Source organism: Mesoplodon mirus (genome assembly GCF_964341445.2).
Source record: "Mesoplodon mirus genome assembly, chromosome: 2".
NCBI classification, from domain to species: Eukaryota; Metazoa; Chordata; class Mammalia; order Artiodactyla; family Ziphiidae; genus Mesoplodon; species Mesoplodon mirus.
Genome location: NC_138977.1, coordinates 67,134,483 through 67,278,661, shown reverse-complemented (window position 1 = coordinate 67,278,661; position 144,179 = coordinate 67,134,483). Strand labels below are relative to the sequence as shown.

At 46.2% G+C, this 144,179-nt stretch overlaps 1 protein-coding gene across 1 annotated transcript; it reads right to left on the bottom strand.

The window, feature by feature from the left end:
- Positions 1-55,237: 55,237 nt before the first annotated feature.
- On the bottom strand, positions 55,238-134,198 carry SH2D4B (SH2 domain containing 4B). Its single transcript, XM_082611213.1, has 9 exons — positions 133,974-134,198; positions 112,159-112,318; positions 110,928-111,075; positions 97,122-97,269; positions 83,362-83,578; positions 79,198-79,322; positions 61,388-61,608; positions 57,255-57,780; positions 55,238-56,452 (listed from the first exon to the last, which is right to left on the bottom strand). The coding sequence occupies exons 1-8, from the start codon at positions 134,155-134,157 to the stop codon at positions 57,688-57,690; spliced, it is 1,296 nt and encodes a 431-aa protein (XP_082467339.1). The 5' UTR covers positions 134,158-134,198; the 3' UTR covers positions 55,238-56,452; positions 57,255-57,687.
- Between the last annotated feature and the right edge of the window lie 9,981 nt (positions 134,199-144,179).

Genomic DNA, 144,179 nt, shown 5'->3' with positions numbered 1-144,179 from the left:
CTGTTAGTTATCTACTTAATCTCCAGCCTGCTTTGGAACAAAGACTGCCCAGCCCTGATTGTGGTGATGTCCTTAATGTCACCTACACTTCTCCACGTGCTTGAGCCCCTCAACACCAGGTACTACCTACCTATGGTCTCACGTCTTTTCTTTCCAGTATCAAAGCAAAACCCTTCCCTATCCTTTGTCAGTCTAGCTCCCACCACACTAAGCAGAAACCTGTTTTTCCTTTACCCAGTGAGTTTTCACTGTGAGAAAGCATCATCTTTGATGAAAGAAAGACACATGCAATCAACCGTGGCTGCTCTGGTCTTGGGGGCTGGTTAGTTTCCCTCGCAGGACCTCAGTTTTCCCCAAATGAAAAATAAAGGGCACATCCTACTTGTTCTCTGGTAGGTGAGGTCCTTCCCGAGGAGAATTCTGTGCCTCGAGGTACAGAAGGGGGCAATTTTAGGAGGAAGGTGCTTTCATGTCAGCCCTCTGAAAAGTGTGTTCCACTTGGCTTCAACCCAGCTGGTCTTTTCTGGTTATTAGGGGCTACGGCAAAACCATGTTAGCTTCCCCATTCTCTCCCTAAAGGCACCGGGCATATCAACAAACACAGGGACAGGGGTTCCACTGAGAGAAGATAAGTATTGGAATGTGCATTTGTTCTACATACAGGAATTTAAAAGCCGTAACGGGCATGCTTCTAAGTAAAAGCAATAACTATGCAACCTCGAAATATTGGGGCCTGAACTTTCTGCTTCCCCTCCCTTGACCCTGGCTCAGACTCCACCCAGCACAGGCACAGTATGAACTGCAGCTGCTCATCCCAGTGTGCTCAGCCAATGCATTCAGTGTCTGCTGGAAGAGCTCTGAGTACTCAGGAATGCAATTCCTCATTGCCTGGGGTGGAAAGCCCAAGGACCAAGGTCGCAGTGAGCTAGTGGCTGGGCTAATTCTCCAGCCAAGAACAGCTGGCTCTTTGGCCTCCTCCCCCTTCCACAGTGCATATGACTCACCTGACTCATGGCTCTCCTTAATTCCTCAGCAGGAACTTCTCAATCGATTTAACTTCATTTTAATCAGGTCAAATAAAAACGTTTTTAATTAATTGCCTTGAATTTTATGCCTCACACCCAGCTGCTTTGTGCAGTCTGGCAGGTCCCATCTGTCTGTGTTTCAGCAGGCTGCTTCTGCATTCATGCTCCTTTCCCATCCTTTTGTTGAGCAACCCTTGGGCACTCACATTATTCTGGGTGCCGAGGAGACAAGACACATAAGGAACTACAGTCCAGAAGGGGAGGCAACACATCAAGAAAGAACTCAGATTATATCCACAGGATGTGAAAAAACAGGAGGGAGTGATGACCACACTTCAGGGAATCAAGAAAGTCTTCACAGAGTAGATAGCTTTGTGCCTTAAGAAATATATTGTCCAAATGGGGGAGTGATTATTTTGTAAAAGGCAAAGAACAACAGAAACCTTCCTAATGGTAACCAAAGGAATGAAGGAATAAATAAAATGCTATTCCTGTGTAATGAACAAAAAACTTGGACTTGACAGACTTCCCCTTGGGGTCTGCAAATCCCCTCTATCAAGACTGAATAAACTGTGTTCATATGTTAGTGCTAATTCCCCAAATCTGGCCGGCACCAAGTTAAGACAGTCTCCAGGGAAGGGAGTTTTGAAGGAGGTGTGAGTGACAAACCCCACTTCACCTTTAAGGCACTTTGTGGCAAGGAACTTTGGCAGAGTGACCAAGAGTCAGCGGGGAGGAGGAGGGATGAGAAAGGTGTCTAGATGAGTTGATTTCTGCTCAGGCACCCCGAGGTGGTAAGGGTGGAATGAAAGCAGCCCAGGAGTCTTCCTGTGGAAGCCATTTCCTGAGTGTCTTCAACCAGCTAGCTTAGCAGCCCGGAGCTCAGCATTTAGCCCAGCTCGTCAAATGATCTAACCTCCGCTACCTTCTAGATCAAGACAGTGACACTCCTCTGGTATCTGCCTTTTCCTGAAGGCTGCAGAGAACCTCAAACTGAACTAGATGAGGAGGAGAGGAGGGGAAGGGGAAAAGACAGAGGGAGAAAAGGAAAAGTGTCATCCCTATTGGTTTCCATTGTAAAAATTTGCAACCAATTTAATGGCTTAAAACAATACAAATCTGTTACCTCACAGTTTCTGTAGGTCAGACATCTAGCACAGTGTGCCTGAGTAATCTTCTCAGTGTCTCATAAAACCAAAGTCAAGGTGTCATCAGCCAGGCTGGGCTCATATCAGGAGGGTCAGTGGGAGAACCCACTTCCAGGCTCGTTCAGGTTATTGGCAGTTCCTGATGGTTGTATGACTGAGGTCCCCAGTTCTTTGACATGAGAAGCCAACAGGGTGTGTTGAGCGCTTCTTGTGCTTTCAATCTCTGACTTCCTCCTCTTCCTCTGCTTTTAGGGGTTCATGTAACTACATTGAGTCCACCCAGATGATCCAAGATAATTCTCCTATCTTAAAGTCGCTGATTAGTAGCCTTAATTTCCTTCTGCAAAGTCCTTTTTTCCCTGTAAGATAACATATATGTAGGTATGATATCTCATCACATTTGCAGTCCCAGGAAGTAGATAATAGAATCTTCTTGGGAGTCTTAAGTTTACCTAATAATACCATCTTTCTCCACTTGAGTGTTCATTACCATGCTATCTAACCTTTTTTTTTTTTAAATCTGTGCCAAGAAACTTTGCTCTAAGACATTGTCTTGACCTTTAAGGAATATCCACCTTAGTTGGGGAATTTAAAACAAGACACAACAAATAATCACAGCAACCATCACAGCCTGCTTATCTATGGCACCTAATAGTTCACACCTATCTACCCGTATTCCCTAAATACCATGTGTCATTCCACCTTCTTGCCTTCTTTGTTCATTTGTACTTTTCCATAACCCTCAAAAAGCCAGGCTTCATGATTTTGTCCAGATATCTCCTCCATAAAGGCCTCACTAAGGTCCTCCCAGGTCTGACCTATTGAAATGAATGTGCCCCTCTTACAGGATGACTGGCACTGTACTTTCGAGTGTCAGCACTTGTCATACTCACCCTGAGCTCTAGCATGTTGCTGAAGTTCCTGTCTCCTCCACAGTCAATGCACAGGAAGCCCTCATGGCTTACACCCACTCCCTAAACTTGGCAATGAGTTATGCTAATGAAGCTGGTACTGGATGGAGGAGATGAGTTATCTGTAGGTCACTATTGAATGTCTGAATCCTCTCAAGTCAAATAGGCTATTCAATTCTGATCAAGACTTGCCTCAATATGATAGTCAAGACCTTTATCAATAGTATTAATATAGCTGGGGGGAAAATGCATTGTGCAGAAGCAGGATCTGCATGATCCTTGGAAAAGAAAGTGCAAAAACCGAAAGTCAGAGAAGTGTCCAGGGACCCCTAAGCTGGGATGGATCGCCAGTGTTTTTCCACCTTGGATAAAACGTCCCTCAAGGATCCTTATGCCCCTTCCCTGAGCCCGGGGCTCAAATTCTCTGACAACTAATTCAGCTTCCGAATGCTTTGTTGAGGGAAAAGTAAATATGCCATCGTAAATAAATATATCAATAGTCTAAGCTGCGCATCAGTCTCCTGTCAGCTTTGTTTGCTTGAATAAATCCTTGAGAACTTAGAAAAATGCCAGCTGCCCTAAAAAAAGTCAAATGTGAAGGACTTCACACCAAAGAACTGCATTGATAAGGGGTCCTGTTGGGCGGCTGATCTACCTGCCTACTTGTCGTCAGTGGGTTTTCCAAAACTGTGACTTGCACATTTCCCCATCACCAAGAGCCTGCTGGGGAAGAGCCCTGCAGCTGGGGGTTTGGGATATGAAAGATCACCCCAAACATCTCTGCCTTCCCTTTAAGGAGGTGGAACTTGTGTCCCTCTCCCTTGAATCTGACCTGGGACTGGGACTGCTTTGACCACTGGAATGTGGAAGAAGCAACATCCTGAGACTGGCAAACTCCAGGCACTGAGGACACCTGAACACTTCCAACTCCACCTCTTGGAGATCCAGGCTGACCTTGTAAAATGTCCAGGGTACGGAGAGGCCATGTGGAGAAGACCCAGAGGACAGGTTACCACATGGAAATAGAAGCCACGTGGAGTAGCACCGAGGGTCCAGCCCCATCTGACAGCAAGTACATGAGAAATCCCAAAGAGACAGTAGGGGAACCAGCCAGCTGAGCCTCAGTCAACCCATGGAATTGTGAGATATCATTAAGTAATTGGTGTTTAAGCCACTAAGTTTGGGGATGGCTTTTTAGGCAAAAATAGGTCATCAAAACACCATCTAAGCCAGTTCTTCAATCTTCCTTTCAAATGAGCCTAATAACTATTCACTAGATTGAGTGAGTCCAAAGCTTTACTCTGTAGATCTCACTGAATTCTCTCCTTCTGTTTGAGACCTATTTAACGGTAAGAAACTGAGAATCAAATTAGTTAAGCAACTTGCCCAACATTGCATAGTTAGAAGGAAATTGAACCAGATGCAACTCAAATGCTGACTGCTATGCTGTTTCCCGTTCAACAGCCCAGTGCAGGCCTGACATTCCTCTCCTGCCGCACTGTCTGGTCTTCATGTACTCTCAGCAGTGGGCTCTGGCTCTGAAAGATTTCTCAGAACACACACCAAAAAAGCTGTCATAAATGCAGGGACAGCCGCTCCTGATCTGTAGTCCCCATAGCTTCTAAAACAGCACTGAGCACACAGTGTGAACCCAATAAATGCCTGCTGTTTAAAACACAGATCCATTGATTACAATAAAAATAGAGCAGATTGAAAATTTTCAGAAATGTGCCCTACCCTAAGGCTTGTTTCTTGTGGGGTTTATTCTGGTCACTCTTCCTGCAGAGGCTTGTTGTAGGGAGAACTGTTTCCATGCATTTCCTAGATTAATGTAATTAAGTCTCTGATGGATGAAGTGAGTTGTTGCAAAAAATTTATTCAGCTTCCAGAATTTTCTAGAAGAGGAAACCTCAGCTCACAGGTCCACCTTTCCCACACCAGCTTTGCCCTGAAGCGCATAGCCTGAGACTGGGGTTGCATAGCCTTAGCTAATTAATTAAATTGACAAAGTCAGTTCTTTTTTCTTAATCATTGCTGTGATGATGTCAGTTACCAAAGCCTGCAAATCCTTTTTCCAACTTGACAGGGTAAGAAAAAGAATAGTGCAGCCAATTCATATGGAAGTGCTTCTGTGACATATGTCCCCAAGTAGGACAGGAGACGAAAGTTCCAATTCCTTCTGACATGAACTTCATTTAGGGTCTGGAGTAAATCAAGACTGAAGTGCACATATTTATTAACCACTTGCTGTGGGTGAAGCACTCAGCTTGCTAAGTGCTAGAAGAAATGATAATAATTTAAAAAATCTAACGTATACATTATGTTTATCAGCTTAGAAAACATTTTCTCATATCAGCTCATTCAATCCCCATAATGTTCTTGAAAAGCAGATAAACTGATCACTGTTTTGCAGAAAACTGAGGTCATAAGAGGCTGTGTGATAAGTCCATGGTTACTCACCTAGTACCCAGCGGGGCCAAGACTTTAAGAGGATATGGTGATTCTACATTTATTACCCTTTCCAGGATGTGATGAACTGGCAAGTGAACAATGTATAACAGCATCAATATATGCAGATGATAAAGGAAGGAAAAGATTGTGTGGTCTGATCATGGGGTCTGGTTAGGCTTCTGGGATTCGGACCGGGTTTAGAAGACTAGCCTGCCCACTGAGTGTGTCTGAGAGCCGTGGGCTGAGGGGCTGAGCAGCAGGGCTCCTCATGGACACTGAGACCTTCCTTCCATCTGAAGAGCAGGTGGAAAGTCCTTGAGGCTTCACATCCCCTGGACACTGCATCCTACAGATGAACCAGGAGATGCTGTGATTATGCCCTTCCCACAGAGGAAGACCTGAGGCAGCAGGTCATCCAGAGCTGCACAGGTGGAGCCACCTGAGGCCCCTCCAGAATTCTGCCTCCCAAGCCATACTGCTACTTGCTGCATTTTCTTTCAGAAGCCCCAGGGCCTTAGTGATGCAGCCATGTTAAATACATATTCTCCTTGTCCCTATGGAAGACTCTCCCAGGACACACTGCCTCTTTTACACCCAGCCAACATGTCTAATGGGAGGGGTAATGACTGTAGAAGGGGTAAGGACTTAAAGTCAAATCCTGTGTGGCCATTTGATAACATAGCCATAAATTCTTTGACACTCATTCCATGGAGAGTGGGGTCTATGTAATATGGGACTGAGTTGTGACTGCTTCAACCAGTAGAGAGGAGGTGATGCTAGGTGACTTGTTAGGTCAGAAGAAACCTTGCAGCTCCTGCTTTGGTCCTTAGGAATGCTTGGTCTCCAATAGTCCCTCTTGGGACACTTCCTCCAGAAACCAAAGACATGTTGGGATAAGCCCAAGCTACATGCGGAGGCCACGTGTACGTGCTCTAGGCAATAGTTCCAGCGAAACGAGCCTTCCAGATATGCCCCCAACCCAGAAGCACCTACAGTCACTGGAGTCTTTGGTGAAGTAGAGACAAGCCATCCCCCTGTCCTGTCCAAAGTCCTGACCCACAGACTCTGTGAGCAGAATGAATGGAGGTCATTTTACATCACTAGAAGATGATTTGGGGATGGTTTGTTACACAGCAAAAGAAAAACTGATGTCTCACCACTAGGTACTGATTGTGTGACTTTGGGAAAAATAGTTATCCTTTTTAAAGACCCCTCTCTGGATAATATTGATTTTTAAAATAAAATTCTTCCTCACGTGATTTTGTCAGGAGTAAATGAGACAGAGAGTGTGGATCACTCGGCACAGTGCACATGACGGGGCCCAATCTTATGCATGTGAGCTTCCATGTGAGGTGAAAAAGAGGCTTCAGTTTGTCCTGGCAAGTGCACTGCATCTTTCCTCTCTTCAGACATCCTCCCTCACATCCTCCCAGGGCTCACACTACACAGGTTAGACCTTGCAAGCCCACTTCCTCTCAGCCTCACTGCAGCTGATTGCCAGGTGGGATGAATGGACCCAGGGCAGAATGGAGGTTTTTCATGTGTGACACCCTCCTTCTCTATGGAGAGTCTGATCTTGACAACTGTGGGGAGAGGGCTCCTTTGCTGCAGCCCACCTAGCTCCCACAGCGACTCAGTGCAGGGTGGATGCCCACATTCATTATAATGACCAAGTAGGGGGGGCTTTGGTGCCTCTTCAGCCAACACTTCTCTCCACGTTGAATCCTGCATGAGTCTCATGATCAAAGTTCCAATATGTCAGGCATATATGCACACAGAGGGTCACAGAACTAAGAAATAATTGTATGGGTCTCTTCCCTCCTGAGGACCAGCATGAGGAAAGTCCTTTCAAGACGAGAGGAGTTTCCAAGCATCCTAGGAGGTGATATTTAACTTTCGGCCACCACAGGTTTGAGCCTATGAGAAAAGAGGGGAAGGGGAGCCCTGCTCCTTGTGTGACCAGGTGGAACACTGCCACGCACGCTCCGAGAGAACACAGCTCACAATTCTTGAATGCAGTGCTGAGGCATCCCACGTGCAAGTCTCTTACTCTTAGAAAAAAAAAATTAAACTTTTCTAAATCAGACTGATAACTAAATCAGAGAAACTTTTTCTCCAAGACCCCCCCCCCCAAAAAAAAAGCCAGAAACTGCAAGTAAGAAGGGCCTGAGTCTGCATCTCCATGGTGGCCAGCTCAAAGCTGGGCTCCTCCAGTGACACTGTCTTCTGCTGTAGGATCAGGGTTGGAAGGCAGGGGGTTCCTTCCAAGAGACTGCTGCTCCTCCTGGAATTATGAAGGGCTAAGACTATCAGGAAGAGGTCCAGTTGTTCCTGTAGATCCAGTTACAGCAGGTTTATTACCAGAGTCAGCTTCAATTTAACAAACATTTATTAAGCAATTACTATATGTTAGGCACTGCTCTGGAAGCTGGAAACAACTGAGTGGAACAAGAGCCGACTCTCAGAGAGCTTACAGTCTAGAATAGGGACAGGCTGGAAGGGGTAAAGAGGAGAGGGTCATTGTAAGTCCTTGGCCTTGGGAGGGGTCCTCAGGAATGACCGGAGTCTTATTCCGCATTTTATTTTATTTTTTTTTTATTTAATACAATTTTTGAAGGTTATGCTCCATTTACAGTTATTACAAAATATTGGCTCTATTCCCCGTGTTGTATAGTATGTCCTTGTAACCTACCTCACACCCAGTAGTTTGTACCTCCCACTGCCCCACCCCTATTTATTCCACATTTTAGATGAAAAGTTTCTTGGCTCTGAGTTTCTGAGTTTCCACAGATCCCAGTGTAGTGACATTCTACTCATTCCTGTAGCCTACCAGTTTCAAAATACCTCGTCTACACTAGTCATTTCTTAGAGCCCTTTTCAGAAATTTTCCACGTGATTAATGTTCCATTTAAAAAGCTCCATTTTGCATAGGCTTGCGGTAGATGCCACAGAGCTGTAGCTGTCAGTGGGTCACACTGTGTGATAAATTAGCCAAAATGGAACTCTCGAAACACTGTCACTTTCCTCCATTGATGCAAGAGCCTCGGAGAGTCCCTGCATCATTGCTGCTCCAGATGATACCCGAGATCAACAACAGGGCTCTGTGTACAGAGAATTCTGATCAGAGACCTACCGCTTGCTACCTCCATGGGTCAGCTATGTTGTTTCAGGATGTGGTGCCTCAGTGTCTCCATCTCTCAAACAAAAACATAAAAATCCCACTCCTTCCATTAAGAAATTCTCCAAAGACAACACCGTATAGCAGGGGTCCCCAACACCTGGGCCAGGCGAGCGAGCAAAGCTTCATCTGCTGCTCCCCATCGCTCCCCATCACTCGCATCACTGCCTGAACCATCCCCAACCTCCCCCCACCCCCCGCCAGTCTGTGGAAAAATTCTCTTCCACGAAACTGGTCCCTGGTGCCCAAAAGGTTGGTGACCACTGCCGTGTAGGGTTCCAAGCACCAGGCAGAAGGTAGGAAAACATAGGGGTTTCCTCCTACCCCTATTCCTACTTGGCAAGATAATTGACCTCTCTGGCACTATTTTCTTCTGTATAAAAGGGAAGGTCTCTTACTATTCTACTCTCTATGAATTTATAGGTATGGAATGTGCACCTATTTTTGAGTTGAGGTCTTGTGTATTTTTTCAAAGTTGTTTTATAGGCATTGTAGTAAGTCCTTCCATTTAACACCTTAAAAAAATTATGTTTGCAAAAAATTCTAACATGTTTATAATTAGATGCACTTGTGAACACAATATGATCACAGCACTGAGACAAGATGATTTCTCCACTATTTCAATAATAGGAAATAATTATTTCCTATAATACTAAAAAGTACAGTTTTATATCTCAAAATGCAAGTGCTTTAATGGACTAAAACAGACTGTTGCCCCTTGGACTCTACCACACATGTTAAATTATTATTATTCTGATTATCACACCATGATTATAATGTATTCCATTTAGCACTGTGGATTGTATTTGCTAAGTAGTTCTAGATCATTTATTACTTATCCACTCAGTGGTTCTTACACAGCACCTGAGCAAAAGTTAAGGACAAAATGTTAGCCTTTAGTCTAAATAGATTTAATTTTCAATATTCAAAGCTGAGTCTTAGTCTGGCTGAACAGAGCTGGCATGGCTTAATTCCTTTTGTCACAGTCCCCCTGGATAATAATTCCTTAATTGCTTCTTAGATGGAAATATTAATCATGGGGCAGCCTTAAGACCAAAATTATGGTGTTTTTTATCCCCAAAGGTTAACAGGGAAAAAAAATTATTCTTCTCTTCCTTTCTTCTCTTTCCTGATACACAGCGTGTGTGACACCAATCAGTTTTCCATTTGAATTCTATTTAAGCAAATGTGTCATCTATCCTCAGAAATTCTGAGTTCCCTGAGCAAGGGAATGGTGTCTGATTTATCTCAGGATTTGCCACAGAATCTACATTCAATAAGTGAAATAGCCTGACTCTGTACAAACACAAGTGATTTAAGTAAATTTGGGAAATTGCCTTAGCAGTTGTGTCACTGCTTCTGTTTGATTGTGTGATAGTTGGTCAGTTTCATGGTTGGTCAGTAGGTTGTTTTGGGGAGAGAGTGGGGCTTAGGAAAGCTAATCACTCAATATAAATAATAATTAAACCTCAACCACGTGGTGGATTCTGTGCTCTGCACTGGCGATGTTTCCTGCACTCCAGGAACTCACAGTGTGTTGAGCAAGATAGACTTATAAAAAGATAGGTTGACAATTAACTTATCTATTAAACTATTAAACAATATATTAGAGGTAGAAATGCTGTGTTTGACCCGCAGATATTGCCCAGAATAGCTCTCTTTGTTTGACAAGTGTGTGAAAAGTGTACATTCGTTGTCCCAGTGTAATAGTGTAAGAAACCCTTTTGTGAGCCTATCCAGCCTGTAGATGCTTAAGATCTCAGGTGTGAGAAGTTTGTTCACAGAGGAGGGAAGCAAATCTACTTGCATAATTGAGGTGAAAGTAAGACGGGTACCACACACAGAGACCTTTCAGGCAGAACTATGTCGCGGTTCTTGGCTAAACATGGAAAGCAGCAGTCTGATCTACTATTGAGTTTAAGTTGGAGAAAGAAGATCTGTGACAGGGTTTTGTACGTTGCAGAGATTTCATTGAAACACAGGAAACACAGTTTTGGAGAAACTGATTTAGAGAACTATCTAAATAAGACAACTAATGTGAATTGCTGGGCAGGGGTAGGTCCTATAACACAAAAGTAAGAGATCAAGGTATGAAAGGAGGCAGCTGAAAAGAAAACAAAAGACAGCCAGGAGAGAGAAAATGTGTGTATGTATGGGGGAGGGAGGGGGGGAGTATGTGTATGTATGTATGTGTTAGAATTTAATATTCAACAAATATAAGAAGGGAAGAACTTGTCAAAAATTTGTGTTGGTTATGAATTTGGGAAAAAAATTAACTTTGAGTTTCTCCTTAAATCATATACTAAATAAACTTCTAAATTAATTACAGAGCTACATATTAAGATATTAAATTTCAATTATAGAAAAATTAGACTATAAAATTGAATATCAAGAATGTAAATTTAGAAGTAATAGAAGAAATCACAAGGAATAGATCATCAGACTTCATTACATACAATTAAAGTTTCTGCATGATAAAAGAACCCAAAATAAAAAGGCAGATGAGAGGGCTTCCCTGGTGGCGCAGTGGTTGAGAGTCCACCTGCTGATGCAGGGGACACGGGTTCGTGCCCCGGTCCAGGAAGATCCCACATGCCACGGAGTGGCTGGGCCCTTGAGCCGTGGCCGCTGATCCTGCGCGTCCGGAGCCTGTGCTCTGCAACGGGAGAGGCCACAACAGTGAGAGGCCCTTGTACCACAAAAAAAAAAAAAAAAAAAAAAAAAAAGGCAGATGAGAAAAGAAATGCTTCTGTAAATATGTTTTTAGAAAAAACAAGAGGTAATGATTTTATTCTGTGAAGAACAAAGGAATATCAATATTTAAAAGGAAAATAATTAAATAGTAGATGAATGTGTAAAATATTCTCAATAAGATAAAAGGTATTTTATCATTATTCCACTGCTCTTTATTTTTATTAAATAGCATTTAACAATGATTACTGCCTGGAATTATGTGAAGTGTTGAACATACATTATTCTGAGCCTTTCTTGTAAAAACTACTTGATAATGGATTTAATTCCCAAGAAATGATCAAAATTAAAAATCAGATATGAAAACTGCAGGGGTGACTATTTAATATATTTGAATATGGAACTAAAACTAAATGGTTATGGAATTTAAAGACCAGAATGCAAATGTTATAAACCTTAACCAAGTAAAAGTAATAACATTACAAACAAAAATTAAGATGTGAAGGAAATGGAGATGGGAAAAAATGAAAAGTGGTAGTTTTTTTTTTTTATCCCCTATAGCAAGGAGTTGGTTAATAATGTGTATGTTTAAAAGACATAATTTTAAAAGCTTAACTCCTACCTGTTAATATTTTATAAGCTGTTTCTTCTTAATTTCAGAAGGATCTTTTGGGAAAGGAACAATGACATGTGATAAAGAAACATTTATCTGAAATTCAGCTCTTCCTTCAGTTCTTTCTTCTGTAATATTGAAGGAAAATTAATTTTAATGTTTTTAATCTAAAGATGGCAGCTTAAGAGGCCTCTGCATTACTCTTAAGAGTTATAGGACAGGCAGACAGGACAGGGTCTTCTCACAGGCAGCAAGCTGTCAGGGCAGTCCTTTCTGAAGAACAGTCTTCAAACAAAGGAATATATGGTATGGGGAAATTTTATGTAAAGCTGGAATTTTAAATTATTGAAGTGGCTAAAATAAACCCAGTAGTTTGAGAATAAAAATAGGAGGTGAAGGAGAGGAATAGGAAAATAAAAGGGAAGGGAAAATTAATATTTCTTTTAAAATACAAAAGGGAGAAAGCAGTAGAGAAACATAAAGGCATATCAGACCTTCCTAATTAAAACAGGGGAATAAGAGAATAAAAATATATTCTATCAAATCAGCAGAAATAAAGACTGGGAAAGAGAGGAAAGAGTAAAAGTAAATAATGGTAAACTTTAAATAAAATGAACAAGGATAAAATCAAGGCTAACACATGTTATCCAGAATTTCCAAATCAATGAACAGACTACTAGACTGTGTTAAAAAGAACACTGTATTCTGCGTTTTTTACAAAAAGGTACATCTAGGGTAGAGTGACAAATGCTGAAAATGAGGGAGACACATAGAATACCAGCAAATGAAAATAAACAAGCAAGCAGACAGAAAAAAAAAAAAAAAGCAATAGCAATAGTCTCAATATCAAGCAAATCTCAATTTAAGGTCAAAAACATTTAACAGGGTAGATGGTGTGATGATAAAAGATATAATGAATGATGGCATTATAATAGTTATATACACTTTATACCAAATAACATAGCAGCCAAATAAAATTTCCTGTAATACAATATAACTCAAGGCAAATACAATTTGAGTTTAAAATATGAATGCACTTTTAAAATTTTATAGATCAAGTTGGCAAAACATAACAAAGAATGAAGATTTGATTAGGGATATCAGCATTTATTGATTACTTGGTTGATTAACTCCATTCTTATAGGCAAGGAACTTTTATAATATAATATTGATTACATCTTTAGCCAAGGAAAAAGCTTTGTCAAATTCAAATATCTACAATCTGCAGTCTGACCATGATTCAATTGTATTAAAAATCAACAATGACCCTTTTCCCCCCTTTTATTGACCCTCCCCTCTTCCCTCTCCCCACTGGTAGCAACTAGTTTGTTCTCTATATCTGTGAGTCTGCTTCTTTTTTGTTTTATTCACGAGTTCGTTGTGTTTTTCAGATTCCACATATAAGTGATATCATACAGTATTTGTCTTTTTCTCTCTGACTTATTTCACTTAGCATGATGCCCTTCAAGTCCATTCATGTTGCTGCAAATAGCAGGACTTTATTCTTTTCTATGGCTGAGAACTATTCCATTGTGTGTGTGTGTGTGTGTGTGTGTGTGTGTCTTTATCCATTCAACTGTTGATGGACACATAGGTTGCTTCCATACCTTGGCAATTGTAAATAATGCTGCTATGAACATTGAGGTGCAGATATCTTTTTGAAATATTGCTTTTGTTTTTTTCAGATATATGCCCAAGAGTGGAATTGCAGGGTCATATGATAGTTCTATTTTTAGTTTTTTGAGAAACCTCCATAATGTTTTCCACAATGGCTGCACCAATTTACATTCCCACCAAAAGTGTATGAGGATTCCCTTTTCTCCACAGCCTCACCAACATTTGTTATTTGTGTTCTTTTTGATGATAGCCATTCTGCTAGGTATAAGGTAATATCTCATTGTGATTTTTGATTTGCATTTCGCTGATGATTAGCAATATTGAGCATCTTTTCATGTTCCTGTTGGGTTATTATGTATTATATGAAATCAGGTGTGTGAAACTTTTGAAAATTGTAACGCACTACAGAATTTAAAGAATCATTCATTCAATAAAAAAAGTCAAAAAAATCACCAATGAAAATATTAAAAAATAGAGTTCTTAAAAATTAAGAAAGTCAGGCTAAATTACAAAGGAAATCCAAATCAAAATTACAAATTATTTTTAAAAGAATGCAAAGAAGAACAGAACTCAATCAAACTGATGTGGGAGATAGTAGTGTTTGATGCTGAGACAGACAGCCTGGAGCTGCATGATTCTGGAAACACTACTTAACCTCTCTGTGCCTCAGGGTTCTCACCACTGCAAAATAGTGATAATAACAGCACTCCCCCAGAGGGGTGTGGTGAAGATTGAATAAGAATGCACATAAAACACCTAGAAGTTGGGCACATAATAAGGGTTCTTGAATGGTTTGTATCTAGTTGTCTTCATTCCTCTCTCTACTTACCTTCTTCCCTCATTCCTCTCCTTCCTCATTTTTTAAATTCTCTAAATATGGTTCTATTACCTTTGTAATAAAAAATACTTTAAAATGTCTACTGGAAATATTTCATGGCAAATGACATTATTAATGAAAGTCAAAGGAAAAAGACTTCAACTGAATAAGAAATATAATCATTCCTTAGGTCAGCATATTCTGATATTCATCCTCCTTTCTGCTGGTGGAGGTGTGTCTGAGTGGGGAGAGGGTACAGCTCAACACAGAACTATTTGATTTTGCCTATTGTAGATAGAAAAAATGACCCAGTTTCTGAGAAGGCTGTCTACTGGGACCTACCATAATTTCTACAAGGAGGGCTACAGTCTCCTTTGTCTCAGGGAGAAATGTAGCAGGATGGAAAACAAAGATGTAAGACTTACAGCCTTTTATTTCCAAAAGTCTAATTTCAAAAGAAGGAAGATAAGATACTGGTGTAGACTTTTCCCCAAACCTCTTATGACCACCCCCAAACAGGAAACAGAGTCTACAGAAGATGAACAGTGAGAGAGAGAGAGAGAGAAAGAGAGGGAGAACATGATCTGTGGGTCCCAAGACAGGAAGCATCCAGGCAGCATGTTCAGCAACAGAAAAGATCCCCCAAAAAATTGTTTTGGGGCACACCAGGGCAGCACCCAAGAGAACCCTATGCCCCAAGGGGCACATAGGTGTAAGGCAGAGTGCAGGATCCAGAGGCCACGCCAAATGGAAAGGTCAGTATCCAGCAGTACCTGACCTCTAAGGACAGGGCATATGAGGATCAGGTGGGCACCCATTACCAGACATTGGTCCTATGGAAGCCCTGGGATTTTGACACTATCTTGAGTGTCAGGAAACTCCAGGCAAGAGTGATATCAAAGTTTCCCAGTTGCCCAGCAGAACAAAGGCTCAAAATAAAGATTAATTTGGAAAATAAAGTATCGCTAATACTTTCTTGCACACCTGAGTTTATAGTGAAACTTATACCTGCCACATTACTCTTCCCTGCCTTCAAGGCAAACCCTTTGCCAAATCGTGGACCCATGTGACATGCTACCTAGTCCTGATGTGAACTCTCCTCTGGGGTCCACAATCAGCACTTCCTCAACAGGGATAATGGCTGGGTGGAAAAGTGGGGCTTTCTCTCTAGCATGTTTTGCAGCCCCTTCTAGGAGACAGACCTTGGAGGTTTATGATCAGTTTTGTTGCTCTGTGCTGTAATGTAAAACCACCTCTGAGATCCTTCCATTTTCCTCCCCTTCCCTTCTCCCACTTTACAGATGAGGAAATTGAGGATGAGCATAGAAATAACACCCCCAGGCCACACAGCTAGATAGAGTGGAGCTGTAGTTGCCCAGTGGGGCTCATGAATGGAGAGTCTTCTCTCTTCCCAGGGCAAGGCAAGATGTTCCTTCTCACATCCCTGGGAACTCAGCCTGCCTCACCCTCCCAGGAGCTGAGGTCACCAGCCCACAACACACCCTGGACTGCTGCATGGAACACTGCCCTGAAGACATGACTCCAGGCCCTTAATATGTTCAGGTTTTACTGCTGGTCCCCTGAGAGTAACCTGTTTGTTGCATTAGGCACAGCTCATGAGATGCAATCACAAAGAACCTTTCTCTCTCTCTCTCTCTCTCTCTCTCTCTCTCTCTCTCTTCTGTAGACTATCATATCCTCTGAGCTGTCCTAGGGCTTGGAATATAGATTGTACTCAATATATTTTCATTGACACTGATTCTATTGATTTGTAATTATTACATTAACATGATAACGCAATAATTAGATTCACAATGGCATCTACAGTTTGTTATACACAGCATTTTGTGTATGTCACCTCTAACACAATGACCTTCTACAGGCATCATCATAGATGCTATACAGATGAGAAAACCAAGACCCAGTGTTGCACAGCAAGCAGGATTTTGAATCCACACTCTGTCTGAAAGCAAATCAAGACCTCACTCTATAAAATGGTGATTGCTTTCCCCTTGCTAAAATCGTCTAATGCCCTTTAAATTTGCTCCATGGGATTAGTTTTCATCTGCCCCTAGGATTAATTTCCAGGACTTCCCTAGTTATTTCTGGTTATTATAAAGTCCTGTAGTCATTTGAAGTCACAAAGCTCAGTCTTGACTGTGAAATTAGAAGGTCTGACTCTGTGTAATAATCAACACTTCAATCTTAATTTGAAAATAAGATTCACCCGCTTCCTCGGCTAGGGTTTCCCACAGTTACAAAGCTTATCTCTTCCTGCTCAACTCTTCTACCACTTGTTACCTGCTGTTTCTTCTAACTTTTTAACATTTTGAATATGGAAACTTCCAAGCTCACACAAATGTCAGAGTAGAATGATCAATCCATTACTCACCTTCAACAATTATCACCTCACCATCCCATGGCCAATCTTGTTGCAACTATAGCCCCACCCCCCATTATCTGGCTGATGTGACAGCCCCACCCCCAGTGTTGGCCAATGGAGAAGCTTAAGGGAGGAGGAAAAGGTCTTACCTGAGTATCAGGTAAGCTCTTTTGTATTCTCTGGGCCTGGCAAGTGTTTGAAGCAGATATTTTCTTTAATGGGGGAGATTTGGTGGGTTCTCTAGAGAGTCCTGTAGGTATCTCTGCCCTGCTGCTCCCTTGATGTGAACAGACACATCTCCGTTTTGGTGAGGGGCTTAACCAGGAATCCAGTGATCCATCTCTAGGGATTTTTTCTGCTGAGGTTCCCCCATCAGCCCTGCAGGCAGCCCTATTACACAGGAATGAAGATGACCCAGACCCTCTCCCTCATCGCAGAGCCTTCATCTGCTCAGTGGAAAACACTCAGGCAGCCCTTGCCCTAATAAATTCCAGAAGCACAGGCAAGTGTCAGCTTGATCACCTCTCCTTCAGCTGGTCCATTCTGCTGCAAGCTTCTCTCCCATCCTTTAGGTTTTTCAGTGGGACTCTTACTAAGGTCACAGAGTAGTTCCATAGAAGTATCTCTTGTTATCCTTCATGTGAAGAATGAATAAATCAGTATTGCTCAGAGTGTGGTCCTGGCAAACTAGATACAGAGTTTGTGCTGGATTGTAAATCAATGCACTGCTTCCTTCATCAAGAAAGTCTTGCTATTTTTTTTTTTTTTTCTTTTTGCGGTATGCGGGCCTCTCACTGTTGTGGCCTCTCCCGTTGCGGAGCACAGGCTCCGGACGCGCAGGCCCAGCGGCCATGGCTCACAGGCCCAGCCGCTCCGCGGCATATGGGATCCTCCCAGACCGGGGCACGAACCCGCATCCCCTGCATCGGCAGGCGGACTCTCAACCACTGCGCCACCAGGGAGGCCCAGTCTTGCTATTTAAAAAGAAATGCCAGCCGAACTAACAATCGGGTATAGCAATGTACTCGATTTACTTCCTGGTTCAAGTTCCTTATGTCATTATAGACTGGGAACAAACAGCTCATGGACTGGCTTGAACAGTTCTTGGCCATTTACTTTGGAATTTATCCACAGTGGAAGCACTGGAATAAAGCATTTGTTATTCCTGCCAAAATCTGTTCCTCAGTCAAAACTGAGGCAGGAAGAATCCTGTTAACAATCCTGAGGTATATAAGAAAAGATCAAGGACTTGGACCTACACAGATAAATTACAAAGATCCAGATTCTAGAAAAATTTCATAGGCATGGTTCCTGGTCTTGAGCTCCTGTCCCTCTGAGGTGGTCACTTGGAAATCCTGTGAAGTCATCTATTTCCAGTTTACAGCTAAAAACAGACCACACAGCCATGTCCCCGGTTCTTGCCTCTTCAGAGCGAGTGGGCCTGATTTCCAGCCTCGAGTGCTGTCTGCAGCCTTTCTCTCCCCTAAGAGGCTACTTTGCTCTTCCAGCACAAAAACAAAATGATTGAGGGGTTCATATATAAAGATTCTGTCTCACACTCTCCTTAAGGAGATCACTCTGAGATGCACATCCTGCACTGATGCTCAGAGTTTCCCAGTAAGGCACAGGCAAACATTCACCACATCCTGAGAGCTCTTCAAAGGGAAGATCCTTCAAGCTGCAACTTCTGGAAGGAAGCTCACCAAGGAGCCTGTGATGCTGACGCAGCTTGGCAACTAGGAAGCTCTGAGAGGAACATCGCGGACAAGATGTTGCCTTTGCTTGCTTGCCCTGTGTCTATTTCATCAACATGAAGGGCATGCTACAGGCAGAGGACCATCAGAAGCCAGACTAGGAGAGGTATGTCCCTCGGGTCATCATAATCTTTCCGAAAGGATTCAAAGTGGACCGTTAGAAACTGCTTACCCAGCTCTTCCTGGACCACCCACTTGGGCTTCCTATAATCCATGATCCAGATCATTCATTGCTGACCAACAATTCCAAAGAGCTTCGGAATTCTGGCTCTCACACCACCACCACCACCACCTTGCTGAGGTGATGAGTCACTCCACAGTGCAGAGACTGACCATGCTCTCCTACCCTCTGCTGAGTCTGGTCTCCCCGTCAATGTGCCTGCCGGGTGCCGGGGGCTCCTGAGTGTCCTATGCAGGTAGGCAGCACAGGATTCAAGCTCTGTGTGCAGAGATGATGAGGCAGACGCCGTGAGTTAGAAAACTCATGATCCAGTGGGAAGACTGGTGAGAAGACAATCACAGGCAAATGTGGTTTCAAGGTTTCATGTCAGAACTTTGACTCTGCAAGAAGGGACAGACCTCAGAAAATAAAACATAAAATGAAACTAGGTGAGTTACCTTGGGAGAACCATTTCTTCTTTCTGAGCTTTCCATTTTCTCACCTTGAAAATTCAAACTCTCATCTTCTTCGGGGTGGGGGGTGGCGGGGTTTGAGGACCGTGAGCTGAGTTGTGAAAACATTTTGTAAAATGCAGAGTATGATAAAATGAAAGGAGTGGGGTGATATTTGAATAAATGATATGCTCATATTCTATCATTCTCATTACATGTTAACGGTTATACTAATTATATAACATTATCCTAACATTATATATTAAATTCATCACAAACCATGTCCAATCTCTCAGTAAATCCTGCCAGTGATGACTTTGAAATATATCCAGAATCCCTCCGTTTCTCTCCACGCCTGCGGGCCATCCCTGGCCTCTCTGGTCCAGGCCTCCAGCCACGGCCTCCCCACTCTTTCCTGTCACTGCCCACCATCAACCTTTTATCAACAGGCAGTTTTTTTAATTGTAGTAAAATAGTAGATGGTTCTTTCTAAATGTAAGTCAACCATGTCACTCTGCTATGGGAACCCCACTGATGCCCCACAAGTCCTAGCAGGGCCCACCGGTCCTGTATCACTGGTCCCTGCCCCAGTGTGACTACATCTCCCACCTCTCTGCCCTCCGTTCCCTCTGCTGCAGCCGTGCTGGCCTCCTTGCTTCACCTCAGACAACAGCACATTCATGACTCAGAATGTTTGAACTCGAAGCTTAAGGGAGGAGGAAAAGGTCTTACCTGAGTATCAGGTAAGCTCTTTTGTATTCTCTGGGCCTGGCAAGTGTTTGAAGCAGATATTTTCTTTAATGGGGGAGATTTGGTGGGTTCTCTAGAGAGTCCTGTAGGTTTCTCTCCCCTCCTGCTCCCTTGATGTGAACAGACACATCTCCGTTTTGGTGAGGGGCTTAACCAGGAATCCAGTGGTCCATCTCTAGGGATTTTTTCTGCTGAGGTTCCCCCATCAGCCCTGCAGGCAGCCCTATTACACAGGAATGAAGATGACCCAGACCCTCTCCCTCATCGCAGAGCCTTCATCTGCTCAGTGGAGAAAAGGGAACCCTCTTGCACTGTTGGTGGGAATGTAAATTGATACAGCCACTATGGAGAACAGTATGGAAGTTCCTTAAAAAACTAAAGCCTGGAATGCTTTCCTCCAGACAGCTAAGAGCTCACACACCTTTACCTCCTTCAGGATTCTTCTCAAACACCAGAGGCATTGCCAAGCCCTGGTGTGAAAAGCGTATTGCTAGCAGCACCCTGCTCCACGTCCTATACCCGTGCCCTCCTTCATTTTTCTCCATTGCGCTTACACCGTCCCACATGTTAGGTATCCGTCCGTTTTCCTAGAGCCTGCCTCCCTAACTAGACTGTCGTCTCCTTGAGGGCGTAGAAGTCTCCTTTGTTCACCAGAAGGCTGAGTGGTCCACAGCAGTTACCTAATACCTGGTTGTGTGAATGAGTGCACGAACAACTGAATGACAAACTGATCAGTCAATCAAGTAGCCCACAATATACTCTCCACACCCCGCAGAGCGTTTAGAACAGTCATAGGGGAAAATGGATACCGTGCACTTTGTAAAGTGAGGCTGATTCAGGTTTTTAAGGCAGGAGCGCTGGAATGACCCAGGGAATCTCAGTACACAGTCTTACAGTGTGTCAGAAATAGCTTCACCCAAACTGGAACCTTTATTCTTCCTTCGCCTAGATGCTTAGACCTTGGCCTTCATTTTTTTTTTTCAAGCATCCTGAATGGACGAGCTCCATGGTCCCTTCTGCTCCCACAAGGACTCCGCAACAGCAGGAATCCAGCTCCCCACCTCTCTGCTCTATTTATACTCCTTGATGCCTCTTTATGAAAGTTAAAGTCCTCAGACGCTGAGAGAGGCACTAATGTGCAGGTATCACTATTGATTCTTCCCCCCGGGAGGGACGAGGCTGCCAAGTTGTATGGCTACAAAGCAGCCGAAATGGCCTGGCAGGGGCACCAGTCCCCTCCACCACCACCGCCCGCCCCCCCCCCCCACGGTTCTTCTCTGATCCTCACCTCCCACCACCAAAACCTACAAGACCCCTGTTTCTCCCTCCTATGCTGTGGACCATCCAGACCCAGAAGCCATCACAGCTGTGGTAACGAGCCCAGCAGTTGGTTTCTGCCATTTTTATGTTTAGGCCCAAAGAGAAAATGAAAGCAAATGAAATTCAGGCCACTGCTGTTGATCTTCAGTCATTTCTGAATATTGCTACAGCAACCAACAGGGGCTTTGCCGCCACTCTTTGCTTCCTCCTCACACCCTCCTCCACCTGACCGTGTGGCCCAGGAGCCAGGCCATCCAGACAGCATCAGCACAGTGGCCTGTCATGAAAAAGCTTCTGTCCAAGGCTTTGGAAGAAACAACCACCCAGGATCCAGGGCCAGGCAATCAGCTCTGTCCATGTGGCCCATCCCCTGACAGGCCAGCCCCACAGCCAGGCTGGATCCTAAGATGACACACAGAGGGAGGCTGAGCAAGGAACCGATTGCTGTTAAACACTGTTGAAAATACAGGGAGAAGGAGAAGAAAGAGACCTGCAACATGTCAAGAAGTTTTACAGCCTGGACTTCCCCTGCTTCCGTCTGAGGAACTGGAAGACTTTTCAGCAGCCCAAGTCGTGCAGTCAGGGAGATTTGATTTTGGTGGCTCTGCCCCCTTCCCCTCCAGGCTTTTCAAGGACCCCGTGTGTCCCACTCCCTGCTCCATCCCACCAGGGACCTGGCTTCCTGCTCAGTCCAGTGCTATCATTTTCTTCTCCTGTGATGCATCCCAGAAGGAATGGAGTTAAAATGCATGTGCTTGAAAAGCTGCTCGACATCACTAATTATTAGAGAAATGCAAATCAAAACTACAATGAGGTATCACCTCACACCAGTTACGATGGGCATCATGAGAAAATCTACAAACAGCAAATGCTGGAGAGGGTGTGGAGAAAAGGGAACCCTCTTGCATTGTTGGTGGAAATGTAAATTGATACAGCCACTATGGAGAACAGTATGGAGATTCCTTAAAAAACTAAAAATAGAACTACCAGCAATCCCACTACTGGGCATATATCCAGAGAAAACCATAATTCAAAAAGACACATGCACCCCAATGTTCATTGCAGCACTGTTTACAATAGCCAGGTCATGGAAACAACCTAAATGCCCATCGACAGACGAATGGATAAAGAAGATGTGGTACATATATACAATGGAATATTACTCAGCCATAAAAAGGAACGAAATTGAGTCATTTGTAGAGATGTGGATGGATCTAGAGACTGTCATACAGAGTGAAGGAAGTCAGAAAGAGAAAAACAAATATCGTATATTAACGCATATATGTGGAACCTAGAAAAATCGTGCAGATGAACCACTTTACAGGGCAGAAGTTGAAACACAGATGTAGAGAACAAACGTATGGACACCAAGGAGGGAAAGTGGCGGAGGGAGGATGGTGGAGGTGGGATGAATTGGGAGATTGGGATTGACATGTATACACTAATATGTATAAAATAGATAACTAATAAGAACCTGCTGTATAAAAAAATAAAAGTTCAGGAGAAAAAATAAAATAAAATAAAATGCGTGTGCTGAGTTACAGGTGACAGACAATAGCATACGGGCCTGGGATGGGGAGGGGGCGCTCAAAACTCAGCTCAGGTCAGCTCTGGGGGCTGCGGGGGGCTGGAACCTCAGCCCCTCACACAGCCTTCAGTCTAATAACAGTTGCAATCATGAGAACAGTGCCCATCCATTCCAGCACACATGGGTACAGTGGGTATTGACTAATACCCACTGCTGTGTGAGCACAAGAGGTTTAAACAGCAAAACCCTCAACTGCTGCTGGAGTGCATGGTGGATGGTGCAAAAAACTTTATGGGAAATGTCTTCCAGGCAATAGGTAGCAAGTTCAGAGCTGTTCTATTTCCACCCAAATCAGAGTAGTCTGTAAAAGCCTTCACACACCAGCAGCACAGGGAGTGGGAGGTGTTTGTAATAGGCAACCACTGTGGCCATTCATTGCTGAGTGTGTTCTGACTGAAGGCTCCTGCAGTGTCCTGATCTCTGCAGCAGAAAATAGCCACAGATGCAGCTGGGCCTGCAGCAATGCAATTCATGAAAATGCACAGCAACCGGGTCCCAGTGGCAGCCTGGTGCTGGCCCACCACCAAGTTCTCTCCACCCCTTTTACTTCTCTCCTCAGATCCCTCTAGTCATGAGATAAATCCTTCTCTCGTGCACGTTTTGTCCAAGATGCTCTCCTTGTCTGCTTCCAATCTCCCCGCCTCTTTGAGGCTTAGACCTTGAGAAATAAAACCTTGAAGACTGCTGGCTATTTCTGCTTTCAGTTCTCCCTCACCCTTGCAGATCAGAGTCCAAGCATCCACTTAGCTGGGAAAAGGAGAAAAAAGAAACTGGGTTACTATACGTTCTGCCACTAATCATTCTCATCATCACTGATCTGATCCCAGTTTCACCAGTTCATACCCCACAGGAGCAGAGAACTGCCACGTTCCTTCCTGAATGCATATGTGTCCTTAAGGCCAGAGACGATGTAGTTTGAGGTGCGATGCAAATTTAACATGTACTTAGTGATAAAAATTAATGCTTATTGAATAGTTCTAAGTACTGTAAGTATGAATAGTTATAACTGTTCCAGATGCATTGCATGCGTTGCTCAGTTCATCCTCATAGCATCTTGTAAGGGAAGCACTATTATTGTTCTTATTTTAGAAAGAAGTCAAGACACAGAGAAGTCAAGTAACTTTCCCAAAGTCACACAGCTTGGAATTGGTGGAATCATAACTCAAATTCAGGCAGGCTGAGAGCAGAGCCTCTAGCTCTTCACCACGAGGTTTTACCACCAGGCCCCATCCTGTCCCACCCTATCTGAGATACACTCCAGATGCCGTGGGACTAAGATAATAATTCAGAGGTTAGGCAGTACCTTCCTTTCCTGCCCTTCCCAGCTGCCTGCCCCTCTGGATCCTCAGTGGACCAATGAGAGTCCGGTGACTGCAGGGATGAAGGAGAGGAAGGCCAGGGCTGGGGCTCAGCTGAGTTACACAGGCACAGACATGGCTGGTTTGTTGAATTTTTATAATACTTCCAAGCTGACAGAAAGTCACTGCCCAGCCCCCTTCCTGAGAACTGCTCCTCTCCCCCCCCCCACTCAGGATCTAGCAATTAAGGGGTAACCCCTGGCCTGGTGTGGGACCTCTAGAAGGCACCCCCTCATCAGGTTGCCGGGGCCCAGAGAGGTTGTTCCAGATTATCCTCTCAGCCCCACCTTGGCCCACCACTCTTCCTGAGTCAGGTGTCAGGGGTGACAAAGGAGACTGAAGCCCTCAGTGGCCTCCTGAGTGCCCAGCTGAGCCTCTTTGCCTGCCCTGGCCATGTGCGGCCTGACTCCTGACCAGCTTCGGTCTCTGGTTCCTGGTTTTTCCCAGCCCAGGCTGGTTGGCCAGGTTCCCAGGGGCATGGCTCCTGCCAGCCCTTCTCTTGAAGCTGAGCTCTATTCCTATTTCTCAGGCATGGATCCAGATGGGTGCCTCAGTCTGCTTCTGGCACCCCAGCTACAAGCTGCAGCTCTCAAACCTTCCCCCCTCCCCCTCCCTCTCCCTCTCCCATCAACTCTTCTGCCCTATGTCTTGGTGGCATGAATAACAGGTCCCTCTTGGGAAGGGGAGTGGGCACCCCTGTGGCCCTCCAGCCACTGGTATGGACTGTCCCACTCCCCACTCCCTGCTAGCAGCTCTTGTTTCACCTGGTTAAATCCAGTTCAGCATTATTGGGAAGCAACTGTGTGTCGGGTGTTAGTGTTACATGACCTAGATGAGAAAATTGTCCTGTGCTCAACTGATGGTAGTAACTGCTTAGCTATAAGAACTGTGCATCCGACACTGTCCCTAAGTGCTTTAAGTTTATTAAACTTAATCCTCACGTTAAACTCATGAGATAAGAACTGTTACTAAAGAGGACTCTGAGGCACAGAGGAGTTAAGAAACTTCCCCAGGTCACACAGAAAGTCATGGAAGTGTCTGGATTTGAATCTAGCATCTGTAGCTGCAATTGCCATGCTGTGGCTGACGTTCAATAGCAAAAAGGGATAAGTACCAGGACAGGAAAGACCTAAGTTCTCCCCAGTCCTTTAGACATATGAATTCAAATCCAAACGGGCATATTTAGGAAAATGCTTAAAATTGATTGGTTTATCCCAAGACTTCTCACATCTCAAGGGTAGCTTCAGAGCAAATGGAATTGGCCAGCTGCTGGATGAGGAGCCCAGGTTTTCAGGGAGAATGTTCCTTTCTTGGTTACTCGGGAGCCTTTCACCCTGTTTCAGAGAGAGCTCCAGGTTGCTGGAGGAAAGCAGAGCATTCTGGTTAGCCCTGGAGCAGCGCCCACTGGCCACCCCTGCCAGCAAACTCAGGGGCCGCACAGAATTTTTCCTTCTCTTCAGCGAGCCCACAGGTAGAGGCCAGATTTTCTAGGTGATCACAAATACCCTCTTTCTCATGCCCCAGGAGAGGGAGCCAGGACAGCATCCTCATGGTGCAGTGGCAGTTCCTGGGGGACCTGCAGTTTGGGAACACCTCCCGCAGACAGAGCCAGCTCTCTTCAGATAACCGGCTAGATGGCGCCACCTGCTGGAGAAATGGAAAGTCTTCTCTCTGGCCACAGCATCAGCGAGCCCTGCTTCCTGTGGCCCCTTGCCCTGGTCCCTGCCTACCTCCTCCACCCCTGACCCTGGCCAGAGAGAAGCCTTCAACAGAAAGCTCGTGCCAGGAACACAGGTGTCCACCTCTGGATCTTCCACTGGATCAATCAGAACACTGTGCATTTCTTTATCTTCCCCGCTTTCTTCTTTCTGTTTCTCAGGGCTCTGACCATCCTCCCAGACCATCCTCACTGTCACTCCGTGGTGAGGGACTCTAACTCCTTAAACTCTTTGAACCTCAGTTTCCTCATTTGTTACGATGCAGGACTGTTGTGAACAAGATAGTGCATCTGTTCCAGGAACTCAGCAAGGTTGGAGGGGGGACTAGTGATTGTCACACATCTGCCTAAATGAAGCCATGTGCTGAACATATGTCATGGCAGGCCGGTGACAAATGGGAAACGTATGTGGGTAGATATTCTCAGGTTCTCAAATATTACTGGATGATACCATTTCCTCTGTAAAATATCTATAGAAGAACAGAGCCCTTTTGAGATAAGGGTTCTGGACTGTTCATTAACTTAACTACCTATGGGCTTGCAGGGTGGAAGTCTCAAATCATAGCCCCAGCAAGATAATAAATTACTAATAACACTGGAACCATAGAGGTTATACCTGGAACACTAAGTTCTACTATTTCACTTAATAAATATTTTTCTTCCTTTGCTAGTTTGCTCCTTGTTCCCTATAAGCTTAGTCTTTTCCATCTGTTAAGGGCTGAACTGTGTCTCCCCCTTCCACCCCCACCAAAAAAATCATATGTTGAAGCCTTAACCCCCACTATCTTAGAATGTGACTGTATTTAGAGATAATTACCTCTGTAAAGGCCCTAAGTTAAAATTAGGGTGGGTCCTAGTTCAATCTGACTGGTGTCCTCATAAGAAGAGAGAATTTGAAAACACAAAAGGAAGCCACAGACTGAAAACAATTTTTCAAAACAAAGAACTTGTATTTAAATTAGTTAAAGAACTCTTACAGCTTAATTTTTTTAAAAAAAGGAAAAAAAACTAATAAAAAATGGACAAAAGTTTGGGACAGACATTTCCCAAAAGAAGATATACAGGTGACCAATAGCACATGAAAAGATGCTCAACATCACTAGTCCCCAGATAAGTGTTACTTAAAACCACAATGTGATACTACTACACATGCACTAGAATGACTGAAGACATCAATAACAAGTGTTGGTGAGGTAGGTGAGGATGTGGGAACTCTCTCCTACATGGCTGGTGGGAATGCAAAATGTTACGGCCATTTTGCAAAACGATACGACAGTATTTTATAATGTTAAAAATTCATTTACCATACTGTCCAGCAATTCTATCCCTAGGTATTCACCTTAGAAAAATAAAAATATATGTCCCCATGAAAACATGTATGTGAATAATTATAGCATTATTCATAAAGGCCCCAAACTGGAAACAACGTAAGTAATATAGACATACCATGGAATACTACAGAGCATTGAAAAGAAACAAAATATTAAGACATGCAACAACATAAATGAAACTCAAAAACATTATGCTAAATAAAAGAAGTCAAGCAGAAAAGACTATGTACTAAATGATTCCATGCATGAAATTCTAGAAGAGGCAACACTATAGTGACAGAAAGCAGATCAATGTCTGCCTGAGGCTGGGGTAGAGGAAGGGGATCAAGAAAAAATGGGCACAAGGAACATTTTTAGGGTAAAGGGACAGGGGTTTTTTTTTTGGATTTTTATTGATTATTATACCTCTTTTATAAGCATCTTTATTACATGTATTTTAAATTGAAATATATTTAATGTATAACCTTGTATAAGTTTAAGGTGCACCACATGTTAATTTGATACATTTATACATTGTGATACGATTGCCACTGTAGTGATAATTAGCACCTCCAACACATTACATAATTATCCTTTCTTTTTATTGGTTGGAATCATTAAATTCTCATCTCTTAGGAAGTTTGATGATTATAATACAATATTGTCTATATTCACTACACTGTGCATTTGATCTCTAGGTCTTATTTACTACTTACTGCAAGTTTGTACCCTTAAACAACCTCTGTCCTAAACACCCGCCCAAAGGCTTTTTAAATTAATATTTTTAATCTTGAGATTTTAAACAAGGGGAAAGTGAATAAAAAATCTATTCCATTATATGTATAACATGCCTCCAAAGGGTACAAAGAAATTAATAAACAGGGGCTACCTATGGGAAGGAGGGCTGGAGGAGACGATATATTTTTATATATACCCTTTAAAAATCTTTCATACTAGAAACTTTTGAATGTATTTCCTAAAGACAAAATAAGCTTAAAAATAAGCTTTAAGCCTACCTTTTTTTATAAAAAAAGGGGGGAGAATATGTAAAATTTAATTGTAACTGGAATCACGGGTGTACAAAGAACGCCACATGGCACCTTGTTCTGATTCCTTAAAATCTACTTATTTAGAACACTTTTAGGATAGAAACATCCTTCAGTATATAGTAGCCTTCAATGTAACATTACTAAGAAAACAGAATCGAGGAGAGCTGAAGCTGAATATTCTATCATGAGCAGGCAGCGTTAGGTACAGGGAGAGCCTGCCTCTCCTCTCTGAGCTCTCAGCACGCTTTTCATACCCTCTTTCACTCAGCTCCAGCCACAGTGGCCTTCTCCCTGTTCCTCAGTCCAGCCTCAGGGCCCTTACTTTGGATGTAAAGGGACTATTGTTAATGTTGATTAGGACAGAAGTAACAGGATTGTGTATACTTAGCAAAATTCATTAAAGTGTATTTTTGAAATGGGTGAATGTTATTATATACAACTATAACTATTTCCATAATAAACAAAGAGGACAAAAAAAGGGAGACACCAGGAGTGCATGCACGGAGAAAAGACAGTGTAAGGACACAGCAAGAAGGCAGCCATCTGCAAGCCAAGGAGAGAGACCTCAGGAGAAATCAAACCTGCTGATACCTTGATTTTGGACTTCTTCACCTCCAGAACTGCGAGACAATAGATTGCTGTTGATTAAGCCACCCAGGCTGTGGTGTTTTGCTATGGCAGCAGACTAAGACACCACCTTAGTACAATAAAGACAGCAGCTGCTCCAGGAGATAGGACTTCCATCCATGTGGAGATCAGCCAGGAGGCAGGACTCGGGCTGGGATGGACTCGCACTTATAGCCAGGCAGGGCCTGAGTACACTCGGCAGCCTGGCAGGACCGGCCCATGGGCCCTGGAGGATGCCTGCCTGGATTTCTGCTTCTCTCTGTCCTTACTAGAGAGTCTCTGATTCCCCCTGGAGAGGAAACGACTCATAAACCACAGTGCCCCACTTTGGGGGTCACAGCAGGGCAGGGTCACCCCTCTGCGGAGCTTTAAAGAGAGGCTGAATTTTATGGCTGTGTGAGATATTTACAACAGAAACATTTGTGTCTCAAACTGCTCTCAGGTTGCTGAACTAAATTTCCTCTAAAGCTGAAAAGTACCCATCCATCTTCTTGATGGTGACTTCCCCAGAGGCAAAGAGAGCAGAGGCTTGGGCAATTGGAATGGGGTTGGGCTGGGAAGGTGATGACAAGTCAAGCCAAGACTGGGGTGGTACTGTGGACATCCCTCTACAGGCAAAGCAACTGTATATTTGATCAGAATATAGTAAAAAAAAAAAAAATGTTAAAAGTTGTCTCTGATTTGTGAATTCATTTGTATGAAAAGTTTTACAAAGATTTATAAAATCAATAACAGTTAATTACACTTTCAGAACTTTTTTTTTTTTTTTTTTTTTTTTGGTGGTACGCGGGCCTCTTGCTGCCGTGGCCTCTCCAGCTGGGGAGCACAGGCTCCGGACGCACAGGCCCAGCGGCCATGGCTCACAGGCCCAGCCGCTCCGCGGCACGTGGGATCCTCCCGGACCGGGGCACGAACCCGTGTCCCCTGCATCGGCAGGCGGACCCCCAACCACTGCGCCACCAGGGAAGCCCCTCAGAGCATTTTATATTGAACATAGTATGTCAAGAAAGCGTACAAAAATCATTTTAAAACTTTTATCAATTAAATCAAGAGTGTCAGGTCTCAGCTTGAGCCTAAGCTGGATCCGGATCTGGTTCAAAAGAAGCTGGTGAACAAGGACTGGGGGCTTCCTGCTCAGCGAAGGGGAAATGGACCAGGACAGGCTTGACCCAGGATCAGAGAGAATGGTCCAGGGATGTGGGAGGAGTGACCACACAGATGTTGCAGAATCTGCCCACAGGCCAGTCCCAGAAACTTGCTGGCTCCTAAAGGGAACAAAAATCAAATCAAAAAGCAGCCTTTCCCTTAAAAATGCTGAAGACCCAGGCGTGGGCAGCACCTGCATGGGTCCCGAGGCAGGTTAGACTCCAAGCATTAATGGATTTGTTTTCTGTGTACCTCCTTCCTTTCCCCCAGTTACCCTGGGGGCACCCCAAGATAAAACAAAGACTCCAAGAGACAGACACTGATCCTGGTAAAAGACAGCAACTCTCCAACGTGTGTTTCCCAAACCAGGAGCTTTGATTTTGCTCCCTGAATTTCATTTAAGACTAAGGCTGGAGAGAAGGAAGGGAGAGGCTGCTGGAGACAAGGACAGAGGAGAAATGTGGGGAGGAAGCAACATGGGAAGGAAAAGAAAGACCAGCAAGCAAAAGCTCCAGGAGCCAACTGAAAGGGCCCCGGCACAAGCTGTCCTCCAAGGCGACTCCCTCACCAGCCTGTCCTTGGACAGCAGCCCTGGACTCCTGTAAACCCCTGTGAACAGGTGCTGTGGGCCTTGGGCAAAGCTGGTGGGGCGTGCGAAGAACAAACCTCAGCATGACCATCATGGAATATTCCTATGGTCCAGGGCAACGGGGGGCACAGTCCTGGTGTGACAATATTGTCTAATGCCTGGTAGCCAAAAGGACAGGGAAGCACCCATCCCATCTTGCCACAAGGTACTGCAGTGCTGGCTGGCGTCATGAGGCCTTCAGAGCCCTACGCGTGGTATCTGGCAGAAGTGGACAGCCCCCAGTGGGAGATGCCGGTTCCTGGTGAGAGCCAGAGGGAGCAGAGAAGCAGAAAGTTCTGGCAGAAGCAGCTGCGCAGCAGAAAATGGCCAGGAACAGAGCCAACCGTTCGGGAACACCCTGGAGCTCCAGGAGCGCCTAGATCGAGGAAGGAGGGCCCAGGCCCTGGGTGAGCAGGTAGGGCAGGTACCTTGGAATCAGATGACTCAGGTTAGTGTAACCCCATTTGTGCTCCCAGCCAGACTAGTGAGGAACTGGGCTGATCCAAGACACGGCTGAAAATGCACCTCCCATCTGGCAAAATCCGTCTGTCAAGTTTATGACATATCTGATGGAGAAAAAATGATGACACGTTCACCACAAATTATGCAAATAGAAAAGTAGCGTACAGTTTTTAATTCCGGGAAAATGAAAAGCTGTACAGGAAGGAGGATGTAATCATAGGACCAACTTGACCTTTAGTGAACAGTATTTTTCATTAAACTGAGAGGACTTGGGTGGTTGAGAAGACTAAAAAGAGGACTGGAGGCAGGAGACAGGACAGCTGACTCTGCATCAATTATCTACATAGATAATTGCCGAACACTGAGAGGTCGAGAAACAGCAATCTCATCTTGTAATTCAGAAAAATAAATACTAGGAAAAATACCTAAAGAATTGAGGCTGGTTGTGTTTAGGGAGGCGCACCGAGTGGAACAGGAGAAGGGGAAACAGGGGCCTGCTGGGTCCTGCCTCCAGGCCTGTGAGTCATCTTGGACCCGTGAACTCTGGGACTCATTTTCCCCATTTGTGTCATGGTGGTGCTGTGTAAGTGATCTCTAGTGGCTGTCCGGCTCTGGGGTGTGGGGTTCAAAGCATATGGCTTTTTTTTTTTTTGCGGTACGCGGGCCTCTCATTGCTGTGGCCTCTCCCGCTGCGGAGCACAGGCTCTGGACGCACAGGCTCCAGATGCGCAGGCTCAGCGGCCACGGCCCATGGGCCCAGCCTCTCTGTGGCACCTGAGATCCTTCCGGACCGGGGCACGAACCCGTGTCCCCCCACCGGCAGGCGGACTCTCAACCACTGCGCCACCAGGGAAGCCCTCAAAAGCATATGGCTTTATGGGGATGGATGCACTGTGGGTACTGGGTGTGAGAATAAGTGCACTTTTCATGATCATAATGACCTGAATGTCACACAGAACTGGACCAGACCAGCCCCAGCATGCATCTCAGAGTGGCGCTCAAACTACAGCAGGCGGCCTCAGCACTTCCTCAGCTCAGCCAAAGGAAACTCTGCCCACCTGCTGCCAGGCTCAGGGCCCGGCCACAAGCAGGCACCTCTGGAATCACTGAACCACATTCTTTATTGCAGATACTGACAATCATCCCAGCAGGACCCATCTCTATCTGTGCAACCTCCTCTCCATACTCCCGGCATCCGCTTTGACCTCCTCCACCCCCTATCCCATATTTCATCCCCACCAACAGACCATATTAGCACCCTATCTGGTGAACAGGACATGCATCTACATGTAGAGGGAACGAATGAGTGAATGAATGAATGAAATCATATACTAACTCCCTGTGCATTGAATGTCTTTCCTATACTCCAGAATTGAAGGAATTACGGCAACGAAGAGATACAAAGCAGATGGAAACTGACACGCACACTCCACTCAGAGAGAAGAGGGAAATGACAGTGAAAAAGACCGGATTCCTTGTATAAGCTTCCTCTAGAGGCAAAACTATTGTGGGAAAATGAGGGAAGCAGTCCCTATAGAAAGTAACTTTCTACAAATCTTCCAGGAAATCTTCCAGGACCTGGTACCCAGCAAAGGTGCATGTGGCCATATGGCCAAATGACCCTTTCTTTTACGCATAAGGCAAGTCAGGATGGAAAGTGCTGGTTATCTTCAAAACTGAAGCTCTGAGGGGAGAAGAGAATTAGCATGTGTTTAGGACCTACTATACGTCACCAATTTTTATGTATTTTCTCATTTAATCCTGACAATGACCTTGTGAAGCAGGAATCATTACCCTGATTTACAAATGAAGAAACTGGACCTCTCAAAGCTAATTTATCTTCCTTTAGTTCACATAGCTAGTGAGTGTCAAAGCTGGGATTCAACCCAAATGCCAGGTCATGACAAAACACACTGTTGTCCCTTATAAGTACCGACTTGGACAGACTTATTCCACGAGATTCTTGACCTGGCTGAGGAGGGGCATGCGGTGTGAGGCCCCAGGAGGGAATGTGTGCGAGGTGCCTTCTCTGTGCCTAGCTGCCACGTGCAGAGACTAAGCCACATTTTCCAGGCTGGGGTGTAGGTGGAAGGTCACAGAAGCTTGTTGGCCAGAGGGGGACCATGTTAAAAGGGGCACAGGAGAGGGGGATTGGTGCAAGTGTATTCCTTTAACAAATGAGACTCAGTCACATTATATTAGCTCTATTCCCTACCAAATGGATCTCTCCGTTTTTTCCGGTTCCATGTATTCTAAATGCATTTAAATGAACTGATTATTTAACAATTTCTATGGGTTTTCTGGTGTTTGTTTTTGAAATTTTTGTTTTTGTTTGACAGTGTTGAATCATCAAAATATTGTAAAGCATTTTTCTGGCTCACTAATTGCCACACTCCTGCCTAATTGCCTGCTGTTTCATTTCTTCTTTGTTAAAATAACACAAAGTTTTCTGTTTTGTTGCTTCCCCAAAACAAACGGTGCTGCTTCACTACCCCTCCATCTGTGCCTTCACCAGGATAACAGCACACACAGCAAATTCTACAGACCATGGGTCCTGGGCAGGGGCTGGGGAGCAGGCACTGGGAAGGATGGGATGGGAAGCACAGTGGCCGGCCTCTTCCCTGCATTCTTGAAGCTCCTTCTCCAGCTGCCCGCCTCACATTATCTAATGGATCTGCTGACATCTTCAGCACCTGTTAGTTGCCTGTACACTCAAGTGCCCTATGCCATGAAGCTGGTGGAAACTAGAAGCCCCTACCTTCAGTTATAGAGACTCCACATGTAGCCCTGTTTATCCATCCAGAAACTACAGCCTTAAACCAACCAGCCTCACCTGTGCCACAGAACTGTGCTCCGTTGACACCTGAAGTATGGGTCCCACGTGATGCTCAGCACATGGACTCTTTGTAGCATCCTATGTTTCTGACCTCTCCCCGAGCCTCCCTTCCCCAGTAGGAATGGGAACTGGGGATATGGATACAGTTTTCTAAGCACACCTCTGCCCTTTCCATAGAACCTTGCCAAAACCAGTTGTTGGTTGGAAGCCAGTATCATGATCCTGGCCTTCTATTATTATGGAAGAGAAAATACTGAGGCCCAATGAGGGAAAGTAGAGTCCAAGGTCACAGTGTGAGTCAATGGCAGAGCTGGGACCAGACCTGGGAGCTGGACTTCAAAACCAGTGCTATGCTAATTCCAGACTTTACTCCTGTGAAAGAAAACTCAACACCCTGATATTCTTCTAAAGACCTGAGGATGCCTGGAAAAGTGGAGAATGTTAGCTGGGAGACCTGGCTTGTCAGCAACATTTGTGCAAAGGGTCAGGGGTTTGGGTTGCCTGGAAGGGTCTATGAGTCAACACTATGATAAACCTGCTATAAAGTAACCAACAAATGTAGAATCAAAGTATTAATACACTATCTAATGCGACATATATATTTATATATATACTATACACACACGCACGCACACACACACACACGTATACATTTAGCTTAACACAATTTTGCTGCCAGAGTAAGGGACGTGATCATGTTTCCTAACCTGACCCCACGTGGAGGGTTGTGTTCACTTTAAGAGGGAAATCGACAAACTGGAGCATTCCCATAGAAAAGCAACCGGGCCTCCGTGGTGGCGCAGTGGTTGGGAGTCCGCCTGCTGATGCAGGGGACACGGGTTCGTGCCCCGGTCCGGGAAGATCCCACATGCCGCGGAGCGTCTGGGCCCGTGAGCCATGGCCACTGAGCCTGCACGTCCGGAGCCTGTGCTCCGCAACGGGAGAGGCCACAACAGTGAGAGACCTGCGTACCGCAAAAAAAAAAAAAAAAGAATGAGGATTCCATCAAGTCAGGCAAAATTAATTAGCTGCAATTTCACTGCTGAGCTGCCAGGTAAATTTCACAGTGTGATCACTCTGAGCTTCTGCATTAACACGACAATAACTTCTTATAAGCATTCAGTATCCCATTTTACTCCATGCATGGGCAAGTCTAAGAATTAGGTACTAGCCCAGTTGCCATGCTTTGTTTGGAGCTGGGGATAATCAAATTTTATAGAATGTTTCTCAAAGAGAAACACAGTAGCTGCTGTCTCTGTTTTTTCTCCTCCCACCTTTAACTGGAAATGATAATGTCTGCCTCATCGGATTGTTGAGATACTTCTAACACAGCACCTGGCACATAATTAGTGCTCAGTATAGCTCTATGTGGCAACAGCCTCATGGCACGCACCCAACTGCAGTGAAGACATCAGAAGAAAAACTTTAGAGGAGTGAGGGATGGTGGTATTTGGGTTACACTTAATGATTCAGAAAGCATGGAAGGAAACAGCTTGGACCCCACATATGAGGAGCAGCAGGGTGAACTGGAGAAAGGACACACGTCCACCCTCTGTGAGCATGGCTCACCAGCATGCACACGTCCCACACCACCTGAGCCTGACTCAGAGATCCCTAGCCACTGGGAATTCTTCTCTGTGTCAAATGAAATCTTCTTCTCAGTAAACACAGGTGGACCCTAGCTCTTCCCTCTGCTGCTACATAGAACAGTTTTACATCTACTTTCAAATGGTGGCCCTGCAAGAAAGCACCTCTTGTCCTCACTAAGGACCCCTCATTCCTTCCTCAGTCCCCAGTGCCCAGACTGAAGCTGTGTTGCCTTGTGCTTAATTGCAAGGGCTCTGAAGTCAGACAGATGTGGAGAGAATCTAGCTTGACCCTGGTCCAGTTATTTTACATTCGTAAGACTTAATGCTTCTTCTGTAAAATGGAGAATTAATAGAGAAGATACCTCATACAGTCTTGTGCATAAGTGAACACCAGTCTTAACTCATATTAAGCACTTACTAAATGTTAGCAATTTTCATAAAATGGAGAATTTAAAGGAGAAGATAGCTCAAAGAGTTTTGTGCACAATGCAAGCATAAGTCTTAATGCATATTAAGCATTCCATTAAATACTAGTAAATTATTCTTCCTTTAAACTTTCTTGCATTTATGATTCTGACACCTTTAACCATTTTAATAGGTAGGTAAGTAAGTAGATAGGTAAGTAGGTAGATAGATAGATGATAGATAGATAGTAGATAGATAGTTAGATAGATAGATAGCTATACCAGAGGCTCTCTGAAAGTGTCTAGTTTTCTCCTACTTCACTGGCTGATAACAATTGGTGTCCTTTGTTAATTCAGGCTCTTTGGATACCTCCAAATGGTGGGTGCCCAGGCTTTGTTCAAGGCCCTCAAATTTCCCATATCTACCCCTGGCTTTTAATAACATCCCTATGCTGAAGACCACCTCCCAACCATTTTAGCTCTAGCTCAGATATTTCTATTGAGCTCCAGATTTGTATATCCAACTGTTTACTTCACATTTCCATTTGGATGTTGTGAAGTAAAGAATTTAACCTTGCGCAAAAAGAGGTCTAGTCTTTGCCCTTTGTTTCTGGGAGGTTCTCTCTAAGCCTTTGAAATATCATACCTGACAGGAGTGTCTTTATTTGCCTGCGAGTCTTGGATCATGCAAATTAGTCTAACAATGTGATTTAGGGTAGGGGATTTGAGTTACATGGTATCAGTGAACCCCAGAGACTGGAAGTTAAGATCAGCCACATGAGCAATCGATCACGCCTACACAACTGATGCCAGTAAAGACTCCAAATACTGAGGCTCAGATGAGCTTCCCTGGTTGGCAAAACTCCATGCATATTGTTACACATTAATACCGGGAGAGTAATGCTCTCCTGACTGCATGAGGAGAGGACAATGAAAGTTCCACATTTGGTATTTCTGGACTCTGCTAGGAGCTTCTTCTCTTGGCTGATTTTAATCTGTATCCTTTCCTTGTAACAAACCATAAATATGAGTATAACAGCTTTCAGTGAATTCTGTGAGTCCGTTTAGTGAATTATCACACAAGGCAGTTTTTAAAGTTGCTGAGCTTGCAACTGGTGTCAGAGTGAAGGTGGTCTTATAGACTGTGCCTCTGACTTCACAGTGGGCAAATTCTTGTGGAAGTCTAAATGGCTTCTCAAACCGAATGTATCCAAAAGGAATCTTGATCTGCCCTTCGAAAAAATAAACGATATTTTTTTTTTTTTCCTTTTTGCGGTATGCGGGCCTCTCACTGCTGTGGCCTCTCCCGCTGCGGAGCACAGGCTCCGGACGCGCAGGCCCAGCGGCCATGGCTCACGGGCCCAGCCGCTCCGCGGCATATGGGATCCCCCCAGACCGGGGCACGAACCCGTATCCCCTGCATCGGCAGGCGGACTCTCAACCACTGCGCCACCAGGGAGGCCCGTAAACGATATTTTTTAAACCTTCAAAACATGGCTCCTAATATCACCCACCTTGCTCATTTCCATCAAACTAGTGGAAGGGAAAAGGACATGGAGCAGGCAAGGGGGATTTTCAGAGGCCAGGACTGGAAGGGGCATCTGTTACCTGCACTCACATTCTGTTGGCTGAAATGTAATCAGACAGTCACACCTAATGTCAAGGGTGGCTAGAAAATATACAACACTTGGGCACCCAGAAGAAGAAAAAAGCTTGGTGAGTAGTTAGCCATCCCTGCCATATGTCACATCAATAGGACTAAAGCTCAATTCCTTGTTTCTGTTCTTCAAACACACTAGGTTGATTCCTGCCTCAGGCTCTCCACTGCTGCTCCCTTTGCCTGGACCTCCACGCCTGGCTCCTTCTTGCCATTCAGACGTCAGCTCAAATGTCACCTTCTCAAAGAGGGCTTTCCTGGTCACCCAATCAAAAGTAGCCTCCACCCACCAGTTACTTTCTGGCATAGCCCCTGTTTCAATTTCGTCATGCACTTATGTCAGCATCTGAATCAGTCTTGTCATTTCTGCATTTGTTTATTATCCGTCTCTACATTAGGAAATCTATGAATGCCTGACCCTGGCAGATGCACACTAATATTTCTGAATGAATGAATGAATGAATGCTTCTGTAGGCATATTCCAATTGACCAAACATCATCTCAACCATGCAACTTCCAGATGAGATCTCCACAGAGCAAAAACACCCATCTTTTCTCTGGTTCTGCTGTTTCTCCTAATAGAAACCAGGCTGTCATGAGCACTATGACTAAAACCCTCCAGCCCTTCTGAGGCAGGTCCTAAAGCTCTGCCCTTCTGACTTGTACTTGTCTACCTGGTATTACGGTCCTAGTGGTGAACTCAGGAGTTATTCCTGTTAAAGCTCATTTTATTTTATCCAAATGATAGTTTGTCTCTAGGAGTCTATTTAATGACCCACTGTATTTGTTCTTTCATCCAAATTGCGTCAATACATGAATGGATGCCCCCCATAGAGAATGGGAAGCAAAACAGTGTTCTTTCAGCTCCGTCTATTAGCCTTGCCCCAAACTTCACATTTCAGATGCTGTCCTTGTTCAACTAACTGCAGAAAAAATGAATAGGTCCTTGAGCCCACCTGTCCTTATTCATTGTGAGTCTCAGGCTCTCCTCAGCTTTGTTCCTCCTGACACTCCCTGGCAAGGCCGGTGTCCTGCCTGGCACTCCTCCTCCCACCTCTTCTGTACACATGTGCCCTGAAGAGCCTCAGGAATTTCTTCAAACCCTTTGGGTGTCAGCCACTGGGCTTTGCATCAGACACGGCAAGATCTTAAGCACGGCTCCTTCACTTACTAGCTGTATGACTCTGGGCCTCTATTTCCTCTTCTCTAAGATGGGGTGATCGTGCTCATTTGCAGGGCTGTTGTGAGGATTAAAGAAAATAAAATGTGTAAAGCACCGAGCCTAGCACAGAGCAGAACTCCGACAGAGAAAGTTCACATCCTCAAAATAAGATGCCCCGGGCTTCCCTGGTGGCACAGTGGTTGAAAGTCCGCCTGCCGATGCAGGGGACAGGGGTTCATGCCCCGGTCTGGGAAGATCCCACATGCCGCAGAGCGGCTGGGCCCATGAGCCATGGCTGCTGAGCCTGCGCATCCGGAGTCTGTGCTCCACAATGGGAGAGGCCACAACAGTGAGAGGCCCGCGTACCACAAAAAATAAAAAAAATAAGATGCCCCTTATGGGTTCACTGGATCCTTTTATGGTCCTAGCATCCAGCACAGCGTGTGTTGAGGAAGGACAGTCGACTGCCCCCTTCCTTAGAGAGGTTCCGCGTTGGGCACACCTCAGCCATCATCTGGTGCACTCGCTACCTCAGACAGGGGCCGAGCACTTACACCCCATCAGGCATGGGCTTACGGTTCATGACAACGTCTAAAAACAGGGTTCAGGAGCCTCAGTCCCCGCCTGGGCAAGGGCCAGGGGTAAGGGCGCAGAACAGACTGCTGACCCAGGCATTCCTACTGAACTCTTCACCCCTCTGTCCTATAGGCCTGACCAAAATCAGGTTCCGAAAGCTTCCATAGAGCAAACAAGAAGCTGCCAGCCACCCAAGGCATGGTCCTACAGACAGGCCCATACCCACCGTCCCTGGCTGGAGGGGGCCTGCCCTGCAGGGACATGAGCTGCTTTCTACTCACTGACTAGAAGAGAGGTGAGAATCCTGCAGGTGTGCGGGCTGGTTAGGCGCAGCTGGGGTGAAACCAGCTCAGGCCAGGAGTTAGCATACAGCCACATCACATCCATGTCCCCCCCCACAGCTCGAGGTGTCTGTGTCCTGGGGGATTCCCTTCTGTACAGGTTGCAGAGAAAAGACCAACACAATAGTGGAAGAAAAGGCAGCTCAAAGGTATTCCCTACAGGAATAAAAGGAGCTGGAAAAGAATGAAACACAGAAATCTTATTCTTTTCACTGTGGCTTTTTTTTTCTTCCCTTATAAATCCTTGTATGGGAAAGATCACTCTTCGAGGTTGATAGCTTTCATCAGAATGTGCTTTCTTAGCAGCCACATAGCACAGGGAGATCAGCTTGCTGCTTTGTGACCACCTAGAGGGGTGGGATAGGGAGGGTGGGAGGGAGACACAAGAGGGAGGAGATATGGGGATATATGTATATGTATAACTGATTCACTGTGTTATACAGCAGAAACTAACACACAACTGTAAAGCAATTATACTCCAATAAAGATGTTAAAAAAAAAATGTGCTTTCTTTCCACTCAGTCGTGGGGTCTGCAAGTCACAAGGTAGAGAGGCTGACAAGGTGGCTACTCTTCTAAAATCTTAAGCTGCAACCATGTGAATAGCTAAAATAAAGCTTTCTGGGGCTCTGAGGTTCTGGCCTTTTTAAAAGTTCAATTTGTAGGTTGCTCTGCTTCCAGATGTCCCTTGCCAATTCTAGCTTGCAAAAAGAACCATAAACCTTGAGTGAGAGGCGGGTATTCCAGAGCCTCTCAGGAGGCAGTGATTCCGGTTCATCCATCCATATACTCATCATGTATCCACCCACCCATCCATCCATCCATCTAGGCGTTCATCTGTTCTTGCAACAGTGATTGGCTGAGTGCCAGCCTCTGGCCTGTAAAGTATCAATATAGCAGGAAACTCACAGCCGTGGTCCCTGGTCCTGTGGAACTGGCATTGAAGGTAGATGGACAAGTAAACCAGCATAGCAGGATGATTTGTTAGAAATACACTACAACCTCGTTTAGAAATAACTGTGTCTTATCCCCCTGAAGAGATAGCCAGGGCTTTCATTCCTGAAGTCTTGGGCTTCCTTTACCTATGGCTTTACCTGTGGTTGGCTATGTACATGAATAAGCTTTTGTTTTAAAAATCCTGGGTGAATGGTCCCTCACTGGCCACTGAGGGCCACCCTGCAGCCACTGTTTGCAGCCTGCACAAGGCTTTTAAAGACACTGGATCTGGGCAGGTGGGAGACCCCAAATAATCCTGTGTTGATATTAACCACTCACCCTCCGCAGGCAGCTGGGTTTGTGCATCTTCTCTATACCCAGTAAAGAGAAATTGGGCTGGCAATACTTCTCAATCTTGGCTGCAAGTCAGAGTCACCTGAAACTTTTAAAAATCACTATGCCCAGATTTTATCCAGATCAATTAAGTCAGAGAATCTGAAGGTGAGAGCCAGGCATCAGTTTTTACCATTCCCCAGAGGCGTCCAATGAGAACAGCTAGTCTTAGGTGAGACGTTTTCTGCTTTGAACGTTGGGGACTGAAAGGAGTCTCGTTTCAGCCCCTCAGGATGGGCTGCAGAAGGGGAGAGTCTGGGTCTCTGTTACTAGTGGGAACCAGATCATCATCACAGGGTCCTTCCCAGGGAAGCAGTGACAGTCGTTAGCAGAAGGAGCAGAGGAAAGCAAACAGGCAGCCGCCGTGGTTCATGGAAGCATCGGCGCGCTTGTCCGAGGAGAACGCAGCAATGGCTGGGTGAGCAGAAGCTCAGAGCTGGAATTTATATTGTTTAGAAAAACTAGGAAATGTGTCACTTTTTGTACCTCAAGTATCACGTTAAGTAAGTGTCACTTTTGTATCTCAAGTATCACGTAATTCCTCCCTTTAGCCCACTCAGTGGTCACACAGGGTAGCAAGTGCTAAGTGCGAGACAGACCCCTGCTTGTGGTGGCAGAGGGTCACCAAGCTGGTTGGTGCTTCTCTCCTTTTACCAGCACCCCTCAGCCACCCACACCTGCCCCACTCGGCTCCCAGCCACGCCTCACTGGGTCATGTCCTCTGGGCACTTTAACTCCAAGGTAGAGGAAAGTGGTAGGTTGGGGACCTTAGGCTCCAGGCAGCCAAGTCCTCCTCAGACTGTTTTCGTCTTTTACCTGTGAATCTCAAGCGTGATGCTCTTCCTTAGGCTCCCATCCTCCTGCCCCCTTGCCTGCTGTTCCCCACCCCCACCCCATGCTCCAGCCTCCTACCCCAAACAAGGAAGGTAAAAACATCCAGCCCCTTTCCCTTGTGCAAAAAGACCTCTCTTCCACCCCTTTGAATTTTTCCTGAAGCATGTGGCTTTAAGAACCTTCCCTTGCATACTGTTGAGATTATTTACTGTATTTCGTAGAAATAAAAAACGGTAAGCTTGTTCTTTCTGTTGGCACAGCCAACAAGGAACAGCTGGCAGCTTTGTAAATGACTCCATTAAATCCCAGCTCTGTAGTGGGGCAAAGATTTCCACAGCCCAGTGCTTCTCAATCTCGGCTGCAACTGGAATCACCTAGATGGATTTTTAAAAATAAGATGCCTGGGGGCTTCCTGGTGACGCAGTGGTTGAGAGTTGGCCTGCCGATGCAGGGGACACGGGTTCGTGCCCCGGTCCGGGAAGATCCCACATGCCACGGAGCGGCTGGGCCCGTGAGCCATGGCCACCGAGCCTGCGCGTCCGGAGCCTATGCTCCTCAACAGGAGAGGCCACAACAGTGAGAGGCCCGTGTACCGCAAAAAATAAAAAAATTAAAAAAAATAAGATGCCTGGGTCCACACCCCATCCCCGCAGATTTTGTTTTAATGAGTCTGCAAGGGATGAGGAGGGCTGTACATGAGGATTGACTTTTCAGCACCCCAGGTGATTCTACAGTGTGCCCCAGGTTGAGAACCCCTGCAGTGGAGCAGACCAATGTCTTGCCTGCCAGGACTCCCGCCTCATCATCCAAGAGAGCATCTCTGAAGTGCTATGATCGGGGATGGGACATGATGAAATAAAGTCACATCCCTCATCCTCCAGGGGGCCTGCAGGTTCCCATCTGGGACTCTCACTGCCTCCAAACTCACCTCCAGTTGGTAAGGCACTAATGGGGGCACCCCATCTCTATGCAAATATACTTTCCAGGATAAAATATCTTTGGCTGGTGTGCTTTTCAGTAGCAAACCTTTTCTGAGCAAGTAGAATAAGATGGGTGCAGCACACATGAGACCCAAGTCTGGCCAACTGGGGAGATAAACAGGTGACCAAAGGTGACCTGTATGCTAATGCCTGTAAATTCAAGGTGTACAGTGGACTTTCAGAGAAGGGATGACAGTGGGTGCTGTGGTGGAGACAGCTTCCGGGAGCAGGCAGGTCAGAGGTAGGGTAGAGTATAGAGAAGGGTAAGGCCAAAAGGAGGGCTTCCTAAGAAGAGGCAACAAAGTAAAACCCGAGGACAAGAAGAGGTATAACAATGGGAGGAGATGATGGGAGAAACTGGGCGGAGAAAAATGGTTCTGTGGTTCATCCCTTCCCACTCACCTATCACCACCCCATGGACTGAGGCCATTGCCATTTCATCTTTGGATTTTTGCACCTACCTCCTCCTTCCCTGTAGATCCCTCACGGTTGGGGGATATGAGTAGTAGGAGAGAACCATTTGCTGAACCATAATCCAAACTATCGCTAGCTCACACCCAACCAGTTAACAAAAATTCCTTAGTATCAACTGATTTCCAGACCACGTTCAAACATCCCTACATGTTTCACAAATGTTCTTTTTATAGGTGATTCGTTCAAATGGAGATCCAGTGTCCACACATTGCATGTGGTTGATATGTCTCTTAAATTTCTTTTCATCCAGAAGTTACTTTCCCACCCCTATTATTTGTTTCATGCCTTTTCTTTTTCAAAGAAGTCAGGTCATTTGTCCTATAGAGTTTCCCTCATTCTGAATTTAGCTCTCTACATCCTCATTTGAGGTTTAATTTAAAAACACAGACAAACAAAAACTTAGGCGGAGAATCACCAGCACAGGCAAGAGGCAGGGAAGCCTACCTAAGAAATACTCTCTAGAAAAAAAAGGAATAACCAAACCATTAGCTTCCATTTAGGTTCATGTCTCAATTTGTGGTTTGAAGTGAGAAGGAAAAGTAGGATTCAGTTATTGAAACCTACTCATAATTCCAGACTTTGGGAAGGTGGTGAGGAAAACAGTGAATGGAAAGAAAGGGCACATCAGATAGGAGGGAAATGGCACTGAGGTTTGAACCAGCTCAGATGAGGTGAAGAAAAATGAACAGCAGTGAAAGAAGTTTTTCTAGTCGCCCCATCGTCCGCGGTCACATTTTGGGGGGCAGATGAGAGCAAAGCCTTGCCCAGCCATAGCCAGTGGCCTGAATCACTCCCACCCCCCGGCAGGTTAAAATCCTTCAACAGCAGGGATGGAATCTCACCCCCAATGGAATCTCAGCCCCAGTTTCCTCCAGAGCTTTGGATAAAGCAGGAGTGTAGGAACGGCTTCCAGGAATACTCTGCACGCTGACTCGTTAGGAAACCTGTCATGAAAGTATAAGACCCCCAGGTCTGTCACCCCAGGAACATGTCCTAGTGCACCTGGCACCAGAAGTAAATGGAGAACGGAGGAGATGCAAGGTTGAAGATGTACTGAGCCAGAAGTCAATCTGTGAAAAAGTCTTCAAGTCATCAAAGGTATACAATTGATGGTGGAGGCCAGAATTCTCATTGACCTTTAGTCAAAATGGAAGCTCTCTCCTCTCAAGAATAGACTCAAGAATACAGTGTATAAAGTTATAAATGCACCATATATTTTCTCTGGGTTGATGGGAATTGGGTGAAATACAGTTTCTTCTGTTTTCCTGTTTGTATAGCACCATCCCATAGCGAGACTGCAGTATGTCTGTGTCTGAAGACATATGGTTTACACATCCCAGATATCAAGAATAAAACATAAATTTTGATCAACTCTGCTAGAGGAAACAAGAGCTTATCTTTTTAATTCTTTGCTTGCAAAATATTATCAAATGACAGTTTTACAGAGGTATGATCAAAGAGTATGAAGCCAAAAAATGTAGGAATTTGAAAGTACTATAGAGATGTGTTAGAGAGTTATTTAGTGAAAATATTATACCGTCTTTCTGAATTTGAGGATGTTTGTGGTATTTGGCAACTTATTCAAATTTGTGTTTTGTTGTGATATCTTTTCATATTTTAAATATTCACTTCTGTACCAGAAAAAAAAATCTTAGGCAGAATAAAAGTGAAAGTTATAAAATAGATGAATTAAGGAGTGATAATTAGCTTTGCACAGTTTGATTTAACAAAATAATTCTTTTAAATAGAGAGTGTTCTCGTGGGGCGTTTTAATTATGACTTAACAGAATGTTGCAGCTTGAATTGACCCGATGCACCTTATTCCTCAGATAGCTGAGGGAACTCAGGCTGAGAAAAGGAATCCAGGCCGAAAATCACACTGGGAGTTCGTGGCAAAGGCAGAATTAGAACCCAGACCCCCACCCCCACCCCCATCCCCTGTCCACATGCTCCTGTGTCCATGCGCAGGTTTACAGGCTGCGGAGAGGTGCGTGGGCTTTTCCAAGGGGTTAGTGCCGTCACTTACCCCGAAACGCACACATTGACAAAAGCTCCCTCCACCTCTGGACCACAGAGCTAGGTCCCCCAGGCTAAGCAAGCGGAGAGTAAGGCTTTTTCACCGTAGTGTGCCTACATTACACCCTCCCTATTGCCATGGTCTGAGCTTCCCACCCGTTTTTCCTGCTGCAGGGGACGCTGCCTAAGCAGATACTGCAGGTGCCCCCTGCTGGCCAAACCGAATATCACAGGCCAGTCCGCCCTCCCTTTTACAGATTCTGGAGCTATCTCCAGCGGTTTAAAACCTGTTCATAGATATGGGGCTGAAGTAGAGCAATTCTCCACAAAGAGGGGAAAGAAGATGCTCCATGAGACTTTGTCCTGTTCATGCTCAGTTGAGACTATGGCAATCAGAACTGCACCCACAAGATCCTGAAAGTATGAAGCCCAGGTAGTGAAGCCCAGAGCAGTGCCTTGAAATTTAATGTGAACAGACATCACCTGGGAATCTTGTTCAAATGCAAATTCTGATTAGCTGGGTCTAGGATGGAGCCTGGGATGCTGCATTACTAACAAGGTCCCAGGTCATGCTGCTGCTCCAAGGACCACACTTTGAGTAGCAAGATTGTAGATGGAAGTGCTTGGACTTTGGAGTCAGACAGAATGGCCTGAACCCCAGGTTTTCCACTTACCAGCTGTATGATCTCAGACAAAGATGGTTAAGTCATCTTGAACCTTGAATTCTATGTAAAATGGGCATGCTCACGCCTACCTCACTGGGTCTTGCGTGGATTATATAAGTACCATATATACCTACCTAGGATGGTATGCAGTATGTCATGGTTGTTCAGTAAGTAGTGTCTGTTACCATAATGTGAGTTTTCTCCCAATAGGTTCACATCCTCAGCAGCTTACTGCTCGTGGATACTGCTAAAAGGCTTTGATTTACGCAAACATGTAAATCATAGCATCTCAAACTTATGGACGTCACAGTTTCATTTATTAGACCCTCACTGCCAAGGTTAGATCTACTTATAATTGTAAACCCTGAGGCTTTTGGTCAGTTAGAGCTGAATCCTTAACAGTCGTCTCAGGCGTCCCTGATGAATGTACATCTCTCACATCCAAACTGGAAAGATACAGAAGAAGTAAGATTGATGCCTCATCACGACACTGGAGGTGAGCCGTATTTCACATGTGCTCTAGGCAGACACTGGTACGTGACCTGCAGATAAAATCTTCAGAGAAGTGCGTAGGAAGAGACTTAGTGCTGTGAGCTGGAGGGTCTTGGTTCACATACTAGCATCCGTGTTCTGTCACTGAGCCACCTCAAAAAACCCTCTAAGTTATATGAGCCTTAGTTTCTTCATCTGTAAAATGAGGTGATGAAAATAATGCATCCAGATTAAACACAGAATGTGAACTGCTTTGAGAAGGATCATCCCCCTTACCTTGGTTCCCCTTATGTGAGGGGAGTTAGAATTCAAGATAAATTGGGACCCTTTCTCCACAGTTAGTTCTGGACCCAAGGATCCAGGAATTTAGAAGCAGCAGATGTTACAGAAATATTTGTTTGTAATTAAAATATACTGTGGTTTATTTTACATCAAAGAGTTTAGGTCACGTAGTGTCAAAAGCCCATTCCCCCCATCTGGGTTACATTTTGAAGCAAAGAGTGATTGAACCAATGTAACCCCATCTCCATAGCAGAGCCTGTAAAAGCCTTCTGCCCTGGCCCTCTCCATCCCATCCCTGACTCCATCCTCGGTAACTCCAAACTCCCAGATCCTGGTGCCCTTTTACACCTCTGTACCTTTTCACGTGCCCCTCCCTTGTCCTTTTCCTCAAACTTCTGACTCAAGAACCAGTCAATGCTCTTGATTTCAACAGAATCTTTCCCAGGGTGACGTAAGCAGTAAAATCACGTATCAGAGGCTATCAGGGAGCTGGCAGAATCAGCTAGAAGGCTGGAGAGAGCAGCTGGGCAGGTGGAGGGAAATTGAGGAAATCACAGTCAGAACCACAGCCAAGACTTCAGAGCAAAACAGCCAAGGGACGACCCCTCTGCTGCCACCAGCAAGCACTGGAAGCCGTAGGTGTGTGCATCACCCATGCCACCACCCTGGAAGGCTGGCCCTGCCCCCGCACTGCCACCATCACCGACCCAGGAAATGAAACTCAGCAGCTGCAGTGCAAGTCCCAGACAGATCTGTCCAGTTGGGTAAGTCTGGGGGACTTTGCCCTTCTTAGCAGGAGGGCAGGAACTGGGGGTATTGGGCTTTTCAACTTCTGTGGTGGAATCTTATGTTCTAGCCAGACACACTCAGGTAAAGAGCTCAGAAGCCAGGCAGCCAGATGGATAACAGATACAAGGCTACAAGTCTGGCATCACAGTGGTGCCGAAACTTCCCTGATACACTTTTCTCTTTGTCCCCGAGCTGTGCTCCCAGCACCCCTTAAACTTGATTGTGTGGTTTTATATTTTTCTGACTAGGTTTCTGTGACTGCCTTAGGACAGACTCCCCAAAAAAGCAGACCTTGGGGGGAGAAATCACATACAAGTAATTTATGAAGGAAGCTCTCCAGGGAAGATATGTGAGGGAGAGGGGAAACGGGACAGGAGGAAGAGAAAGCCAAGCAAGGTGGAGATCTTGGGTGAAAGTGAAGCAGAAGGTGCCTTCAAGCTGACCCCCACAGGGGACCTCAAGAGCGTAAACTACACCTCAGAATTGCCTCAAACCAAGACAAGGGGCTGGGTTCCCACACTTGATGCCCAATAGGCATTAGTTAAAGGCAGCCAGGGTTGAAGAAGGAAGGTATAAATATAAATCCAAGGCACATCCTTGCAAAGTGGCTTCAGTTGCCCTAGCACAGTCCTCCAAGAAGAGCAGCAGGTGCGAGCTATTGAAAGCATGATGTTGACAGCAGCGACGGTAAAATGGGGTCTGAGGAGATGGGACGGAGCTCTGACACCATCTGCTCCAGTGACCCCACCAGACTGGGAGCCCCCTCGACAGTGCTGCCCGTGGCTGATTTGTCCCTACGTTCCCAGCACCCAACACAGGCAGGAGCTTAGGAGGCACCGAGGAAGTGTTCAAAAAGTGAATAAATGCTGGCTAGAAGGGGCATTTTGCTTTCGGGGTGCAAAATGAAGCAAAGGGATGAGTGCAGACCCTGATGGGAGGCAAGCAGGCAAGGGTCCGGGAATTCCAATCTGGGATTTATAATACCTTCATTATCTTGCAAGTCCTGGCCACACAGTCTCAGACAAAGAGAAAGAATTCATGGAGTTCGCAAGGTCAGAGGGCCTTCATCGTCAGAAAGGATTCAATGTCGGGTGAGTACTTGTCTCTAGAAGGGGAACAAGCATTTGGAGTTCTCAGACACAGTGGCCCACAGCTACCCATCCCCTTGGGAAGAGGCTAGAAGCTGGAGCTGACACAGATGGCTTCTGAAGTCACGTATGATACCCAGAGGGCATGGGCGATTTGTCATAGCAGCTCACTTCTTGTTGCCTACAAGCAGGGGGAAGGCAGGATTGGACAGGCTTGTAAGCCCCTGACGAATGCGCTTTCACAGTAGAGTCCCCAGAAGAATTCATCCAGGCTGACTCTGGAGAGAAGGCTATTTTTAATCCTATGCCTTTGAATTGGCCAACCTCAGAGAAAGAGCAACAGAGCCCATGGGGCGGGGGGAAGGGGCAATCTCCCCCTCCCATTTTAGGATAAGAAGAGGGTGGAGTGATTTAGCAAAGGCTTGATTTGGGATGCTAGAGAGATCTGGGTCCTTCCAGTCTGAGGCATAGATGGTAGCCCCGGGAATGTGGCAGGGCACCAAGAGAAGGGACCACCAAGTAAGGCCCTGCTTAGGGTCACCATGGCCCAGGTCATGTCATCAGGCCACTGCTTAACACCACCATTGGCCTCTGGAGTTAAGGGCCACCGTGATGGTTAATTTTATGTCAACTTGGCTGGGCCACAGTGCCCAGATATGTGGCCAAAGATTATTCTGGACCTTTTTGTCAGGGTGTTTTTGGACGAGATTAACATTTAAATTGGTGGACCTTGAATAAAACTGGTTGTCCTCCATGATGTGGATGGGCCTCATCCAATGAGTTGAAGGCCTGGATCGAATAAAAGACTGATTTCCCCTGATCAAGAGGGAATTCTGCAGCAGACGGTCTTTGGACTTGAACTGCAATATCATTTCTTCCCTGAGTCTCCAGCCTGATGGCTCACCTTGCAGATTCACATATATAAGTATAAAGGCTACATGGAAGTGCCCAGAAAGATGGAGTCAGGCAGTGTCACAGAGTCTCCACAGACCTGGATAGAGAGAGTTCAGAAAGCAGACAAATGTTTTACTGTGTGGCTTACCTAGAGGTGCTTTGAAGCCAGGGCAAGACTATCAGCAGGTACAGTGTGAATCTTATGGCTGGGAACTCAATGGAAATTTCTGCCAGGGTCCAGCAGGAAGACAGGACAGACCTCAGAGGTAAGGTAGGTCTAGATGTACCAGTGGGTATTGACTAGGATAGAACATCTCCTGAATGGTAGACCCCCAGCAGCCCCATCACACACCAGGGTAAGTCACAAATCCCCCAGTGCTGTAAATCCATCCTGGGAAGAAAAGGGATTGTGAATTAACTGACTTTAACCTGAAATAACCAAATTTTATTCAGAAAATGGGAACTTGATATAAATTAGGTTCAATTACAGAACATTTAAGTGGCATTTCTTGCACAGCTACCTGAATTATGAAGCTTGTAAGCGTCATCCATCATCACAAAGACAGCATGTCCACACTGTCCTGTGCCCCACCGGGGTGGGGTGGGGGGCACTTAACCTCTGCAACATAGACTCCATTTCCTTAAAACAGACTAATGCAGAGGCCCCAGCCCAGACCCAGGTGTCAGCATCTCTAGAGTAGGAATATTATTGTCTATTTGTTTGTTTGTTTGTTTTTAAGATCCCTGGAAACTGCTTTAGATCTTCCTGTTCATTCCCAGCATGTAATTCTGTGCATAGACAATTTACAGGCTGGGCAGACATAAGAAGACAATTGAGGTCCTTTCCACTCTTTGCTAGTTTGTTTCCTTTTTGTTGCTGCAAAGTTTCAAATACAGTCAAATTAGACTCTGCCTCAAGTCCAAACTGTAGTTGGGCTTCACTTCTTCCTTCTAATCTGCCAGAAATTACACTAGAAATTTCATCCCATGCTCAGATTAACCCGTGAGGAAATGACAGCAGCCATTTTGAACAGCCATCCCCTCGTTCTGCCAAAACCATAAAATAACTACATAGAGAAAGGGGACAGAGCTGCCTGGTGGGTGGGACCCAAAGTCTCCACAGTGTCCCAGCAGCAGACCCCTGGCTTCCAGCCCCAGAAGGACCCGTGCAGGAATGCTGAGCCACAGGTTCAGGTGAAGAACCCCTAGGGATGCTCAGAGTGTACTGACTCCAAGTGTGTGCTTTTCTGATGAATCTCCCGTGTCACCTACTGTTACTTTGTCTTTGGAGACCCAAAAAAGGAGAAACTACACTGTGGGAAAAGTGAAGAAAGTTAGAAGAAGTGAAATAAACGTTTAACTAGAGACTTGAAATGATCACAGACAGAAATGTACCAAGAATGGGCTCATTGCTAAAACTGAAACTGAGATGCTGGAAAGTCCATCAAAAGCAGCATAACCAAGGAATGTCAGAACGTAGAGGATGTCTAGATCTGCCATCCTGGGGTCCAGTGACCACCACCAGGCTGTCTATCTCCTCAGGCACAGAGGGAAATGTGAGGGTCACCTCGTGGTGGAGGCACCGAAACACTACAGCCAAGTTTAAAAGCTGGAGGTTGGGTAATGAGATACGGCTTCTGTCTTCAAAGCAAGATAAAGAGGTCCATTAACAGACTTTGCAAATGGACCTAGAAAGGTGCCAGTGGTGGATGGAACAGGAGAGCAGGCAGAGACACTATCTCTGAATATGTGACAGGACCCATGGCTGGCAAGAAGAGCTGGGACACCCTCGGACTAACTTTGCCCCCAACCCAATACACTCTTGGCCCTTCCACCTTGGGGGGCTGACTTGTGTAGATTTCACCAAGAGTTTCAGACCCTCTAGCTGTAGGCTGGTTCAGCCACTGGGGTGCCCAGCAGAGATTAGAAGGAGGGAGGAGGGTGAAGACAGGTTATTTATTTCTTGCCCCAGCTGCCTCCCTGCAAGGTCACCTGAGGCTGGCTCTGTCCCTGGACACAGTCCTGACCTGCTCAAAATGTCCATCTGTATACGTATCACCCTCCTCATGCTGTAACTGCTCTCCCACACACCCCACCATCCTGAGGGGCTGTGGGGTAACAGATGGGACGCCACCAAGCCACACACAAGTCACTGCACTTTCCACTGTGGGTCCCCTACGCCCCCCACCTTTGTGAATGAAACCTCATCAAATGGCCCTTTGTTGAGGCCCCCTCTTCTTTCCTATTGGGGCCCCAGCTAATATAGACACCAACAACCCCTCAATCTTTTCTTGGCCATTCTCAAGCGTCTGTGGAAAAAGACAAATTACATATGCAATGGAACAAAAAAAAAAATGATTCCATCTGAAGAAAAAGACAAGACAAAAAGCTTGTGAGAACCTATGAAATGTGTCTCTAACTTTTTCTCCCTTTTAAGTTACCATTGTACTTTTGAGTACAATTGGTTAAAAATTAGTGTTAAGAGGCTTTTTAAATTGCTGGGAGAAACGGTACCTCCCTTAAACCAATAATTGAATTGCTTAATTGAGAACATAAATCTCATTGTGAATACTGATCGTTCCTCTTAAGGGCTCTGTGTGCTACACCTACCAGCCTGGGCTCCATTGTTTTATAGACGTGTCAGGTAAGTGCTTTTAACACAAAGTATTCCTCCCTTGGTATTACTAAGTAATAAAAGTTAAGTTGTTCCTAAAATGATTTTTGCATTTCCGTTTCAGCTGTGAGTTAGCATCTGCTTTCTAAGGTTAAGAATGTTTCTGATGCAGAGCATCGTTAACTAGTTTTCCAATGGTGCATATGTTCAGGAAGTCCATGCCTCTTGAACAAATTGCTAAGCGATTAATGGAAAATGATATTTTGTTAGGCAGACTTGGGGAAGTGTCTTGATTTATTCCTAAAATAATGTGTTAGAGTCAGGCTCCGGGCTACTAAATCACAGACGTTTTTATGGATTTTAGTTATTTGTTCCAATACTAATTTTTGTATTCAGTGTACTATTTTGGTTGTTCTGTTTGTTTTTGTTTGCTTGTAAGCTGTAAGGGGTCTTTACTTTTCAAGAGTCCCTAGAAACTTGAAATAAGGAAAGAGGTTCCATTAGCTCAAAGAACTTTCCGTAGTTCTGTTCAACAACCAACTACCAGTAGAAATACGAGGCTGGAAACAATACGCATGCCACATATAAGGGGGTGGGCCCCCCACCTTATTAAATTGCCCAGCAGCTGCTCAGAGGGAAAAGAATCACTAAAGAATGGCAAAATGAAAGGCAATAATTACAGCCAATCAGAACAAGCCAAATGGAAAAACCCACCAAAAATCCATGAAGATGTGAGAATAAAAAAGGAATTAACCAGAGTCATGCCAGCACAAACAGCAAGGTGTAATATCGATTAAAAGAGTCAAGAAAAGATAAACGAGGAACAAAACAAGTTATGGAAGGTCTAGGCAGAATTTTGGGGCCACACCCAAGTTATCGGTACAGATTGCTCTTACCCCATAGGCTTGCAGGAGTGTCCAAGATGCTTGGCTGATGACTGAGAATCTGGGCAGAATGTGTCCCTTATGATGAATTTGGTTGTGCAAATGTTCAGTTTGTGTGAAAAGGGAGGGATAGATTACCGTATGCTAAAGAACCCCCCCCATACACACACAGCCCGAGTTTGGTTCTGAAGGACCCCGTGGATCATAGGGGCTTTTAAGGCTTTTTCCCTAGAACATACACACCACACACACACACACTTATGCACTTTCATGCCTCCATACCTTGGCTTGTGCAAATTTTTTCCTCTTCCTGGAAGCCTCTTCTATTCTTCTACCATTTAAATTCAGATTCTTATTGGTGATCCCCAATGAGTTCCCCTTCCCTCTACACTCTGCTGCCACGTCCTGCCTGGGTGGGGGATGAAAGAGGGGGTGCCCACAGAGGGGAGAAGCCCCTTGGTGAATGGGTTAAGGGTCGACCATAGACCAGCTTGGCTACCTCCTCCTTCTACAGACCATGGGTGCTCTTGAGGCCTTTTCTCCTTCAGCTCCCCTCTAGGGGGTCCCTTTGGTTGCTGGGCCTCTGACACTGGTGCCCCCAGGATAACAAATTTCCCTTCAGAAGAGTAGCTGGCACAACCATTTTTGAGTCTGGCTCTGGCTCTGCAACCTCACCATCCTCCACGTTACACAGTTTCCTGGAGTAAGAGCTCATAGCCCAGCAAGTCCGCGAGCTTATCCTGTGGGATGATGTTATAAATGGACACGGAATATTGCCCACAACAGGGACTCACACAGCTGCTCTTAGCATGGTCAGTGGAAAGGAGACATTCACCTCTTATTAAGTGTTTATTGTGGACCCCACGCTTTACAGGTGTCATCTTTTTAAAGCCCTCTTGGAACACACATATAACCAAAGTTAGATTTATTAGCTGGTTGCAGCAAGGGGGAGCACATACCAGATAATCGTGGGAGCTAGGAAAGGTCACTTGTTGAGATGGGGGAGCTGAAGTTGATCACAGAATGACCTTGGCAGGGAATGGTCAGAATCTGTAAACTAGGGAGTTGCTGGAACACCCAGGAGTTCTTCAGAACACATGAGTCATGCAGATATGCACCCATGTTCATAGCAGCGTTACTCACAACAGCCAAAAGGTGGAAGTAACCCAGGTGTCCATCAACAGAAGAATGGATAAACAAAATGTTGTATATACATACAATGGAATATTATTCAGCCTTAAACAGGAAAAAATTCTGGCACATGCCACAACATGCATGAACCTTGACGAAATTATGCTAAGTGGAATAAGCCAGGGACGAAAAGGCAAATACGATATGATTCCACTTACATGAGGTACCTAGAGTCATCACATTAATTCAGACAGAATGTAGAATGGCGGTTGCCAGGGGCTGGAGGGAGGGGAGAATGGGAGTTATTGTTTAATTGGTTCAGCTTATCTGTTTTCAAGTTACAGAGCAGTTTTGCCTAGATGGGATTTTTGTTTAAATTCTCAGTACCCCCACTTCAGACTAGCTGTTAGCAGAGGTTTTTTGACTTTATCAGTCTCGTTTGTTTGTTTGAAACAATATTTGTAGTTTAATCTCAATCTCATGTTATGTTATTTTCCCAGCCACACTCTGAGACAGGCATTGTGGAGAAACTGTGGCCCAGAGAATTGGAGACACTTGCTTAGCGTCACAAAACAAGAGTCTTTCTGCCTCCAAATTTATGCTGAGGATAATGAAGGATTTAAGGGTACAGGAGGGGGCATACTCCCCAGGCACTCAGGTCTTCCTGCCCTTGTGTCCCTTCTAAGGATCCCCTCTCAGTAGCCCTTTTCAGCCCCTGCTTCCTAGATATTGCCCCCACTCCCCAAGTGTGCAGGTCCAACTCTACTACACAGGGACCTCCCTGAATCTATACCCCAAGTTACCCTTCCATCCCTTGAAATTTATCTTCCATTAAGTTGCACAGTGTTTTTTACACCTTCTCTTTCTAGTTATAGATTGTAAATTTTCCCTCTGCTGAGTCTTGTAGCTGGCTGACTGTTTTTCATTATATTTGTAGGGCTCAGGGAAAAAAAAAAAAAAAAGACAATTCCTTTATTTGAGAATCCTGACATTTATTAGCATAATAAAACTCTCAAGATGAGATTGCAGTTTTCCAGACAGTAATTTCATTTGCAGGACAACTTACAAGGAATTTATTTTAAAGCCAGGTAAAACCTAAGATCTATGAGACATGCAGAAAGTGCAGGCCCCAAATAAAAGGAAATAAATGTATTAGGCATGGAAAACTCAGCTGTTGTCTCTCACATGTTAATTAGGGGTGACAGGAACAACAGCTTGGGGAATCAGGTTCTCAACCCATCTTGGTCTACTTTCAAAGCTGCTTTGGAGTGAGAACTTTCTTCTTGTTAGTTTCTTCTAACACCTTGAAAATCATCACATCACATACCCCTGACACGTCCCTGCTAAGCATGAAACTGTTGCTATTGTTAAAGCGGTTGTCATCAGCGATGCCCTCCATTTGACAGAGCTTTCGTATTTATCATTTAACTGACCTGCCAAAAGGCCTAGCGATGGCCATATAGAAAATTCTCTTCTCAGTTATACTGAACTTTAGTGAGGTTAAATAACATGAACAAAGTCACACCGTTGGTAACTAGCAGCCAAACTCTAATTTGATTCCTCTGAGTCTAATGGAAAGAAGGTAATTTTAATAATAATAATAATAATCAGGTTTTAAAGCACTTTACAGTTCAGAAAGCAGGTTCCCTCCATCACTTTATTGCATTCATCCAGGGGCCCTGTGAGGCAGGTAGATAGGCGAGAGGACATGGAGTCAGCATGCAAATTTGATAGTATTGAACATGTGTGTATGATGGGTCCTTACCCTGGCTTCCCCAAAAGGCTGAGCCTGCAGCAGATGCTTATGTGCTGCTGCGTCACTCAGGAGCATAGTCCCACGGGAGCAGGAGAGAGAGAAAGGGGAGTGAAGCAGAGAAGGAGGAAGAACACACAGGAGGGGGTGGTACTGATCTGGCCACTGCTTGGTTTCACCGTGACTAGTTGCTCAGTCTTGCAGGACTGTCTTGATACGTCTTGCATGTGAAGAACTGCCTCTCAGAACAGTCCCTCCAAAAGGGAAGAGGAAGGGAGAAGAATTGATCACCATTCTCCGTCTCCCATTGATCAAAGGTTCCCTTCATGGGGAGTTAACCTCCAGGTTCTCCTTGGCTTCATGGTGTCTTAATGCCTCTGCAGTAACAGAAGAGAGGCCCATAGCACCACACGAGGCAAGGCACCATTGGCCGATCAACACGGTGGGAGAGCCGTGCAGATCTGGTTTCAGCGGTGGCAACCGGAGTGAAACAAGTGGCCAAGGTGATCTGAGGAACAGGAAGGGGTGGAGTAGAACATGAGATGCTTGATACAACTATCAAGTAAGGTAACCAGTTCATTGATGGCCACAGAGTACATTCATCCTTTTACTCCCACCACATACAATGCTGCCAGCATTATTATGCTAGTCAGTTTCAGGGTGAGATTTGAACCCAAGTCTTCTTGATTCTAGAGCCTAAAATAATCCCATGATAACATGCCATATACAAATATATATTTTATATATATATATAATCTGTAAATGTAAAATATGAGTATGCACAAATAGACACCATCGCTGAAAGTTATTGAGTTACTGGGAGAGTCTTCTTGTTAATATGAAGAACACACTCAGTATAAATGGACAGTAGAATCAAAATCAAAAGAAGTAGGAAGGCAGAGGTAATCATTTGAGTAACCTGCATAAACAGGACCACATCCTAGAAAGCAAAGGCCTTATCAGATGTCTACAAGCCATTCTTGAATTTATAATTCCCCCTGGGGCTTAAGCATATCTGTAGGAATACATGAAACTACTGCCTCAATATTGCAAAACCAGGGCCAAGATATGATTCCAAGACAGAGGTGGGATGGCAGAAGAAGAGGGAAATACGAAGGCAGGGCAGTATCAGTCATCTCTTCTGAAGCTGGGGCTCAGAAGCCTTAGGTAATTCCAATGATAATATCAATGAGAGTGACAATGAATATCATTTAAAACACAGTATATATGCCTTCCATATAAATCCTTTACAATATTTCTTCTCTAATCTCCATGACTTTATAAACAGTGACGAATAGAAAATAACTTACTAGAAATCGTTGCTGATGAGTGTTGGAAAACTTTCAGAAGAAGTGCAGTCATTCAACAAACATTTATTGAATGTCTACCATATGTTAAATTCAGAGTTCGGCACTGGAATTATTTGTATAATTAAAACATGATCCTTGTATTCTAGGAATTCAGTTTAGGGCAGCCATGACAAAAAGGCTTCATCTTCTGAGGTTGTATCTAAATTTTTCAGGAAAGAGTTGCACCAGCTATTAGCAATTTCTGTCCTGGGCACTGGGTCAGGAACCAGCAGCACATACACCATATATTTTCATATTCCTTGAAATATACTAATCTACTTGTCCCTCTGGATGGTGGTGGATCTTCCAGAAGGCCATAAGAATTTGAGCTGGGAAGTTCTTGAGTTCAAAAATAGGATGCCCCATGGAGTCCAATTGAGAAGGGGGAAAAATATCATTCAAACAACAGATGGTAGTCTGGTGGGCTGTCCCTCTGTCCACAGGGCTCCTGCAGTAACTCTCCCCCTGAAACAGTGATAATCTCCTCCTAAAAGGAAAAAAAAAGGAAAATTCACTTATAATCAAAGAAAGGAAATAAAGGTCCACCAGAGAGAGATCAGTTCAAGATAGAAAGACTAAGAATATGTATCTGCCTCCTCTGCATTCAAATTTATAGAAATGGCAGGGAAAAATTTGCTTTTAAAAAGAAATAAATCCATAAAAGCATGGGAAAATAAGAAGGAGGACCACCAACAGAGCAAAAATGTTGCAGAATACTTGAAAACCAAAGGCAATACAGGATGAGATTGTCAGAGGAGTGAATGTGGGGCAGGGGCAAGAACAAGTGTCAGTGGGACACGCTGGGGAACTCCAGGTGGCAGAGGTCTTTGCCTCAGGCAGGTCAGGAAGTGAGGAGAGGCACGCAGTTCCTTGGGAAACCAAAGAGATCCAACTAGTTCAGACATCTCCACGCCCAAAGATGAACTACTCACTGTCAATTCCGTCCCTCATTTCATGAACAGACTGGATTTGGGAAACAGGGACTATATCCATGGATGAATAAACAGGAATTTCAAAGTTCAAAGATCCCCTCAAAGCCCCAAATTTATAAACATTTAAGGAAGATCATAACCATAAAAGAAAGATGCCAAACTCAACAATCGAAATGACTCCCAAGAAAATATCAGGTTTATAAAACAAACAGAGTCTTTAAGAGATGCGTATTAATCTCCTCACTGGAATAAGAAGATAAATCATCCATGAAACAAGAATGGACTATTATAAAATAAAAGAACCAGTTAAAAAACCTGGAAATGAAAGGGATGCCCATTTAAGTTAAAAAAATTTTTTCAGTAGGAGACCTGGAGAGCAGAATGGATGTAACTAAAAAGCAATTTAGTCGCCAGAAGAATTGACACATCAATAAGAAAGAGACATCTAAGTAGAAAAATGGATGAAAGACATTAACAGACAATTCGCAGAAGAAATCCAAGTGGCCATTAAACATATGAAAAAATCCTCAGCATCAGTGGTAATCAGAGGAATATAAGCTAAACAACAGTGAGATACACTGCCCATCTTATGGGAAAAAATTAAAATGACTGATAATCCCCAGTATTGGCAGCAGTGTGGGGAAACAGCCTCATATAGTTTTGGAAGAAGCATGAATTGGCGCTACATTTCTGGAGGGCAATCTGGCAGATCTTTTCAAGATAAAATGTGCTTAGTCTTCTATCCAGCAATTCCAGTTTGAGGGATCCATCCTAGAGAAAGACTTGCACATGTGCCCAAAGTGACACATGCAGGCAAGTCTCTGCAGCACTGTTTGTGATCACGAAAACCTGGAAGCTACATAAGTGACAAGCAAGAGGAGGATGGAGAACGAAACTGTAAGATACATCCATACCAAGGATGCGGTGCATGCATGGACATGAAAAGATCCCATAGACGTATTTCAATAACAGCCAGCATGTCCTGATAGCTTACAAATGTCAGGTATATTGTTTTAGTGCTTTACATAGTGATATCTTATTGAAACCTCCCAGTGACCCTGAGAGGTGAGTACTATTCTTAAACCTACCTTACTGAGGAGGAAACTAAGGTCCCAAATTTGAATAGTTGCCCAAAGTCACACACAGTAATGAAGTTGGGATTTAAAACTTGGCAGCCCGATTTCAAGGACCATGCTTTCAAAAAATACATTCTATGATATATTAAGCAAATTTTTAAAAATCCAATTGCTAAGCTCTTGGTAAAGGATTATCCAATTTGTGTGAAAAATAATAAAACTATGGACATACATTTTGTTATATACATAACAAAAAAATTCATGTACATAAATTTCTACATTAATGTCCAGGAAATACCTGGATAGGGATACAGCAGACTGGTAATTCAAGATGGAGGATAAAAATGGGGGTTTGAAATGAACAAGACTTTTGCTTTGTGCTGTATTTGATTTTTCTTAGAATGTAATCATAAATTAATTGTGTAATTAAAATGTTAATTTATAAAAGCTGACCACCAGATCTACACAGGGGCATAGACAAGATCTCTCTTTAGTGTTAGAAACTCAGTTGCCAGCCTCAGACCCTACATCTGGGAGAGGGTAAAGACCTCCAAAGACATCTGGTCTAGCCTTCCTATGCAGGAACCTGTCCATAGCATCTCTGAGAGACGGACATTCACCCTTCCAGGGACAAGGAGATCATCACTGCTCAAAGCCGCTTGTATTGGACAGAGAGAGAGCACACAACGTGGCTTAGAGGAACAAGCATAAGCTTTAGACGCAGACAGCCTGGGGCTTATCTCGTGGATCTAGCTGGTACCAGCCATGAAAACTTAGACAAGTTACTCAAACTCCCTGACCTTGGTTTCCTGATCTATGAAATGGGACTAACATGCCTCCCTCCCAGAGCCATAGTGAAGATTAAATGAGAACATGGATGAGAGTAACAGGCACAGCGATCGACACAGAGAAGGTACCAATATCCACACACCCCTCCTTCCTCTTTCCTGTAGTTGTTAGAAGGCTCTTCCTGATGCAAGTAGAAATCTGCCTTGATCCTGGGTAGCCTAGTTTTCTGAGCAGTCCTCTCCTCGTAGCATCTAGGTATTTGTAATTGGGTGGTTTTCTATGTGCTTTACTTATAAGTTCAAGTTAAGAGCTGCCCTAGAGCCCTGGGGACATCCATGAAGAAAAAGTAATACAAATCCAAGAGTTTCTATTATAGCAAAAGCCCAGTGAGGTGGTCAAGTAATTCTGTGAACATTTCTATGCCTGCAAAGCTCGGGGAGATGGGGGACCCCTGAGCTGCCACAGCTCTGTCTCCCGGAATCCTGAGCGCCCCCCTTTCCGGGTCACTGAGCTCCACCTCTGGCTTTCTCCCAGTTACTACTAATGCCAACAGCCAGGTTAACACAAAAGTTGTTTCTTTTTATACACATCGTTGGGAAGAAAACATCTTTCACAATGTGAGGTCCATGACAGGGGAACAAATAACAAAAAGAGTTGTGGGAAACAAGAACATGCCTACCACTTCACAGTTAAACAGGGTGCTGTATGTACACCCCCCCATTTAACACTCACAGGATCTGAGTTAAGTATTATTTACATCCATTTGCCCGGTTAGCAAACTAAAGCTCAGTGAGACTAAGGAAGCTACCTGAGGTCACACACACACTAAGTGGCAAAGCTATAGTTGGAACAAGAGGCATTGTAACTGAAAAGCTTCTCTAACCACAGCGTTGCCTGCCCAGCTTCAGCTAACTTGACGAAGCTGTTGAAGGCCTGCCTAGAATGTCCTCAAGAGGGACACCCTGGAAAAAGCTGGGGGTGAGACATGGGCTGGGACAGAAGGCAGGTCAACCAGCCCCTAAGTGTGGACAGTAGGCAGCGCTCAGGTACTCAAGGTGAGAAGCGTCTTGGAGACGGGGGTTGGAGGTGCCCACATGAGTAGAGGGTCAGCCAGAGAAGAGCAGTGGCCCCAGAGCCTGGTCTAGACAACCTCTTGTCTCTTCTACCAGCATGATCTAGATCCCTGTGACCCTAAGGACCTTCTGGGGCTGCTTGCTCACTCTCCATCCCCACCTCTTAGAATGTCCACAGCCTGCCTCTCCCTGCCCACCCCCATCAGCACCCCTAAGAGGGATACCTTGTGGAAATCAATGAGATCCGTGAGTGTTGCATGGCGATTGGGGTCCACGCCCAAGAAGCTGTAAAAATCCCCAGAGGCATCCACAAGAAAATGCTTGAACCCTTTCTGCAGGCGGTAGGAGAGGGTGTAACCCCAGATTTTCTCACTGACCCGGACCAGAAATGCACCCTCAGTCATATTCTCAAGGAGATCTTCGGCATCTTCTCGGCTGATAATTCCTGTTTTTTTTTTTTTAAAAAGAAAAAGAAAAAAAAAATCAGCAGATTCTGCAACCCCTTCCCCAGCCAGCTACCCTCCCCAGATCATTCCTGCCCCTCAGCCTTGGTCAAAGGTCTAGAGAAGAGAGGGGCCTCAGGAGCTGTCCAGCACTTGACTTATTCTACTGAGGAGACACCTTGGCCCAGAGCAACTAGCAGTGAGCCTGGGGGCAGAGTTGCTACTTGGACCCCAATTTAGCACGCTTTCCCCCAAATTAAGCCACACTAATTTGGATTAATTGGGTAAAATTGGGTAAGCAAAGAATTAGTAATGAGCTGGAATTATAGCATCTATCGATTACAAATACAAGTCAACAAGAATTGCCCTGTGGGCTTCCCTGGTGGTGCAGTGGTTGAGAGTTTGCCTGCTGATGCAGGGGACACGGGTTCGTGCCCCGGTCTGGGAGGATCCCACATGCCGTGGAGCAGCTTGGCCCATGATCCATGGCTGCTGAGCCTGCACGTCCGGAGCCTGTGCTCCGCAACGGGAGAGGCCACAACAGTGAGAGGCCCACATACCACAAAAAAAAAAAAAAAAAGAATTGCCCTGTGGAGAGCCTTAAGAGGACTGCTTTAATGACCAGACCAGAATGACTTATGATTACTGCCTCGGTTATCTCTTTGGTACCCATGGGTGAGCACCTGAAAACAGTATTTCCTCTTAAGAAGTAAAAAGACTTCCTCTGTCTACCTGTGGACACCAGGCAAACAGTTTCTTAATAGGGGCACATAATTAAGCTCCACTTCAGCTCAAAGAACGAAACATTCCCAGGTTCTGCTGTCCTACACAATGCGGTTTCACCACAGTAGGAGAGTCAGGTCTGGCCTTGGAGGTGTTTGTACATCAGGGTCAATCCCCCAAAAGGCTCTTCAGGAGCCATTCTCCTCTAGGGAGTGAACGAGAGGCCATGGGTCTGGTAGGTCAGGCTCTAGAGGGGGCAGCGGTGGGAAAAGGAGGGGGAGTCAGGAGACCTAGATGACCTGCCCACCTCTGCCCTCACCTGTGCATGGGGCCTTCAGCCAAGCCCTCAACTTCCCCAGTGTCCTTTGACGTTTAAGTGACAGTCTTAACCTACCTACTTTAAGGGCGCATTACGACTGTCAAGTGAGACCAAGAATTGAAAATAATCTCATAAACAGAAGAGCTATAGAAATGTGGGCTCCAGTTCTCATCTGTTACTTGGGGGAAAGGTAAATTGCAACACAATGTCCTCTTACACACCCACTTGTTTACCATCTACATTCATTCAGGGGATTATTTATTGCCAGTCACATAGCAGAGGGTAGAAAGTAGATGGGCTGCTCATCACCATGACCCTGAAGGCACTGCACGCTATGACTTCCCCCCACTGCACCCCTGGTGCCATTGCCATGCTTCACTGTAGGGACACTCCCTTCCCATATCTTTCCTACTTAACAGGAGGTGTGGCAGGACTTCCTTGTGCCCAAAGCAGAGGACACAGAAGCAACCACACTGTCACATGTCCCCCTTTTAAGACAGCCAACACAAATGGGGGCCACCTCTTTCCTCCTTGCCCAGGACTTATCAAGAGGCAATCAAGCCAGCCACCCGCTCCCCAACCAGGCTGTATAAGCAGAAAACCAGGGAGAGAGAAGGAGAGAAGAGGGTGGGAAGCACTCCCACCACAGGGTGCCCGAAGAATCACACATACATACCATGCAGGAGGGAGGATGCTCCTTGGATGGCCTTGGTGGGTTCAGCCAGAGAAGCAGGGACAGCCAAAAGAGGACCAACCGAAAGGGCATGCCCAGGATTTGTCAGAAGACTCAGCACTGTCCCTCACTCACCTCCCTGGCCCAATACCAGAGGACCTAGACCCTAAAGGTGTCTAGGGCAAGGAGGTAAGTAAGGGGAAACAGGGACTGAGCCAAGGGCTGCGAGGAAGGAGGACCAGAAGATGTCACCTGTCCCAACTCCAAGTACCTCAAGCTGAAGCCCAGCCTAGACTTGGGAGTTGGAGAGGAGGGGAGTGTTACAATGGGCAGGAGACTGAACAAACTTAAATATGACTTGACTTTTTAATATGCAAAAGTGACCAGTAACCCCAAAATGACAATGCCATGCATCTCTGCCATCTAAAACCCTTGAAGGGCTTCCCACTGACCTCCGTCTGGCAGAGTCTGGCTCAGGAACAACGGACACCAGGCTCTGAATGCCCGATTTGTCCCAGCTGACCCTGAATCCTCATTGAAGGATTCCTCTTTTCTCCCAGGAATCACAGGCTGCTGGTCACCTACACTCCGCCTTTGTGTGGGTTAGAAAAAGATGTCCCTCTGGGTGGTTGAACTAGAAAAAGTTGCCTCTCTGGGCCAAAATGGCTAAGCTCACTTTTCTGTATTTCAATCCATTCTCCCCCAAACTAGCCCCCTTGGCTTCCCTTTATTCAGTGTCCAAGTTGCTTAACCTCGTCAGGAAATCATTTTTATCCCAGGAGGCCGCTAGAACGTCCCACCTTTGGACTTTTATAATCTTCTGTCCAAACTCTATGGTATATTAGTAAGTGGCTGGGAATAGCTCAAGGACAGAGCCTGTGATGGCCGTGGGAGTGTTCTGCTCAGCCTCCCTTACAGAGAGACCCTGCTTCAAGGAGCAGCAGTGCTGGTGAGCTGACAGCCTCCAGCTGCTGGTCCTTCAGGATCCACTGTGCACAGGGGGTACTGTGTGCCTGACTCGGACAAGGGGTACTATGACGGAGCCCAGGGGGTACCAGAGCTGCCATGCCTACCCAACGTGGGACTCCTCTAGCAAGCAGTCTTTCCTCCAGAGCTTCCCGTCAGCCTGACCAAGATGTTCTCTGAGCTGCACTCCCGTATCAGGCTCTTCCTCCCAATAAGCTGTCCTTCCTTCCCTCTGCTCCTTCACAGGTGTCAGACCTGTACCATGTTCAGAAGACTCTCCCCATCTGTCCTGCTCTGTCTCCCCTTTACCCTTCACAGACATTTCCTCCAGTAAAGCTCTTGGACTTCTGCTTCTGGAAGACCTGAACAGACACAGAAATCTTATCTTTGTATTCCAAGTGCCTGGAATGTTGGGGGCTTGTTTGGAGCAGCGATCATGCACATGGACTAAAATCACAGCTCAAGGACTTGATCAATAGGTGGCCTTGGGCAGGTCACTTAAGTCCCTCTGAAACCCAGTTCAGTGACCTCATCTATTAAGTGGTGCTGATTATAACACCTACATCATACGGTTGTTTGAGAGTTCATTACGTAAAGGCATGAATGTGCTTATCACACATGTGAACGTGCCTGAGAACATAATGACTACCCGATACAATGTAACTCATTTGCACTGGATACACTGAATACACTACACACATGCTAGTGTTGGATGTTACCCTGAGCTGGTAGCAGCAATGGTCACAGTGCTGCCAAGCTGTGCTGCCCACACCCCGCACACACAGCCCTCTCAAACAGAGGCTGCTGAAGTTGACTTCCTCTGAAGGGGACCACTTGGGTCCCTGGGCCCCAGCCTGGGATATTCCTGGGAGACTCTCTAGGTATCTCAAATAGTAAGCATCTGTGAACCCTGCCTCGTCTTTGATACCTACCTGGGAATCAAAATTGTAATTTGGCCCAAGACCAAAGGTGATACAGCCTCATAGTTCAGGATGGCCAAGAATTTCACAGAAAACCTGACTCCTAAGAGAATTAATTGGTGGCTGAGGGCCGTGTAGGGTGATGGTGAGCGAGGCCGTTACGTTTTCCTGCCCCGTTCACTCTGCTCTCCATCGCTCTCTCTCTTCTGGATCACCTCGAAGTCAAGTGTGCTAGGAATTAGCATTAATCATATCCCATCCCATCCCACCTCCCCTCTGAAATACTCTACAACCTCCTGGCCAAGGAAAGAGGGGAGGGCCTCACCTCACCACTTCTGGCTGGGGAGTGAGCTCACCATTGGGATCATGGAAACTTTCTAACTCTGCTAATGACTAGGATCTTCTGCTGAGGAAGATGGCCTTACCAGTCGATGTTCCAGGGTAAGTTGCTCTGGAATGATTATTGGAGTATGCAGCTACACGTTCTTTCTGAGCCAATTCTCACCCCCAGACAATAGGAAATGTAGTTTTTCCAGAAACACTTTCTCTCCTTCCTTCCTTCCTTTCTTCCTTTTTCCTTCCTCCCTTCAATAAATATTCATCAAGAACTCTCTAGGAACCAGGTTCCATGCTGGGCACCTGGGAGTCAGTATTAAATGAGAAACAATTCCTGCCTTCCAGAATCTCTGATTCTGGACTGAAATCAAGATTAGCAGAATTTTTTTAAGGGCAGGCGGGGGAGGGGTGGTGCTCGCTGTAGCCAGTGGCGATAAAGGCTATAGGGCGTGGGCTCAGGGAGGTGACCCACCCAGCCCTGGAGCCCAGGGGTGGAAGCGCCAGTTACACTGAAAACAGGAAGGTTAAAACACAGAGGCAAGGAAAGGAGGGCAGTTTGCAAAAGGAATGAGCACACGATTCTTTGTGGCTGGAGGGAGGGCTAAAGTAGGAGCTGGGGGGAGTTCCCTGGCAGTCCAGTGGTTAGGTCTCTGCACTTTCACTGCTGAGGGCACCGGTTCAATCCCTGGTTGGGGAACTAAGATCCCGCAAGCTGTGCAGCACAGCCAAAAATTGATTAATTAATTATTTTTTTAAAAAAGTAGGACCTGGGCAGTGGCATGATGTGTAGAGGCTGGCAAGGGTCAGGCCCCAAGGTGCTCTCCATACCATTAAAAAGGATTATGGACTTAATTCTGAGGGCAATGGGGAGTTACTGATCTTTCCTAAACAGAAGAATGTGAGAATGTTCAAGGGTGGAAAATGGATTGAAAGGTATGGATTGGAGTCATACAAGCCAGGGACTTCAACTCACTGAGGGCTTTTTCACCTAAGTGTTGCTTCACAGCTCCATTTCCACAGTTGTGACATTGGTATCCAGCTCCCAAGCCACTAGTCTACCAGAAGCATTTTCTGTTTTGAAGCAGAAAGGCAAAAGGATACACCAAGGGTCACATGAGAAGCCTTCTATCAAAGCCAGCTCTGGGCAGTATCTGGGGACTCAGTGGCCCTCATCTCATTTAGCCTTCCTAACAACCCTACCATCGTCAGTTCATAGCTGAGGACACTGAAGGTCAGCAAGAGAAGTGACTTACCCAAGGTCACAGAGCTATTAAGTGGTGGAGCCAGAATTTGAACTCAAGTCCTCGGACTCCAAGTCCAGTGCTCTTTGCTCTACACCAAGTTATCTCATGCAGAGGACAGCAAGTGCTGTGAAAGACACAAGAAGGAGGAAATTAATGAGGCCTGTAGAAGTCAGGGCAGGATTTATAGAGGCAATGAAGGGGGATGGGAAGTGCACCTTGAAGGCTGGGTAGATGCTAGGTGAGCAGAAAGGAGTGACGATGAGGTGAAAGGAGAGAAGAAGGGGTAAGTGAGTGAAGCGTCACAGTGAAGACCAAGAATGACACAACCATGGGACATTTATATAAATGTGACATAAGTTTAATCTACGTCTCAGAGGCAATCCGACTAACTCAGGTTAAGAGACATGGAGAATGAAATGAAAGGTCTAACACATGTATAAGCTGAATCCCAAAAAAGAGAGAGGAGAATGAAGAGGAGGGAATATTTCAAGAGCGAATGCTGAGAATTAGTCAAAGACACATAACAGTGAAATGGCACAAAGTTACTCAGTGTCTCATTTTGTCAACCAGAGAGAAAAGGCAGATTACCTGCAAAGAATAAAAAATTAAACTGATGGTTGACTTCTCCGTTGCAACAATAGAAGCCAGAGGACAATGAGATAATATTTTCAGAGTGCAGAGAAAAAAATAATGGTGTTTAATGAAACTCTTTCAAGGTGAAGGGAAAAGTAAAGATGCCTTCAGAAAAAAAAATTTGAGATTTGACTACTAAGAAAATTCTAGAGGATATACTTCAATTAGAAGAAATATAATCCTAGACAGAGAATCTGAGATGCTAGAAGGAATGATGAGCATGGCTACTGTAGGTCAATTTAAAAATATATGTTGACTTACATTAAAATTGTAAGTTCAACATTAGTGTATCTATAATTATAATTGGTAAAGTCAAGATTATACATGGTGTGAACAGAATGCTGTATAGAAACTATATGTAAATTATTTGTCAGCATTTCATGCAAGTGTGATTATTTTCTAAGGCCCTTCTAGCTCTGGTTTTATGAAATATGTGAATGTAGTATTTTCATCAATAAAGTTTAATACGCTAAGCATTAGTTTACAATTTGAATGAGAACAATGTTAGGTAGATATGAAGTTATTTACCACATGTTGTAATGATCATGTTTTGAATTTATTTTAATATGCAGTATTTGAAAAATGTCAATACATAAAGAAAAGGAAATGAGCACAATTAAGTCAATATATTTTAAAGCAATTTTTGTAATTTAGCAGACATTGCATCTTAATATAAGTAACTATTAAAATCATGTCCTTGTGAAAAAAATAAAAATAAAAATATATATTGACTTACAAAACAATAATAATAATGGGTAATTTGAGGGTTTGAATAAGATAGAACTATAATACTGGACAACATCTTATCAGTTGAGAGAAGGGTGCTTGGAGTTTAAAAAATCTGTTTGTTTAGGAAGAGGGTAAAGATATATATTAACTTTATAATATATTAAGTATGCATGTTAAATCATCTGAATTAACCACTAAAAGATAGGCATTGTTGTTCTGTTGTTCTCCAAACAACAGAAGTGGGAAAATGCTATGAGAAAAAAAAATTTTTTTTCAATGAAGTGTGAAACAAGCTAATCACTGAAAAGTAAATACACTATAGTTCCATTTATATTAAATTGAAAAACTCACAAAGCTAAACACTCTAGTGTTTGGAGATCAATATATAAACAATACATGAAGCAAAGAAATGATGGACAAAATACTGAGGATAGGGATCGTATCTGGTGGAAGGAAGAGGGCTGCCCTGGTGAGAAGCACACAGGGGCTTCCAAGGATTGGTGATGTTTCCGCTCCTTAAGTTTTCATTCTGCCCTGCTTTTCACCAGGGTCAGCGGCAGAAGCAAACAGAGGTGTAACCTGGAAACTGAGGCAGAATCCCAGCATACAGATGGAGGCCCTTGATGGGGACTAAGGGGAACAGGGCACTGGACCTGAGTGGGCCCACAGGTCCCTGATGTGTCCAAGGCTTCTCGGGATGTCAGAGGCAATCCGACTAACTGCAGCGCCCTCTGTGGGGACACTGCCCAAAAAGACAGGGCCAAGGTCAGGGGACAGGGCAGCAGCCCCCTTCCCCACGGTTGCATCAGGCGAGGGTGAAAAGGTGGGGCAGGCAGAAGGGAACGTGTACGCTGGCACAGCAGAGAAGCCCAGGCTCCCATCACCCCCACATTAACATCACAGGCAGGAGTTTGCAGCCAGCACACCTGTGAAGTGGAGCCAGCTGCTCCTGACTCCTGTCTGTTACTGCACCTCGAGCACAATTCCCGAGCATTCTTCCTGCCACCTCGCCTAATCATCTCCCTGGATTCCACGCAGATGTTCTCAAACACCAACTACTCCACGTTCGCTATCAAAATATTCAATATTTGCTCCATCGGTGCTAACCAGTGGCAGCCCCAGGAAAGGAAAGGCACTTACTTGCAAAAGACACTCTGCTCTAATGGACCCATAAATCCACATGTTAGCAAATCCTAAAGTAGACCCGGGATTCAGTTCCCAACCCCTCCGCCACCTCCGTACCTCCGTCCCTGAAATCGTTAGCTTGGAATTGAACCTCAGTGACCAAATGAGCTCCTTTTATTTCTGTTAGAGCTTCTCCCTGAAAAGAAAGGCAGGCAGGCCAGATAGGACGTTTTACTTTTTATGGGTCTCAATTTATCTGACATGCGTATTTCTTAAAGCTTTCACCAAAGCTACACCTCACCGGCCAACAACTCCTCCATTACCTTTCTCATTCATTTTTGTGAATTTCCTTCCCCTTTCTTATTGCTGTACTTTCCAGATGGTATCATTAAGGGGGCTGGAATTATAAATCGCTTCATTCTCAACAGTTTCTCAGAGCATCCTAAAGCCACAGAGATTGTGATGAATGAGTTCAAATGCCTTCATTTTTTGTAACTCCAAATGAAATTTAGCCACAGTTATCTGCTGAGACGAGTGTTTCTCTGGACAAGCATCTTGGTTCCAGATATATTATGCACAAAAGGCACCATTCCACGCCCATGACCGCATGCTCCAAGCTGACATGCCAGGTTCAAATCACTGATGCCTCTGTTCATGACATGGCTGCAACCACCCAGCCAAACGACTTCTGAAACTGGCTACACAAGGATCCTGTGTAGCACTAACCTCAACTGGAAGCATAAATTCATTATTTGATTCATGCCAGTCTCACTTCCTGTGAGTTCCACTAGGCCAGTTATTTTCCTCAATATGGTGGACATCAATTGGTCTTGCCCACTCAGGACCATTTGCCCTTCTTCTGGCAAGGGAATGGTGAGCTTCCTTTGGGAGGACACACCATCCCACTCGGTCTATACAGTTGCAATGGGATGGAGTCTTCCCTGCTCTGAGGATAGTCATGTGACTCAAGCCTAGCCAATCAGAGAGCTCATCCCTCTGGCCATGGTGATTGGTTCAGGAGTGGGCACGTGACCAAACCAGAGCCAACAAGGCAGAATAATGGGACTAATACCAGAAATTATTTGAGGGAAAAGTATGCCCTATCTTCTGCTGGATTTGAACCTAGGAGAATGAACACACGCATGTAACCACAGGCTGATGCATTGCTTGAGAATAAAAACACATGGAGAGCAACAGAGCTGAGCGATGGAGAGAGGCCAGTTGCTAAAAACTTAAGCTCCCTGGATCAAGCAAAGCCTGAAGATGGCATGATGTTTGGGTTTTTCCAGTCACATAAGCCAATAAACTCTCTTTTGAGTATACCAGTACGATTTTTTTTCTGTTAATTGCAAGTGAATGTAAGTGCCATGAGAGGAGGGAAGTTGTCAGTTTTGTTCACCACCACATGCCCTGTACTTAGTACAGTGTCTCATGGACAGCAGAAGCTTAATATTAATAATCAACAAATGATTTAACTGCCTTACACAGGGAGCCTGCTCCCTGGTGCCCCTGCCCAGGGAATTCAACAACCCCAAACTCTGACAACTCCCTGTTTTACTCCATTTACTGCATTTACTCCATGAGGACTCCATTTATTGCATTTATTGTGGAGACTGGGATAGCATCCTTCAGGAAGTCTATGGGAGGCAGCCCCAGCTGCAGGAGGAGCAGACACTTGCCCCAGCCAAGAATAAGGCATGGCAGCTGAAACAGCTGGCCCCACGGCCCAGAGATGGCTGGATGTCTCCTAAAGGAACAGCCATCTCTTCATCCTCAAGGAGACATCCTGGACTGGAAAGGAACTGACTCTCCTGGGCACTGCGTGCCCCAGGGCAGTTTCTTAACCTTTGGAGCCTCTAGTTCCTTACCTTGAGATGGCAGCAAGGCCACAGTGCGTCACAGATAGGAGCGTGGACTGTGGAGCCAGACCATCAGGGTTTGAATCCCACCACCCCCACTTACTAACAGTGAACCGCAGGCAAGTGGCCTCACTTCTCTATGCCTCAGTTTCCTCATTTGTGAAATGGGGCTAATGCTAGTAGCAAGCACACAGTGTTATTATGAGCATCAAAGAAGTTAAAGTATGTGATGTGCTTAGAAGCGGGCCCCACATATTGTAAGCACCGTGGACCTAACTACTAGTATTATTACCTCTTCCAGAAAGTTGTACAAAGGGTAAATGAGGTACTGGATGTTCGATATTTACTGGACACAAAGCTAGCACAAAGGAAATGGTCACTAAATTACCAGGTAAGGGCTTCCCTGGTGGTGCAGTGGCTGAGAGTCCGCCTGCCGATGTGGGGGACGCGGGTTCGTGCCCCAGTCCGGGAGGATCCCACGTGCCGCGGAGCGGCTGGGCCCGTGAGCCATGGCCGCTGGGCCTGCGCGTCCGGAGCCTGTGCTCCGCGATGGGAGAGGCCATGGCAGGGAGAGGCCCGTGTACCGCAAAAAAAAAAAAAAAAAAATTACCAGGTAAAACATAAAAGCCAGTGTGAGCCCACACATGAGGCCAACCAACCACATTTCCTGGATATAGACCAGTGCACATCTGACGGAGGAGTGGTACCAGGTCAGGTACCCCCTGCCCAGGGATGCCACCAGTCCAAGTGGTGCCTCTGGGCACCTCCAGATAGACACAGCCCCACGCAGGGGACAGGGCCTGGAAGCAGGGAAGAAGGGGTTGGTGATAACTTCATGAGATCAGAGAAATTATAGAAAAATAAAAGTGCATTTTCTTTGTACACTTAAATAAACTTGAAATGTGGCTACACAAATGTTGGTAATGCCTTACTGTCTGCAGGAGGCTGACAGTATATTTGTGATGATTACAGGAGAAGACACACGTTAATTGCAAGCCATGTTGATCCCCTGCAGGAAGTGTTTCCAGGAGGTTGAATCCTAAAGCAGGGGACACCCTCCTGCCCCGTGCACTCCCGGAGGCTGATGAAGGGGAGTGTGAATCACAACACCCAAAAGCAGCATCACTATTTTAAACGAAAGCTGTAAGCAAATGACGCTGACACGTGAATGTATAAAGAACTTAATTACTAAACAGAAGGTAATTTGGGTCTAATAAACTTTTAATAATTAAGCATAAGTGTTACATAAGTCATTTCCAGAAAGCGTCTCGACTACTGTAGTGACTGTACTTTATTCTCTAGCAAATGTCAAAGCCGCCATATTTGTTTCTCAGATAAACAGAGAAAGAAGAGCTCACAGTGGGAAGGTGGGGGGAGAAAAGTCGTGTAATCTGATCTAATCCCCATCATACTGGACAACCCACGCTTTCACTGTCTTGACCGAAGAGCCATCTGGCCTCTGTTTACACATCCCAGCAGCGGGTGCTCCCAGCTCCTGGAGGTAGTTTATTCCATCTCAGGACAGCTAACTGCTAAAAAAGATGATCAGACTGAACCAAAGTCAGCACCTTGTGATTTTCACCCAGTGCTCCATTTCTTGAGGCCGCTGACCTTGAGGACATTAGTGATTTGAAGACAGCAGCTGTGCCACCCACCCCAAGTCTTCCACCTCAACCCCATGCCTGTTGTCACAAAAATGTGAGGCCAAGGGCTCTGGCATGAACTGGAGGCCCGGGTGCCAGGGCTGGGATAAGCTTGGGGCTGGGGATTGGTGGGAAACTAGACTACAGGCCCCAGAGCAGAAAAAACCTAACAGCAGTTTCCTGGGTCTAACCTATGATAGAAACTTCCTGGAGTTAGCAAGGTAGGAGGAATCTCTTATAACCACCAGAAATATGATGACACTGTCAGAAGTATATTAGATCAATTACATCAACAGAAATCAAGTTTATTGTCACTCTGTGCTTCTATTTAATCCTGATAGAAAATAAAAAATCAGTTCTATCAAATCCAAGCCATCTAGGTCCCCCAACCCCTGTCCCTTCCCACACATTTTAGTTACCCACACCTGCGCATCAGAAAACAATCTCAGCAAAACCTCCAAACTAAAAGTGTTAGGTAGACAAGATACCAAGGGTCTGAAATCAGAAACACGGAATCATAGAGAGCAGAAAGGAAAGAGCTACAATCTTGGGAACACCATTACAGTCGATGCTTTCCTAAAGCAAAAAATAATTTCGCTCTTCTTTGTAATCTTTTTTCGATACCCTACAGCCAGTGCACAATTCTTTTAAAAAGAAGGAAAAAGATTCCTTTATTTCTTAGTTGGAACAGCTTAAGCAAGAACTTAAGAGAAAAGTAGGTCAACTGACCTACTTTTTTTCTTCTTTAGAAATGTTTGCATTTGGGATCAGAGTTGGTAGAAATTTTCCATTCCAAATTCTGCTCAGGAAAGGAAAATTAGCAATCTGACTTGACGAGATGGATCATGACATGCTAATCATCCTTCCAAATGACCCATGTGTTACCCCTCACAGCTTTTAAAACAATTTCAAGATGGGTATCATATTTATAATGAAAAAAATTCAGACTTTTACTTTTTGTGGGGAAGGCTAAATATGTACCATCTTCCTTTTGTGAACAGTCGTTTGATGTCATCTTTCTCTTTACTTCCAAGTGATAGCAGTGGCATACCCTAAGGGTGTGAAGCCACATTTACATGCTTCAAATCCCGATATGCATCTCCAAAGGCTACCGTGTTTATTTATTCCATGTAACAAGTGGAAGCATTTAGTGCAAGTTCTGAACACTTTATAAATATCATACATGTAATCCTTATAACACCACCACTATTTTCTCTACCCCTGGTTTCTTCAGCTATAGTCCTTGCTTCACATGGATTTGGTGCCTGGGTCTGCACCACCCGGGTCCCCCATTCTGGCTGCCACATCTCAACAGGTTCCAAAGCCTCACGTAGTTTCCTATCCTTCCACTGATCTTGAAAGCCGAGGACAAGAGCCCAGCTGGCTCACTCTCTTCATCTCAGCCCCAGACACTCTAGCCCCTGAGAGTGACCCCAAAGACCAAACAGGGCACTCCCAGATTTCCCCTCAAGCTGGGCCAGGAGACCAGTGGCAGCTCTGCTCTGGAAGGCCCACGGGTTGAGGACGGGTGAGATTTAAAAGAAAGAACTTGGGCCGTGCGTAACAGAAGTTCAAGTGAATATACAGTAAGGGATTGTGAATCCAGAGGAGGCACTTTTTCACCCCAAGCTCTCTGCGTGGCTAGAAGCATATTCAAGGGGCCACCAGAGTGGAGGAAGAAACACTGGGGTCCAGAAGCCCTGCATCTTGTCCCAGCTCCCATGCTTACTGCTGGGTGAATAGGGGTGATTTCTCAAGCTTTCTGGTCATCAGCGTCTTCATCTGTAAAGGGCTAACCATGACCAGCTCAAGGAGAATTTGAGAGCACCTGTGAGATGGTGCACATCAAACCACTCTGCACGTCTACACAGCCAGGCAAACACACAAGACTTCACGGCAGCATCCGATGATGAACACTGATCAGCCAGTTCAAGCCTTTCCTGCTCTGTGCAGCTCAGAGAGGATGTGCTGTCCCAGTGCATGCAGTTGTGGGGGACCGGGGGCGGGGGGCAGTGAGCGAGACCCCATTCCCACTCAGCCCCGGCCTCCCCAGGCACAATCCTTCCCACCTCCTAGGGGCTGCCGCCCTGCAGGACTCCTGGAAGGGTCATCCAGACGGGGTGCCCACTGCTGTGCCTCAGTTCCTGGACCACAAACAACATCCATAATAGGGGCACAAATAAGGCAAAGAAGCACAACAGTCACTGGGAGAAGAACACCTCACTCCACAGCCCGCAGACTCCCGCCCGGGCGCCTGCTCTGTGGCCGGCCTCACGCCCTGGCCAGCCTTCCCCATTCTCCTGACCACCTGAGAAAACTTTGGAGGTCCTGGGGCAACGCCAGCAGAATCACACTGCATCCCAGATGCTAAGGAGAGAAAGCTCTCAAGGGCCCTCGGGCCACCCATCTGAGTCCAATAGCCGTCCTGCTGCCCAATTGTAGCTGCAACCATCTTTCTTCTATTGAAGTGAAATGTGTCTCTTTAGAACTCCCAGCCCCCAAGCCCCTTTAATAATCTCCCTTTCTTCAGACAGGACTTCAGAGATTGGGGAGTAGTGGCTCTGTTCCCCCCTTCTGCAAGACAAACATTTCCCCAAATAATCACTAAAAATGACTGCTATGACTTCTACATTCTCCCCCCTCCCCCCTTCAAAGACATTCGGATGCGCTGTGGTCAGGAGCAAGGTGGACAAGGAACCTGAAGGGAGGGACCCATCCTAGAACCCTGCAGCCCTGGGACCTTCAACACTCCTCTCCTCCACGTGTGCCCTGGGCAGGTAGGAAGCAGTGCCCATTCCACTAAGGACATCTGCTTTGCACGGAAAGCCACCCCCAGCTGCTGGACCCCCACAGCCTGCACCATCTACATGGTGCTTGTCAGAAAAGGCGTGATGTGAACACCCCACCTGAATGCAGGACAGGCCATCAGGAGATCCACTCCGGAGCCCCAGCTCCACCATCCACTGCGCAGCTGCAGTCCCCGCCAAGCCCTAACTAAGGGCCAGTCGCAGACAGCCAATGGGTTGCTGCCAGGACAATGAACCACGGACCAAGTGTGACTGTTTTCTAGACTGTTTTCTTTTCTCAGGAAAAGAAATGGGTTCTGACTGAGCCAGTGTTCAGACAGAAGGTATTCTTAATAGTTTTAGATACATGTTGAAGTCCAAAAATAGATTTTTCCCCCCAAAGCCAAGCTTATATGCACTAGCTTTTCTCAGGAGTATTTTTGTATACCAGAAGTCTCTCTTAGAACTGCTGGAACATAACAATGAACCGAGGAGAAACGAGGAATGACTTTAACATTTTCTCTCTCTTTTTAACAGAGGGGACTTTATCAAGAACCCCGTGGTCCCAGCGGGAAGCCAGTTCCTCCTTCTCTCCCGCTCTGTGCTCTGAGCCCACATCCCCAAACTGTTTCCCCAGGGAGGTGGGGTCTCTAGTGGCCCACCTCAGTGCATCAGCACTCATGCCAACGGCTCGTTATGGTGGAAAGAGCACATTTGTTGGCTATATCTTCATACGTATCCTGTGGAGTCAATGTTATCATCACAGATGGGGAATTTAAAGGACAGACCAAGGTCACAGAGCTGCTAGGTTCTAGAGGGGGCCCCAGATCTTCAGACTCCTTGTCCACATCGCTCTTTGGATTACACCTTGACACATCCAAATATGTTTGATAGAAGGGTAGATAATAGAAGTCACAGTAGTCCTTTTTAACCTGCATCTAAAATCCATCTAAGGACTTCCCTGGTGGAGCAGTGGTTGAGAGTCCGCCTGCCGATGCAGGGGACATGGGTTCATGCCCCAGTCCGGGAAGATCCCACATGCCGCGGAGCGGCTGGGCCCGTGAGCCATGGCCGCTGAGCGTGTGTGTCAGGAGCCTGTGCTCCACAACGGGAGAGGCCACAACAGTGAGAGGCCCGCGTACCGCAAAAAAATAATGATAATAAAATAAAATAAAATCCATCTACATTAACTAGGAATGCTTTCCCCAGGAAAGAAAAGATTTATATTGGGATTGCGATCGATGGCATGATTGGCTCAAATTCTCCTCCCCTCCCTGTCTTCATACCCTTTGACACATGGCTTTGCAGTTCCTCACACGAAAGGAGCAGAATATTTTTCCCAGTGCCTCAACTCTGTGACATATTGTGGCCAATGGCACGAGGTGAAAGTGACAGGGTGCTGGTTTGGAGGCTAGACTTCTGGAGCCTAGCATGCTGCCACGTGCTCTCTGGTTCCTGAGAAGCGCATGCCTGGGCTAGCCTGCCAGTCCCAGGAGGAGCCTGAGAGCTACACGGGGCAGAGCCGCCCCAGTGAAGACACCCAGCCAAGACCAGCTGAGAGCAGAGCCCCAGCCAACTTGCAGCAGACTCCCTAACTATTAGACTGTGGGGCAGGAGGTTTCTTCTCTTGTACAGATTAACATGGGGGAGTCCCACCAAGGATGCTGTAGGGAATTGCTACGTTGGAAGAGAGAAGTTGGATCATGCCAGGAGTTCCAGACATTGGGATTTTAGGTATAAGTAAAAAGTGTGGAAACCAACATGGGGCTGCTCCCTTTTTGCTCTTCTGAGCAAAGGCAATATATAAAAAAAATAACTATTGCTTACTATCACCATCAATTCATAAGAGATAGGACATTTTAACACTAAAACTGAGGGGAGGATATCATCTTCGAGTACAACAGTCCTTTTCAAGCAAAGATAGTTGGCCACCCTCCATATATGAGCCTTTTCCTTTCATCTTGTCACAGACCAATGAAAACTTCGACACATAGCTCTCGTCTGTGGATTAGCAACGTTCCTGCACGCTTTATGGTGGAACTGTCAGAAGAACACGAAATCAGTTACGTAAATTTCGAGACTTAAATCATGGTTCTGTTTCTTCTGTGACAATATAAAAAGTACATGTCTTTTTCATCAGGATAGAAAACGGAGCTAAAGATAAATGTAAGCACCTCTGCCGTGCCTTCTCCGCTGGCTGCCACATGTGCAGCAGAGCAGCCAGTGGTTCTGACAAACCCCAACCGTGACAGAACTTTTAAGTTGCACTACGCAGGTGCCCAAGATGCTAGTTTTGTGCTTCCATGATTACGATAATATACGAATGAAAAGGAAAGCAGTGATGCAAATGGAACCTCTCACAGGGTCTACAGGGACACATAACAGGGACAGAAGTTAGAGGCAGGGAATCCCCGGGACCAGCTCCCGGGACACACAGGCCACACGTGAATGTCGATTGTCGACTTTCTGAGCCATAAAGAGCTACCCCATCCTTCTGTTAGATTTGTGGAGGCCCAGGAGAAGGAAGGGGTCTGAAAGTGGACGGTGGTCCTAACAGATTCTATTATCATTCCAAACTATCCATATCACAGATGCCAGGCTGGCTCTGGCCAGAGGAACGTGAGCAACAATGGCATACGTCAGTTCCAGGCAGAAGCTCCAGGAGCCAGTGTGTCGCTGGCCATGCCCCTCTTTTTCCCTCTGTCATGAGATCACTGGCATTTCCAGTAGAGACAACTCTTTCTGTCTGAGGCCCAGATTAAAGTTCACGACCAACTCCCACTGGGCATGTTACATGGGTAAGAAATGAGTCTCGGCTGGCAGACGTCACTGAGACTTTGGGATCATTTCTCACTGTAGCATAACAAAGCATAATCTGACTGACACAATGGGGATGCTATTGAGGTGAAGAACTCAACATCAGTGGCAACAGAGAAAGAGGGTACATTTGTCTTGGATGTGTTTCTCTACCTGATCCCTGAGCAGGTAAGAAGCAGAGGTGAGGGCTGAATACAGAGATGCCTAAGACACAGGGCCCTGGCCCCTTTGAGCCCACGGCTAACCGGAAAGGCTAGCCTCACCTCTCGTGTGGCTGGGTTTTCTCATTGCTCCCAGATTCACCTCACTCATCAGGCCCTGAGGGGACTCACACACCTACCAGGCCCAATGCAGAGACAGAAGATGCCTCTGAGGAGCCCTGGACGGCCAAGGAGGCTGTGAGGTGAGGGCAGTAGGCAAGAGTCATGTTCATCCCTTCCCAGCAGAGAGGGCAGTGCACGTCCAGAGCCCTGGGGCCTGCAGTCCCCTGGACTCCTGCTCACAGATATTGTGCTTGGTCTCTGACCATCTCCATCAAGGTCACTCAGTGTTTCAGCACACGCCCTGGGGAAGTCAAAGCTTGTGCCTTGAGCTCAACACACTCAGTGAGCAAAGAAAGGACAGACATGGGACCTCTCTCTACTCCACTCCCAGGCCTTGGGAGACCGGCCAGTCTTTGTGGGGCCAGAGTGGAATTAGCAGAGTCTAAAGTCCTTGACTCCTCTGATTGTGGTGGCCCTTCAGGACCCCACACCAACCCCAGAGGGAGGCTGAGATGTGGAAATGATCCACCCCAGGGATCCGGAAAGCCACCCTACCGTGGAACCAGGGGGCGATGGCTTTGGTGCTCCTCTCAAAGCCCGCTCGGCGCGGCAGCTGCTCCTCCTTAAACCAGCGGACTATGACTTCTCTGGAGACAGGACACAGGGGCCGCTCCCAAGTCCTGCTGAGACAGAGACCGAGTGTGGCAGAGTCAGGGAGAGAGCGGGAGGGCGAGAGGGGAAGGAAGGAGGGGGAGGGAGTGGGGAAGACCACTGTGAGAGTGAACAGTCCCGACGCCCACACTCACGCCTGTGGAGAGGATTAAATGAGTCCAGGCACTTGAAGGCGCTTTGCAGATCATAATGTACCAGCTGTTACTGTTTTCCCCAAAAGAAAACTGTTGCCACTTAGTTTGAAAAAAAGCCACGCAGGTGCGAGTGCGAAATAGGATAGGAGGGGATGTCAGAGGGAGAGAAAAGGCATATGTGCCCTCTAGAATGGCCAGGGCATAAACATCAGCATGTGTGAAGAAGGATCGTAATGTAATAGGAGCAAAATCATTAATATGTGTGTGTCCTCCGCCCTCCCCAAACCCGCCCTGAAGAGAACTCTGGTTTTGCCCCTCCCCGTCTCACCCACCCCTGCCGTCTAAGGGGACACCTGGCTTGGCCAGCTAGCCTTCCATGTTTATGAGGCAGAACCAGGACAGTGAACAGCCTCAATCTGCTCTGGAAATGGCTGAGCTTCACCACCAGGAAGTAAGAGGGAAAAGGACAGAGGAAAGGGTCACTGCACGGGCTGACTTTTGATGGAGAAGCAGGTGTGGAATTGAAGATCCTGGGGCGGGGGGGGGGGGAGATGAACAGGGGCACTTGAAGAAGGTCTGAGTAATAAATTAGATGCTTTTTGATATTTTCTCATAAGTCAGCTCAGATTTTAATTGTTATACCGTGGCTCCTGAACGTATACAGAGACGGGGCCACGTGAGACCCCGCTGTACTAGAGCCACACTAACATGAAGCCCAGTAAGGGTCTGACAGCACATTCCCCGTAACAACACACACCACTGTGTGCTGAGGCTGTATGCAAGATCACACTGCACTGCTGTGTGGGGTGAAAATAGAGCTTCAGCAGACTTTGGGCCCAGCGTGAACAACCGCAGCTTTCTCACCCTTCCACCTGAGTGACAGCAACCTGGCAAATGCTCACACTGTCATTGCTGTCTGTCCACCTAACAGCACTGGCATTTACAATTCACCACCACTGTCATCGTCTCTTGTGAAATAAACGTCAGCACGAAGTCACGAAGTCTTTGCATTTCCCCTGCACCAGCAAACACTTTGATGCTGAGCCCAGCAGTTCCTGGCAAACCCCAGAATGAGCTCCTATTTTTAATTTACTTGCCCTAAAATGAATCCACATACACACACACAGTAGTGAACACTGTAGATTTTAGAAAAGATGCAATAAGAAAGACAGAGGGTGAGGTTCCACCGAACAGCTTAAAGCCATCATCAGTGGCGTCTGATCTCCAAACCCCTTGCTTCCCACTGCCACCTCTGCAGGCTTTTTTTAAACACCCCCTCCAACCAGCTTTGCTCCTGTGTATCCGCCCTTGAGGATTTCCCTCTTCTCAGGAACCTCAGGTGCTCTTTCTCTTTATGAAGCAGCACACTGCAGCCCTGCCCCAGCCTCTTCCCTCACACTTGCATTCCCCGATAAATAACTGTGCTCAGGGGGAAAAATATCCTCTGGTTTCTAGGACTCATTCTCCTTAGAAGGCAAGAGGAGGTTATAAATAACAGCAAGGAAAATTCGTTCACTCTTGTCCCTCTGTTTCTAAGCAGAGAATCTGATTCCCCAGAATATAAATGCTAGGACCAAGTGCTCCAAGAGGCCACCTGGCCAGAAGCCTCACTCCTGAACCTGGAACTCTCTCCCATCAACAATGTGTCTGCCCCCAGCATCACCGGGCAAGCGTGGGCTGGCCGCCAGTGCCGGCCGCCGGTGCCAGCACCACAGTGCTGAGGGCAGTGAGGCCACGGGGACCTGTTCCATGGGGCAGCCACAGGAAGGAGGCTGATGCATGGCTTCTGGTGCCTGGATCTGCCGCTCCATCTGCATGGTCCCTGGTCCCCCCACTTCACCCAAGGCGGCACACTGTGGCTGTCACTTCTCTACTGACAGCCACACACAGCGAGCCTGGAGCCAGACTGCAACACAGTTCACGCAGCTCTGTCTTCTGGGCCTGAAGGACAAATTACATGTCTCCTTTAAAAAACAAAAAAGCACAAGAGGAAGAAGGCTTTTCTAACTATGTCTCCAAATCCAGGAAACATAAAAGAAAATCTGACCTTATAAAAATAAAGAACTCCTACATGACAGAAAACATCATCATAAAAGTCAAAAGACAAATGACAAATTGAGGGGAAAAAATGTTTATCACAAAGAAGAGCATCCCTAATATTTTCCCTAATATTTAAGGAGTTCCTAGAAACAGATGGTGAAAAGACCAATAACACAATGAAGAGGCAGGAAGGGAAATGAACAGACAGAGAGAGAAATACCAAAGGCCCTTAAACATATACAGAATACTTCATCTCACACATAAATAGAAATGCAAATTTAAATTTTCCCTGAGATATTATTTCTCACACAAAACAGAAGTCTGACAACGTACTGTTGGCAAGGCTCAAGGATGGGAGTGCTCATTGGTACCACCCCTGTGGAGGGCAAGTGGATGATAACTATCAATACTAGAAGTGCACGTAGCCCCTAACCCAGTGGTCCCACTTTTGGGAATCTCTCCTGTAGATAATAGTTGCATGTTTATAAAATTAATGTCTACAAGGTTACTCATTAAGGGCACTGTTGGCAATAACCAAAGATTTCAAACAACACCGATGTCCATTACTAGAGGTTTTGAAAAATAAATCAGAGCACAGCCATGCAGTGGAATACTATGCAGCTGTAAAAAAGAAAACTAAATAAAAATAATCAGGTAAGCATCGATATGTAAAGACCTCCAAAATTTATAGTTAAATGGAAAGAAAATCAAGATGCAGAACCATGTGTATGACAGGCAAACTTTTATGCAAAAAAAAAAAAAAGAGGGAGATACAACTTTTCACCTTGGCAGTTGCAAAGAGGAACTGGAGGACACATAAACTAAGCACAGTGGTTGCCTGTGCGGGGAAGAGGGAACTGAGTAGATGGACAGCAAGGATGGGAGTCAGCCTTTTCTCCATGTATCTTTTTAAACTTTCTGGTTTGTGAATCATATAAATGACAAGGAAGGAGGAAAGGAAGGGAGGGAAGGAAGGAGGAAACGCAGATGTCAGTTCTCCCGAGGCTGCAGGGAGAGGGAGGGGGTTTTATGAATAATCCTAAATCCCAGTTAAAGCAAAACCCAGACAACCCTCTGTCGTCTGGGGCTGAATGGACTCTTCTGCAGGTTTATTGCGGTTCAGGGAACAGCAGGCACTCACCATCCAGCCTCTGAGCCCTCCCTCGGGCAGCAGACAATCAGCAATAATGAGGAGGGGAACCAACCTTAGGGCTGGCCTGAGGTGGGCACAGGCGGCAGGTGGAGAGGCTCCAGGCAACCTCTTGATCCTCGGTCCCAGCAATCATGGGCAGTCAGTCACCTGAGCGCCCTTGCGAAACCACTCATCAGCCCAGTGTGTAAGGACCCTCCTGCACTCAACCGCGTTCATCTGCAACCGGCTATCAGAACCCGGGATGCACCAGCATTGCCTGTGGTTACAAAAAGCAGCAGCCAGTTCTGATTCCAGGCTGCTGGGCCACATTTAACCCATTTGAGGTCTTACATTACAAGTTCTTAACCCGGGGTCTACGGATCTTTTAGAGCTTGAAATTATATGCAAACATTTTGGGGTATTTACATATGTGCATTTCGCAGAGAAGAGGGTACACAGCTTTCTTTAGATTCTCAAAGGAATCCTAGACCCCAAAGAGGTGAAGCCTGCCAGAACTCCAGAGTTGGTAGAAATCTCCAACCCCGACTCCTCTTCCCAACTCCTGCCCCATTACACAGACTAGGGCACTGAGGCCAACAGAGGGGAGATGACTAGCCCCAAATTTCACAGCAAGTCGGAGGCGGAGCCGGACTGGATCCCTGGTGCCCTACGCCCCAGCCGGAGGCCCTCCCCCCAGACACACCGCGGATGCGGATGCGGGATGCGAGGTCCGCGACCCACCTGCCAGGCACGGCCAGGGGTGAAGGCGGCCCTGGGCCCAGGAGGTGGTGGTAGAGTCTCGCCTCCTGCTCGTGGCTCTGGCCGAGCTCTCGGAACCTGGAGCTGAGGCCAGCGACTGTGCCCTTCTGGATGGCGCGGAGGGAGTGGCGCCGGTACTCGTCCCGGGCGCGCTGGGCTCGGCGCCTCCTCTCCTCATCAGCCGCCTTGGACCGACGCACTGGAAAGGAATAGAGAGCATGTTCTCCCAGACCCGCAGCCCAGGCCATGCACTGAGCAAGCCAGTACATGGCCAGGAGCCCTGGGACTCACCCAGGGTCCCAGGATTCATCCGGATGCACCCACGTGCGCTGCGTGGAGGCTTGGCACCCGGCAATGGCAGGCCCAACCTGAGCCAGCAGCCCTGGGTTAGCCTGTCCCTGTGGGGATAAAGACACTCATGACAGTTTGGGGTGGTCCAGCTGTTCCTGTGGCCCTGTTCCAGAATGAGCAAGCAACTTTTGGATGGAAATCTACATCTCCATGTGTAGTTCTTCCTGGAGTGCCCTGCTCAGAGCAGCTTCTCAAACCCTGTGCCCTGCCTCAAGGACACTTGTCCACCTTGAAGTGGTTGGCATCTCACATACCACTGCCACCACCCGTGCTGATGACAGCTTTCTCTGTGCCAAGCCCTGAGCTCCGGGCCCTCCCTGCAATATCGCATTATAGACGCTTCCTCCAGCCACCAAGGGAGGAGGGCACATCACTATGTTTGCACAGAAACCCAGCCTCTGGGAGGTTAAGCAACTTGTCCGAAGTTAAACAGCTAATAAGGGGCAGAGCCAGGGGCAGAACCCAGGTGTGTCTGGCTCTGAAACCCATGCAGCTCTCTACGCCACTCTACCCCACTTCTCAAGCTTCCTTCCATTTTAAAATCAAGCGTATCTGACACCAGAGCCCCTGCTCTTTCCTACAAAAAGCTGCAGGAGCATTTAAGACCATCCCATCCAACCTCCTCATGTTATTCACGTGGAAACTGCTTTCCAAGGAAGGACGCTGACTTGCCTAGCTGGGTCAGTGGCCAAGCCTGGCCAGGCACCACCCTGTCTGCTACCACAGGATGAGTTGTTGGAAACTCTGGAGTCCCAGTTACGGTGCCCTTTCTCTTTGGTTTCCTGTGGCCTTGACAGCTGGTGGGTGAGTGTGTTGGAGGGAAGGGAGAGGATCCTTTGACAGCTGTGTCACACCACAGGTTCCAGAATGCCACGAGGCCCCTCTCTCTAGCTTCTGTCTTTTCATGTTCCTCAAGGCAGGGTGGACATCTGCAAGTTGCTGCTTCTAAAACTCAAAAGGAAGTCATGGGGCTGGGAAAGTGCCAAGAGAGGGAACAAAACCTGTTGCAGGTACGGTCTAGAATTAAAACCAATTATTTTGTAGTCTGATTGCATCGTGTCAGGCCCCTGTCTGCCTCTAAAATCCAATACTTTTGTAGAGAACTCGTGGAGCTGGCCGTGTTCTTCTCGTTGTGCAAGACCTGGGATTGCCCTGGCCCAAGCAGGTCACCCACCCCCCCAGGGAGTAAAATCTTACCCACAGTCTAATTCTACTCCAATCTCCATCCAATACCTATGTAGCAAGCACCTACAACCCACAAGTCAGAGAACTGTGTTCTGTTAGCATTTGGAGGATACAAGGCACATGGCCCTCATGCTGAAAGAAAGCGCTTCTCCTTCTCAAGTTGTCAAAGTCCACTCTCGAAACATAATAACATCCCCCAGATCTGAGGAAGGCAGCAGGAAGTCTGTCCCTCAGAAGGTATTTATGGATGTGGAAGTCACATGCAGAGGATCTAATAAGCTGAGAGCTCCAGGGCAGGAGGGGAATTTTCTTTGGTCTATTCACTGATGCATTCCAGCGCCTAGAATACATATGTATCAGTCAGCAGGTGATAATATGCTTGGATGACTGTGCCCAATTAAATACTTAACTCTGCCAGGCCCTGAGCTGGATATAGAGACAGCCAAGACCAGACGCTTCCTTCAAGACACTCAGAGCCTAGCTGGGAAAATAAGACAAATAAATATCTCTAGCACGAGGAGAACAGGGACTGATCAAGTACTGTCAGAGTTTAGGGGCAGTAGCACTCACATTCTATGAGGAAACCAGGAGCCACCACAGGAGATGGAGCATCCCACTGGGTCTGGAAAGGTCAACAGGAGTTTTTCCAGAAAAAGAAGAGGGAGGAATCCACTCCAGGGGGAAAAAAAACCCATATTTCCACTGCAGGTACTAAGAACACCATAGCACCTGCTACCACGAGGCTCAAACAACGCCAGGCTCCCCAGCACAGGCTTTGCGGTCACTAGACTACAAACTAAACATAGAAGCTTGTGCCCTATAAGGGCCAGTGACCTTTGAGTGTTGACAGCCCCTGAGAGACAGTCACACTCAGTGACAGAAGGAAGTCACATGCAAACTAGGAAGACAGGCTTTTAGAACTTGGCTAGGAGAGTGCACAAGCTGTGGGTCACAGAGGGACTAAACCCAGCCTCCTAAAACCCAGCTCTAGTTTTGCCATTGTCTTCCTCAGAAGCCTTCAGTGGCTCCCAATGCACACAGGACAAAGGGCAAACCCCTTGGCCCCTAAGGAGCATCCTGCCCGCCCCGCTTTCTTTCCCAGCCCAGTGGGCCTCTGAGCTCCTGCCCACACTCTGTGTTCAGGCGCCACCAAGCTCCCCACCATTCTGCGAACTCTCCCCTGTGCAGCTGTGTCCACTGACTCAGACCAACTGTGATGCCCAGGCAGCAGCCCGGAGGGCACTCGGAGGTGAGGATGCAGCTGAGGCTGCCACAGGAAGCCAGCCCTGCCACCCAGGGGCTGATGTGGAGTCAGACAGGGTTAACGGCAGTTCTGAGAGGGCTCTCTTGGGTCCTTTTCTTTTCTCGTGTTCTTTTTTTGAGACATAATTGACATACGTAAGCTTAAGGTGTACTATGTGCTGATGTGATACACTTAATATATTACAAAATGATTACCACCATAGCATTAGCTAACACCTCCATCAGATCCCATAGTTAATTTTGTGTGGTGAGAACATTTAAGATCTAGTCTCGGCAACTTTGAAGCATACAACATATTATTGTTGACTGTAATCCCTAGGCTGTGCATTAGATCCCCAGAATTTATTCATCTTCTAACTGCAAGTTTGTACCCTTTGACCAACATCTCCCTAACTCCTCCCCACCTCCCCCTTCATCCCCCCCCTGCCCCCCGGCCCCTGGTAACCACCATTCTACTCTGTTTCTACACGTTCGGCTTTTTTAGATTTCACATATAAGTGATATCGTGCAGTATTTTTCTCTGTCTGACTTTTTTCAGTTAGCATAATGCCCTGAAGGTCCATGTTTGTTGTTGAAAATGGCAGGATTTCCTTCATTCCCATGGTCTTTATCCAATCATCCGTTGACAGATGTTCATGTTGTTTCTATAGCTTGGCTATTGTGAATAATGTTGCAATAAACATGGGAGTACAGATATCTCTTTAATAGCCTGATTTCATTTCCTTTGGAAATATACCCAGATTGCTGGGTCATATGGTAGTTTATTTTTAATTTTCTGAGGAACCTCCATACTGTTTGCCATAGTGGCTGCACCATTGGACATTCCCGCCAACAGTGCACAGGGTTGCCTTTTCTCCCATCCTCATTAACACTCCATGCCAGCTTTCTTAAGAAAGTCCCTGAATGCCTCTAGGCGTCACTTTACACCGCTGTCAAAATGAGAATGACATGAATGTCTGCCACACTGAGTTACTGTGAAGATTAAATGAAACGTAAAATTTTATAAACTATGAAGTACTTTTTTTAAAGCAATGTCTTACTAAATTAGGCCTCTGAACTTGATCCTTTCTTCAAATTTCCCAAAGCCTGATTCTGGAACCTAGCTGCCTGGGTTCAGATCTCAACTTCATTTACCAGCTGTGTGACACTGGACAAGTTACTTAATCACCCTGGGCCTCCGTTGCCTCAAAAGTAAAATGGACATAATAAGAGTCCCTACTTCATAAAGTTGTTATGAGTTGTTAAGAGAGCTAATAATATAAACCACTTAGACCTGTGTCAGGTACATTTTAAGCACCATGGTAAGCGTTAGCTAAAGCTTTTATTTTCATTAGCCCTGGCATTGCCATGTTCAAAATGTAGCCATAAACAATTCTTGGCCAGTCCAGGAGCGGGCACCCTTGATGCTTGGTCACATGAAATCTGGGTCTGTTTAAAAGCAGTGCGGGATCTTAGTTCCCCGACCAGGGATTGAACCTGGGGCCACGGCAGTGAAAGTGCCGAGTCCTAACCACTGGACTGCCAGGTACTCCCAGCTTACCCTAAATTAAGCTTTGAAATCTTAAAAGGTTGCTTCTGTTCCTTCTCTGAATCTGGGATAGATTCGAACTGTATCATATGACTCTGCCATGGAAACCCTCAGCCAGAATTCGAAGTTTTTTCTTCTATCCCACTGAAAACAACCATAAGCATCTTGTGCCCTGAAGCAGCAAGTATCGGACAGTCCTTGTCCCCGGAGGACGCACTGCAGAGATGAGGGCCCCAACTGAGTCACCGGCTTCCTCCCATGGCCCAAGTTCCCAGGGCCTGCACTGCACGCAGAACAAAGGGGGGCCATGGCCATTCCCACTTCTAAGGTAGGTTCCAGGGTCTCCTTTCTCCATCTCATCTCTCAGAAATACATAAAGACAGCTGAGCAGCATGAAAACACTGAGGACCAGAAGAAAAGCTGAATTTAGAGACTGAAAAAATGGACCAACCACAATAAGATTCCTCTTCACACCTATTTGGATAGCTATTTTTTTTTAATTTTTAAATTTAAAAAAAGGGATGAAAATAGCAAGTATTGGCAAGGACATGGAGAAATTGGAACCCTTATGCATTGTTGGTGGGAATGTGAAATGGTGCAGCTGCTGTGGAAAATAGTACAGCAGTTCCATAAAAAATTAAACATACAATTACCATACGATCCAGCAATGCCAATTCTGGATATATACCCAAAAGAATTGAAAGCAGGAATTCAAACAAATATTTGTACAGCCATGTTCATAACAGCATGATTAACAATAGCCAAAAGGTGGAAATAACCCAAATGTCCACTGATGGATAAATAAAGAAAATATAGTATACACATACAAGTAACAGTATCCAGCCTTCAAAATGGGAGGAAATTCTGACACATGCTACAACATGGATGAATCTTAAAGACATTATGCTAAGTGAATAAGCCAGCCACAAAAGGACAAACATTGTATGATTTCACTTACACTCCACTTATTGCACTTTGAGTAGTTAAATTCACAGAGTAGAAAGTGGCGGCTGCCAGGGGCTACAGGAAGGGTGAAATGAGTTATAGTTTAATGGGGACAAAGCTTCAGTGTGGGAAGATAACCAGCATTGGAGGTGGGTGGTAGTAATGGTAACACAACACTATGAATGTACTAAACGCCACTGAACTACACAACTTAATGTGGTTAAAATGGCCAATTTTAAGTTGTATATTTTACCACAATTTATTTGGGTTTTTTTACCTTTTTGTGGGATCTTAGTTCCCTGACCAGGGATCAAACCTGCTCCCCTGCATTGGGAGCACGGAATCTTAACCACTGGATCACCAGGGAAGTCCCCTACCACAATTAAAATGAAAAAAACAAAAGGACATTCTGGCTTGGGGAGCACCAGGCTGAGAATGAAGAGGCCAGAGCACAGCAGGGTGTCACCGTTAGCTAGAAATGTCCCCAGCTGTGTCCCTGCTGCCATCCCTCCGTTCTCTCACCTACAGATCAGGGGGAAAGATCCCTTCCATCTCTGCTCTCCTAGCACAAGGATGCACCCACGTCTGCCTAGCATGGGACCACCTCCCTGAGCTAAGACACCACCCTCCAGGACTGCCTGGCCTGCAGCCCTCCTGCTCAAAAGAAACCAAGTCCCACAGTCTGGGGAGTCCAGCCACACCCATGCCAGAGCTGGGAGTTTAAGCTGTCCCAGGCTCGGGGGTGGGAGACAGCTGAGCATTCTGCTTGACTTTGCTCCTAACTCTCTATCTAGCCCAGGACAAGTTTTCATCTCTCTGGGTCTTAGTTTTCCCTCCATGGAAAATAGAGACCATCCCCCACTTCGTCCAAGGGCTGCCAGAACTGCCAGGCTGCCCTGGAATCACGTCCTTGCCTGTGCCCTAGGCTTCTGCTCAGTTCTCCAATGCTGAAGAGAAACAGCAGGAGTTGGGTTTCCTCTTGGCAGCATCTCTGGGAGCAGTTACATAGCTCCAGAAATATGGCCAGGCTAGTCATTGCAAGAGGCAGGGTTTTTAACACTTTAAATAACACATTCGGGCACTAAAAACACATTTATTCAGCACGTGTGTATAGTGCCTCCCTGTGCCAGCTCCGTGCTGTGCAGGCCCGAGCTGTGCATTGCACAACTCCAGGGGGCGCAGTCGCCCATGACCATCATTGATATGTACAGATGTAACAATTTCCTGGTAGATGGCAGTGTAGCATCTTATAGAATCAGTGCCTTTTTCTAATTTTCACAAGGTCACCATATCAGCTGGCTGCCTGGCTCCTGCTAGGGGATGTGGATAGAGCAACCAGCAAGACACCGTCCACGTCCTTGGAGAGCTTACTGCCTGGGAGAGGAAACACGCCAGCAAATGGCGAATGGAGCTGTGTGGGGTGTGCACAGGGTGCCACGGGGCCCCGGAGAGGAGGCACCTCATCCAGGCAGAGAAATCCTCTGGAGAAGGATATCTAAGCTGAAGCCTGGTGGACACACAGGATTCAACAAAGAGAGGCCAAGGAGAGGCTATTCTAGGCAGAGGAAGCTCAGGGGCAGAGGCCCAGAGGCAAGAGGGAGTTGGAGCATCCCTCTTAGAATGGCTGGGGGGAACTCCTGTGGGGAGGGGACAAGAGGTGAAGATGCAGAAACAGAAAAGGCCATTTAGGAGACCAATAAATACCAGCTAATGACTTCTAGTGCTTTACCAAAGGGTGATGGACGCCACTGAAAGGCTTTAAGCAGGAGAGCAGGATGCCCGTTTGCACTTTTCAAAGACTGACTTGGCTATGGTGTTGGAAATGAATCTGACAGGAACAAGAATCAAGGCTTGGAAACAAGAAACCTAGGCAAAGAAAAATGGGGTTAATGTCAGGACAATGGGAAGGAAGGGAGTAAATTCAAAGAATATTGAGGAGGTCAAATCTTTACAACTTGGTGGTTTGGGGATTGGTAGTGAGCAAAAAAGAGAGACCAGAATGACAGCCAAGTTTCTGCCTCTGACAGTCAGGTGATGAGGCAGGTGGGGGAAGAGGAGGATGGAGTTTTGCATGTGTGGAGTGAGAGGTGCCTATGGGATTCAGGGGGGAAGGTCCAGGGGCCACAAGGTTCTGGAAGATCATTAACTGTTGCTCTTCATGAGACCTGTCTCTAGAGCACTTGCCCATGGTTCTCCCTACCTCTGCCCAGACAGAAAAGACTCAGTGCTGAATAGAATTCAGATGAGGCAGTTACAGCCTGCCAAGAAACCAAATGCTTCAAAGCAATATCAATTTGTAGTAACCCCTTGGGTGAATAGCATAATGTCTCAGAAAATTAGTGAATAATCCTATACACAGGAAAAGGCACCAATAAAGATTTAAATTGTGTATGTGTGTAGATGTGTTTAAATTCTTCTCCATTTTCTGCTTCGTGGGAACCTTGGACAACTTGAATTACTATACCTACACTTTATTTCCTCATCTGTAAAATGAGAGCCTTGTAGGGTTACTTTGAGACATCAGTGAGATTGTACATAGATGGGGCTTGGACAGTTCCGGGCAAACGGAGGAGGTTCATTAAATATTATCTATTGTTGTTGTTATAATCATGTTGACTGTGAGATAAGGGGACTGGAATTCCACCTTTAGGATGGGTCCAGCCCCATTAAGGCACAAAAGGGTGAAGGTGGGGAAGTGATGTAAGAATGGGGGCTGGGTGGAGTCAGGAGCTCTTGTCAGGGAAATGGGAAAAATGAAACTTCGTGAGAAGGGTACGTTTCCTGACCCCTGGGAGAAGGGAAACAGGTGGTCCGGATGCTGAAGGATATTCATACAGGCCTCTGGTGACTCAACCTGCTGGAGCAGCCGTCACCTGGGGAGAGGACGGGTTTGGTGCCAAGACAGTGAGCTCTGATGAGCCTCGGGGAAACCCAGTGAGGCTCACCAACAGCTAAACAAGGCCAAAGTAAGGGGCTGTCTCTACCTGGACCCCGAGGCTTCTGAGGTCACCTGCCAACCATCCTTGTTCTGCTTGCAATCCTGATTGCTGCCAACAGTGACCCCCTGTGGCCAGCAGGAGGAACTTCAGGGGTTCCTTAAGACCAGAGTGCTCCCCATGCCAGCGTGAAGCTCAGAAAGACTTCACTTTGGGGACAATATAAAGTGCCCAGGGATTCCTGAGTAATTCAAGAGGGGAGAGAACCCTAAGCAGGACATGAATCAGGCATGTGGGGACTCACGCTGGCATCATTCTGAGCTGTAAAGCCAAAAGTATATGGCACCTGGAGTTTGGGGATCCGTTCAAACTTACGTCCAAGGAGCAACTACACAATTTCCCATCCCATCAGCAGAGAGAGAAAAAATCCTTCCATGCTATCCTTCAGCTTTCCTTCAAGCCCAAAACTCTTCTCTGCCCACCCCGTCGGCAGACCCACACCCCATCTCCACAGGCTCCTTCAAGCTCTGCCTGTGTCAAGTGCACGGCATTTTAGAATCACTGACTTTAAACCCAGACTCCAGAGCACATGCCCTTTTACGAGCGAAGAGAACAGAACCAGCATAACTGGACTCCCTACTGGGCCCGAGCACGTATTTTCTCAGCTCTGACCGAAACCCCACAAGGCGTGCGACACTAGAGTGCTAGTTATGGGTGAGGGGGCCCACAACCGGGATCACACAGCTCAAAGAGGGAGGGGAGGACGGCTTCCCTGGTGGCGCAGTGGTTGAGAGTCCGCCTGCCGATGCAGGGAACACGGGTTTGTGCCCCGGTCCGGGAAGATCCCACACGCCGTGGAGCGGCTGCACCCGTGAGCCATGGCCGCTGAGCCTGCGCGTCCGGAGCCTGTGCTCCGCAACGGGAGAGGCCACAGTAGTGAGAGGCCCGCGTACCGCAAAAAAAAAAAAAAAAAGAGGGAGGGGAGGAGTGAACAGTCACACAGCTCCAATTTTTGTTAATGATACCGTTAACCAAGTCAGGCCGGCTCATCTCTAAATCTCTGGATGACTAAAGGTTACCTAACTCACACTCTTCCAAATTCACAGTTGAGAAATTATTAAGTGAATTTCTGCCTGATATATTCAGAGCTTCTCAGGAGCCAGAGCCTGCTCTGCTGTTTGAACTGAATAACTAACTCTGTATTCAAGTGATATTAAAGGGAACAATTCCCTTTTTTTCTAACGTGGAGAATTTAATTTAGGTGTTTTATCAAAAACTGCTGCTCCCAGTAGATTAATGGCCCACTATATCTTTCATATTAAGTTAATTGAGTGCAGAATGGCTTTGCTGGATTTGAATGACAGCCTCCAGAGTTTAGCTCATCATTCTTTAAGAAAGCATAAAATGAGGAACCAAAATCATGGGCCTGAATGATCACATCTTCTCTCTGTTCAGGGTAGGTTTTTCCATTTTCGGTTGCCACACAGTATATTAATTAGCAATCAGGCAGCACTGGGGCCAAATGATTTCCATCCTCCAGCACCAATGAAACACCAGCCCAGCCCATAACTTTCCATCTCATTGTGTAGCTACAAAAAAGAGGGACACTTCGTGAGTGACAGCCCTTCACAACTTAGAGAGCACCCGTGCTTCCTCCCTCTCATTTCACCCTCAGCTCTCCGTGCGAGATCTTGCTCTGCGTCACACACCAGGAAGTGGCAGAGCTAGGACAGGGCTCCCAGCCCAGTGCTCCTTCCCCGGACCACAGTAGCCTCGTGTGACTTCACTCTGTGATCGTTCACTATTTTTTTTCAGTATAAATTTTGTCCTGCCTTCTTTTTTCATCCATTCCAAGTTTAAACAAATGAATTCTTCGTTAGCTCTTGTCCATCTTATCTTTCTAGCCTCATTTCCATCATTACCCACCATGAACCCCAGGCTGCAACCACATCAAAGCATGTGCCGTGTTCTATGCACATTATGACCTTGCTTTTGCTCAGTACTGTTCCCTCGGCTGCGAGGCCCTTGCCCGCCTTATTTACCACCCCACTTTTCCCAAACCAAATGCCATTTCCTCCATGGGGCCTTTCCAAATGTACAAATATTTTGTAGCAAAATATTACAGGATTCTTGCATCTATGTTTATCAAGGGTACTGGCTTGTAATTTTCTTTGCTTGTATTGTCTCTCTCTGGCTTTGGTATGAGATGATGCTGGCCTCCTAAAATGAGTTTGGAAGTGTTCCCTCCTCTTCAATTTTTTGGAATATTTTGAGAAAGACTTGTATTAATTCTTTTTTAAATGTTCAGTAAATTCATCAGTGAAGCCATCTGCTCCTGGACTTTTCTTTGTTGGCAGATTTTTTATGACTGATTCAATATTCTTTTTTTGTCTCTATCCAAAGCCAGTATGTTTCTTTTATTATTTTTTTTGTTTGACTTAAGATGGTTGAATGATTTCATTTTCATTTATAAGCATTACAATAATTCCTATGCAAAAACCAAGACCGTATATGCCTAATTTCAATTGGCCAAAATCCAACCCGTGAGACTGGACATTCAAGATCAAAATCAAAATGTTGCTTGACCTTTCCAATAGTAGGCATCACGGTCATCCTTTGAGAGATCGGCAGGCCCCTGACCTCCCAAACACTACAGTTTGCCATGAGTTCATACCAAAACAGGGAGCCAATCGATGCCTTGCAGCATGTAAACCTGGCAAGTGATTTTATTCATGAAGACAGGACACCTCTACACCAAGGCTGCCACCCACAGTTATCTCCTGGTTCCTGCTCTATAGAAAAACCTGCTTTTGAACAGGCATGGTATCTTCTGTTTGGGGACTGATATTAATTTTTCCTTCCAGTTTTCCTCAAAACTCTCAGTAGAAGCAAAGAGACTTTACAAAAAAGCTTACCTCTATAATGCCAAAAGAAATACAGTTGAATAATGTATGAATAATGCGGGGTCAGTGGCACCGACCCCTGTGAGGTTGAATATCCATATATAACTTTATGATTCAATATTCTTATTAGTAACTGGACGGTTCAGATTTTCTATTTCTTCATGATTCGGTCTTGGTAGTTGTATGTTTCTAGAAAGTTATTCATTTCTTCTAGATTAGCTAATTTGTTGGAATATAATTGTTCATAATAGTTTCTTATGATCCTCAGTATTTTTTTTGGCAGTCGTTAGGTAGATGCAAATCAAAATCACGATGAGGTAGCACTTCATACCCATTAGGATGGCTATAAAGCAAAACACCACGAAAAACAAGTGCTGACAAGGATATGAAGAAATTGGAACACTCACACATTGCTTGTAGAAATGTAAAATGGTAGAGTCACTTTGGAAAACAGTATGGCAGTTTCCCAAAACGTTAAACATAGAGTTATCCTACGACCCAGAAATTCCACTCCTGGATATATATCCAAGAGAAATGAAAATATATGTTCACACAAAAACCTACACAAGTACTCAGAGCAACATCATCTATAATAGCCAAAAAGTGGAAACAACCCAAGTGTCCATCAAACTGATAAATGGATAAACAGAAATGTGGTATATGCACACATTAGAATTTTATGCAGTCATAAAAAAGAATGAATGACTGATCCATGCTACAATGTGGATGGACCTTGAAAACATGCTAAATGAAAGAAGTCAGACACAAAAGGTCACATAATGTATGATTCTATTTATATGAAATGTCCATAACAGGCAAATCCATAGGGACAGAAATTAGATTAATGGTTTCCAGGGGGGTGGGGGCGGGGGGCAGGGAAGTAACTGCCAGTGGGCAGAGTTTCTTTCTCTGGTGATGAAAATATTCTAGAATTAGATAGTGGTGATGGTTGCACAACTTTGTGAGTATACTAGAAACCACTGAATTGAGCACTTTAAAAGGATGTATTTTATGGTATGTGAATTACATCTCAATTTTTTTAAGTCTGTTTAATGAATCTGGCAGATGACTAAGAAGTGCTGAGGGGGCTTCCCTGGTGGCACGGTGGTTGGGAGTCCGCCTGCCGATGCAGGGGACACAGGTTCGTGCCCCGGTCTGGGAGGATCTCACATGCCGCGGAGCGGCTGGGCCCGTGAGCCATGGCCGCTGGGCCTGCGCGTCCGGAGCCTGTGCTCCGCAGCAGGAGAGGCCACAACAGTGAGAGGCCCGCGTACCGCAAAAAAAAAAAAAAAAGAAGGACCTCTGCTGAGGACCAGAACGCTGGCCAGCAGAAGGCACCTCACATCTCTGCTCTCCCTGCTGTGGCCCTAGTTCCTTTCACTCCCAAACCCAGCCTGAAGCATGTCACTCACCTTTAGAAGCTGCCAGTGTACACCTATATTAATCGTGCCTTTTTATTTTCTGTATTTTTCAAAGTTTTGACATCTGGGGCCTTGCCATCCTTCAGAGACTGCCCGTCCAAGAGCTAGTGAATTCCTAACGCTAGTAAAGGACTCACGTGCAAGTGTGCCTTTCAAATGCAAACTAACCAATGCAAAGCCCACATTCCAACCACCTCTTTTATCTAGTTCTTACACCCCACAATCTATCCATCTGCCATAACCACCCCAGGGCCAGGTATCCGAGAACTAGAGACAGCCCCTGGACCCCAGAGCCTGCTGAAATTATTCATACTAGCCAATCCTAAGCCTGTTTACCCTGCCCTACCTTACCTTTTCCAAAGAAACCACAGTGAAGGCTCTTGCCCACTTTTTCCCCTTGCTCCCTCTGTCTCCTGACTCACCCTCGTGCTTCCCCATGTGGCCCTGCCTGGCATGCCATGCTCTCCATGTCTAGGAATCTGTGAGGAAAAACTTCTTCCTGCAAGACAGTCATTTCCATGTCTGAATGTCTAACCATACCCGATTAAAGCAAATCTCAAGAACATATTAAAACGCCACCCTTCAAACCTGGTTCCACCCTTTCTTTCCCACCTAACTTCTTACCACCCCTGACACTCTCCAAGTTTAAGAGTCACCCCATACATCTCTAACTTCCTAAGCACACCACATTCCTTTGTCATATTCTGGGTGCTCCTTCCCAAGGGCCCTCTCCAGCTTCTTTGTCTGTTATCCCTATGCCACCATCAAGCCTCACTTCATAACTCAACTGAAACGCCACCAGGATAGCCACCATGTGCTCCAACAGAACGTGTGCATTTTCCCTCAAAGCCCTTAGCCTGTGTGTCTGTCTCCTGTCTGGCCAGTGAGTTCCCCCAAGATAAGGACCGTGATCCCTCATCTCTGGATCCCCAGGGCTTAGCACAGAGTCAGAAAATTATTGGTAACTCAGTAAATGTAGGGTTTTATTCTTTAGTATAAGAAACCTCCCCAACAGGCAAGTAAGTTCCTTGAGGATGGAGCCCTTACCCCCTGGGCCCTTAGCAGGACCACACACATGGTTGACCCCAGGCAAAGGCTCTGGGCTGATTGAGTGAACTGGAATGATGACTGAGCAAATAGACAGGTGGGAGGAGAGTGGCTGAAGAAGGCAGGCCGGCCTCCCAGTCCCCAAGAGACAAGCTCTACTCACGCTGTTCTTCCCACTCGCGTTCCTCCTTCTCACTGGGGAGGCTCTGCAGCTGGGCCTGCTTCAGGGTCCAGTAGAGTTCCTTCGCCCTCTGCTCTTCCTGGAGGCGAATCTGCTCTTCTCCTCGCTTCCTCTCCTCTTCCTCTTTCCTCTAAGATACCACGGGGACAGGGTGACGTTAGGTGATGGTAACAGGGCACGGGCAGGGAAGGGCCGAGCTGTCACGGGAAGAGGTGGGCCAGTGGTGCCCCTCCAGGCTCTGTCTCTATGCACATGAAACGGTGATACTTACACCTAATTTTTGAGCCATGGTAAGGATCAAATGGCCTGAAACATGTGAACGATTTGAAGACACTAAAGCTTTCTGCAATAGTAAGAGGACTTTGGGCCACCCTTGGTCACACTTCCATTGTTGGGGAAGAGGGGAGGGTAGGCATGGGGAGGGCCTCCTGGTCTTCCTGGAGGCCAGTTAAGCAGGATATGATTATATCTTAACCTTATCTTCAGAGAAGATATTTCAGAGAGAAAGCAGGTTTGGGGGGGCCCCAAATCTCCAATTATTGTCCTGCTTTCAAGCTCCAAAAAGGCCATGTGTGTATTTTCCTCTACCTTTGTTTAATCAAAGCAACATGCACACACATGTCAATCATGCATTATATGCCAAAAGGCTTGTTGTAAAAAAAACATCAATTCTCCAATCCACTTCACCCCAACCTACCCCACCCTCATCTACTGCCCAGAGGTCACCATCCTCAATTATTTTAGCTTTCCTTCATGTGGTTACATCCATGTCTGAATAATGCTGCTAATTCTTGATTTATCAATTCTAGACATTAACTACTACCTTTCTTTTTTGGTACATGAGTATTTAGCATTTATATTTCCCACACAGGTACGTACCCATACTTTTCCTCTCCTTACCCTCACAATAGATTTACATCACAATTTGTGGTTAAATCAAACATGGGTGCAGAACTAAATATAGTTCACTGTAACGCCAAATAGGGTGCTATTTTCACCAATTCTAAGAATTACATTTTTTAACTTTCTAATATCTCTAAAATATGTATGTCTTACAACTTACTACTTGCCTTTTTCATAGCCAACAGTTTTTTTCTTTCTTCTTAAAATAATCATAGATTTTACCATTAATGACATCTGAAATTCAGTAAAACATGGCAGTGTGATGATTTTTCTTTCGAATAATTTTCTTTCCTGAGTTACTAGTTGCTTTATCTTGAAGTAGAGTGTTGAATTTTTGCCAAACTTCTCTAAGATCTGCAGTAAATCTTTCTCTGTGTTTAACCAAGTGTTTTTTTTTATAACAGACAATACAGCAGTGATCTTTTCCAAGGGACGCCCGCCCCCCAGATGCATCTCTCCTTCCCCATCTCAGCTGGCTGCCATCTAGGTCTCCTGTCCGCCTGTCCTCTCAGGACTTGCCTCTCAGCCTCCCGTGAGCTGAAGCCCCTGTTTCTTTGTTCCATGTTTTCTTTCTTGTCCACATCCTCATTTTGCAGCAACATAGCTCACAATACCTCTCAGAAAAGGATGCACAGAGAGACACTTGTCTGAAAATATCTATATTTATATATATATATGTATTTATTTATCTATATATCTATAGATAGATCTATATATAATCTATACGTCTATATAGAGTCTTGTCTGAAAATATCTATATGCTACCTTCGCATGTAACTTCTAGCTAAGCATAGAATCTGATTAAAAATAATTTTCCGGGGCTTCCCTGGTGGCGCAGTGGTTGAGAGTCCGCCTGCCGATGCGGGGGACACTGGTTCATGCCCCGGTCTGGGAGGATCCCACATGCTGTAGAGCAGCTGGGCCCGTGAGCCACGGCCACTGAGCCTGCACGTCAGGAGCCTGTGCTCCACAGCGGGAGAGGCCACAACAGTGAGAGGCCCACGTACCACCAAAAAAAAAAAAAAAAAATTTTTCCTGCAGAAGTTTAAAGACTTTACTATCTTGTCTTCCAGCATCCAGCACTTGGATTCTCATTCTTCTGCATAAGGCACTAATTTTTCTCTTTATCACTGAATTCTGAACCTTTTTTTTTGGGGGGGGGGGGACTGCATTGGGTCTTCGTTGCTGTGCACGAGCTTTCTCTAGCTGTGGCAAATGAGGGCTACTCTTCATTGTGGTGCGCGGGCTTCTCATTACAGTGGCTTCTCTTGTGGCAGAGCACAGGCTCTAGGCGTGCAGCTTCAGTAGTTGCAGCGCGTGGGCTCAGTAGTTTTGGCGCATGGGCTCAGTAGTTTTGGCACATGGGCTCTAGGGCATGCAGGCTTCAGTAGTTGTGGCTCGCGGGCTCTGGAGCGCAGGCTCAGTAGTTGTGGTGCATGGGCTTAGTTGCTCCGCAGCATGTGGGATCTTCCAGCACCAGGGATCGAACCCATGTCCCCTGCAATGGCAGGCGGATTCTTAACCACTGCACCACCAGGGAAGTCCCTGAACCTTTTTAATAGATGTGCCTTGATGTGGATTTTCTTTCATTGATTGTGTTAGGCACTCAGGATGCTTTCGATTGGAGTTTCAGGTTCTTCTAGTCTAATACATCTCTGCCTAGAATTTTTGTGATAATTTCTTCTCCTCTCATTTTGCCTCTTTCTTTCTAGAACTCCTATGTGTCAACTGATGGACTGCCTGATTTGACCCTATAAGTGCCTTATCATTTCTCTTTTATTTTCCATCTCTTGTCTTTCTGTTCTACTTCCTGGCTGATTTCACTGACTTTATCCCCCAAGCCTTCTACTGAATTTTTTATGTCAGCTAGCACATTTGTAATTCCCAAGCCCTCTTTCTTATTCTTTGGTTGTTTCTTTTTGCTTCGTTACACCCTGAAATTGTGTCATGAATGCAATAGCTCATCTCTGAGGATTTTAGAGATTTTTCTCCCCCATATTCTGATTTAGATCTGTTTCCTCTCTTCTTTGCTTTTTTGTTTTCTTTTAAGTTTGTTTTATTTGGTGCCTGTCATTTGTGTTGGAGGCTTTCCTCTGATGTCTGATGTTCCCTGACTGCTCACATTCAAGAGAGAAAGTTAAGTATGTATCTGAAACAGAGACTCAGAGTGTGTAGTCAGGGTTTCCTTGAGAGATGGGCTTAACTCTATAAGACTGGATGAAGGGCCAGCCATTTGGGCTTCACTGATGGCGCAGTGGTTGAGAGTCCGCCTGCCGATGCAGGGGACACGGGTTCGTGCCCCGGGCCGGGAAGATCCCACATGCTGCGGAGCGGCTGGGCCCGTGAGCCATGACCACTGAGCCTGCGCATCCGGAGCCTGTGCTCCACAACGGGAGAGACCATAGCAGCGAGAGGCCCGCGTACCGCACCAAAAAAAAAAAGGATCAGCCATTTCATTGAGGACCCTCAAATGTAAGTATCTGGAGGTCCTTCCTCTGAGATTATTCAGTGTCTTCTCTGCCCTACCTGGGTGGTATGAGACCACCAGCATCCCAGGAGTCTGTGGTAGGATGCAGGCTGCAGGTAGAACAGCCCTTAGACTCAAGCAAGCAGGACCCCTAACCTAAGCCCCACACTTCATGGGAAACCGATGCTTTGAGGTGTCTTTTTGCAAATTTCCCTTGCAAGTTCCCCCAAGACTGGCCAGAAATAGTACCCCCAGGACTGGCAGGGGCAGCAGTGTTGTCCAGGTAAGATGCCCCAAGCCCAGACCAGGTCCCACATGAGTCCTAGTGCCTCCTTCTCCCCTTCAAGGTGCTCTCTGACCCTCTCCTGCACACAAGGGGTTAACCAAGTGCCCCCAAGGGGCTCCAAGATTCATATTTATGGAGTCATCCTGGGGCCCAGTGGCCAGGCCCTGGTTCCAGAAGGGTGGCCCAGAAAGCAGATGAATCCTACTGGCCAACACAATATTTTTATCATAGGATCACATGAGATTGGGCCACCAGAATAGAGCTAATAGACTGATTTTATGTAGTTCAAATTGTTTATTTGCTATAGACAAAAACGCCGCCAAAAAAAAAAAGTTGCCAGGCCTGTACACCCTACAGGCAACCCTGGCTGCAGGTCCCACTGTTCAGAGTTCAGACCTTTGCTTGCTCCCCCTGTTTCCCACTTGCCCCCCATCTGCTGTCTCCACTCAGCCTGATACACTGAGCCCCAACCTTGCCCTTGCAACTCCCCATCTCCTCCTGGTTAGAGGAAGGGATGAAGTAGCCTGGAAGAAACAGGTGAAAGCAGGGACCTGAGGGTCCAGCCACTCCACATAGAAACTTGCCACCAATCTCACATTCTCAGCGCCATCCTTCATGTATCTGCTGCCCCCAAGTCCCGAGCCTGTGGGGACTCTGGACTGAGTCGGCTCAGTGCCACCAGCTCTCTTCCTGCAGGAGCCCCGCTGACCCCCGCACCGCTCTCCCTCTGTCTTCCAGAAACCAAACTTCTGTGGACATTTTCTCATCTGTTCTTCCCTCCTCTCATTTTCTCTGTTTTTGTGGCTCATAACTTTTTCAGTCCATTGATATTTTAATGGATAAAAAAAAAAAAGAAGACAGTAACTGTGAGTTTTGAGTCCCTCATTTAAAAAAAAAAAAAAGGCAAGGATTTTGTTGCTTCTGAAACGGCACAGATTGAGGACTTTTCTCCAATTCAATGATCATTTTTTTAAATTCTAAAACATAGATAAAATTCCAGCTTCCTATTGACCCACTCTCTAGGAGTCAGGAATTAAGGGCTAAAGAAGTTGAGCAGCTTCATCTAGTCATTCACCAAATCCTTACTGAGCATCCAGGAGGCTCGGCCTGCTCCAGGCACTGGGGATGTAGCCATGAACAAGGCAGACACGGCACCACTCTCTCGGAGCTTGCCTTCCAATGATGGAAAAACACTCATCAAGTAAAATAAAAAATATATCAGAAATAATAAAGTATGCAGAGAATTAAAACAGGGTAAGTGATAGAGTCTGGGAGGCTAATGTAGGCTGCGTGACCAGAAGTCCTCTCAAAAGGGACTGATCTGAGACCTAACTAATAAGAAGGCTGATGAGTGAGTCTCAGGGAGAAGAAATTTCCAGAGCAAGGGAACCACAGGTGCAGTAGCCCCAGCACTGAAAACAGGTTTGGCATGTTTGAGTAGAGAATTATCCACTGTGGCTGGAAGAAAAACAAACAAAATTCTATCTTTAATGAGTCTGAGACGCCATCTGACATCCAAGAGGCCTGCCGTGGGCCATGGGACACGTGACCCCAGGACTTGAGGGTGAGTGCAGGCTGCAGGTGTTGACTGAGAGGTCCTCTGCTCGGGGGTGATGTTTCTCAGCCATGGACTTGATGTTATCAATGCGAGAAAGAAGGTAGATCAAGAGAAAATAGCCAGGGTGTCTTGGGGCGCTAAGCCATTTAAAAGTTGGGAGAAAGAGCTGGAGCCAGAAAAGGAGACTGAGAAGGCAGACCAAGGGGTAAGATAAAAAACCAGAAGGGGCGACGTCCGTGGGGGAAGCCAAGAGAGGAAAGCATTTCAAGTAAAAAGGGAGTTGTAAGCTGAGCTCAGGCCGCTGAGACATCACAAAAGATAAGGACAGAGAAGCAACAAGGGACACAGGACGTGGTCTCAGGGCGCTGGGAGATCTTGTCAACAGCAGCCCTAGTGGTGCGACGGGCAGCCATCCAGGCAGAGTGGCGGAGGCAGGGGAGTGACCGCAGACAACCCTTTCAAGACATTTCCTGTAAAAAAGGAGCAGAGACAGGAAGTGGCAGCTGGAGGGGAAGGTGGGGTTAAGATAGAAATGGGGAGGGAGGGTGTGCTGGTTGGCTGGTTTTAAGATGGGAAATACTAGAACAGAGAGTTAATGACTGATGCAAAAGGGGAACCAAGGTCTGTCTGACTCCAAAGCAGAAGTTGAATCTTACCCCAAAGCTGTATTTCACCTTCATCAGTCACTAGCGTCTCGGAAGCACAAAAATGAAGCATCACACTGGCACAGCACTTCACAGTTTACACAGTGGGTTTCTATTCCTCCCCCAGGAATCCCTGATCTGACTGTGGTCACCACATCACGCAATACGCAATACACAGGGCACCGACCAAGACAGCTTCCACCCGGGGACTATAGATCCATCATCTGCCCCCAGGAGTCTTCCAGACAGGAGTGGATCTCAGGGAAAATCCAGGCAGTCAAGGCATGTCAAAGCCAGAGGGGCTTCAACCCCCTAGTCCTACTCCCTTGTAAGGATAAGGGGTGCACTAGCTTACCCGGCTGCCATAACAAAGTACTTATAGATGGCCATCTTCTCCCTGTGTGTTCACATGGTCTTTCCTCTGTGTTCATACATGTCTGTGTCCAAATTTCCTCTTCTTTTAAGGATACCAATCATAGGGAATCAGGGCCCACCCTAAAGACCTCATTTTAACTTAATTTCCTCTTTAAAGACCTCAGCTCCAAATATAGTTACATTCTAAGATACTGGAGGTTGGGACCTCAACATGTGTATTTTAAGCGGACACAATTTAGCCCATAACAAGGACACTGAAGGGTCATGACTGGCGTACCATAGCTAAATAGCATTTGACCAACCACCTCAAATTAAATGCAGTGTTCCTACTCCAATCAGCTGTGGTGACATGAAGCAGCAAGGTCAATGGCAGTGCCCACTCCCCTGACCCCAACCCGGCAACCTCCATTCTACTCTCTGCTTCTACAAGTTCGACTTTGTTAGTCTCCACATTTAAGTGAGGTCATGCAAATCTGGCTTTCTGTGTCTAGCTTATTTCACTTAGCATAATGTTCTCCAAGTTCATCTGTGTTGTCACAACTGGCAGTATTTCCTTCTTTTTTAAGACTGAATAATATTCCACCGTATATACATATATACTACTTCTTTTATCTATTCTTCTGTCTATAGATACTTAAGCTGTGTTTGATGAAAAGGCACAAAGTTTCAGTTATGCAGCATGAATGAATTCTGGACATCTAATGTACAGCATGAGGACTATAAATTAACACTGTATTGTATATTTGAAATTTTCTCAGGGTAAATCTTAAGTGTTTTTATCACACACACACAAAAAGTAACTAGGTGAAGTGATGGATATGTTAATTAGCTTGATTGGGTAATCATTTCACAATGTACATGTATATCAAAACATCACATTGTACACTTTAAACACATACAATTTTGATTTGTCAATTACACCTCAATAAAGATGGGAAAAAATTACTACCAATAAATAAATAAATAGACAGATAGATAGACAGATGGCAGTGCCACTGTTCACTCAACCCCTTCCTCCTGAGATTGAGACAACATCTAAGAGCCAGAAACCTGCATCAACCTCCATCTCAAAGGAAAACAACTGGTAACTTACTGTGACAAAGGCAAGCTCTTCACAGGGATGAGTCGACACAAGAAAACGCTTTCAATTACAAATAAAGAGTACTACATTATTCTCGCCCTGGTTTTGCTAAAATGCTCAACCTTCACAGCTAAAATTGCCTGAAAACTTTCACTGTTGCTACTTTCAGAGTCATCTGGCCCATCTGTGATGACTGAAGAAAAGGCCATCTTTCTTAGGCTTAGCAGCCAAAGGCCAATGCAGCCAAAAGGCAGATAGGCAAAAACACTCGCCTTCCACCTTAGGAGTCAATTGCTTTTTTCTGGCAAGCCCAAAGCCCTCTGAGCTGTCCAGCTTATTCAATCCCCCTTCTCCTGATAACCCATCAGTAACAGCACACCGCAGGAGCACACAGAGGCCTGGCCCGTCTCACCCCAATGGAAAATGTCACGGAGACAGATGCTTTTTCTGGAAGGTCTAGTCGTTTTTTTTTTTAGCCTGGCCCCAGTGATACCATTGTGCCTTGTGGGATGATGTACTCCCAAAGGACAGGGCCAGGCCTGTGTCGTTTATTCCTCCATCGCCAGTTCCCAGCACAGGGCCTAGCAGATACTGGGTGCTCCATAACACAGACCGAAAGAGTGAGTCAATTAACAAATTGATGAAGAGAGGGTTTGTGATGATCCGTGATGGGGAAAGGGTAAACCACACACCACGCTGCCTTGTCGATGCCAGCCATGTCCAAGAGAAACTCAGATAAAGCCTACAATTTTTGAGAGAAAATGGAAAGTGGAAGGTTTTCCCACCGGTTATAACCTGATTGGGAATAAGGCAGAGATAGTTTCTCTAGTTGTGGAGGATGTCATGAGGTGGCCAAAATGAACTCCAGCCTTAAAGGAAAAAAAGGAAAAAGGGAGTGGCCTTGAATAGAAAAGAGAGAAAAGTGAAAGGACAGCTTAGCTGTAGGGTGTCTTCCTCATCAGGGAAACTGGGAGGAGGAGGGAGGGGGCAGGAGACCTAGAGGTGGGGAAAGGAGTTCACAGGCCCTGAGGGAGAGGGAGAGAGCAGGATCCTTAGGCCGTGTCCTGTGGTCGGAAGCAGAGGGAGAAGCATCCGAAATCAGTCCTATGGGTTAAGAAAGCAGGGGAAAAAATGCAAATGTTATCTGGCCTCATGATCTCCTTTTTTCTAAAAAAAAAAAAACTTCTATGTAAATCTCATTCAAATGGTGCCAGCCACAACAGAATGGTTTTTAAAAACATGTTTTTAGCTGTCTGTATCTCCTATTTTGAAGTTCCCTCTTTGACCCTACACAAGGTTCTGGGATTTTTTTCCCCCCATTTTCTAAAAGGAATTTCCTATGACCAGGAGAATTCGCAGAACGCGCCTACATCCTCAACACAGGCTGCCCAAAGTGAGCCCAGCCAACCTCCCTCCACCACCAGGCTTCTCATCCAGGTTCTCTCCTCTCCTCTAGCCCCCACCCCCCTCCCCCTTCTGGGTGGTTAAAAAACAAAAACAAAACAAACAACAACAAAAAAAACCCTCAGCACAGCCATTCCAAGCACATTCTCTCCTCCAAGTCTGCGCCTCCTTCCCAGGTCCCCACGGTTAGAGGGTGGTGCCCTCTACCCATCCCTCAGCCTGGGGCTCAGACACTTTGCTCTCTGCTTTCCCTCATCCTGACATCTAATTGATGCCAAGCCTTGTTGATTTCACGACCACCGTTTCTCCCTGTCCATCCCCTTCTATCTCTCCGTAGTCACAGACTCTGTCCAGACCCTTATTTCCCACTTTGACCACTGCAAAGATCTCCTAAGTGGCCTCTCTCTCCCTGCAAACTTTCATCACTGGAATCACACCATCCCCACCAGTCATCCTCGTAAAACTTGATCCAGCCATGGCCCTCTGTATCCTCACAGGTCTGCTTTGCCCACAGAAAACTGTCCACCTCCTTAGCGTAGCATCCAAGGACTCCACAGCCTACCTTTCCAGGTTTACATCTGGCTCCACCCATCGTGTGCTTTTTTCTCTGCCCCCAGCAGACCATTCATCGTTCCACAGACCTCCTTTACATTTCCTGTCTTTGCTCGTGCAAGACTCCTGGAGGGACCTTCGCCCTCTATGGTCCCCTGGGCGTGGTTGGGGCTGAGGGCTGCTCATAGAGCTGTCTCTCCCCTGGCACCCTGTAAGCTTTTTGAGAGCAGGGAGTTTATTACTACCACCACCACCCTCCCCCAAACAACCTGCACTTAGGTTCTCAGGGGGAAAAAAAAGTATTAAATTAGATGAATGTTATCGCTGCATTGCTGCATGCAAGACTCACATTATGGTAGAATCTTGGTGTTGAAAGACACATAAAAATTATCTAAACCAATTTCTAGCCCGATGCATAAATCCCTTTGGCAAAGCTGTTGCAGTTATCTATTGCTAAGTAACAACAAGCTTTCAGCAAATTTAGTGGCTTAAAACACAACCGTTATATGTGCTTGTGATTCTGTGGACTATTAATTCGGGCGGGGCTTGGCTGGGTGGCCCTTCGGCCCTACATTGTGTCAGCCAAGGTCAACCACTTGGTTGAGCTCATTGACTGGAAGAACCACGAAGGCTTCACTCACGTGCCTGGTGCCTTGGTGTTCCTCCACATAGCCTCTGTTTGGCTCTAGCCTGGGTGTCCTTGCAACTTGGGAGTCTAGGGCAAGGAAGGCTTCTCATGAGGCAGCTTCCAAAAGTGAGCATTGCCAGAGGGGCAAAGGCAGAAGCTACAAATCTTACAGCCCGTCCTCAGAAGTTACACAGAGTCACTTCCACTGCATCCTACAGACCAAAGCTCACCACAAGGCTGGCGGAGACTCAGAGTACAGGAAGCAGACCCTACTTCTCAAAGGGAGGTGAGGACAAAAACTTACCAAGAGGCATATTTAATCCACCACAGAAACCTTTTCAGATACTTTCAGCCTACGCATAACCATTTCCTGTGATGAAGAGCTCGTCACAATACAAGGGTAGTTCATTTACAGACAGCTCTGACAGAAAATATCCCAGCTCATAAACATGGACTGTCCAATGCCAGAGTCTGGTCTGATGTTCCTTAATGAGCCCCTCCAGGGCCTCAAAGATGCTATACCTGCATTTCTGAGGCTCCTCAAAATGCAGACATATCCATCAGGGTTACTATGTATATTAAACACATTAAACACATCCACACTTAGAAAATTAATTTTTAAAACACAAACAAACACATAATAATGATAACCTTCTTTGGAAATAACACCAAAGCCTGCATTTGGGTCCCTCAGTGAACCTGATGCCTGGCCACAGAGCTTTATGATCCTTCCATGAACCCCGACACAGAGATAGCCCACAATTTATATCCGTCGATCACTGAGGTCCTCAAGGAGAACATCAACCAGAAAATCTCCGCTGGGAACTCAGCCCCAAGACCCCAGCTCCACTGAGCTACCCTCCCAGCATCTGGGACTCAGCTCACCTCTAGGGAGGAGGGAGTCCAGAGATTGGAACAGGTGACTTTTGCTGTTGGAGACATATAAAAAGTATTGTTTTTCTTCCCCAGCAGATTTAAATAATCATATGCAAAATCCAACAATACAACCTAAATACCTCTCCACTGTGGATTAGATTTGAGTTACTATTATGGAATCATATTGTTAATTTCAATCAGTGTGATAATGATTATTGTGGCTATGACAGGAAATGTCCTTTTTCATGGAAGATCCTCGCTGAAGGATTAGGGTTTGATCAGGAGGCAGCAAACTGAGGCTCCAAGGCCAAACCTGGCTGACATGCATTATTAAAAGTCTCACCAGGGCTTCCCTGGTGGCGCAGTGGTTGAGAGTCCGTCTGCCAATGCAGGGGACACGGGTTCGTGCCCTGGTCCGGGAGGATCCCACATGCCGCGGAGCGGCTAGGCCCGTGCGCCGTGGCAGCTGAGCCTGCGCGTCCGGAGCCTGTGGTCCGCAACGGGAGAGGCCACAGCAGTGAGAGGCCCGCGTACCGCAAAAAAAAAAAAAAAAGTCTCACTGGACCACAGCCACACCCTTTTGTTTACATATTGTCTGTGGCTGCTTTTGTGCTACGATGGTCTGGGTGAGTAGTTGTGACAGAGGCAGACCCAAAAAGCCCAAAATATTGATTATCTGGTCCTTTACAGAAAATAGTTTGCTAACCCTTGGGTTAGAGTTACTACGTCTGCCACTTTCTCTCAAATTGTTCAGCAAAATGACAGCAACCAAAAAGTGCATACGTGTATCTGTATGTGTGTGTGTGCGCCTGTGTGCATGGAGAGAGAAGGAAAGAGAGTGAAAATGTGGCAAAATATTAATAACTGGTAAATTTAACTGGATAATATGAGTATTCATTTTATTTTTCTTTCCACTTTTCTTCAAGTTTGAATTTTTTTTTTAAATAAAGTGTTTTAGAGTAAATATTGCTTCACTTAAAAACTCAAAAGATGGGAATTCCCTGATGGTCCAGTGGTTAGGACTCCGTGCTCTCACTGCTGAGGGCCCAGGTTAAATCCCTGGCCGGGGAACTAAAATCCCACAAGCCGTATGGTGCAGCCAAAAAAAAAAAAAACAGAAGAATCTCCTAGAAAAAAATGCAACTCATAGGAAAGTTAACTAAGGAGACCAGTAACAATATAAATATATAACTAGCAATTGCAATAAGTTTAAAAATAATGAGCACAATCACAATAGCAATAAAAAATATTAAACCTAAAGTTTAATTAGAAAAGAAATGTAGGGCACCTAAATAAAACAATAAATTTTACCAAAGTCCAAAAAATAGAAGCCCACAGGTACGTATGTCATTGAGAATGTTTGGGATTGGGTGGCCAGTGCATTTACAGGTGTTTAAAAAAAAACGTATATCAAAGACAAAAAAGAAGCTTTGAATAAAAGGAAGAACATACCACATTCCTGAACAAGAAGATTTACTTGTTCATATTATAAAAATGTTCATCCTCCACAAATACAGCAATAGCATTGATGCAATTCCAATAAAAACCACCACGTTGCTTTTTTGATGTTGGGGGGAGGGGATAGTGAGAAAATATTTCAAAAGTATCTCTAACAGGAAAAAATGGATGAGATTAGCCAAGGACATTTTAGAAATGAAGAGTAATGATAGACTCTGACTTTAATAGATGGTAACATTTATGTTAAAGCTGCATACAATTAAACAATTAAATCTGGCTCAGGAATAATCAGTCAAAGAAGAAAAATCCATGAAAAGATCCAAAAGTAAGTAAGAAGTAAGAATCGAGGCAGCAAATCCAGTGAGAGGAGAGAGGATAGTTTACATAGTAAATGATGTTAGGATAACGGGCTAGCCATTTGGAAGAAAATATAGTGAGAGCCATACATCATACCACACTCCAGAGTGAAGGAAAATTAAGTGCAAAGAAATGAAATAAGGGAAGATATATAAAACAATGTAGATTAGTATTTTTACAAGCTTGTGATGGCACAGATCTTTCTATGCATAAAACAAATAATAAAGAAAATGATTGATATAGTTGGCTAATAAAAATTTTAACCTTCTGTACATCCCAAACCACTATAACCAAAATTAAGAAAATAGCAACAACAACACTGAGAAAAAATGTTTGCAATAGAAATGATCTTAAGGGGTCAATGTCCCCATTATCTAATCATTATGGGGGGAAAAGTTTTTAAAAATTCAAAAATGAGCAAATGCCATTAATATACAATTCACAAAATAATACAATTATTGAGATTCAGCATGATTATCATTTTTTTCTTTTTGTTTATAGTATTTTCTGAGTTTCCTATCCCCCCAAAATGTATTATTCCTGTAGAAAAAAAAATTTCAAAATAGGAACCAGGAAAAATTTTTTTTCTTTTTCAGGAAACCTAAGCTTCTTGCTAGAGGACAGTAAAGCTCCTTTAACAGCTCCAAACTCTCTCAGAATGAGTAGATATGCAAGGTTACAAACAACCTCCAATCGTGGGCAAAAAATATACATTTTTCATCTCCTCGAATCCTCCAAAAATCTCAGGTAGGGTGTTGTCACTACCCTAATATTACAGACAAGAAAGTGAAGACTCAGAGAAGTTCAGCAAGCTTCCTAAGGTCACACAGCAGTAAGCAATAGAGTTGGAACTGGATCCCAGGCTGATCTGACCACAAACTCAGCTCTCTCCAGGCCTCGTTTCAGGACCCTTGGGTTGGGATGTAGAGGGCTGAGTTCTGATCCTGGCTCTGTCCCCAACCACCAGTACACACAGCCTTGGCAAGTCTCTTCCCCTGTCTGACCCTGATTTCCTCATCTGTTCAAGGGGAAGTGGATTGGCCCAAATGGTGTGTCAAGTTCCTTCCTGCTCAGACATGCCAGACTTTTGTTCTCATAAAGCACTCATTAGCCAAGGACTGATCCAAACCAGAGATCAACCCCAGGGGCTTGGGGGCTGGAACAGGTGGCCTCACACAGATGCCCAGGCACTGGCCCACCTTGAATTCCTCATGGATGCGCTCCTCCAGGACTTTGGCAGCCTTGCGGTCCTCCGTCTCCACTTTCCACTTCTCCACCAGGATCCGGGCTTTCTCATTGGCCAGAGCATCCCGGAACTTCTTGGTGATCTCTGCCTCCTTCTGTCTCCTTCCAAGAGAACACCAGCAGGTATCAGGAGGTATGGGAAACTGAAGGACCACATGCCAACAGAACTTCAAATAAAAACCATGCGCAATCATTCTTGGTCTATCAGAACGGCAAATATCTGAGGTTCACAAAACTCAATGTTAGCAAAGGTGGGGAGTATAAGTCACCAGAATTGCTCTGGAAGCCAGAAGATAAAGCCTCAGAAACCCCATTTCTCACTCAAGTTTACAAAGGTGTAGGGAAAAGCTCATTAGAGGGTTTTTATAACATAAAAAGTGGCAAACCCAAATGTCCCTCAACAAGACCAATAAATTGGGTTTCTCACGTAATGGGATACTATACAGTAATCTTAAATAACACTGTGGATCTATAGTAATCAATTTATGAAGGTGTGAATAAAGCAGCTTACAAAGCATGTATTGCCCAAATGCTCACCGTGGTTATCTTAGGTGGTTGGTATTGAGTTGTTATTTAATTGATTCTTTACAGTTTTCAATGTTGTTTACACATTACAATTTTATGATTAAAACACTGTCATTAAAAATTGGGGGAAAAATGTTGGAGTCGACTTCATACAAATTTCCAAGTCTGGCAAAAAATATGTCAAATGTGGTTTATGAAAGAAGTCTGACCCCCCAGTATCAGTAGGGGCTCAACTGTCCATCTTGTGTCAGAAATGGAGGTAACATGATGAGGAACGAACAGATTTTAAAAGTGAATTCAAATTGCTCTGCTGTCCTCGGGACAATTCGGTGAGGAAAGAGGCAAAAGGATATCAAACGCATTATCTCAGTAAATCCAACTACATCCATATAGAAAAGGTGTTGTGATGCCCAAACCACAGATGTGAAAACTGAGGCCCTGGATCAGCTCACCACGAATTAGTGGAGCCAGGATTTGAACCCACAAGGTCTACCTGATGTAAGACTAGTGCTTTGGTCCCCTAATCATAGCAGAGCTCCAAACAGCCAGCCAGCTGCCTGGCGCCCCCTCCCTCCCACCCATAACCTATTGCCCTTAATGTGAACCCACCCCAAGCCTCCGTGTTCAGGACCCGCCCCAGTACCCATTGGCACCTCTCACCAGAGCTCCTCCGCCTCCCTCTGTGCCTGCAGCCGTGCCCTCTCTGCAATCAGCTCCTCAGAGATCTCTTCATAGGGTTTGTCTCCAGGGCCTTCTCCCATGACCCAGACCCAGACTTCGCCATCTGCCCCCAGGAGCCACTGGATGTGCTTGTCACTCGCTGCCTCACAACACAGGAAGAACAAGGAAGGAAGGAAAAACAAGTCTGAGTTGTACTGAGTCAGCAATGACCTGGGCTGGCCAGGGGTGCACAACCATCACGCCACCCTACAAAACGTGGTCATCTGCAAAGAGGGTGCCAGAGAGACATTGACCTGAGTGCAGGTCCATGGCCATCTCCCTCTCCCACTCCCTCTAGGGAGCAATATGTCAGCCAAGTCAGCCTGCTGGAGCAGGTGTTCAAAGCTGGAACTGGTGTCCAAAGCCCAGAGACTCTGAAATCTTCAGCACAGGAGACATCAGGTGACAGCACTCGCTGAAGGAAGACTTGTGTCACTCCCAAGCCAAGGCAGCTAGGAGCCCGGGAGTCTTTCTCTCTCTCTCTCTCTCTCTCTCTCTCTCTCTCTCCCCCTCCCTTCCCCCAACCATCTCTCTATCTATCTCTATCTCTATCTTTATCTCTATCTCTATCTCTCCTGTCCATTGGCTAGAAATAAGGAATTGGAGATGGTGGCATTGCAAGATGAAGCAGCTGGCCCCTGAGTCTCCCTGACCCACATCAGCCTGTAACCTGAGCAAGAAATAAACCTGTGTTGGATTAAGTCACTGAGATTTTTCAGTTTGCCTGTTCTAACAGATTCCATTGATAACCATGACTAAAATGGAAATCTAAAGTGGGGTACTGGCTGAAACAGGAATATCAACTAAGTGTCACTGCCTTACCAGTGATGTTTAGCAGGCTGAATGGCTGGGGATCCACGTGATGCAGGAGCAAAGCATCTGGTAAAGTTATCAGACACTATCACTTAAAAGGCAGACCCTCCTGCCTTCTGAACCTGTCCCCCCTAAGGGAAGATATTGGAAAATAGAACTTTGGTAGCGGGTTGGTTGTTAGGAGCTGTGTTTGGCAAGATGTTAAGTTCAAGGAAGAATTGAGCACTTTGCAAGTAGAAATGAAAGGGAATAAAGAGAATATAGAAATCTGGGACTTTGTAGGTTTGGAAAAGCCATCTCTTTCTAGGGCCCAAACTGCAAGAGATGGGATTTTTAAAGGTTTTGCATGACTGGCCCAGTAAAACTTTTAAGGTGAATAAAGGGCCCTAGGACACAGATCTCTGTGACGGTCATGAGAATGTGCTCCATGGACATCCCACAACAGGGAGCATAAGTGACTGTGCACTCCAGCTCCTATGCCCTTGTGTTTGCCCAAGGCCATGCTTCCAGAGGAGGCTCCTAGCCTTTGACTGAGTATGGCAGGCTGGTTCCTGGGAGACATGGGACTCCTCTAATGGGCAACTCCCCGGACGCCTTGACAAACCTTTCCTGGACTGAGTGGCTGCCTGGAACACCTCCAGCCAACCGGCCTCCCCCTCTCCTTCACTCAAGGTCACGCCCACACTGCAGTGCCACGGCTCTCCCAGCCTGCTCCTTTTTCTCTCACAGGCATTTCCTGAACAATAGCCTTATGTGATTTTCTCCCAACACTGTCTCTGCCCCTCACAAGCACACTCAGACTGCAATCTCTCACACATATTTTTCAAGGAGCCTAACGTAGATGACCTTCAGTCGAAAGGTAGAGGCATCAGGGTAAAGAGGCAAAGAAAAACAGGCAATTTGCGAAATATGTCCAGAGAAGAATCTTAGCTGTTGCTCCTGGCACATGGAAGCAAACAGATCAGGAGCCTCCTAAGTCTCTGAGTCTGGACTAAAAAAGCCTCTGATTGTTCAAGACTTAAACAACCATTGGGCACCCAGCCTCGATGACCAGGGGGCAGGTTTCAAAGGCTATACTGGTCCAGAGAGGGTGCGACCCTCAACACTCACTCTGGATGTGGCCAAGGGGAATAATGAACAAGAGGAGCCCCCAGGGCACAGACAGCATCCATTCAAGGCCATCCCTTCACTGCCAGGGCAGGGGGACCTTGCAGAGCCTGACCTGGAGGATTTTAGGATGCTATAGACTAGTGATTGAGTGGGGCTCACACTCCCCCCTTTTCCATAGCGGATATTCTGACCCTGCTCCCCCACTGTATATCGTGTCTTAAAGGTGGGCTGTGTTAGGATGACATGTCTTTTTAGTCATATCAGGACCTTAGAGTGCCTAACGCAGAACACGTGTAGACTGCGAACTTTGGGTTGATGCAGTGACCGGGTGAGACTTGCGGGCATCCCCTTAAGGAGGTGGTGAGTGTATTTATGCAGAGAAGAACAAAACAAGTGAGTAACCAGAATGACAGTTTGTGACAGTGACCACGCTATGTCCAGCACCCCAGCTCCACTCCCTGAGCCCACCAGATGACCACTTCTCTCAGGTTCCCTTCAATTCCATGGGGCCACGTGACTGAATTCTAGTCTGTGGAGCGTCAGGGGAAATAATTTGTGCTACTTTCAGGCTGAGGCTGGTTGCAATCTGAGTGCCTTTTCCACATTCTGTCTCCCATCCCTTCAGTGGGAAATAAACGACTCCAAGATGGTGGAGAAAAAAGCCTGATCCATGAGTCAGTGTTCGAAAGCAAGCCAGGCAGACAGCTACCTAATCCACATCAAACTGTGACTTAATCAGAAATAAACCTTCATTATGTTAACCCACTGAAATTCCCGCATTTACCTATTGCAGAAGGCAGCATTAATTCCCCCAGCGTCGGTATATTTTTAGTATGTTAAAGCAATATAGTAATAGAGGAATATAAGTTTAATTATGACTGATAGAATCAGGGAAGCAACCACTACTAGAATTGTAGAACTTCCAAATTAATAGTGGGCAAAAGTAAATAAGAGGCTTACCAATCCTGTAAAAATACTTAAAGGGAAAAGAGAAAACAACAGAAAATGTGTAGTTATTATAGCAGGCATTGTCAGTTACCTCCTCATCACCCATTCCAGCCACCTTCCTGCCTTACTAAAAACCCCAGTTTGTTTTGGGGAGTAACAGAGATCCCTTGGTTTCAGGAGAGGCAGGTTTCTACCCCAGCCTCAAAGGACAAATAAAATTAGTCTAAACCCATCATGTAAATTTATTCTCCTTGGCAAGTAATCGATCTAGGAGTGACCAGACATCCCCGTTCTTGACAAAGGAGATGCAGGCAGAAGTCCCAATGATGGGAACTCATTCTCGAAACAAAAGGTGAAGACTTCTTAAGGTTGCAGACAAATACGGTTTGATTCCACTCATACAAGGTACCTAGAATAGTCAAATTTGTAGAGTCAGAAAGTACATTGGTAGATGCCAGGGGCCGGGGGAGGGGGTGTAGGAGGAGTGGGGAGTTAGTGTTTAAAGGGGACAGAGTTTCAGTTTAGGAAGGTGAAAAATTCAGGAGATGGATGATGGTGAGAGTTGCATAACAATGTGAATGTACTTAGTGCCACCGAACTGTACAGTTAAATATGGTTAAAGTAGTATGTTTTATATTATGCAACTTTTACCACAATAAAAAAACATTATAAAAAAAAAAGGTGAAGATTTCTTAGGAGAAGCCCCTTCACTCTTTACTCGTTTACCTCACCTCCTTCTTCCTACCTGGAATGAAGAAGTGATGCCAGGAGCTGCTGGAGGACTTTTGCAGCCATAAGGAAGAAAGCCACATGCTAAGGATGAGTAAGCAGAAGGACTGAAGGAGATGGGGCCTTGATGATCTTGCTGAGCAGCTAAACTAATCTATCCATTGCAGTACACCTCCAGAATTCTTATCATTTGAGAAAAATAAGGAACTCCAAGGAATAAAGTTCTGTAATTATTAAATGAAATGTGGTAATATAAATAAATATGAAAGATTTATTTAATTAGGCAACTTTTAATCGTGCATTCTGCTACTTACGGCCAAGCACATCCCTAACTGATACAGATAACAAATGAAAAATAACACAGAATCCCTAAACCCTAAGGATATTCATTAACACAAAAATGGGAACAGAATTAATTTCCCTATTAAAGATCTGAGACTGTCAGATGTAAATAAACAGTAAAAGACAAACACTGCTTTGGGAAAGACCCTAGGTGTTCTCCTTACTGGCTGCAAATAATAATAAATCCTTCCTTGGGGGTGGTGGGATGAATTGGGAGATTGGGATTGACATATATACACTAATAAGTATAAAATAAATAACTGATAAGAACCTTCTGTATAAAAAAAATAAAATAAAATAAAATTCAGAAAAAAAAAAGGAAAGAAAGTAAAAGCCCACTATTTAATGTCATTAATTAAGTCATCACTTTTTGACCCTACTTCTAACAAGGCATATTTCATTATAGCTTCAGTGTCAATTTTCTCTTCTTTTACTAAATTAAAATTCCACTGGAATGGTCACTAAATTAAATTTCTACTGGTGAACATTCTAACCCTGTAATTCTGGGCATAAGGGTGTTTCACATGAGAGCTGTCCTTAGAAAATGCTGCCAGTTATATTTTTGAATTTAGGTTAGATAAAGTATTCCCAAGTTTTCCCCATCATGGAAAAACAACAATAATAATAATAATAAATCCTTCCTTCTCCTGATGGGGAAAAAAAAGTAAAATCCAATTCTGTACTATTTAAATAAAACACACATGTAAAAAAGAAAAAGTTAAAAAATAAAGAGCTAGTTAACAATAGACCATACAAAGGCAAGCAAAAAGAAAGCAGAAGTGGCAATGTCAGACAAAGTAAATTCAAGGACAAATGTGTTAGACAAGACAAAAAAGAATATTATGTAATTATAAAAGATGCAACCCACAAAGAAGATATAACAGTCATAAAACTTTATACAACAAACAACATAGCAGACAACTGCATAAAACAAAAACTCCTAAAAACACAATGAGAATTTCAAAATGTATATATACTCATGGTAGAGAGTTTCGCTATATCTATTTAAGAAGCTGGTAGACCAAATAGATTTTAAAAATTAATAATATAGAGGATTTGAATAATATAGTCAACAAATTTTACTTAACAACTACAGAACTTTACTCCTTAAACATTGACAATATACTTTTCTTCTTCTGATCTTGAAATTATGAGAAAATTTTATAGACCGCATCCTCAAACAATAATACAAAACTTAGAAATCAATGGGGTAAAATAGCCATCAAGAAAGTATCTCCTAGAGAACCCATGGATCTTAGGGGAAATCAAAACTGAAACTATACATTATCTAGGGGGAAAATTGTAGCAAAAAAAGATGGGCACAGATAACAGTAAGCTCAAAAGAAAACTTATAAGCTTAAAGGCTTTTCTTTTTGATGTCCCCGTGAAGATAAAATTCTCTTCTCCAAACACAATATAGATGCCTCCATTGACTCTATTCCAAACAGAAGTGTGAAACAGTGAGCAGGGTGGATGCTCCCATGTGGGTCTTGAAACAAATAGTGGTCACCAGGAATGAGACTCCTACAGGGTAGAGGGGAATCAGAGTTCTCCAGGTGAGACTGGGACCTGAGTAGGATTGAGGTCAGATGCTGGTAATGTGGTTGGCAAGTTCATGAAACAGCAAGGAGACCACTGTGGCTGCAGCAGAGGGAGCAAGAAGGGAAACTGGAAATGCAGTTGGAGAAGCAGCAGCTTTAATTCATTCAGTGTGGGAAACAGGGGACAAGAAAATCTGTAGGCCAGTGAGCATTTGTAATAGTCCAGGGGACAGACAATCATTTCTTGGACTAAGATGGTCCTGGTGGAGGAGGTATAAAGTGGTTAAGATTTAGGATATATTCTGAAGGAAAAAGCAATATTTGCTTAAATTTTGGATATGAGTTGTGAAAGAAAAAGAGCAAGAAAACTCTAGCTTTTCAGCTTAAGCAATGGAATGGATGGTCATATTACTGAAAAGAGTAACATGAAAGAAACTGCTTGGATAAATCAACATTTCTGTTTGGGCCAAATTAAGTTTGAGACGTCTATTAGACATCCAATAGGCAGTTGAATACAGAGTTCAGAGGAGAGGCTGGAGCTAAAATATAACTTTTTGGAGGCATCAGTGTATAGATATTTAAAGCCACAAAACTGGAGGAGAGTAGGTAGAGAGTATGTGTAGACAGAAAACAGGAGAGGTTGAAGGACTGAAGCCCGGCACATTCCAACACCTAGATAGGAGGAGGACCCCCAAGGAGATGAGGACAAAGAAGCCTGTGAGGCAGGAGAACAACCAAAAGAGAGCAGTATCCCAGAAGCCAAGTGGAGAAAGAATTTCAGGAATTAAAGGGAGGTCAACTGTGTCAAAGGCTACTGATGGGTCATTGGGATGAAGACTTGAGAACTGATCATTGGATTCAACAACATGGAAGTCACCAATGACCTTGACAAAGGTGGTTTTATAAGTCTGTGAAAAGGAACATTTGGACGCTTGGAAACTTTTAGAGGAAAATATAAATGCATATCATTATTACTTTGGGGAAGGGAAGAATTTCTTCTATGAGACATAAAAAGAATAAACTATGAGAGACAATGTTGATATATTTGAATACAGATTAAAGCTTAAAATTTCTACACACAAAAAATACCATAAAGACAATTAAAAATCAAGTCATCAACTGAGAGAAGATACTTGAATACACATAACTGTCAAGCAATTGCACCAATTAATAAAATCAATAGTAACAGCTAACATCTACAGAAGGCTTATCTGCTAATCATGGTTCAACATATTTTACATGTATTAACTTATTAATGTCTAGAACAATCTCTCTCTACTAGGGTCCTTTGAGAGAAATAAGCCCTATAAAACGTAATTTGAATTGTCATTTTTTTTCTCAGTTCTCCCAAGAATGGTATATAGATAGTACTAGTCTAGATGCATTGTAGAAAAGCTAACTCATTGCATACAATGTATCCTTTGAAGCATCTGTTATCAAAAAATTTGCTCTCAAGACCCCTTTATATTCTTTAAAAATATTGAGTATCTCAAAGAATTTGTGTTTATGTGGGTTATATCTATCAATATTTACCATATTCAAAATTAAAACTGAGAAAATTTTTAATATATATTTACTTAAAATAATAGCAACTTGGGACTTCCCTGGCTGTCCAATGGTTACAACTCCGCACTTCCACTGAAGGAGACGTGGGTTCAAACCCTGGTCGAGGAACTAAGATCTCACATGCCACAGGGTGTGGCCTAAAAAAAAAGTTACTTCAAAATAAAAAGTTTAAAGATTTTTAAGCAAAATAAAATTAAAACCCAGGGGCTTCCCTGGTGGTGCAGTGGTTGAGAGTCTGCCTGCCGATGCAGGGGACATGGGTTCGTGCCCCGGTCCGGAAAGATCCCACATGCCGCGGAGCGGCTGGGCCCGTGAGCCATGGCCGCTGAGCCAGCGCATCCGGAGCCTGTGCTCCACAACGGGAGAGGCCACAACAGTGAGAGGCCCGCGTACCGCAAAAAAAAAAAAAAATTAAAACCCATTGGTTTATTTTGCACTTTGAATGGATCTGTTACTCATGTGTGATTTTGCAACATTCCTCATTGGTCCTTGGAAAATATTGGTTCACTGAATCAAGCAGATCTTCCAAACGTGGACCCAATTTATTTTATAATATCATAAAATTGTTTGTTAATATTACTATGAACCTCAGAGAAAAGCCTTTATGTATTGGGAATCTAATACGTTCATTGTAGCTGATACAAGTTTTCCAAAAATTCTAATTTTTGCTTGAAACCTGGAATTTTATCACTGGAATAAATTTTATCCATTGTTTTCCTTGAAGTGACAGATTCACTTTATTCATCTGCAAATACACAAGTCTGAAAAAAGACATAGTTTGTCAGTCTTCTTTCAAGTAACAATGGCATTCCATGAATAAAGAGGCTAGTTCAGCACATAACTCAAAAAATCAAACAGTGCCTTTCCTCAAGACACCCATCATACTTCAGAAATGCTTTATGCATCCTTCCATTTTGGCATACAATAAAATGAATAAGGTTTACTGTTTCATCAAGGAGTGAAACCATCATTAATTTTACTGTGAGTGTATGATGATGAAAAAATACAGTCATTTCACTCCTACAAGACTGGAAAGAATAAAAAAGTGTGATGACAAATTCTGATTGTTGAAAAGGATATAGAGCAACGATAATTCTTATAAATTGTTGATAATTCTTATGATTGTTGAAAAGGATATAGAGCAATGATAATTCTTATAAATTATCAGTGGCTGAAGGCACTGATACAACCACTTTGAAGATATTTGGCAAATATTTAGTAAAGTTGAACATGCTACACATTATTACCAAGGAATAGCACTTCCAACTACACACGTGCCCAGAGAAACCTGAACAAGAAGGTTCATGGAAACATTGTCCAAAATATTAAAGATCAGGAACAACATAAATGACTAATCAAGGAAAACAGATAAAATAGTATGTTCTTATAATGCAGTACTCTATAGCAAGAAAAATAAATAGGTTTGAACAACACAGACATATCTCCTTAAAAAATGCAGAACCAATAAATTAAGTTAAATTCAGATTGCACACAGTATAATGTCATTCATATAATGATCAAGCAACATATTGCTTACAAAATATATATTAAAGTATGGAAAAGATGTAAGGATGATACATGTTGAATTTATAATAGGCTTGCATATGGGGAGGGAGATGGGGAGTGAAATTAGAAAGGCATTAAAGTGGGTCTCAACTGTATATGGCGTACTTAAATAAAAACAAAGAAGGAACTAAGTTAACACTTAATAAAGATATTGTGGGTCCATAAGTACTTATTATATTATTTTCCACTTTACCTATATGTTTAAATATTTTATAATGAGAAATTTTATAAGCTTTATTTTAAAAAAAGATGTGGGACTTCCCTGGTAGTCCAGTGGTTAAGACTCCGCACTCCCAATGCAGGGGGCCCAGGTTCAATCCCTGGTCAGGGAACTAGATCCTGCATGCATGCTGCAACTAAGACCAGGCACAGCCAAATAAAATAAATAAATAAATAAATATTTTTTAAAATATGAAATAAAATTTTTTAAAAAGATGTAACATGAATAAACTAAGTTCTCAATCTAAGACATAAAAAAGAACAATAAAATAAAAGCAGGAGAAAATAATTAATGAAAAAAACTAATATTAGTGAATGCAAAGCATATACATTATAAATACAACCAAACATTTGTTCTTTGAAAAATGTAATAAAGTAGGAAACCACCTAGCATGCTTAAATTAAGTTAAAACATATATATATATGTTATATGTCATATATATGCTATATATATGTTTTTATATATATATATGGAATGTGTATACAGTATATATAATATATATGGCATTAGGAATAAGAAGACAATGTAAAACAAGAACTGATTAAAAGAGAATATCATGTGCTATCCTGTGTTAATAAATTTGAAAATATAGATATAGGTATAAATCTTCATGACCTTAGACAATGGTTTCTTAGATATGATACCAAAAGCACAAACAACAAAGAAAATATATATCAATACAATTTGGACTTCATCAAAATTTGAAATTTAAAACTTTTGTGTTTCAAAGGATGCCATCAAGAAAGTAAAAGGGTGGGCTTCCCTGGTGGCGCAGTGGTTGAGAGTCTGCCTGCCAGTGCAGGGGTTACAGGTTCATGCCCTGGTCCAGGAAGATCCCACATGCTGCGGAGCGGCTAGGCCCGTGAGCCATGGCCAATGGGCCTGCGCGTCCGGAGCCTGTGCTCCACAATGGGAGAGGCCACAACAGTGAGAGGCCCGTGTACTGCAAAAAAAAAAAAAAAAAAAAGAAAGTAAAGGGGCAATCCAAAGAGTGGGAGTAAATATTTACAGATCATATATCTGATAAGGAACTTGTGCCTGGAGTGTATAAAAATTCTCACAGCTCAATAATAAAAAGACAACTCAGTCTAAAAATGGGCAAAGGATCTAAATATACATTTCTCCAAAGAAGATATATGGATGTCCAATAAGCACAAGAAAAGATGCTCAAAATCTTTACTCATCAGCGAAATGCAAATCAAAACCACAATGACATAACACTTCACATCTCCCAGGATGGATTTAACCAAAAACATAGATAATAACAAGTACTGGTGAGAATGTGGAGAAATTGGAATCTCATATGCTGCTGGTGGGAAGGTAAAATGGTGCGACTGCTTTGGAAAACAACCTGCCAATTCTTCAAGTTATTAAACATAAAGTTATCAAATGGTCCAGCAATTCCACTCATAGGTACACACCCAATAGAAATGAAAACATACATCCACACAAAAACTTGTATGTGAATGTTTATAGAAGCATTATTCATAATAGCCAAAAGTGAAAAAAACCCAAATGTCCATTAAGAGATAAATGGACAGGGGGCTTCCCTGGTGGCGCAGTGGTTGAGAGTCCGCCTGCCAATGCAGGTGACACGGGTTCGTGTCCTGGTCCAGGAAGATCTCACATGCCGCGGAGCGGCTGGGCCCGTGAGTCATGGCCGCTGAGCCTGCGCGTCTGGAGCCTGTGCTCCACAACGGGAGAGGTGACAACAGTGAGAGGCCCGCGTACCACAAAAAAAAAAAAAAAAAAAAAGCGATAAATGGACAAAATGTGGTACATCCATATAATGGAATATTATTCAGCCATAAAAAAAGAATGATACTGATACATGCTACATTGTGGATGGACATTGAAAACATTATGCTTAGTGCAAGGACCTTGAAAACATTATGCTAAGTGCAAGAAGCCAGTCACAAAAGTCCAATATTATATTATTCCACTCATATGAAAGTCCAGAATAGGAAAATCCATAGAGACATAAAGTAGATTAGCAGTGGACTTCCCTGGTGGCGCAGTGGTTAAGAATCCACCTGCCAATGCAGGGGACATGGGTTCGATCCCTGGTCCAGGAAGATCCCATACGGAGCAACTAAGCCTGCATGCCACAACTACTGAAGCCCGCACGCCTACAGCCCGTGCTCCGCAACAAGAGAAGCCACCATAATGAGAAGCTCGCTCATCGCAACAAAGAGTAGCCCCCACTTGACGCAACTAGAGAAAGCCCACTCGAAGCAATGAAGACCCAGTGCAGAAAAAAAAAAAGTAGATTAGTGGTTGCTAAGGGCTGGAGCAGGGAGAAAGGGGTCTGGCAGGTACTAGTTAAAGTGTATGGGTTTTCTTGAGGTGATGAAAATATTCCAAAATTGACTGTGGTGATGGCTGCACATCTCTGTGAATATATTAAAAACCATTTAGTTGTACACATTAAATGGGTGACTTGTGTACACTTTAAATGGGTGACTTCTATGGTATATGAATTATATCTCAATAAAGCTGTTTGTGACAACAAAAACTCTCCTGGTAATTTATATGATAAGGTAACTTATAGGGAAAAAAATCAGTTAGGGTATAGAGGTCTAAACAACATATTGACCAACTTAACCTAACTGACGTCTATAGCACACTCCACACTACAGCAGAATACTTTCTTTATCAAGTGCACACAGAAACAAGGTTGACTACATTCTCAGCCATTAAATTTCAAATGTTTGAAATCATTTATGGTGCGTATTGAGAACCCAACCGTGGTGGCCAGATAATAAGCACATCTGTGAGATGATAGGATAAAAATAAATACTCCCTGAGGCCCTGTCATTTTGAAAGGACATGAGGGAAACAGGTGTGGAAATGTACCCAAAGAATTTAAACCCCAAAGTTGAATGCAAAATCTGGTTCCAAATGCAAGAATCCTAGGAAGCTTTGCTAGTTTTTACGTTTGAAAAACCTGGAAAGCAGCGTTGCTTCTAGCCACTGGGAGAGGTAACAGAGGGGCAGGCAGCCACCTGCAACCTGCTGCTTCAGCCCGGCTCCCCTGAGTGGGGCTGAGACCTGGCGTCAGGTTACAGGGAGTCAGGAGATAACCAGCTGGTGGCCTTTCTCAGAAACTGCCCCTGCTGACCTCCAGGTGCAAAGGGAAGCAGTGAGGTGGACAGTTAGGGAAGGAGGGAGGTGGCAGGCATGATCACCCCTGAAGCAAGGGGAGGAAATTACACCCGGGCAGCTCAGCCCAGCATCCCCAGCTGGGGCCTTGCAACAGTCAGGAGAAGGGCTTCCCTCCAGCCAGAGCTGAGCAAAACTCTGTTTAAAGAGCCCATGGGCTTTAGAAAACAAATGTATGGTTACCAGGGGTGAAAGGGGGAGAGGAATAAATTGGGAGATTGGGACTGACATATATACACTACTATATATATAATAGATAACTAGGCTTCCCTGGTGGCGCAGTGGTTGAGAGTCCGCCTGCCGATGCAGGGGACACGGGTTCGTGCCCCGGTCCGGGAGGATCCCACGTGCCGCGGAGCAGCTGGGCCCGTGAGCCATGGCCGCTGAGCCTGCACGTACGGAGCCTGTGCTCCGCAACGGGCGAGGCCGCAACAGTGAGAAGCCCGCGTACTGCAAAAACAAAACAAAACGAAACAAAACAAAAAAAATAGATAACTAATAAGGGCCTACTGTATAGCACAGGGAACTCTACTCAATACTCTGATGACCTATATGGGAAAAGAATCTAAAAAAGAGTGGATATAAGTATAACTGATTCACTTTGCTGCACACCTGAAACTAACACAACATTGTAAACCATCCACACTCCAATAAAAATTTTTTAAAAATAATAATAATACACAGCCCATGGGCTTTTGGCAGCAGCCGGGAGAAAGTTGCAGGGACAGGAGAAACCCATCCCCGTGGGCCCAAGCTCCTCAGGAACCTGCAGAAAGTCTGTCCCTCCACAGCCATGCAGGCGAGAGAGTATCTCTTTCTCTGGATCCACATCAACATTACTACTAGCAAACTTCTTTAACTTTTGCTAGTATTATTGTTTTAATTTGCAGTGATGTACTGATAGTTCGCTAGTGAGGATGAACACCTTTCCACATGGTCACTGTGACTCGAAGTTGCACTCCTGTGAATGGCTTGTTCATATCTACCCCGTTTTTCTACTGTTTGTCTTCTGCTAACTGACTTAGGAAGTTTCTTTATTCTCTGGATACAAGTCCTTTGCCTGTTATAAATGTTGCAGATATTTTTCTCTCATTTACCTCCTGCTTTGTTCTCTTTTTAAACTCCGTTTGGTGTCTTTTATCAAGAAGATTTTAAAAATCTAGTCATATTTATCTTTATTTTTCCTTTTATTTTTCTTGCTGTATCTTATTTTAAGAACACCTTCACTCTCCCCACTATTCTCTCATATTTTCTTTGATTACTTCTATGATTTTGTTTTTGCTTTTTCTGCACTGGTCTTTGATGTGGGGGGCACTGGAGCCCCAGCAGGCCTGGACCCGATTCCAACTCCACCTCGACTCAAACGGAGATAATAACATATTTCATTAATTTGAAGACACACACCTTAACATTTCTGAAATGAGGATGTATCTTACAAACAATGGTGTATCATGGTTTAATTTACAGCTTTCTTAGTAATATATAAAAATAGTGTGTCTTTCAAGCTATGGCATCTTAGATTTCATGAAATACAAAGGACCCAACCTCAGGTCCCTAAGGGGGTGGAATAAACAGGCACTCAAAGGGCCCAGGACAGGTCAGACACACAGGAGGCAAGGCGTTCCATCTGGGTGAGTTCTCCTTCATTCCAAAGAATGCAGCTGCTCTGAGGCTTCATTCTTCCTGCAGCCCTGGCCCTTCCCCCTTAGCTTCCAGAACCTGAGCCTACTCTCTGGGAACCCCTCCAGGCTCCCCTACCAAAGGCCTTCAGCTGGACAAGGCCACACCTTCAGTTCTCTCCTTCTAGATACAAGATGCTCAGAGCTGACGGTTAAGGGCTCCACATAAGGCTGATCTCCCTCCACAGCCAAGAAAACTGCACTCTCACCCCTGGGGACACCCACACCTGCTGGGCACGAAGAGCACCACACGCTCTCGTGGCAGCTTCTGCCTGGCTCCTCCCACTGCCCGCCTGGTGAGTCTGGGACTTTGCAGCTTCTGCAAATGCTGGCACTGGGGGAGCCGTGGATGCTGGCAGAGCTGCCTCGGCCAGAACCACAGCGCCGGCTGGGGGAAGGCAGGGAGGAAAGGGAGTGAGCTGGTGGGCTGCAGAGGCCCCCAGCCAGGGCCAGCGTGGGAACTTTGCACAGTGGCTCCTTCAGTCTTACAGCCACCCAGAAAGCCCTTCCCTCTTCACGGACGAAGGAACTGAGCTGCAGGGAAGCAGAGTGACGCCCCTCAGCGATGCTGAGACTCTACCACGGTGGACCTCGCTCACCAGCACTGCTGCCCCACCTTTCTGCCCACCATATGGAGGCCGAACGGGGCTGAGGAGGCAGAAAGTGGGCTCTCCCCCTCAAGGTCAATTCCACATGCCTGGGCAGAGCATCAACTGCATGCAAGGCCCACACTAGGTCTCAGAGTCCAGGCGGGGGTAGTGGTCTGGCCCCTAGCCCCTCTCTCCACGCCCTAAGGGGTCCCACACCCAGCTGCACAGTCACAACCAGGGTGGTCCCAGGCCATACACTATGCAATTCCCCACGGACTAGTCCTCCCATCCCCCATAATGCCACATCTTTGCTTCACCTGTAGGAAAGCTTATCAGCATCCAAGAACCAAGAGTCTCCTTTTACTAGAATAACTGAATTTCTTGCAATTTACCCTAAGAAGTAACCACACAAGGAATAATGACACAGGAAAAGTCCCATCCCCACCCTCATCCCTGAGACTCCAGAAAAACTGAGGTTAGAAGTGGTGGAGCTGAGCCCATAGCCTGGGTCCCATGGGAACATTCAGGAAGAGGCTGAACAAATTCCAAGGGCATCTGCCACCAGAGGCAGACAGAGGCTGTAAGGAAAGGAAGGAGGTGGACATGGCTTGGCTCTTATGTGCCCCGCATGGTGGCAGGAGCTTTCCCACTTGTTGAAGAAGCTTTTTGAACCCTGCCAACAACTGCTGGGGAAGGGTTATTATTCCCACTGCACAGGTGATGTTCCAAGGTCAACCCAGTAGACCAAAGATGAAAATCCAGGGGACTTGGTTCTATTCCACCAAGCTAGAGACATGTTGAAAATAGCATCAACCCAACCAAAAGGTGGAGAAGTGATCTGTGACACTGTCATTTCCCACCCTTGCGCCCCTCAGGAAATGAGCTAATGTAGCATCCCTTCGGGTGTGGAAGTCTGGAAGAGCAGGCAGGATCTGCCTGCCCCCCACATACACCCTGAGAGCTGCAGTGCCTATCTACAGGTGACGGGCACTAGGACACCTCTCTGGGGTCAGCTGGATGGCCTGGTGCCACCACAGATACACTTCTCATGACGTTCCTCTTGCCTGACTCCAGGGCTCTCGCTGGGAAGCGGGCAGCACCCCCATTGCTCATCTGTTGCCTTCACTGGTCCCTCGGACCCACACTCAGCCCCAATTTAGCAATTATTGTGCCACAGGGGACTTTTTACCTCTTGTCTACCTTGCACAGGACCCTGGACACCCTCCTGCACCGCCAGACACCTCTTTTTCTCTCCCCATCACACACACTCTGTGAAAAAGACCATTCTCCCTCCCCACAGAATTGTTCTTTGAATATTTGCATATGGACAAGAAACATCTTCTTAACAGAAGGGATGGGACACTGCTGGTGGAGAATCCGGCACCATAAGAAACCAGGGGGGCTAGATTCCCCAGCCCCCTCCTCCCATGACACTGTCCTAGAAGCACTGTCCCACTGTGCTCAGGAAAGGGGCCATGAGCAACAGCTCCAAAGAGCTACAGTCCAGAAATCCAGGGCATCCATGCCCTGATTCCCCAATGTTCCTACACAGTCACCACCCTCTAACTGGATCTACTGGAAAACTGTTGGAACTAACAGAAAAATTCACAAAGGGAGTTGAAGAAAATCAGCATGCCTACCACCATATGACAGCAAGAACAGGGATGGTGCAGGAGACGGCTTCAAATGTGGACTTCCCTTGATGTTTAATAACTTCTGTGTGACATGCTGAGAATCCAAACAGCAAGGGGTGTGCTGCTGGGTTGGCCAAAGCATTCGTACAAGGGGGCAAAGGGGGAATGAAATGTTTCTCACTTTCCCCTCAGAGGGAAAAATGTGGGGTACGAGTAATATAAAGTGGAGTTAGTGTCCAAGTAATTACTGTTATTATGATTTGATTATGAAACCACCATTGGCATAAAAAAATAAGTCTTGAAAGATAAGTAAACAAAAAAATCTAAAATTCTTGATTATGCCAACAAAATCATGGAGACGGATATTAAAATATCCTTAAGTTTCTCATCTTCAGTAGATAATGTTTCATTCCTGATAAAGATAAAGAAAATGGGTTCAACTATATCTTTAAAATAAGTTCTAAACTAACATATGCTATTTAATATACATGTTTCAATAGACTCCCTTAAAACAAAATGGTATCAAAAGGCGGGGGCGGGGAAGAAAAGATACAGGGAAATGTACACTAAGTGGATGCAAAGGGAAAAAGTAGCATTGGTCAAACTAAAATCTAAGCCAAAATCCTAAAACAAGAAATGAAAAAGAAATGAGTTGTAAGTATGAATGACAAGGTGACAGAATTGCCATTACTTATATATTATAGATTGTAGTTCAGCTTCTACAATATATCCCAAAACACAAGTATACTGGGATTTTTAGACTTCTACTGAAGATTTTCAAGGTCTAGGGAAGGAGTCACACTGCACAGTTCACAGTCTTCTACTCAAAAGGGAAATCCTTTGATACCCGTCTCTTCTATCAAGCCCCACTGACACACCACGCATGCAACGGTCTTAACAGCTCCCTGCCCACAGCTGCCCCCCAACCATATCCCTCAGCCTTGTTCCAGATGCTGGGATGGAGGCAAAGCAGCTGCAGCCATGGTGTCATGGCACGTGCAGACTAACGGAGGAGATAGACCATAAACAAGCAAACAGATACAAGAAAAAAGAGGAAGATGACGACAACAAAGAGAGACAGAAAGCACATCAGTGATTGCCAGGGGCTGGGGGAGGAGAGGATGCGGAGTGACCATTTAAAGGATACGGTCTTTCCTTTTGGGGGGATGGAAATGATAGAGGTGGTGGTTGCACAACATTTTGAATGTACTAAATGTCACTGGATCGCACACTTTAAAATGGTTAAAATGGTAAATTTTACGTTGTGTTTTCTTACCACAAACAACAACAACAAAAAAAACACGATACTTTCAGATGTGGTAAGTGCTTTGAAGGAAATCAGGCCAGATGTTGTAAGAGAGAGGGACTGGGGTGGGGTCCTTGAGAGCGGGTAGTCAGTGAAGAGCTCAACATCTAACTGAGAAATGAATGAGGGGGAGGACCCAGCCTCATGAGGATTTGGGAAAAGAGCATTCCACACAGAGGGACCCAAAAGGGTGGAAATCGGGTTGGAAAGTAGGCAGAGGCCCCCGAAAAGCATTCGTGTTTCTTTGAGTGCAGTGGAAGCCACGGAGGCAGGGAGATGCCTGAGCTAATCAGTGTGTTAAAAGGACACTTTGGGGCTTCCCTGGTGGCGCAGTGGTTGAGAGTCCGCCTGTCGATGCAGGGGACACGGGTTTGTGCCCCGGTCCGGGAAGATCCCACATGCTGCAGAGCGGCTGGGCCTGTGAGCCATGGCCGCTGAGCCTGCGCGTCCGGAGCCTGTGCTCCGCAACGAGAGAGGCCACAACAGTGAGAGGCCCGCGTACCGCAAAAAAAAGGACACTTTGGCTGCTCTGGGGAGAAAAGTCGTAGGGCGTGAGCCTGAGGCAGGGGACCACTGAGAACATGGGTGCACCGGGAATGTCTGCAGGCAAGTATTGCTTCCCATGCCCGGAAAGGAAACACATGGAGGCTAGGAGGGCCTGGGCCCAGCAGGCAAGGTTGCCGTGGTTACTGGATGGTTCCCAGGAAACAGAGAGAAGGCAGATGCCCAGTGAGAAGGACTGTGTCACACAGCTTTCATTAGAGCATGGACCAGGCCCACCTGGGCACCCAGTCCAGGGCAGATGCCCAGTGGGAGTGGCTGAGAGCTGAGACAAGATGCTGGATCGGGTGTCTCCCTCCAGCCCCAGGTCAGGGCTGCTTGTGGGAGCGCCACAGGCTGGGCGGGCAGAGAGAGGCGGGCCTAGCAGGTGGGAGGTGCCTCTTGACCCCAGCTGTGGGGAATGGAAGCAGTGAGGGCTGGACAGCTGGACTTAGAGCCCTCCATAGGCTGGACTGGGGCAGGCACAGGGCTGGCTGTGAGGGTGAGAATAAGGCACCTCCATGAGGCTGCAGGTTTGGTTTGTGGCGTGGCCAGTGTCAGCCACGTTAGAGAAGAAAGCAGGAAGGAGGGTGGGGAAAGAGGTCTTGTTCCCAGGCAGATGACGTCCAGATGGATAAGAAGATGGTCACTGAGGAACCAATTTAACACTGACAGAGACTGCCAATCACAGTGGAGCCAGCAAGACCAGGCAGGGAAGCTTCCTGGGTCACAACAGCAGTAGGAACACATGTGTCCCGAGTTCTGTGTCCCAGGCAACACCCAGCTCCAGCCCCCAAAAACTGGGCCAGCCCAGAGGGGCCAAGGGTTGTAAAGGCTGCAGCTCCTCACACGGGGTGTGGGTTCCTGCGGTGGCAAAAGGGCACGAAAAGGGGAAACGATGTTGAAGGTCATGGTAATGCTGGATGGGCGTGGCTTAAATCTAACGAGAATGTAATGTGATAACCGCCTTCCCAGAGTCTCAGCAAACAACACAAATTCCCGCTGGACCTCAGTTTTGTCAGAAATGTGACAAACAGCAAACATGACGGCAGATGGGAAAACAATGTAAGCTGAGGGTCTGTATCTTCCATGACAGGGCAGAACACCAGAAGCTTCTCAGCAAAATATAAAGTGAAAACAAAAAGACACACCTGCATGGTCAGGGGAGTGACGTGTGCCCAGCCACGACCGTCATCTTTCACCCCAGCTTACTTCTGTGGACCCCAAATGTGTGTCCCAGGACCAATACAGCCCCTGAGGTTCTGTAAACTGGAATAATCCCTATCACCAGTGTTTACACCTACCCTCTGCAGGAGAAGCACAGAAGTTCTCAGGGACAGGGTGCACCTTGCCTGGTTGAGCCCTCAGGACAGCAAGGTCAGGCCCGCTAGGGGATGGGAAGTGTCCTCAGAAGAGAGAGGGTGGGAGAGAGATCTCAGGGGACAAGCAGGACTGGGGAGATGGATGGACAGGAGGAGGTGCAAGGTCATTCCAGTCTGACCGGAACCGAGTAAGTTGTGCTCAGGGATCCCAAGGGGCTGGCACACACAATAGGACACAGCAGATGCTTCCTTCAGGACAGATTGGAAGGAGGGAGGCAAAAGCTGGGAAGGAAGTGCCTGTGAAAGGAAGGAAAAGACCCAGCCCATGGAGTCTGTCCCCACACACGCTGTCCTGAGCTGCTGTGCGGCTGCTTTGCCCCAGGCCACCCTCCTGGCACTCCCATTGGCATGTTCCCTGGGATCTGATCTATCTACCCATGGACTCAAGGGCCAAAGCTCTGTCCAGTTCACCAAGGTCAGCGCTTAGTAATGTTGGCTAAGGGATTGAATGAATAAATGAATAAATGAACAAATGAACACATGAACAGATCATCCATTGAATGGAAGTCCCAAGTTCAGAAGTGAATGAGTAGAAAAACATCAGCCACTGGACCAAGGTCAAAGTCACGGGGTGTACATCCCGTCTCCATTCTTAGCAGCTAGGTGACTTTGGATGGATTGTGTCACCTCTGTGAGCAGTGGCTTCCTCATCTGAGATGGGGTCACAGGGCTATGGGGGCATTCAGTGAGGACAGGCACATGGTAAATATTAAAGGTCACAGACCAGGTGGAGGGTTGTTGCAACCCTTCATTGTGATCCTAGGACAGGAAGCAGGCACTGTGCACCCCAGGCCCACAGTAAGAAGCTCTTCAGCCTCTGGGGCCGCGCCTGCCCCTCAGGGCTTCCCCATCTGCCCAGCTCCACACCAGGACTGAAGTAAAGAGCTGAGATCTGAGCGGGATCCTGACCTGGAATACACACACTCCTCCTCTTATCCATGCTTTATAAATCAGAAAATTAATTATCTGGAAAAGAGTCTTCTGCACCAGAAACCCGAATGAGTTTAATGTATAATTTATACTCGAAAATGTAGATGTCAATGTGTGACAAATCGCCGTAAAAACATTTTTGCAGTTAAAGGTTTAGGCGTCTGTCCTCCTCGCAGAAGAGCCACCTGACAGACAACATGAGGCCCCAGGGCTCAGGCCGGGTGGGGCAGGAAAGGCAGCCTGTGATTTTCAGTGATGCAGCTGCCAGTTCAGCCCCACCCTTGGCACCAGCCACATGCAGTCAAGTCATAGCTCTCCCTCCTTGGGGTCCTACTGTGTCTTGTTCAAAAGGGGATTCCACACTCTGTGCCAGCTCTGTGCTAGACCCAAGGATGGAAGACAGAATGGAGGATGTGCTCACTCCTGTGGCTTTGAGTCCCCTGGGAGAGCCAGGCAAGCAGATGATGAATGACAGTGACAGTGTGGCAAGTGCTAGGGCAAAGACGGGTCTTATGTGCCAAGGAGCAAGTACTTCCCTATGCCAGGAGCATCCCCAAGAGACTCCAGGAGGCAGGGGCTAGAACTGAGGGACTTTGTCAGGAGGATGAAGGCGGGAGAACATTCCCAATGGGAAGACTCACATGTGTAAAGACAGAGGCTAGAGCAAGATGTCCAGATGGGTGCCAGCGTGGCCTATGGCACATGGCAGGGGCTGTCTAGCAGTGAGCCTGGAGTAGAGAGAGGGAGCCAGGTCACCAAGGGGCCTGTATGTCCAGTCCAGAAACAGGACTTTGTCCTGGACTGAAAACTTACAAACAGATCAAGTCTGCACTTCACTCTGGTCAACAATATGGAGACCAAGAGGAGGGTTGTTGTGGGGAGTGAACGAGAGAGAAGATGAATGGGCCTTGCAAACTGTGAAGTGCAGCATCCACATAAAGTGCCCTCCCCAGCAGGATCTTGAGTCCTGCAACAACTCAGCAGCCTGCCTGCTTCAGGTGCGCCTTCACTCACAGGCGCCCCAGTGACGGCCTTGACTGGCACGTCACTGCAGAATAACCACCTGAAACGTGGGTTGAACCCTTGCTTCTTGTCTGCAGTTGCTATTGCCATCGGGGTTGGTCACTCTTAGCGCAGGACCTTCCCTGACACCCTCTCTCCAGAGGCCCACTGGGGCTCCAGCACAACCCAAAGCATCCTCTCACACAAGGACAGGGAGGAGGGGCACGGGCACTGTGCTGGAACCACTATGCCAGAACCACTATGCCACACACGCACGTGAGGGAGGGGCGATGTGTCTTTGCTGCACCCTGGCCCTCTGTCCAGAACCACTGGTGAGGTTCAAGAACATGGCCTCTACCCACCAGGCAGTCACCAACAGGGTCTGAGCACAGTCTGAGATCCCAGTGGTGTCTTCCCAGAACCTGGGCCCTCCACAACAAGACAAAGCAAGTCCCCGTGCGCCAATGCCATCAGGGCCCCCAGGCAGTTCCCTGAGCAGCCTTGGAGCCCTACAGACCTGGTCAAAAGATAGACGCCCAGGCTAATGGGACAGGATGCTCACAGAACAAGGTTTCAAGCCCCCAGCCCTCATCACACCAGTGCCCATTTTAAAGAAGAACATAGCCTGACATCGACAACTTTTCTACCTCCCGGGAGGCCAGGGGTCAGCCCCTTGGTGACTCCCACCCACATACCTCGCTTGACCTTGGGGGGCCTGAGGCCCTCGACCTGGGCCAGGGCCTCCCAAGCCTCACGCTCCCTCCAGCGTCTCAGCTGCTCCTCTCGCATTTTGTAGAAGAGAATGTGCTTCTGCACATCACTGAGCTCGGCCAGGAGCTCGGGGTCGATGTACATGTCGTGCAGGATCTGCTGCAGCATGGTGTCACCTGGGATGTACACGCCAGGAGGGACACCCCCAGGCCACTCTTCGCCCCTAGCTCCTCACACCAGGGTCACTCCCAGAGCGCCTTCTCCGTGCAGCACCATCTCTCTGCCTCAGCTCCCGGCCAGCCACAAATTCATCTCCTCTGCCCAGGACAGCCACAGGGATCAGGCAGCAGGAAGCAAAGAGGCAGCCAGGACCTGCAAGGGGGATCCAGCACCAGGAGCTGTCCAGTCCTTCTACTAGGTCACCAAGAGCCACATCCCAGCAAAGCCTGTGTCTTGACCTCCCCTGGCCTCTGGGACAATGGGAGAGTGAAAGCCTCCAGCTCTGCGGGCAAAACTCAGGCCCGGCCCTGGCAGGTGTCGAGTGATCTGTTCGTGGAAGGTAACGATGACACCAGCTATATCAATGACACTGCCCCAGCCAACCGGGAACCGATCTCTCCTCTGCAGGTAAGAGGAGGAGGAGGAGGCAGCTTTGCCTATTAATTCCATGTCTTTTGAGCCAACGTCAAACAGGCCAGAGGAGCCAGCCAGGAGCTTCTAGGCTGCCCGGCCTCTCGCTCTACCTGCTCCATCATTGCCAATCTTCCTCTTTTCCAGGACGTTGGGCTACTGAGGTAATGCTTCTAACACTCGGCCTTGGAGGAGAAAAGAGCTTTCCTTCTTTCTGTGTTGCAGCCAAGGAAGAAAGCAAAATAGAATCAGTAGGGACACCTGAGGGGCTTGATCATGGAATTCAAGGACATGAAGGAGGCAGACATCCTCTGCCTTTTCCCTATAATGAGGTTCTAAGGCTATGCATGTGCTGACAGATTAACCCTCAAGTTGGGGTCAATTTTTGATGTTGCTTATCTTTTTGTTGTTGTTGCAAGTACCTGGAGATGATCACAAACAAAGAATGCAAGTGTGTCTTCTCTGTCCTCTCCATGCCCTGAATGTGAAGCACCCTGGACAGAGCAGGATGTTGCTTTCTGCTTGGAGGGAACCCACCTGTCTTTGGCTGTGAGGATGGGTAGGTGCTGCTCATGCTGAGACCCAAAGTTCACCCTAACAGCTGCTCAGAGCTACTCTCAGCTGCCCCTGTATTCAAACTGGGGTTCAGAGAAGGTAAGCAACTTGCTGATGGCTACCCACCCTGGGACTCCATCCAACTTTCAAATATGACAACCACTGGATACTGTGAATCTTTTGATGGTTTGTAGCACTGTGGCCTAGTTGGGCTGGTGACCTTCATGTCCTCTTCCCTCCCCATAAGGACTAAAGGTGGATCAGGCACCCAAAAGTGATGGAACCCAGGTGTGAGTGGGCGGTCTTCTCCTGCAAGGTTGACCCACAACAGTAAGGATTAAGTGGGTTCAGATGAGCTTTAATCCCACGGGGTCACAAGAAGTGCAGAGGGCCAGGCTGCCCCTCCCCCAGGTCTGGCTGGCTTGTTCCCGTGTGACCCAGACCTTGGAGGCTCCACGCAGAGGCTCTTGCCATGCAGCGCTGTGGCCCTGGACCCCACCCGCCCTCTTCTCTCTCCTCCCCACCGAAGACCTTTCAGGGCTCGGCGTCCCGGCTCGCTCAGTTTCTTAGACTGAGGCCATCCCAGCCTCCGGCACAGCTCTAATCTCCCTTGTCCTAACTGTGGCTGAGTGGGAGCCCTGCATCCAGAGAGGAAACAAGGGGAGGAAGGGCACGAAGGGAGTCTAGCCTCCCGCTGGCAGCTTCTTACTTTCTGGGTCCACCAGATGCCTACAAGAAGAGGGGAGAGACAGCACAGTACGGGGCCGAGGGGATGGGATGACTGCTGTGGGTGTGAGGTCCAGTCCTCCGGCTGAGCGCTGATGGTGTCATCCTTGCGGTGGTGACACCGTTGAGAGACGGTGGGTGGCGGCCGGATGGGAAGGGCCCCGCTAGCTGCCCGTTTTGTGCCGCAGCCGGCGGAACGCTCCCTGGCAATCCCAGGTCAGTGGGGCCGGAAGCCGAGCGCGCAGCGCAGCCGGGGCGCGGGCTGGACCCGGTTTCCGGAAGGACGCTCTCGGGCCGGTGCGGGTAGGAGCTGCCTGGCCCTGATTGGCGCCACCTCTGGGCTGGTGTCCGCCCGCCCGTCGCCCTCCCCAGGCGGAGGAGGCCGCTCAGCCCGGCCTGTGGCACCCCCTGGCGGCCGATCCGAGCGAGAGAGGCAGCACGTGGGCGAGCCGGGCGCCGGGAGCAGCCCTAGGGCGGCTACGCCCGCCGGGATGCGCTGGGATCTGGGTGCGGGAGGACCCACGGTGCGGCCGGGTACACGATGGCCGTCCAGGGCCCGGACCCCGGACCCGGAGCCGCGCAGACCAAAGGAGCCCGCGGCGGTTCCGGCCCAGGCAGCTTCCGGCGACTGGAAACGAACGAGATGAGGGGCCCCGGGGTATGCACACACGCTTTTCTGCCGCCTTCCAACTGGTTTTATTTTGTTTTCATTTTTTATTGGCCGATGTGATGTGTTTAACTTTGTATGCTAACGCAGTTCCCTCTGGGGGCGGGGTACACGCACGCAATGTTTTTATGAAAGTGACTGGAAACCACCTGAATGTCCCTCAGTGGGGTGGGGCGGGGAGGGCGCCTGGGGCGGAACACTAACATTTGTCACAGAGAATGAAGTCCGTCTATCTGCTTTGGCCGGGGAAAATGTCCAGGGCAGAAAAATGAAAAGGCGATACGCAGAATATTGTGCACGGTGTAATCCATTTTTTAAATTCTATGTTTGATTATTTTTGTATGGGCAGAGGAAGAAATATGGAAGAACACACACATGGTTTCTTTCATCTTGGAAGGGGGAGGAAGCCCACTTTAGACAATTCTGTATTGCTTTATGCAGTGACTAAGATACATAATTCATGTGGCTGAAATAAATGTATTTCAGAAGTTCTAAAATGTGACCCAAGAAAATTGGCCTCTGGAGTTCAGTACTCGTGAGGCAGGATGTGCACAGCCTCGTCCACACTGGCACCCACCCCCAGAGAGGGACATGCAGACAAAGCCAGACCTCCGTAGCCTGGGAGGCTAGAACGTTGGCAGGGATAAACCGTTCATGTTGCCAGAGTTCCTAAGCTGGAGAAGGACTTGGAGACATTTCTCCGAGACAGAGGAGCAGGAGGCGGGGAGAAGAGTCAGCAGAGTTTGGCCAGAGTCTAGGAGGGAGATGCTGAGGACTGTAGTGGCATTGCCAGTGGGGACCAAGAGGGCAGAATTGGGGGACATTTCCTTATCCCAGAGCCTCCTATCAGGTGTCTCTGCTTCCATCTAAAATCATTTTAAAACTTAGATCATGTTATTCCTCTGCTCAAAACCCTACAGTGGCTCCCATTTTACTCAAGAAGCCCAAGGCTCACAGGATCTGCCTTCCACCCCTCCTCCCACCCCCTCAGATAGCCCCTGGCACCACCACTCCCGCTTCCTTGTGCTGGCTGTCCCTCTGCCCAGAACCCGGCTAGCTCATTCACCCCCTTCAAGTCTTTGCTCAAACTTTTAACTCCTCCGTATTCCTGATCCCCCATTATTCGGCTCTATTTCTTCCCGTATCACTCACTTTGTAAAATACCATTTTACAGTTTGTTTGGTTTTGTCTCTCTCTCCCAACTTGTAACAAGCACCACAAGGGCAGGTGCTTCGCTGGTGTCCTCAAGAGCACTGTTCGGCGTGCCGCAGGTGCTGGATAAATTCTGTAGCTACTGGAAACAAGAACGGATGAAGGAACGTTCATACCGGAGTTGACAAGAGCCTGTGCAAATGCTGGGGAGGCATCCAGAATAGGGCTCTGGAGAGAGGGTGCTGGAGACTCGTACCTGGAAGTCGTGGGCAGATGGGCTAAGTCTGTGGGGCATTAGGTGGACTGGCCCTGCCATAGGCCGCCTCCCCTGGCTTGTCCCCCCATGCCCTGACCACAGGGCTCCCTCGAAGGTAGGGTCACGTGTTGGCCAGAGGACCCTGTCACCTCGGCCTCAGGCAGCCCAGAGCACAGGCACCACGAAAAGATAGGCCGCAGGAAGGCCCTCCTTACATTCCCCCCGCCTCCCTGGCACACAGTCACTTGAGGAAGCTGGTCCCAAGAGCACATTTAGGATCTTACCTGGTCTCAGTTTTGCGATCCAAGGGCTCAGTGAAAGTCTAGAGGAATTTCTGCTTTGTCACCCGTTAAGCTCCACGGAAGAATCATGGCCATAAAAAGCAAGAGTGTCCCTGTATGAGTGCAACAACTACTTAGAAAATACAATGTAAAAGAGATCCCGTTCACAATAGGAGCCAGATATAAAACTCTGGGAATAAATTTGATAAATATTGTGGGGGACCTATATGAAGAAAAGTAAAAATCCTCATTGAGAGCATACCTAAGATTTAAGTTGATATAGAGACACACCACATTCACAATCAGGAAGACCTATTACCATAACATGTTCAATTCACCTCTGTGTTACTTAGCCTCCAAGATGGTTCCAGATGATCCCCGCCACCTGGCAGCTGTGACCTAGCATGGGCCCTCTCACACATATCCGGGTTGGTCTGTGTGATCAATAAGATACGCCAGAAGTGATGATCTGTCACTTCTGAGATTAGGTTATAAAAGACTTTTCTGCTTCGCCCTTGGGTTCTCTCTCCCTCTCTCTCTTCCCCTCTCTCTCTTTCTCTCGTCATTCACTCTGGGGAGACCATGTCATGAGACCCCTATGTCAAGGAACTGAAGCCTCCTGCCAACAGTTACGTGAGTGCGGTTGGCACAGGACCTGGTCAGGGGAGACTGCGGCCCCAGCCAGCAGTTTCAGTGCAACCTCATGAGAGACCCTGAGCCAGAATCCCCCAGCCAAGCTGTTCCTAGATTCCTGACCCTCAGAAAGAGTGTGAGATGTATATGTGCTGCTTCAAGCTGCTAAACTTTGGGGTAACGTGTCATGCAGCAATGCATAACTAATACAATCTCGAAGAATTCATCCGTTTAATACAATTTCGAGCCAAACCTGAAATTTAATTGGGACGTGGAGGAGAGACTCAATAAAATGATCCACAAGTTAGCTGAAAGAATGAACGGACGAGAACAGCCTAGAAAATATTGTGGAATATTGAACTCCATACTGCCAGTATTCAGACTTCTAAAACAAACATTTCGGTTCTGACAAAAACAGGTAGATTGAAGTGAGAAAGTCCAGACAGTGATCCAAATACATATGTAATTATTTCGTATGTGATCAAAAGAAAGTTAATAATGGGGTGGGGGAGAATGGATATTTGTTCAATAAACAGAGTTAGGTTAATAAGCTAGATCCTTGCCTATTACTTGTAATTCTACTATACAGCCATTAGAATTAACGTTGAGAATATCCGTTGGCGTAAAAGTGTACTTGTGATGTATTACTGGGGGGAAAGCGTGTGTAGGATAGTCCCAGTTTTACGTATCGGGAAAAAGAGTATTTTAACCCTCACTGCCATCTAAGGAGAGTAAGCAGGTCCTATTGAAAGAAAAGGCCGGGGGCTTCCCTGGTGGCGCAGTGGTTGAGAGTCCGCCTGCCGATGCAGGGGACACGGGTTCGTGCCCCGGTCTGGGAAGATCCCACATGCCGCGGAGCGGCTGGGCCTGTGAGCCATGGCCGCTGAGCCTGCACGTCTGGAGCCTGTGCTCCGCAGCGGGAGAGGCCACAACAGTGAGAAGCCCGCGTACCAAAAAAAAAAAAAAAAAAAAAAAAAAAAGAAAAGGCCTGTGAACTTCTGCAAACCATGCTAGGTTTGGGTATGCACATTTGGAAGGCCAAGCTGGGGTGAGCTGCGTTACTCCATGTAACACAGGACTGAAAATCAGGGTTCCTGAGCCCAGAGATGGCAGTGGAAGAAGCGAAGGGCACGGCCACACACCCGAGACTGTGGACCACCCTGCCCCAGGTCTTTATCAAAATGATTTAACTCACAAAACACTTGCTGTGAAGTTTCTTATTTACAAAAGAAAAAAAGGGAACTTTATCCAATTCTGCCAGGACAGACGAGGGACATAAAAGGACCATTAAGGGACACAGGAGTGGGAGGCACAGGGGCACGAGTGCCAGGAATTAGCAGAGTTCGTGGGAGAGGGCTTGGGCCTTTCCCCACCATGGAATTGCTGGGATCCGCGTACCTGTGCAGGGTGAGGACACCAATGCTGGCATTTGTAAACAAAAAGACAAGAGCACAAACACACGAGTTTATGAGCTCAGCTTCAGAGCCCAGGGTTGCAGCCAGCCAGGCCTGACCTCCTGGGCAGAGCTTCTCAAGTAATCAGGGCGCTGCACAGAGCTTTTGTCAGAGTCATCTGGCCAGGTCACAGTAGGTGACAGTGGGAGTTGTTTCCTGCTCCTTCATATGGGACCTGGTTCCTCACTAACGTGGTGAGTCAATATATCAGGCAGGGGTTGTGGGTGCTGGTAGCTAATTCTGTGTCCCCAGACTCCTTCTGGTTTAAAGGAAAAAGTCCTGAGTCCCACACAATCCCTGGGCCAGGGATTGATACACAAACACTGGCAGAAATCGGCTGATTTTCTACTACAGTTCTAACTTGGGGCCGCTGGCACTTGCGTCTCCCCATAGGGGTGAGGGTCTGTGTGTAGTAGGGGAGATGGGCCAAGCTGAAGAGAGGCGGAGACACTGATGGAGAGAAGAAAACACTGGGCAGTGTGAAGTCTGTTGAGCCCCCAAGGCCCCGCTCCTCTCTGCGACTGTCCCACCCTCCCTCCCTGTCATAGGAGTCCCCTTCTGCTTAACCTTGTCTGAGTTAAGGTCATTGCAACCGGTGTATCCTGACCACCGCAGTGGCTTGGCTTGCCTTCCATTTGTCTTGCCAAGGATGCTGCAGAAGTGGACAGGACGTGACACTAAGGACCTGGGCCAGACCCTCTCTCAGGGCCCCTCCTGCTGGCCCATATCCTACAGGAGGTCCTCCTGGGCCCTGATCTCTCTCTGATTGCAGCCACCCCATCTCCTTGCTGCCCAGCATCCCTTCCATCGCCTCCCCCGGGAAGCCAGTGACACAGCAAAGAAAAGGAGGTTTCCAGAGAAGGCCAGTCCTCTGCTCACAGGATGCCGAGTCCTTTGGCCTGCACACAGCTGGTGCAGTAGGCAGCTCCGGGTACTCAGGTGGAGGGAGTATTGAGCCAGCCTCCCCCCTCTCCATCAGCCGGCCCTCTGATGCAGACAGATGACCTATACTCGCCTGCACCCCTGCCCCCAAAACCTCTCCAGGAGCCCCAGTCCTGCTAATTAGAAAATAGTCTACTCCATCCAAATTCCCCTGGAACCAGGCCACTCAGCACAAGTATAACAGATTGACTCAGTCTCAGCCCAGGACGGATTCTTATTAACTCAAAGGGCAGGAGGAAACTCTGAGGCTGCAGATGGCAAACAGGCTTCGATGCTGGCAGCCGCCCACACAGCCCTCCCCAGGTCCCCTGGCACCTACTAAAGACCACGCAGTCGGCCAGCCCTGCCTGCTGCCCCTCTCAGCTGAAGAGTCACCTCCAGACCACAGGCCCAGCCCCAGCAGGCCCCAAGGCTGTCCTGCCCGGTAGAGGGGAGAAGCAGTGCCCTTGCCCTGTAAGCAGCTGAGAACTCCAGTGAGCCCTGGGCCCCCCATCCCCAGGCCCTCCTCAGAAGAGCAACCAGAGATTACTGCTAATATTTCCTACACACCCACCGTAAGGCAGCAGGCACTGTGCCAAGGGCTTTCTTCTCCAAGCCTACTTAATTCTCAGAACAAGATTATGAAGCAGGCAATTTTATTATCCCAAGGTCAATTTTATTGTCAAGGTCAAACAATTAATGCTCCAGGACTTAAACCCAAGTCTTACTGAGCCCTAACAGGTTCCTGCCCTCCCATCCTCCACTCCCACCCCGTGGACTCTTGTTCTGAGCTGGACAGTCCTTCCGGGGCCATGCAGCGGTGCCTTACCTCCCCAGTGGTCACACCTGGAGGGCACAGACAGGAGTTCGTGTACCGTCTGCCCCCTCATCTGCTCACAGACCACATCTCTAGCCCCGTGGGATCCCACACACCCATCCAGCTTGATGAGGTGCCCTCTGCCTTCAGGCTGCTCTTGGGAGCAGTGAGAAGGCTGAGTGGAGGCTGTGAGATAGGCAAGCAGCCCACCACAGGCTGGGCCCTCAGTTCCCTACAAAGGGGGATTCCAGTCCCAGTCCTCACTTCCCTAAGCTGTGGGTCTCGGGGCACAGACCACTGGTGTCCTCCGATACCTGGCCTCGCCTCTTCTTCCTGGACACACAGCAAGACCTTTTCCAGCCCTGGTAGTTTGACGTGGCTTCTGAGTTCTGGCCAATAGAACGTGAGCACAAGTGATGTGCAAGCCATCCAGGCCTCTTTCCTAAGATTCTCCCTCCCAGGATCTTCACTCTCTTCCCCAGCCACCAGCTGACTAGACTAGAGACTTCAAAGACCTATCAGAGGATGGAGTCACAAAATGGAATGAGTCTGGGTCCCTGAAAGACTGCGCAGAGTGTTTGCCTACCCAGCCCCTCAGCCTTCCACCAGAGACTGTGATGTAAGCAAAAAACATTTATTTTTCAAAGCCATCAAAGTTTAGGGGACATTTGCTATAATGGTTAGTCTATCCTGACTCTAATGCAATGGTCCTCTAACTTGAGCTTGCATTCAAATCATCAAAGGGCTGGTTCAAACAGAGATTGCTGAGCTCCCTTCCCGAGTTTTTGATTCCACGGGCCCAGAGTTGGACCACAGAATTTGCATGTTTAACAAGTTCCCAGGTGACATGGTGGCTGCTGGTCCAGGGAGCCACACATTGAGAACCACTGCACTATTAGCCAAGCTGCAGTGTAAGAATCACTATCCCCACTTTACAGAGGAAACAGTCCCAGGTTCCTGGCTCTTTCACTAGCACTGTGCCACATCAGTGTATGTCCCACACACACACCTGCCCGCTTCTGTGCTCACTAATTGTGTCTTTTGAGTTAGTATCCTCAGAGGGAGAGAGAACAGTCCTTGGAGTAGACATCTTGGGCTGTAAACCCAGCTCTGCCCCTCACCAGCTGTGTGGCACCAGGCAAGTCCAGTTTCCTCTCGTGTCAAAAATACCACCCTCCTGCCCAGCAGTGTTGCCCACAGTAGGTTTTTTTTTTTTTTTTGCGGTACACGGGCCTCTCACTGCTGTGGCCTCTCCCGCTCCGGACACGCAGGCCCAGCGGCCATGGCTCTCCGGCCCAACTGCTCCGCGGCACGCGGGATCCTCCCGGACCGGGGCACGAACCTGCGTCCCGAACCTGCGTCCCCTGCATCGGCAGGCAAACTCCCAACCACTGCGCCACCAGGGAAGCCCCACAGTAGGTTTTTTACGAGGCTGTCTGACTGTCACACTTCAGTAGCAGATACTTGGAACAGCAGGAACAAACGTGGGTCCTAGATGAGCCCATTCCAGCCTCACCTGTATTGCTGCCTCCAAGGCCAGTGGCTGACATCTATCTTGGTACAGCCTTGGGATGGAGGAAGGGGGGGTGGGGGTGTAGGAAAAAAAAAAAACACAGTCAAAAACTTAAAATGCACCTTTGCCGGGTATAAGAATTGTGCTGCAGGGAGGAAGGAGGGGAGTTCACCAGCTGGGGGCTGGGCCGCACACCCTAGTTTCTTAGAACATCATTACAGATTCATTTTTATATGAGAATCCTACAAAGACCCCCAGCCCCTGCAGCTTCCAAGAATGGTTTTGAGATCTGCAGAGAGGGGAGGTAAGCTCACTTCAAAATGCAGTTATTCGACTGCACATGAAAGGTTTAACCTTTAGAAGAGGTGACCGGATGTTCTGTGGACTGTGGAGGCGCCGATTTCATCCTCAGAGCCCAGGTGATACCCACACTCCTGGATTTGGGCCCCTGGGTGGATGGTGGTCCCCTCAGCTGAGATGGGCGAGATGGGGAGGAGCTGGCTGGGTGTGGTTGGGATTTAGGGTTGGAGGAACAGAAGACAAGTTCAACACGTCTGCAAGAGCAGACGGGGACATGGGTCTAAA

What these genes read in the sequence shown, in the direction of transcription:
- SH2D4B (XM_082611213.1), bottom strand. Translation starts at nt 134,157, where the DNA reads ATGCTGCAGCAGATCCTGCACGACATGTACATCGACCCCGAGCTCCTG. An exon ending in GCCCCCCAAGGTCAAGCGAG is followed by an intron (nt 112,319 to 133,973) that starts GTATGTGGGTGG and finishes GTTGTGAGGCAG; the next exon opens with CGAGTGACAAGCACATCCAG. An exon ending in CCCCTGGCCGTGCCTGGCAG is followed by an intron (nt 79,323 to 83,361) that starts GTGGGTCGCGGA and finishes CTGTCTCAGCAG; the next exon opens with GACTTGGGAGCGGCCCCTGT.